Genomic DNA, 103,666 nt, shown 5'->3' with positions numbered 1-103,666 from the left:
GGGTTATACTAAGAGATCTGCTCTTAGTCCGACTAGTTTTTCTTTATACAGAACTTGATACTTTTGTTTTACTGTCTTTAGGATTCTCTCCGTGTCCTTAGCTTTTGACAATTTGACTACAATATGCTCTGAAGATCTTTTTCTGTCAGAGTCTTCTTGGGGGTATCTTAAGCTTACTAAGTCTGAATGTCCATGTCTCTTTCAAAACCCGGGAAATTTTCAACTGTTATTTCATTTAGTAGTTTCTCAACACCTTTTTCCTTCTCTTCTTCTTCAGGAATCCTTATAATATGAATACTTGGTCCTTTAATTGTATCCCATATTTCATGTAGACTTTCTTCATTCTTTTTACTTTTTTCTCTTTATTTGTGTCTTATTGGGTTATTTCAAAAGTCTTGTCCTCCAGATCAGAAATCCTTTCTTCACTTGGCCTAACTCTGCTGTTGAAGCTCTCAATCATATTTTTTATTTCATTGATTGAAGTTTTCATCTCCAAAATTTCTGTTTGGTTCTTCTTAATGATTCCTGTCTCCTTGGTGTATTTTTCATTCATGTCACCTGTTGACTTCCTCAATTGTCTATTTGTATTCTCTTACATTACACTGAGTTTCCTTATAATTATTATCTTGGATTTCATTTCTAGCATTTCATAAATTTCCCTCAGGTTAGAATCTAATCTGGAGAATCACCATGCTATTTCAGAGGTGTCATACTACCTTGATGTTTATTTTCTCTGTCCCTACATATAATGTCTGCTTATCTGGTGAAAAACTCCCTTCTTATTTATGGAGTAAGTTTTATTTGAAAAAGGTTGGTGATTTAGATGGAACACAGGATATCATTTGGCTTGTTTTTTGGCTTTGGCTTTGGTTCTCTGTGGGCCCAGAAGCATAACCTCTGAGTGATTTACTTTGGTATAATCAGTGTCACCTGTGTCTTTAAGGATCTCAGTGTTCTTGTCTGCAGCAGTTCATAGAGGTAGAAGTGTGACCTTGAGGTTAAATGTGGGCATCCGATGGTGTGTATCTTCAGTTTCCACAGAGTTTGGTGTTGATTATACTAAGAATTGTGATAGGGCACTATTCTTGATGCTGAGGGACATAAAGTGGGCTATTCCCTTGCCCCTTTAGAAAGCTTGAGAGATACTGTGCTGTGGCACCAGTATCTGTGGCCCTAGGACTGTGTGCTATAGATGATCCCTTCCTCAGGTCCTGCTGGGAAAGTACAACTGGTTCTGGGGCTTATAACACCAACAACCCCAGTCCCAGGACTGAGGGATGTGACATGAACACTGCTCCTGTCCTATAGGGTGACTACAATGTGTATAGGAGATTATGCACAGGCTGGGTTGGGTCTGGTGAGGTGGAATGCAGGAAGGTTCTTCCCTAGTTCCCATGGGGTAAATTCCCTTGGGTTTAGCAAGATTATTACAGTATTCATGATGCAGGGGACAGTGGGGTCATTACCCAGATCTCCCGCAGTGGGAGCCAGTTGTTAGGGATGGTGTTCAGCACCTGCCTGCAGCACAGCAATGCAGGTAGAGCACTCCAGATACCATGGATGAGTGCTGATTACTCCAAAGATTATAATAGCAACTTTAATAGTCCAGTTCTACAAGGCACAGATGAAACTACCTGAGTTCAGAAGGCATGCAAGGCTCTTGATGGGGTTTGTGCCCAGGGTTCCCAGAACCATGAGCTAGGAGGCATGGAAGGAACTTCCTCAGGTCAGGTCTGGATTTTTTATGAGCTGCTGCTGGTGCTAACCCCAAGAAGCTTAAGGGAACTCCTCTAGATCCCTTAGAATGAGTGCAGCTCTGGGGCTTATGCCTCAAACTCCCAGATTTGTAGCATGCAGGGGTTCTGCTCTCCTTCCCACAAATTTCCCTAACTTTGACTGGTTAATTCTGGTAGCAGTGGAACAAGGATCATGATCCTACATGCTGCATGATCCTACACAGCCAATGAGTCTGGCACTTTGCACAGGTAGGGGAAGGGAGGGAGGTTATGTGTCTTTCCTTTCTAGAGACAGGTAGTTGCTTGGACCCAAGACAGCTGCCAGAATGTAGTTAAATTCAATGGTTGGACTGTGAAGTTCTCCCTCAGGTAAAGCTTTTGGTGGCAGGGTGTGCAGCGACTGCTTCCTATCTTGACTTGGGAAAATGGCATTTCCCAGCTGGCAGCTGACAGCACAGTACAGCCAGCTGAACCAGTGTGTCTATGTTGTTTCCTCGCTATCCCATGGAGTCTGTGTTATGTTCTATCACTTCACTGAAAATTTCTGTCAGTCTGTCACCTGTAAATGTGGTCCTTCCTTTGTTTTTCTCATATCTTTCTGTGGCTGAGGTCAGAAATTAATCTTAGCTCAATGGGTGAATCTGACTGATCTAAAGTTAATCACATTCTCTTAGCCAACTATTAGTGCTGCATTCTCTTCTCTAGCATATGAATGACAGAGCAAGTAGCTATACTACAATGCCCTTAGAATTCATGCTAATAATTATTCTGGAACCAGCTGTATGATAAAACTAATATTTTTGAGTGACAGAGCAATGATGCAGAAAAAACTTGAATCTTTGTAACATTTTTGGGTCACTGAATCAATGAACCCAGAAGCCTGCTCTACCTCAGCACTAGATTATTCAATGAATAAATTTAATAATTATATAAAAATAATATCTCTTTAATTCATTGAGTCAGATGCTTTTTTGCTTGCTGACCAATCTAACCTGATACCATAATATGTAATGATATTTAATGCACATATTCCTGTGTCAACAAATTCAATTATTTGTCCTCATTTAAATGATTATGTGCTACTCCATTGCTGAACTATACCTTTCTAAGAGCTCCAATATTCATTGTCGTGTAATCTCTTTTTATTGCCAAATAGGTGAGTTTTTTTGTGTGATGAATCTAATAAGGACACAATCTTGATATCGGTTTGGTCACATGTTGCATAATCATGGGGATGGATTATGAGTGATGCATTGGTAAATGATTCTGTCATTGTGTGAATGTTATGGAGTACACAAACCTAGATACTATAGGTCAATTGGTTCATGTGGCCTCTTGATAACAGGGACATGCCCAGACATGATATGCTTGTTTTTGTTTTTTGAGAGGCAGAGAAACAAGAGAAGGAGACAGATGACAGACAGAAAGAGAGCTTCCAACTGCTGATTCACTCCCCCAAATACCCACAATGGTTGGGACTGGGCAAGGGCAATTGCTAGGAACTAGAAACTCAGTTCAGATTTCCTACATGTGTGGCAGGGACCCAAGAGCCATCACCTGCTGCTTCTCAGGGTAGTTTTGGTGTGAAGATAAAACAGGGAACAGGAGCTTGATATTGAATCCAGGTACTTCAAAAATGGATGTAGGCGTCTTAACCACTAAGCCAAATGCCCACCTCTAATATCTTGCTGTACATTTACAATAAATTACACTAAATTTCTTAAAATGAATAGAATGAGTATACTGTAAAATAATAAAATACACTATGTAGTAAATACATAAATCAGTAGCATAGTTGTTTATTATTATTATCCAGTATGATGCACTATACATAATTGTATGTGTTTTACTTTTATAAAACTAGCAGTACAGTAGGTTTGTTTATGCCAGCATCACCACAAACACATGAGCAATGCCTTACACTATGTTGTTACCATGTCTGCAATGTTAGGTAACTTGGCATTAAGAATTTTTTAGCTCTACTACCACCTTATGGGACCACCTGCCTTTATGCAATCTGTCACTGGCTAAAATGTTGGTATGAAACACAGGGCTGTGTACTTTCTGAAGGTACAACCACCCCTTCACTACATGATCATTACAAACAAGAATGAAACTACATATGGCCAGCGCCACAGCTCAATAGGCTAATCCTCCACCCAGCAGCGCCGGCACACCAGGTTCTAGTCCCGGTCGGGGCACCGGATTCTGTCCCGGTTGCCCCTCTTCCAGGCCAGCTCTCTGCTGTGGCCCAGGAAGGCAGTGGAGGATGGCCCAAGTGCTTGGGCCCTGCACCCCATGGGCGACCAGGAGAAGCACCTGGCTCCTGGCTTCGGATCAGCGCGGTGTGCCGGTCACAGCGTGCCGGCCGCGGTGGCCATTGGAGGGTGAACCAATGGCAAAAGGAAGACCTTTCTCTCTGTCTCTCTCTCACTATCCACTCTGCCTGTCGAAAGAAAGAAAGAAAGAAAGAAAGAAAGAAAGAAAGAAAGAAAGAAAGAAAGAAAGAAAGAAAGAAAGAGAAAGAAAGAAACTACATACTCAAAATCACTATCTAAGCTTGGGCTCTGAGACCTTCTTTCTTATGAACCAATGGAAAGTTGTACATGTCATTGTCTTCTTTTCCACCCCTAATTAGGGAAAAGGTTACTATAACCCACACCATTATAATTTTGCCACCTCATGTCAGATGCTATGCAAAGATCCTTCCCAATAGCTCCAGGCAAAGGTAGGGCTCAGTTGCATGAGATTTTTCATGAATGCTTTCATGGCATACTCACACACCACTCAGAAAGCTCACGTGGTGATGAGCTCCAGAGAAACTGATTATTGTAGGGAGACTTATTTAGGGATATTTAAGATTGATAAGTTATTTTAACCAAGTATCCTTTGATTGGCTGCAACCTTATCAAAAATTATATTGTATTAACAGGTTAGAATTAGTATTGTTTAAGAATAGACAATAATTTCTTTTAACTATGACATTCCTATTGCTTAAGATACCCAATATGGGTGGAGAAAATGTGAAAAGGTTGATATTTTATATATGTAAATAGCCATATGAAATAACCTATCATGATGGAAAAGTTATGGTTGTATTGCACCACCAAATTTGATTGCATCTTCATGATTTCCCTGGGTATTTGCTTTTTTAAGGTGTTTGTTTTGTTAAAAAAGTAAAATATTAACATTATTTTGGATTTTATGAATGGGCACATTAATTTCTGTTTTATTATAATTATACCCTGTGTCATAATGACATAATACTGCTGAATATGGCCCCGAAATGCCCCCACCAAACATAATTCATGTGTCACCAGGACCTCATCTCCCCAGTGGGAAATGCATAAAATTATATCTGCCACATCTTCGCAGACAGTATCTGAGGTTAGTGCTCTTCAAGTCCAAGCTTTCTGTAAGATATGCAATCCCCTTTAGTGCAGTTGAGTCAGACTGTAATGTGAAGTCCTAAAATACCCACCCTAGTCTTGAATTAAATGATGTGTTCTGCTGCTGTATCAATCAGCATCCCAGGAAGAAAAAAACAGCACAAACAAATGCGCAACTTTTGAGAAACAGGTTGTTTACAAAGTAAATGTTTACTAAGATATGGATGTAGGGGAATTTAAAACATATAGTTCAATGATCTGGGTTTTTATAGAAGCTGAGCTATTGCCCTGAGCAATGGATTATCAAAGGAAGTAGTGTCACATAAAGTCATTTAGCCTGAGATGAGCTGTGACCTTTGGTTGAGGGACACAGGAAGCAACTTTACAAAGAGAGAATCTTGAAATAAATACCCTGATCTTATCTGCTTGGTTCCTCTGATATACTGTTCTGACTTCCATTGACTGAATCAAACTAGAAGCTGGAAAACATGAGAATCTGTTGATCCTGTCCAGAATAGCAGAGGGTACAGAGTACAAAATGGATTCGCACAAGTAAATAAAGTCACACCAATGGCAGAGTATTTATAATAAAGTATCTCATTTAGATAGAAGAGTGGGAAATGGATGCTGCCTTCTAGGAGCAGACACTACAAAATGTTGTTAATTTGCTTTCTTGAAAGTAGAGAAGGGGCCGGCGCCGTAGCTCACTTGCTTAATCCTCCGCCTGCGGCACCAGCGTTCCATATGGGTGCTGGGTTCTAGTCCCGGTTGCTCCTCTTCCAGTCCAGCTCTCTGCTGTGGCCCAGGAAGGCAGTGGAGGATGGCCCAAGTGCTTGGGCCCCTGCACCCGCATGGGAGACCAGGAGGAAGCACCTGGTTCCTGGCTTCGGATAGGCCTAGTTCCGGCTGTAGTGGCCATTTAGGGGGTGAACCAACGGAAGGAAGACCTTCCTCTCTGTCTCTCTCTCTCACTGTCTAACTCTACCTGTCAATTAAAAAAAAAAAGTAGATAAATACTTTTGATGAGATTCAGTCTGCACGTTCAGTTCTGCTTCCGAAAGGTTTCCCTTGTCTTGAAAATTTCAGGGTTACACATAAAACTAATATTAGATTTTCCAAGGTAGCTGTATAAGCTTTTCAAATCCAGATTTTTCCTTGTAGGTATAAATATTTACCCGTGGCTTCCTCCACACTCCTAAATTGGCGTTCTCATCTTTGTACACATCATGCTTTTTTCCACCACAAAGAGAACTTCTTTGTGTCCTCTGTTATCTCACAAGGTTTGTCAGGATTTTTTCAGATTTATTTATTTATTTATTTATTTGAAAGGCAAAGTTACAGAGAGATAGGGAGACACGGAGAAAAATAGAGATCTTCCACCTGCAGGTTCAGTCTCCAAATGGCCATAAATGCTAGGGCTGGGGCTGAAGCTGGGCCAGCCTGAAAGCAAAAGCCTGAGACTCCATCAAGTCTGCTACCTGAGTGGCACAGGTCCAAGTGCTTGAGCCATATTATGTTGCTTTTCCAGACACATTATCAGGGAGATGCATTGGAAGTGGAGCAGCTGGGACACCAACCCATGTCAATATGAGACGCCTGTGTTACAGGTGGCAGTTTAACCACAGTACCACAATGCTGGTCCCTGTTTGTCAATTTTTAATATAATACTTTAAAACCTTTTCACCTTTATCGTAGTAGTGTTTTATCCAAGGGATGATATACTTAGGGACACAGTTAATCAAATTGTAGAAGTTTTCACTCTTCATTATTTTGAAAGATGAAAGGAAAGTAGCTATAAAAAGGTGCTTACATAGATGTAGAGCAATAATTTCAAGGTTAGGTACAACAACAACAAATTCTTCTAAAAAAACATTTCTGATCAAACATGGACTCAGTAAATAAAAAATCAGAATCATGCACACATGGTCCATTTTCAATTTGCTGCCAATACTTAAAGTCTGAGGAGAACTTAAAAAACATGATTGCAAAATGTAGGAATAAATCAACAGAGTTGAAAACAGCTGGACTCTCCACATTAAGAACCTAAAATGTTATGGATTCATTCTATTAATAGCTTTAAAAATAATATTTTTGAAAATGCCTTTAAGGACCATTATTTTGGTTGAAAAAATTGTCCTTTCTACTAAACAATATTTAGACACATGAGAAAAATAAAACAAACAACATTATCAACTTATAAATAAATAGGTTAAAGTATAAATGAATGTGCCACCCATCTCTCTTCCATATCCATGACCAATAGGTTCAAAGTTACTTTAATGCCATCTCTCAACTCTACCCTTCCAGTTTGTCATTATTCCTTCTCCATAATCATTTAATGAAGGGCTATATACTCAAAGTATAGGTAAATCTACTTCTAATCTATGTATTAGCTTATCCTCAGTGTGTGATTTGTATGTGTGTATTTTCAAGACAAATGGACAGAGCAGGAAGACTTCGCTAAGTTTGTAGTGAATGCTGTGAACAGTAGGGGAAATTCTAATCTTTTGTTTTGTTTTTCAGATAACTTCTTGTGTATACCACATATAAAACTCACACAATAGTGAAAAAATGTTGGACGGTAGAATTTAAGTTTCAAAATATAGAACATTGGATGCAATCCATCCCTCCTACACAAAATTGATAGAAATTACAAAAAAAATTTTTTTAAATAATTATAAGAGCCAGGCATTTAGCCTACCAGCTAATATGCCAGTAAAGATACTTTTTCCATTTTTGAATATCTGAGAAGCTACTCATCTCCATCTCCTGACTCTAGTTTTCTGCTAATGTAGACCCTGGGTGGCAGCGGTGATGCTTCAAGGATCCACCTGTGAGACCTAGATTGAGTTCCCAGCTCCTGGTTTGGGCCTGACTAAGCCCAACCATTACATGCATCTGAGGAGTAAACCCCAAATGGGAACTTCTTCTATTTCTCTCTCTGCCTCTCCAATTTTTTTTAAATAGTGATTTAAAATCTTCACAGTAGAAAAAAGAAAAACAAAACTTACAGAATTTCAGAAGCAATAATTAGTCTTTGAACAGTATGAGCAGACAAGAAAGAGGTCATAGTCCATGAATCTCTTGGGAAAGTTGTAACCCAGGCAGTGAGACCAGTAACCCAAGTGCTCTGTGTCTGAGGGGACGGAACCCAGGAGCAGGAGTACACACAGCAGCCACTGTCAGGATGATCGGTTAGAGCCCCACAAAGGAAGCAACCAAGCAAGTCAACCTTTGGGTGTCTTTCTCCTGTTCCCCCTGTAAGACAAACAATGGTGTGTCTATCTCCACACGGGAAAAAGTGACTATGGCACTTATTGTAGAGGCAAGGTGCAGTGAACCAAAAAGCTGGTGACAGGAAGAGGAATAAGGAACACTAATATACAGATCTATCATCAGTTACCCCACCAAGCGTAACCTCCTTCAACAGATTTAGAGAGGTTTTAGTGGAAGAAATATTTCACGATATTGTAGCCTAGAATTTTTCAGAACTGTGAAAAGACATGAGGCCGTTGAAAGGACCAGTGAATGCAACTCAAAATTAAAAATATAGGTATGGGATCCTAAAATCTTGAGAATATTGAGTACAAAATGAAAAAGTTTTGACACTAATAGAGAGAAAAGATAGATTCATTGCAAGAAAATAAGTACAAGATCAATAGCAGACTTTTCATCATTAAACTGATGGCAAACTGAGCAAAATATTGAGTGAAAAAAAATTTAGGGGGGCCAGTGTTGTGGCACAGTGGATTAAGCTGCTTCCTGCAACACCGACATCCCATATGGGCACCAATTCATGTCCTGGATGCTCCACTTCCAATCCAGCTTGCTGCTAATGTGCCTGGGAAGGCAGCAGAGGATGGCCGAAATGCTTGGGCCCCTGCACCCATGTAGGAGACCTGGAAGAAGCTTCTGGCTCCTGATTTCCACCTGGCCCAGCCCTGGCCATTGCAATCATTTGGAAAGTGAATCAGTAGTTAGAATCTCTTTCTCTCTCTCTCTCTCTATCTCTCTCTCTCTAGGTGTGTGTGTGTGTGTGTGTCTCTCTCTCTCTCCTTACTTTCAAATATTAAAAAAAATCTTTATATAAAAGAAAAATATCAGAACCAGGAGTTATATATCTTGTCAAATTATGAAGTACACAGACCCATTGTCAGAGAAAATAATAATGGAGAATTTGGTGGTCTTCTTTTCTAGTTTATATGAGTCCTAGTTTAAACATTAAATATTTTAATTATGCATAAGGCATAATTTGAATATACTATATGCCTGATTCTACCCCTGGACCTCCTATGTATTAATACATCCTTTCATTTATTTATTTGCTACTGAAAAGATTCCTTGCAGGCTATTATCTTTTTGTCCTTTTGGCTAAAACACTTATTTCTTATCCATTTCCCTGTCCTCTCCTTTACCTTACAAAGAATGATCTAGATTTTAGATTTACTTGAAGACTCCTGTCTCTGGCCCAATTATCACCTCAAAAACCCATCCTTCTCCCAGTCATGCATGTCTCTCAGGCTTGACTCATGGCCTCTCTCAACCTGGCTCATTCAAAGCAGCATAAACCTTGGTTAGGACAAATTAATATTTTTAGTAGCACACAAGATTATATGTTGTTTTAGGTTTTTAGCCTGCAACATACCGATAAGAAATCAGTCATTGGATCTTGGATTTAAATCTTGTCTCTGAAATTTACTAGCTATGTGACCCAGGGCAAGTTTCATTAAGCATGCCTAAACCTTCTTTATAAAACAGAGAAAATATCTTTTTCTTCCCTCCGAGATGATTGATCAAAACAGGTGACATAACAAAGAACTAGACTATAACAGGTCATCAATATATTTGACTTTTCTCCCCTTCTTCCTTCTTAATAGTTAAGCATGTTCTACAGGTGGGGAAAGAAGAATCCATTTAACTTTACAAATGATTTCAGAAATAAAGATGAAAAGTTATGTTTCCAGCCCATGAATAAAGACAAGTTAAAATTGGGCTATACACGGTTATATTTTATTTGCTCATGTTGCCATCGGAAAATGCCTATTTAAATCAAATTAGAAAATATTGTTGAATGCACACACTATGTAGAGCCCCACCCACTCAATTAATTTATACCCTGTAGTTACACAAAATATGTGTGTGCCTGAAGTATATAACCTGAAGTATATAATTTCTCCCTGCTAATTTGCAAGGAGAAATATTGTCAGCCTGGTCGAGTGGAGCATACTTTTCAGGGTACCCAGCACAATCTCTCCTGATAGACATATCTACCATGAACAACAACTCATGAGCATGTCCTTTAGTGACACCAGAGATTAATTATGTAATTTCAAGGTACCTGATAACAACTTCCTCCACAATGAGTATCTACCAGCCAATTTACCCAGAAATCAGAGGTGACCTGACCTCTGTCCCTTTGCTAAACATGGTGTTTGTCTTGCCCTCAAGCCCAGCTACTATCTCATCTTACTGGCCTGAGAGTCACCTTTAAGATGGCTTTGGATATGGGCTTATTCCACAGCTTAACCTTTTAGAGTTTGGCTATTTTCCTTTGAAATGAAATGTACTACCTAGGGAAGAGGGATTTTAAATTTTGGAATAGAAAAGGTGATTTAATGTGTTTTCTGTGTTCTAGGGTGAGTTAGCCCTTTTACTCTCGTGCATGAGTAGTTTTCCATTAATCTTGAATGAAGTCCTAATTAGCAGAACAGCCGCTGACAAGAAGCCTGACATTGGGCTTAAATATTATGTTCATTAATGTAATTTGCTTTATTAAGAAGACTGAATCTCCATGTTGAGGACAGTTTCTCTTAAATCTGGATTCAGCTGACTTAGTACCTACTTAGTACAAAATTACTTAGCCTACTTAGTACCCACTTTTGAACCTATTAGTACAAAATTACTATTTTGTTTTTCGAGGTTGTGCTTTTAAGATCTGTTTAGGCTTTTTCTTCCAGGAGGAGAGGAAATGAGTTCCTGCCATCCATGCATTAGCAACTTTTCTTTGCCTCATTTTGAAGGTAATATTGAAAGCAAACTCTACTGGATTTAATGCAAAACATTGCAAACCATCATATAACTCTTCTCGTTCCCATAAAATACTGTTTGAGACTAAATTAGTCAAGCACTGTGACTGTTCTGAGTAGTTTGTGGAGTTAAACTCCAATAGTGAAGAGGACACATGTTTTTCCTTATAGGATATGAATGGAAATTTTACTCATGTACTCTATGTGTGGACTCTGCTTTTCAAGTAAGTGCGTATGTTTTGGCACATGCCACATGGAGATATGCTGGTTTCTATGTAGAGACTCCGAAGTGTATTTGGACAGTGGGTTCTAGCACTAGGGAGGAGCTACTTCTAGCAGCAATTGTTAGTGGTGATGCCCTGGTGTCAGTTCCATTAAGGCCCACTGGAATAATTGATTTGGCCGCAATAGTGTCTTTTTACAAAAAAAAAAGGGGGGGGGAGTATTTTATTTATTTGAAAAACAGAGTAACAGAGAGGCAGATTCAAAGAGAGAAAGAGATCTTCCCTCCCTTGGATCACTCCCCAAATGGCTGTAATGTCTGGGGCTGGGCCAGGCCAAAGCCAGGAGCCTGGAACTTCATCTTGAGTCTCCCATGTGGGTGTAGGGGCCAAGCACTTGCCTCATCTGTTGTTGCTTTCCCAGGAACATAAACAGGAAGCTGGATCAGAAGCAGACTCACTGGGACTTGAACCAGCATTCCAAATGGGATGCCAGAGTTACAAACAGTAGCTTAACCCACTGTACCACAATGCCAACCCCCATAGTTGTGTCTTCAAAAATAGAATCTGTTGCAGGTATTGAGAAATGGGTAGACTTTGCTTAAAAATATGAATTTTAGAATTCTTTTTCGAATTTATATCTGTAAAAGCTAAGCTTTTATTCCCACACACCAGCCATCAATTGGCTATGAACAATGGCTTCTCTTTAAATAAAAAATTTAAATTCATTTATTTGAACAATATAGTGTAAATGTGTGTGTGTGTGTATGTGTGAGAGAGAGAGATCAATCCCCTATCTGCTGGTTCACTCCCTAAATGCCTACAATGGGCAGGGCTGGGCCTGGCTGAAGCTAGGGACTCCATCTAGGTCTCCTGGGTAGCAGGAACCTAAGTATTTAGACCATTATCTGTTCTCTCTTAGGTGAATTAGCAGGAAGCAGGATCAAAGGTGGAACAGTCAACAGACAAAACTGAACTCCAATTTAGGAGATGAGCATACTAAGCATTGTCTTAACACACTGTGCCCCACTTCTCTTTTTAAATGAGGTGTGTGCTAGTCAATTCTTTCATATTATTTCCCGACATTAAAGCTAAATAATGTGGGCCACATTTGCTAAACCATACAGCCTTCACACACTTCCCTTGCCACCAAAACTCCATTGACATTCACATTTGCAACCTCTATGACCCTCAAGCTTGGCCAAAGTCCTAAGCAGGCCTCAACTATGTTATAATGACAACAGCAATGTCACCTCCCAGAAGCTAGAGGCAGAGTTGCACCCTGGTAAGCATTTGTAACAACAAAGGTAACACACGTGGGGCCTGGGTAGGATCCTACACATGCCAGGAAGCACCCTCTGAAACCTCCAGATAAGTGTGTGGCCAACAAATATGTGCTAGTATCTGGTAAGCAAATAGAATCTTTCTCCATAATTACATAGACATAATGATGCAGTATAATTTCATTGTGCATCATTAAAAGTGTGTATCCTTTTATATTAATAAAGATAATAAAATTAAAATTTTTTAAAAAACTCTCTTAAGTCTTATAGGGCTGGTCTGGTAAAACTGAATTACCTCAGTTTTTTCTTAACTTAGAAATATTTATTTTCTCCATTTTTTTTAAGATTTATTTATTTGAAAGGCAGAGCCTCAGAGAAGCAGAAGCAGAGAGAGAAAGAGAGAGAGAGAGAGGTCTACCACCCGCTGGTTCACTCCCCAGGTGGCCACAACAGCCGGACTGCACTGATCTGAAGCTAGGAACCAGGAGCTTCCTCCAGGTTTCCCGGGTGGATGCAGGGGCCCAAGGACTTGGGCCATCTTCTACAGCTATCCCAGGCCATAGCAGAGAGCGGGGTTGGAAGTAGAGCAGCCAGGACTTGAACCGGTGTCCATAGGGGATGTCAGTACAGCAGGCGGCGGCTTTACCTGTTATGCCACAGTGTCAGCCTCTCTCCTTCATTTCTAAAAGAATTTTTTTCCTAGGAATAATGCTCTCGGGTGACAGTTGTTTGTTTTCATTCAGGACTTTAAATACATCATCTCATTCTTTCCTAGACTATAAGGTTTCTGCTAAGAATCTGTTTAGTCTAATGGGTATTCCCTCAATGTGACTTGATGATTTTCTTTTTCCTTGCTATTTTAGAAATTTTTTTTATTTTGAACATTTTAAGTTTAATATGCTGAGCTGAAGACATTTTTTTGTGAAATCTAACTAGAGTCACATGGCCCCAAACTAATTACAAAAGAGACTGTGAAATGTTCAGTTTCCTGTGTGCCTGGTAACATGACAAGAATTATTCAGCACATTGTATGCTCTGCCACACTATGATAGGGGAGGAAGAACCCTAGCTTAGATTGAGAGTGATTATTTTTGATTCCTGGCTTTTTGTTCTTTCTAAATGTTTAATCTTAGCCAAGTCGATTAATGTCTCTTAGTCTTTGTTTCTTTGTATATAAGTAGTATTCATAAAATCTGTCTTTACAGCATTATACAGTCTTGTCATTCAATTCTATGCTCACATTTTAAGAGTCAGGGTTATTAATGCAACTAACAGAAACCAATCTAATTAAAGCAGAAAAGCAATTTATTGAAAGGATTTAATATAACTAAAAGAATCGCCAAGAAAATTAGGGAAACAAATTTTGAAAAAATGAAGATGTAAGTGACACTAAGCAACCAGGGCCACAACTGCAACCACAGATCCAGAGCCGTGAAGGCACCTCCCTGCCATTGCTGACCACTAGGTGCCACCACTTACATGAGCAGCAGCTCTTCTGCCACTTTGCATCTGCACTACTTCTATTCCCACTACTACTCTGAAACAGCTTGCCTTTCCACGTTGGTGTGATTGTTGGAGAAAATTCTCCACCATTGCTGCTCCCTTGCATGACTACCTCCCAGTGGAAGGCCGAGTGTGTGCAGCTGATCAGTTGAATGTAGGTCATCTTCCTGGGCCACAGCTGAAAAGGAAGATGGAACATACAGTTTGTGAATTCTGACACTCCTATCAGAAAAGCACATGGTGGAGAATTCTTCAAATACAGAAACAAAATTTATACTCTAGATAACAACAAAAACAAGACAAATGTTTTCTCCAAACAACTATGCCTGGCAATTTCGGAGTTCAAAGGATAGAAGCCAATGAAAAAGTTTGTGCCCCTAAAAAGCTATATAGGAAAGTATTTTATGAATTAGAAGGATCTCATAAGTGAAAATGCTGTGTTACTGTAGTAATTTTACTATTAGTAAGACAGTATGAATAGATATTAAGATGTTTTTATTAGCTTTAGGTTAAGTTTTTCACATAATTTCAATATTATTTTGGTGTATTCAGAACATAAGAGCCTAGATATTTAATGTTCTTATACAGAATAATAGGAAAAATATTCCTTTCCCTTGACCAAATTAGTAATCACACTCACTGGGTTCAAAGACTTATCTCCTAAAAGTGAGGAAGCTAGATTTTTTTTTAGTTTGTCTTACTTTTATAATTGTGGGAATGACCTGTGAAGTTTGCAACTTAGCCTGACCCAGATGGATAGATGAAAATCAGAAGCAGAACCAAGTCTCACAAATACTAATTTGGGGACTAAATTATGAGGAAAAGGCACCAGTAATCAATAACTGGCAGGCAAATGTGAAGAAAGAGAAGCAGCACGTTCTAAGTCAGACACAATCAGAGCTCAAATGGCTAGATTTATCCAACTGTCTTTGCATATCATAATAATCTATCTTGCACCTGCAATTCATTTTGAAACCCAATATATAAAGAATTCACATGAAGTCCTATCATTATGTGCTCCCTTTGGTTCACAATTGATCATAATGATAGGACTAAGAGCCAAAGGGAGCATGTAAACAAGACTAGTGTCTGCAAATACTAGCTGATAGAATAAAAAAGGGAGAGAATGATCCAACATGGAAAGTGAGATACACAGCAGACCCATAGAATGGCAGATGTCCTAAACAGCACTCTGGCCTCAGAATCAGTCCTTAAGGCACGCGGATCTGGCTAAAAAGCCCATGAGACTATTACAGGCATGGAAAACCAAAACACTCTGGAAAAAAAAAAAACTAAATGAAAGATCTCTGCGAGTGAGATCCCAGTGAAAAGAACAGGTCATCAGAGAAGGAGGTACCTTTCTCTGAAGGGAGGAGACAACTTCCACTTTGACTACGACCTTGTCTAAATATGATCAGAGTTGGTGAACTCAAAAGGTTTCCATAGCCTTGGCAACTCATGACAAGAGCCTAGGGTGATTACTGATGCCATAAACAAGAGTGTCAATTTGTTAAGTCAATAACAGGAGTCACTGTGCACTTACTCCTCCTGCAGGATCTTTGTCCTTAATGTGCTGTACATTGTGATTTAATGCTATAACTAGTACTCAAACAGTATTTTTCCCTTTGTGTTTCTATGTGGGTGCAAACTGTTGAAATCTTTACTTAATATATGCTAAACTGATCTTCTGTATATAAAGAGAATTGAAAATGAATCTTGATGTGAATGGAAGGGGGGAGGGAGAGGGAAAGGGGAGGGTTGCAGGTGGGAGGGAAGTTATGGGCGGGGGAAGCCATTGTAATCCATAAGCTGTACTTTGGAAATTTGTATTCATTAAATAAAAGTTAAAAAAAAGAATTCACATGAAATAACCAGATAAAAGAAACAAAAATTGTTGTTAAAATAAAGCTCCAGGGGCGGGCACTGTGGCATAGCGGGTAAAGCCACTGTCTGTAGTGCCAGCATCCCATATGGGTGCCAGTTTGAGTCCCAGCTGCTCCACTTCCAATATAGTTCTCTGTTATGGCCTGGGAAAGCAGAAGACGGCCCAAGTCCTTAGGCCGTCTCTGTGGTAAGACCCGGAGGAAGCTCCTGGCTCCTGGCTTCAAATCGGTGCAGCTCTGGCCGTTGCAGCCAATTGGGAAGTGAAACAGCAGATGGAAGACCTTTCTCTCTCTCTCTGCCTCTCCTTCTCTCTTTGTGTAACTCTGACTTTCAAATAAATAAATAAATCTTAAAGAAATACAGTATTATAACTAGAAATATTAAAGGTGATAAAACACTTTTGTAAAAAATCTGCAGTTACAAATACTTTGTTATTTACCCAGCAATGGTGCTTTTTTCTGTTCCAAATTAGATAACTTGACACCATATAAAATTGCAATTATGGATTATCTTTATTTATTACATCAAAATTTAATAAAACAGTGATGAGATATGTCTGGTAATATAATCTTTACTGTTCTCTTTTTAAATATTTAAGACCATGGCTGAAGTATAATATTTCATTTCAAAGACTTACTTTCAATTAACCAATCTTGCCACTAGATGGAGAATGTTGACAAGTCTGTAGTATGATCAACATAGCCTGTAAAGATACGGCAGTTGTTTAATTATTATGCGCATGTACAGGTCTTTCCTAATGAAATTTTAATATTCTAGTTTCAAAGGGGAATTTACAACGACTTCTTTTTTCTATAAATTACTAAATGTGAGTAAAACAACTCTTCTCTTTTGTGCCTCCTCTAAACTTCCCTATAGTTACCTGAGAACAGAAGAGAAGGTCTTTATCCTCTAGGAATAGTTTAAAAATGAATAATAATAAAGCTGTCACCATTTCAGTCTGGATGCTGTACGTGCTATCCACTAGAAGCAAAGGAGTTGTTGTCCTGACTGCCTGAGAGTTCCCTGGGAATTCATCTCATTAACTCAAGGGAAAATACTTCCTTCACCAGCAGACTCCAGCAGGTGGAGTGCAAGCTCTGGAGGCTTATACTTAGCAGCCTCCCTGAGTCACTCTCCCTTACAGAACGCTCCTCCTTCCGTGGCTCTTACCTTAAGGAGTTAGCCGTTCAGAACCAGTGCCTGTGCCACCAGACCTCATACAATTACACTGTTCAGAGGCTCACATTTGAAGTTTAGTATTTGCAGCTAAATTCAGTTGGCTGCATCTCAATCAAGCTTTGGAAGATAAGGACTGCAGGCTTCAATCAAGTTTAATTTTGGAGATAGTAAAAAAGAAGAAGCTTTCCTTGGTATTTAACTTGAAAGATCTTACAAGGATTATCTACCAACACAGGTCTATAGTAAAGGGTCACATGATGTCAAAGTTCTTTATTTCTCTATTAATAAGTTACCCATCGCTGACAAATACTAGGGGAAAAGGCCAATGACAAATATAGGGACCAGTGTTGTGGCACAGTAGGCTAAGCCTCCTCCTGTGGTGCCAACATCCCATATGGGTGCCGGTACGTGTCCCTGCTGCTCCTTTTCTGATCCAGCTCTCTGCTAATGGCCTGAGAAAGCAGCAAAAGACTGCCCAAGTGCTTGGGCCCATGCACCCACATGGGAGACCTGGAAGAAGCTCCTGACTCCTGGCTTCGGATTGGCCCAGCTCTGGCCATTGCAGCCATTTGGGGAGTGAACCAGTGGATGGAAGATCTTTCTCTCTGTTTCTCCCTCTCTCTGTCTGTTACTCTGGCTCTCAAACAAACAAACAAACAAAAAAGAATGAGGTTAAAACTTCTTAAGAAAAAAAGAATGAAGCTCACTCTGGCTTCTGTTTAAAAAAGTTTTTTAAAAAGACAATTAGATAAGAATTAAAATGTTCAAATTCACTAGCAAAAGAAATTCAAAGATTTTACATTATGTATTATTCCACTTTTTAAAATACTAATAAATATTTTCATCAAGATTGACAGTGTGCAACTAGAATTACTGGAAAGAATATAAAACGGATGTTTCCAAGAGGATTATTTTGCAATCATTATAAAAAGCTTGAAAAGTGTTCATGCTATTTGACTCAGCAACTTGTTTTGTTAATTTTTCCTACTGAAAAACATGTAACATATAATTTCATAAAAATATGAAATTCAAAGAATGGTTAAGGAAAAAAACCACAACACATTGCTCTGTTTTTATTCTGGGGGGCATGTAATCACACTTTGTACACCATGTTGGTTGGACAGTAAAAAGCCTTCATACTAAGCATTGCAGATGCTTTGGGTTCCGCCAATCAGATCCATGAGATCCATGCGTGGTGGTGGACAGTCCTGGCCCTGTTTGGTACAAGGTGTCCAGACCCAGAGTGCTTTCTGCTGCCATAACATTTGGACTAGGGGGTGTTCTGGAAGCAAAGAGGGCTTGCTGCACATGGCCGGCATGGTCTTGTGAGTATGGAGAGTGGAGGTTGTTCTTAGGAGTTCACCTAGTGCTTGCTCCTACAATTCCAAAGCTTGTAAATTACATCTTGCAGCTGAAAGACTGAAGCCTCCATTAGGCAGGATATGGCACATCAATTTAAAAATCACATTGACAATATATGATAATACAGAAGTCAGTTCTGTAACACTTTTTTTTTTTTTTTTTTTTGACAGGCAGAGTGGACAGTGAGAGAGAGACGGAGAAAAAGGTCTTCCTTTGCCGTTGGTTCACCCTTCAATGGCCGCCGCGCTGATCCGATGGCAGGAGCCAGGTACTTATCCTGGTCTCCCATGGGGTGCAGGGCCCAAGCACTTGGGCCATCCTCCACTGCACTCCCTGGCCACAGCAGAGAGCTGGCCTGGAAGAGAGGCAACCGGGACAGAATCCGGCGCCCCGACCGGGACTAGAACCTGGTGTGCTGGCGCCACAAGGCGGAGGATTAGCCTAGTGAGCCGCGGCACACTTTTTTTTACTGATTCAATTTCTTTTTCACTTATTTGGTACTTATGCCAAAAAATATTTTCTTAGAGGAATTATCTATTTTGAGAGCAAACAATTGCTCACGTTAGTGGTTCAGTATTCTAGGAGGGATTTAAAATTTTTTAAATATTTATTTATTTATTTGAGATGCAGTTACAAAGAAAGACAGAGAGATAGTCCATACACTGGTTCACTTCCCCAAATGGCCGCAAAGCCAGGAGCCAAGGGTTTCATCCAGGTCTCCAAGGAGTGCCAGAGGCCCAAGCACTTGGGCTATCTTTCTCTACTTTCCCAGGCCCATTATCAGGGAGCTGGATTGGAGTGGAACAACAGTGCTGGTCCCCAAAATAATTTTTTAAAAAGCAGATGTCTGCCAAGCTTTCTCCAAGATCCTGAGGTTGCATTACCAGATAGTCTTCAAAAGCATTTGGCTTTAAGTGTTACCCCTTTATAAAGAAAGAAGCATGTCCTTTGAAATTCAAGCAATTATGGTCTAAATCTTTTCACATGAATAATAAAAGTTTTACTTTCCTCCTGATTGCAATTGCTCTACCTGTTCTTAGAAAAGAGAAGGTGTGAGAATGTTTTAGATTTTTTGAGTGCTCTTATGCTTGCTGTTCTCATTCTTTACAAAAGGGGAAAGGGAACAATATATAAATTTCTTCTCCCTCTGAAATGAATTCAACTACTCTCTTAGCAGGTAGAAGCAGCACAGACATTTTAATTTTAAATGATTTTGTTTAACTTGCGTTACACAGGGTTACTGAGTCATCACATTTCATTATGAAAACCCTAATAAACCTAAGAACACACGAATGTCTTCTTCATGTTGTGGATACACTGGGATAAAGAATATGAGTGTGAGCCGGCGCTGCGGCTCACTAGGCTAATCCTCCGCCTTGCGGCGCTGGCACACCGGGTTCTAGTCCCGGTCGGGGCGCTGGATTCTGTCCTGGTTGCCCCTCTTCCAGGCCAGCTCTCTGCTGTGGCCAGGGAGTGCAGTGGAGGATGGCCCCTGCACCCCATGGGAGACCAGGATAAGTACCTGGCTCCTGCCATCGGATCAACGCGGTGCGCAGGCCACAGTGCGCTGGCTGCGGTGGCCATTGGAGGGTGAACCAACAGCAAAGGAAGACCTTTCTCTCTGTTTCTCTCTCTGTCTGTCCACTCTGCCTGTAAAAAAAAAAAAAAAAAAAAAAAAGAGTATGAGTGTGGATCAAAGATAAGGTCAATCATGCAGAGGAAGGGCTACAAGACAATTTTCTGGAAATGTCTTTTTATATTTTCTTCAAGATTTTAGAGAAGAATTTTAGAAATAAGTAGGCTTTGGACTCAGTAAAATTGAGAGCTAATTGTGTAACTCCCCTTTTTTCCCTATTGAGTCTTCTTAGGATGCTCCAATCACTTTCGACCCTTGAAATGGAAATTTTTGGGAGGCAGTTTAGTATGGCAGGCCAAGGTGGGAATTAAGGTCAAATAGTTCTGGGTTCATGTTGGAGTCTTCCACATTCTTTTGTTTGGCTAACTTAAGTTTCATTTTTAAAGAGGAAATCTCTTTTAAAAATGGGGATAATATTAGTACCTTCCTCACTGGAGTTCTTAAGAAGATGCAATGAGATAATGCTGCATGCACTTAAATTTGAGCATTTTAGAGTACAAAGTACGAGGTGTAAGTGTTGAAGAAACTGGCCCAAACTGAACTAATTTCTCCTAATACTGACAATCCTGATTCTTCTCCACATTCCTTGTCTTTGTTAATGACATGTCTTATATCATAGTCAGGGCCAGATGTAATTTCCTTCCCTGGACTGGATAAAATTTCTGCTCTTGTAAAATAAGCAATGAGGACGGCGCCTTGGCTCAATGGGCTAATCCTCCGCCTTGCGGCGCCGGCACACCGGGTTCTAGTCCCGGTCAGGGCGCCGGATTCTGTCCCGATTGCCCCTCTTCCAGGCCAGCTCTGTGCTGTGGCCTGGGAGTGCAGTGGAGGATGGCCCAAGTGCTTGGGCCCTGCACCCCATGGGAGATCAGGAGAAGCACCTGGTTCCTGCCATCGGATCAGCGTGGAGTGCCGGCCGCGGCAGCCATTGGAGGTTGAACCAATGGCAAAAGGAAGACCTTTCTCTCTGTCTCTCTCTCTCACTGTCCACTCTGCCTGTCAAAAAAAAAAAAAAAAAAAAAAAGAAAGAAAGAAAAAGAAAAAGTAAAATAAGCAATGAAAACAAAACTTCAGAAGAACAATAATGTTTCCTCCTATTTAGAGGTTTAATAAATAAATACAGGGAAAGTGTACAGCAAAAGGATTGTTACTAACACAATCAGATCTGTTTCAATGAAAATAATACAGAAGCAGTCAGAACATGTTTCTTGTTTAATACAATCATCTAGTCATTTTCCAAGAGCATAACCATTTAATTTGCACAAAACTTAGGTGCTGCACCTCTTCCCTGTAAACAAGGGGGCCATGATGAAACTGCTACCAACAATGTTACAGTAACAGTAACAATCATTATTATAGTCACCATCTTCTGAGCATTTATTGCTAAGTGACAGGAAACACACATGCTTTACATGATAGATCTACAGAGTGTCTCTAAGAGATACGGTGATACCTTCACAGAGGACGGCCAAGTACTAAGAGTTAACTTGACTTAAACAACCAGCCAAACAGCTCCTACATGGCAGTGTCAGAGTCCAGATTTGATTGGAGAACTTCATTCCAGGGTTTTTTTTTTTTTTTCTTTTCCTGAAGACTAATTTATTTCTTTGAAATGCAGAGTTACAGAGCAACAAGGAGAGACAGAGAAAGAGAGATCTTCTACCTGCTGGTTCACTCCCCACATGGCAGCAACGGCCAAGCTAAGCCTGGCCAAAGCCAGGAACTTCATTTGGGGCTCCCACGTGGGTGCAGTGCCCCAGCACCGGGTTATCTTCTGCTGCTTTCCCAGACACTTTAGCAGGGAGCTGCATTGAAAGTAGGGCAGCTGGGACTCAAACCGGTGCCTGTACAGTATTCTGGTACTGCGGCAGTTTAACTCACTATGCCACAATGCTGACACCCACAATGCTGACACCCATTCCAGTTTTCAAAGAGAGCTAGATAAAACTTTTGGGTATTAGCCTGCCCACAAACCCAATCTTTAGGTGTTCTGTTAATTTCACTGAAACTGATAGACTTCAGCACAGCAGGTTAAACTTCTACTTGCAACACCATCATCCCACATCACAATACTGGTACAAGTCCTAGCTACTCTGCTTCTGATTCAGCTCCTTGCTAATATGACTGGAAAGCAGTGGGTGATAGCCCAAATATGTGGGTCCCTACCACCATGTGGTAGACCAGGGTGGAGTCCAGTCTCCTGGATTCAGCCTCGCTCAGATCTGGCTGTTGTGGCTGTTTGGGGAGTGAACCAGCAGAGAGCTATTCTTTCTTTCTCTCACTCTCGCTCTTGCTCTGTCTCCCTTCTATCTCTGTCTCTTCCTCTCTGTTTTTCTGCCTTTCCAATAAATATTTCTAAATACAGAAGTTTATAGAATTATCCGTTAAAAATAAAAATCTAGCCGGCGTTGTGGAGCAGAAGGTTAAAGCCCTGGCCTGAAGCGCTGGTTCTAGGCCTGGCTGCTCCTCTTCCGATCCGGCTCTCTGCTATGGCCTGGGATAGCAGTAGAAGGTGGCCCAAGACCCTGGGCCCCAGCACCCATGTGGGAGACCTGGAAGAAGCTCCTGGCTTCAGATCAGTGCAGTTGCGGCCATCTGGGGAGTGAACCAGTGGATGGAAGACCTCTCTCTCTCTGTCTCTACCTCTCTCTGTAACTCTTACAAATAAATTTAAAAAAACTTTAAAAAATAACATAAATAAAAATACAAATCTAGTTTTTTTATTCCCTTGAGATACTGGTTAAAATGACAGATTCTTAGGCCTACCAGGAGACTTCACATGTGATCTCCCTGATAAAGGCAAGGAGTCTACATTTTCAATAATATTTCCCTGTAAATCTACGTACAGACCAGTTTGAGAACTTCTGATAAAGAAGCTCAAGTTCAAGTCCTATGTTCTGGCATAAAAAAACAATGCTTTGGTCTGTGCCTGGCATGTAATAGATGATCAATAAATACTCCTGGGTGGAAAAAAACCAAAGAGGCAGGAAGGGAGGAAGCCAGGATGAGCAGTTAATCTATTTAATTTTTTATCAAATTAAGGCTGGAGATGGAGAAGAAGGAGTATAAATAGATTCTCCCAACAGAAAGCCAGTACATATTAATTCCAAACCTGGGTTGACTTTCTGACTTGTTTTTCTTTCTCCAAAAGGAAGAAAAACAAATGCAATGATTAACTTAGTATAGATTTAACTACTCAGCTTTTAAATGCCTTTCAACCTTGCCTTGTTTTATTACACCTTTCTCCACTTACACTGGCATGTGAACTGGTTGTGCTGGTCCAGTGAGTCAGTTTAGAAGACAGCATTCATTTACAGGAGCACACTTGTGTTGACGTCTTTCCGAAGCATGCATAGTTACCCAAGCACAAAAGTAGCAGCTACACATTATGTTCTGGTTAGCCAAAACCATTTTTAAAACATTCCTGAAAACTTGTCCTGAAAGTTGCTATAGAAAATTTGGTACAGTTAATGCCAAAACTTAACCATATGAAAAGTCTATTGATTTTTTTCACCTGCTTCCTGCCCCTCAGGCCCACAAGTGACCAAAAAATAAGAAAATTATACCAAAAAGTAAGAAACAGTGATTTATAATTTTACAATTTAACATGATTAGAATAATAGAAATTTAGAGCTAGAAAGAAATTAAAATTACTGAGTCATATTTAAATTTTTTAGCATCTTACACTTGTAAATGCACTTTCACCCATTTGATTTTCATGGTAATTCTATGTAGTTGATAATATCTTCAGTTTATTCATGAAAAAATTGGAGCTATGTATCTTATTACTAAAGATCAAGGAAACTTTGGACCCAATTTCTTATTCAACAAATGAGAAAAAGAAGACAGGGGGAGAATTTATGGAGTTCATTGAATGGTGGCCAGCAATCAGACTTTCCGATAGTCTGATACAGAAGTTTTATCAGTCTTTGTTCAGTCCTGTTTTCTTCTCTTCAGTAAATATGTGCTGGATACCTTTTACGCGCCCAGTACTCTCCTGAGTTTCCATAGTACCTTATAACTTTTCTATGATTCTAATTGTTATAATAGAGGCAGTGGGAGCACAAAAGAGACACCTAATTCTATTAGAGAAAGGTTATCAAAGAAGTCCTGGGCAAGATGCAGAATGAGCTCAAATCTGTAAGGTAAAATGTGTTTTTCAGGTAGTAAGTACCAGAAGAGAGAAGATTCTAGAAAAGAGTATATGAATTTTTCATGAGGTTTTTCATCTATTACGTGTCTCCAAAGTACTGTATATTATGCCTGTTGTAACACTTGCCACACAGAGATGTAAATAAGGCATTCATTGTCTGTGTATAAGCCCCTCACTCTGAGATCTCTCTTGCTCCACCCCCATCCCCATGGCACCTTAAGTGCTAGGGGTGTGAAGTGAGGGAGAAGGATGAGTTCCAAATGCCTAGAATAAGTAAGTGGATGGACACTGTAGGGCTTTTACAAATTGAGCTATCCATGACACATCCAAGTAAAGATGTCAAGGAGATAATTAACATCAAGTAAGAAGCCTGGCTGAAGTAATCATTGCGATATAGATGGTGTTTGTGACGATTAAACCATGGGAGTAGCTGAGCTCACCAACGCAGAGCTATTTATCATTCAGCTGCCTTAAAACAATGCTTTATGCAACAATGAGAAGCACTTAACCAAAACATACACTGTAGTGGAATCTAAGGAGAAAATAGGTCTATTTAGTTTGTGATTTGTCAGAGAGGAGAGTTCAAATATTTAATCTACTGTTTGTTATCTATAAACATTGTTAGGGCAGATTTCCCTGTTTTCATCTACAGCTTGTAAAGCAATTGAACATTTCTCTCTTTGTATTGTATTATGTCAATTTTGATATTTAATCTTTCCATTGTATTCCCATTTTATTTTGTTAAAATGTTGTTTATTTATTTATTTATTTAAGAGGCAGAGTCACAGAGATAGAGAGAGAGAGAGAGAGAGAGAGAGAGACGTAAAGCAGAGAGAAAGGTCAGTGGCCACGAGGCCAGAGCCGGACTGATCCAAAGTCAGGAGCCAGGAACTTCCTCCTATCTCTCTTCATGCATACAGGGACCCAAGCTCCTGGGACATCCTCCACTGCTTACCTAGGCCATAAGCAGAGAGCTGGATAGGAAGAGGAGCAGCTGAGACACGAACCGGTGCCCACATGGGATGCCGGTGCCACAGGTGGAGGCTTAGCTCTGTCCCCTCCCCTGTTGTTTTCAAGTCATATGAAACAACTGAAGTTATTTTAAAACAATGGAAAAACTATTATAAGGAGAGAAGGCTGTCTCCCCAAACCTGAGTGTAGAATGCAGCCAGGTCTCAGAAAAACAAACAAAAAACCCAGGTTTTCAGACACCCAAGATGCGTGTTTCCCACTTTTTTCTTTCCTTTTCATCTCTTCATTTTTCCTCCCTAGGAGATCAATCTTACCTACTACTCAGTCCACATTAGAGTCAAAAAGTGACTGCCTGTAGCTTCAAATGTTCATGAGTTATAGTTTCAACCACATGGGGAGAATGATTCCCAGTCTGATTCATTTCCAAGTTCTGTGGGAAATGACTTTGGACCTCTTCCTATCCCTATTTATTTCCATCAGCAGTGGCCAGGATCTAGTAAAACATTGTAAAAATATGGCTACTGGAAGCTGTGTACCTGAAGGGCAGTTAATGATTGGTGGTGTACTAGAACCTAACTATAATAAGTTAAAAGAGTTGCTTGTTACATTTTCATAAATTTTGCAAAGTGTTTGTTAATCACAGCGATTATTAAAAATTAAGTTATATAAAGTCATAGATGAGTAATTATATTAAAAAGACAGTAATAAATATTCAAAACTCGCCAATTTCTGATTCTTTCAACTAATATTTAATATTATTTGTTTGTGAGGTTATTTACACTGACATTTATTACAGAAGCCACTGGCCTCTATATGGTGGAAATACAATAAAACTGGTTATTGCATGCTTCTTCCCAGCCATGTTTAGTAACATAATGTCCCATTGATAGTTTGACATTGGTTCTGGTAGGAGTATTTACACCACAGAAACTGGCAAATACTACAAATAAGGTTTCTCATTCTGGACAGCTAGTTATTAAACACCACCTCACCATGGTCAATGGGGTACCTATCAGAAGATGTTTTCACCCTATTATCTACTACTTCTGTAAACTATGTCTTCTTTCAAACTACCAACAGGTGGCTGGTGCGCTGGCATAGGTTAAGCTTCCTCCTGCAATGCCAGCATCCCATAGGGGAACTAGATCAGAAGTGGAGCAGCTGGGACTCAAACCCTCACCCGTATAGGATGCCACCCGTATCTCTCTGCCCCTTACTGGTTTATTTTGAAACAAGTTCTAGATGGCATCTGAAAATATTTTAGGGGCATATTTCAAAATATATGAACTCTTTTCAAAAACATATTACAACTATAAAACAAATAGCAATTTCTCAAACAGGCATGCATTCAGTATTTACTCTAAGTGCAAGGATACTTTCAAAAACTGGTTAAAAAATGGAATTAGGAGCCAGCATTGTGGTGTAGCAGGGTACCGGCTTGAGTCCTGGCTGCTTCACCTCCGATCTATCTCCCTGCTAGGGTGCCTGGGAAAGCAAGAGAGGATGGCTGAAATGCCTGGGTCTCTGCACTCATGTGGGAGACCCAAAAGAGGCTCCTAGCTCCTCGCTTTGGCCTGTCACAGCCATCTGGGGAATCAGCCAACGGATGGAAGACCTCTTTCTCTGTCTTCCCTCTCCCTCTTTGTAACCCTTTCAAGTAATAAAACAAATCTTAAGGGGCCGGCGCTGTGGTGTAGTGGGTAAAAGCCCCCGCCTGCAGTGCTGGAATCCCATATGGCTGCCGGTTCGAGTCCCGGCTGCTGCATTTCCGATCTTGCTCTCTGCTATGGCCTGGGAAAGCAGTAAAAGATGGCCCAAGTCCTTCAGCCCTTGCACCTGCATGGGAGACCTGGAAGAAGCTCCTGGCTCCTGGCTTCGGATCGGCGCAGCTCTGGCCATTGTGGCCATCTGGAGAGTGAACCAGCGGATGGAAGACCTCTCTCTCTCTCTCTGCCTCTCCTTCTCTCTCTGTGTAACTCCGACTTTCAAGTAAATAAATCTTAAAAAAAAAAAAAAAAAACCAAATCTTAAAATAAAATGAAATGGGGGGCTGGCACTATGGCATAGTAGGATAAGCCTCTGCCTGCGGTGCTGGCATTTCATACCATGCTAGTTTGTTTTCTGGCTCCTCCTCTTCCAATCCAGCTCTCTGCTTATGGCCTGGGGATGCAGTGGAAGATGGCCAAAGTGCTTGGGCCCTTGCACCCACGTGGGAGACCCAAATGAAGTTCCTGGCTCCTGGCTTCGGATCTGCCCAGCTTAGGCCATTGTGGCTATTTGGGGAGTGAACCAGGAGATGGAAGACCTCTCTGTCTTTCCCTCTGTCTGTCTGTAACTCTGCCTCTAAAAAATAAAATAAAATAAAATAAAATGGAATTAAAACATAAATTTATTTTGGTGCAAAAAATTTTTGAAATTCATGCATAATTTTTTCATAGTAAGCCTTTTTCATGAACTTTTTGAAGTGCCCTGATGTATGTATGGGGACAGAGAGTGGAGAGTGTGTCTGTAATTTCATGTATTCCAAGGGCTACTCCAACAAAGTATCAGAAACTGAACAACTTAAAATAAAATAAATTTATTGTCACACAGTTATGGAAGTGAGAAGTCTGAAATCAAGGTGTGCCTAGGGCCATTCCCTCTCTGAAGCCCATAGGAGAGAATCTGAAGATCCTCGTTATTCCTTGGCTGTAATTACTCCATTCTCTGCCTCTATCATTTCAGGACAGTCTGCTTTCTCCCTGTGTACCTCTATCTCTGTGTCTCCTGGCCTGTCTTATAAGGACACTAGTCTTATAGAAATAAGAGCCCACTTTATTCTGGCCTGACTTTATCTTAAATACACTTGAAACAACCCTATTTCCAAATTTGAATGCATGAATGCACTGCAGGTTAACGCTTCAACATATTTTTTTGTTTTTGGTTCTTGTTTTTTTTATTTGACAGGTAGAGTTATAGACAGAGAGAGAGAGAGAGAGAGAGAGAGAGAAAGGTCTTCCTTCTGTTGGTTCACTCCCCAAATGGCTGCTATGGCCGACGCTGCGCCAATTCTTCCTGGTCTCCCATGAGGGTGCAAGAGCCCAAACACTTGGGCCATCCTCCACTGCCCTCCCAGGCCACAGCACAGAGCTGGACTGAAAGAGGAGCAACCGGGACTAGAACCAGGCACCCATATGGGATGCCAGTGCCTCAGGCGGAGGATTAACCAAGTGAGCCACGGCTCCGGCCCCAACATATTATTTTGAAGGACACAATTCAACCCATAATATATAGCTTATATTGTCTTTTTGTTTTAAAGATTTATTTAATTATTTATTTGGAAGTCAGAGTCACACAGAAAGAGGGATTCACACACACACACACACACACACACAGAGAGAGAGAGAGAGAGAGAGAGGATAAAGAGATAGCTTTCATTTGCTGGCCCACTCCCCAAATGGCTACAGTAGCCAGTGCTCATCCAGGTTGGAGCCAGGAGCTTCCTGCAGGTCTCCCAAATGGACTGCAGGGGTCCAAATACTTCAACCATCTTCCACAGCCTTTCGCAGGCCACCAGCAGGGAGCTAGATCAGAAGTGGAGCATCTGGGACATGAATGCACACCTACATGGGATGCTAGCATGGTAGGCAGTTGGTTTACCTGTTATGCCACAACACTGGCCCCAATATTTTATATTTCTAGTAAGTTTATTTTAATGTATGAGTGACTCTTCAATATTTTGGAAGATACCTGTTTGTTTGTCCTGTAGATTTTCTTATTGTGTGGATGTTGCTAATAGTATTTATGTGGGATTGCTTTATATATTGCCTTTGGTCCATCCATGCCCTGGGATTCTCAGCGTGGGCATTACTGGCATTTGGGTGGTACCATTCTCTGTTCTTCTTTGGTGGTGGTTATGGTGGGGTGCCTTCCTCTGTATTATAGGATGTTGAGAAATGTTCCTGGCCTCTACTACTATATTCCAGTATCACTTTCGCTGTTGTTGCAACCACAAACTTTTTCAGACATTGCGAAATGTCTCATGGGGACAGAATCATACTCTCTCTTCCTCCGTTCCAGCCCTTGGTCAAGAACCAGTGGCATAAAAGATACAGATTTAATTTTTGGCAAGATTAATTTTAATGTTCTGTACTTCCCTTAGGAGGCAGATAACATTTGATTGTTCTTTCTTTTGTTATATCAATTAGCAACTATTGATAATCATTGCATTGATCTGTTTATTTCATTATTGGTTGCAAACTGGTGATATCCTCATTTGTCAGTGCTTTGTCGTGGCCATGCATTAGCTGGAATGCTTCCATCAAGAGAAAGTTTCTTCCATCAACTACCTTTGATAACCTTGAAATGCAAATCTCATGGGAAAGACAGGATAAATGATAACTTCTTTTGTTTACCTGTTTTCAAAATAATTAAGTTTTAGTTGCTATACTTCAAAGGGAGACTGATTCATTAATTTGAACTACAATGAACTTATGGATTTGAACATATTTCTTATATTTCATTCCCCTGAAATTTTATCTTTACTGATGCTCGAGATATTTTATATCTGCCTATTGGGAGACAAGCTAGGTAGCTTCTATCCTGCATAATTTTGGCAGAATACTTGCATTATTTGATTACTTGCTTCTTGGTATAAGATGTTCTAAGACCATACTGTTTATCTATATTTCCTTTAGATATTTTTAGTCTCTGAGACTCTGGACTCATCTCCTTTACTTTGTACTCTTCATAATATTCCTTGGCAATAGAATAGAACTATCATTTTTTCCTCTGAATTCACACATTTCAAAGATACACACTTTAATCAGTAACACTGGCCAGAGATAAGGCAATTCAGAGAGGATAATGCAGGTCAGGTCTCACTGGAAAGTGCATGCCCTGGTTAAAGACATTTCTAAAAGATCTGAAGAGAAAAACACAAACATTGTGCTAGCCCAAGAAAAATCTCAAGTTAGCAGGCTCTAATTTGCGACTTGTGATATATGACCTAGTCCTTGTGTGATTTAATAACGAATATTGTGAAGAATCCCAGAAGAGTGCTGATCATCTTAAGGTTGTTGAATTTGTGTGGGCCTTGTTTTACCTTTTACTGGTGTGGATCTCCAGAAATCCCAAGGTGGGCTCAATCTCTAAATTCTGTCTCCTTGCAGATCTTGTGTTGCTTTTATTAAAGGGTGGGCTCAGACTTGGTTCTTACTCCTAAGATACGGCTCTGCCTGAAACATCACAGCCACGTGCCTTGTCACTCACCATGTGGTTTCCAGCTCTTTAGTGTTCTCCTTAGCTCCTTAACTACATTAAGATTCTTTTCTCCTTCAGAGCTTTTGTATATCCTGTTCTCTGAAAGACTCTTACTTTTTACCAGTTAGGTCCTTTCAACAAGCTAACAGTCTCAACCTCACCTCCTCATAATGACTTTTACTATTTTTCTACATAGAAAAGTCTTTCCTCTCACTAGTCTCTATTTGTTTCTTTTATAGACTCGATCATGATTTTTAATTTGTTTATTATACCTTCTCTCCCTAACTAGAATTTAACCTGAACTGAACCATGATCAACTCTGCCCCCTTGTACCCCTTCTGTTGAAAGTCACCCTTTCATCAACTGCTCTGGGCCTTTCTCCCCTTTACCTAGGGTATGTTTTTTAGTTCACCCTGGGCTTTGGTTCCCCATCTCCAGAAATCCTTTCTTGACTCCATGGTTCTCCCTCACCAGTCTGAGGGCCATGCCTCCCTGGGTTCCATCAACAACCTGAGTTTACTTCCCAGGAAGCAACATTATCAAATGGGTGGGGGCTGGACCAAGTTGTCTGGATTTGAATCATGCTGTGTTACCTACTACTAGCCTACAACCTTGAGGACCTTAGTTACATATTAACTGACTTTCCCTTTATGTAAAATAGTTAGTAATATAATAGGGTTTTTGGAGGATGAAGTAAGATTATATAGGTAAAGTGCTGAGAACACCATCAATAAACACACATTTTAGTTACCACTCTTACCCAGAAATTTCTTGCTAACTTCTCTTCCCTACAGTATTTTAAAAATTTCTTAAAAGTGAAGATACTGTCCTGTTCGTTCTTGAATCCTGAGAATCTAGCAGAAAACTGGGTTTTATGTCTAATAAGTTGTTTTTTCTTCTTTTACTCTACCCCCAAGCCACACTCCGAACAAGGCTCCGTGTTTCGCCAATTTTTAAAATGTTCCCACTCTTTTCAGTTTGGTCTTAATTCTTTACAATGGCCATTAAGAATCAACACACTTATCTTATTCTGAATATGTCTTTTTTTTTCTTGGCTGTATATTATGCTACCTTGCTACCTTTTAAAATGAATTTTTCTCCCTTGTAACCTAGTTTTGGTGCAGTGAGGCAAAATTTCACTTTCATTCTTTTCGACAATGAATTTCATGCAAATTTCTCTTACAGATTTTAGGTGAGAACAGTTGCATAGTTACTTGTTGGTCACTTCTGAGTTTCACTTCCTTAATGGTCTATTTTAAGTCAACTTTGTACCCTAAGGTCTGATAAGTGTTCAAATCAAATTTATGGCCTCACAGTTGAGATGTCCACATCCAATATCAAAGTGTGTGGGTTCAACTCCTGGCTCCAGCTTCTGACTCATTTCCTGCTAGTGCAGACGCTGAAAGGCAGTGCTGACGGCTCAAGTAATAGGGAACAGTGTTTTTTCTTTTCTTCTTCATACTATTCGTTGAACTTTCACTTAGTGTAGGGTTAACAAAGGATCACTAAGTAAACTGAAAATAGATCTTTCTAAAAATTAAGAGTGGGAATCTGAGAGGGAGGAGAAGGAAGGGTTGGGGGAAAGTGTAACTATGGTCCTAAATCTGTATATATGAAATACATGAAACTTGTATTAAATAAGATAAAAAAGTAAAAAAAAAAAAATTCCTGGCACACACGTGGGAGTGCCAGGCTGTTGGCCCAGTCCTGGACAATGCTGGCATTTGGGGTATGAACCCGCAGATGGTAAAATATTTTTAAATATATAAATTATAAAACCATGTTAAAACAGTATCATTCGCTTTCCTAATTAAAGAAGCTTTTTTTTGTCACTACACCTGAGTTGTAGGCTGCACTGCTTTTGGTAAGCCTGGGACCCCAAATGAGAGAGTACCAGTACGTTCCGCACAGGAAAAGCACAGAGCTTTGTCCTAAAACTTCAAGAACTTAATCAGGGGCCCTGCAGAGCCATCTGCAGCACCTTTTCCACCCGGTGAGGAGGCCGGCAGCGGACTCCACCAAGCGTTTCAGGTCATGGCGCCACCCGGGAATTCACACATCCGCAAGACGCGCGCAGACCCCCTATCACTGAAAACAAAACTCGCCTCCGGCACATCCGGGGCGCGGGGCTACGTGATTACGTCACGTCACGTTGCCTCGCACCCCCCGCCCCGCTCCGCACTGTGACGTTCCGAGAGAGGAACGGAGCGTAAACAGCGCAGAGCACTTCGGGAACGGGATTGTTTCACGCAGGAAGCAGGCTCCATTTTAGCGCCGCCCGCCGTCGCCATCTGTTTCCCTTCCCTCCCCCTACCCCCGCCCGCTTCTGAGCCCCTGCGGGAAGGTTGGGTCGAGGCCGCCGGAGGCCGAAAGGAGGGAAGGGGAGAAGGGAGGAAGGAGAGAAGCGGGCAGGAGGAGGGTGCGTCGCAGGAGTGCGGGGCGCAGCTCGGGGGACGGGCTGACGGACGGGCCCGTGGGGCTGCTGCCGGGGCCGCGGCGCCTGTGTGAGTCGCATCCTAGCCGCGGCAACCCGCGGGGAGCTATGGCGGCCGACAGCCGGGAGGAGAAAGGTTAGTGCGGAGAAAGGTGACGGGCGGAGGCGGGGCCTGGCCGTGGGGTCGGAGCGGGGGTCGTCGTTGCCGGGCGCGGTGGGGGTTGGGTCCGTCAGCTCGCCTCGCGCGGAGCTGGCCGTCTGCGAGACCCTGAGGCCCACACTGGCGGACACCAGGCCTGCCCTTTCGTCCTCAGTCGCCCTACGGCCCGACACTGAGTCTCGCCTGGGCTTGTGCTTTGACGCGGATTCCACGCCTGGCTCTCCGTGTAGCTGTCCCGGGCGCGGCTGAGAGGGCCCCTTCTGAGTTGCAGGCCTCTAGGTTGACTTCCTGGTGGGGTGGGGCTATGCGCGTGTAATGCGTGTTCCCAGAACAGCCTTTTCTGGTGGGCCAGATTTTGAATGCTCAATGTCACGGTAAACGCTGGTCGTTGAGTAAATGCGGAAGTGGGGGACAATTAATCGGGAGAAACGTCTACAATTGGGCCTGCTCTCGGTTAAGCAGGTGAAGTGTCGAGAATTGCCCGTTTTGTTCCTTGAGCTCTTATTTTTTGAGAAGTATGACGTTTGGAAAGATGATTATGTGACTTAGACCTGACCCCCCCCCAAAAAAAAAAAAAAAAAATCCTGGCTGCTGTTTTACTGGCAACACCTTGTGCGCGAGCTATCACAGGGTGCAACCAGGAACAGATTTTTTCATGTATAAGAAAATTGAAGGAATAAAATAGAAGAACTGATGTTGCTAGAATGAAACGCCAGGTTTTGTGAAATACTGAACTCCCTTGGTTCCAGAGAGGTTGGTGTAGATCCTGCGTCTGTACTTCTCTGGAGAGTAACCTAGAGTGGGTGTTACATTAAGATCTTTTAAGCCTGAAGAACACCGTGGTAGTCTTGCACAGGTAATGTTAGGTGATGAAAATATAGTATTGTTGCTACCCTGTGTCTCACAGGTCTCTTCCTTATGGCTAATTGATTTGGGATGGGGGTTTGTCAGATGGGGTCTACAGTCCCATTGCATTAGACCTGTAATCCTCTCTTCAACTTTTCCGGCTTCTACATCAGGAGACGCTTCATACTTCAGTGAACTACTTCTGGATAGGGACAGAATTGGGATGTGGAGTGGGGGTTAGCTTAAAGCAGTTCGTTGATTCGATTATAACTTTTATTTTCTGTCCTTCAAGTAAGTCCTAAAAAGTTTCCCCAGTCTCCTTTCCCTTAGTTTTTGGAGAAATCTGAAAGGAATGTAGATATATGATAATGTGTCAATGAGTAAAGGAAACTGCTTTTAATGATCTTAATAAGAATTCAGTCAACATTGGATTGTCAGGATGTAATTGATGAGCAATTATGTGCATGGGAGTCTGTGATGGTTGTGGTAGATACGATGGACCAAATATAAAGATAAGTAAAATACAGTGCTGCTGAAGAATCCATCAAGATAAACATGCAAGTCAGTAGTAAGATAGATTATAATGTAAAGAAAGTAGATGATTTAAAAGTTTGTTTTTTAGAAATGGATTTTGTGATAGTGATGCAGTCCAAATACATAAACTTTTTAACTATTAGAGAATTGGTAGTGTCATCCATTAATACTTAGGGTAAGTTTTCCAACTTCAGTGAGTGTTCTTTGCCTCACATTTGTTTACTGTCTTAAATAGCAATTTCCAAAACTGAACTTCTTAGTTTAAAAAGTTCTAAGGTTGGCTTTATGGTTTAGAACAAACGTTTTCTGTGGGCTACATGGAAAGCTAGCTGATACCTATTGGAATTGCTATTTTATTTTGGAAGCATTCTTGAATAATCTAAAGGGTATATCATATACTTGATCGTTGGCACACCCTCGAGAATTATAGCCAGAATTGGAACCAGTGTTTATTCTTTTAAATTTAAGCAAGGAAACATGGATATCTAAGTACTTACTGTCAGGTTATCTTATAGGAGTATTAGGAAGTTGATAAATCCTGTGAGAATCTTAGGCATGTCATAGACCTTAAGATCCTTCTTAAATGATTCTGTACTTGAGTCTAAATTGCAGCAATTTTTTTTTTTTTTTTTTTGACAGGCAGAGTGGACAGAGAGAGAGAGACACAGAGAAAGGTCTTCCTTTGCCGTTGGTTCACCCTCCAATGGCAGCCGCACTGATCTGATGGCAGGAGCCAGGTACTTATCCTGGTATCCCATGGGGTGCAGGGCCCAAGCACCTGGGCCATCCTCCACTGCACTCCGTGGCCACAGCAGAGAGCTGGCCTGGAAGAGGGGCAACCGGGACAGAATCCGGCGCCCCGACTGGGACTAGAACCTGGTGTGCTGGCGCCACAAGGCGGAGGATTAGCCTAGTGAGCTGTGGCGTCGGCAGCAATTTTCAATTACTATATTAATCACCTGACAGATCTATTGATGATGGAGTTGTTGAAGTATTGAAAATTGCACATCAGCTGTGTAATACAGTTTTTACTATGTTTTTATGATACTCATACCTAGAAGCTGAGCCCTATTTAACCGGACAGTTTGCAAGTTGACTGTGATTCTTATGGTTGTTCAGAGTGGATTTGAAAGGTGTTAGAATGTTGTTGAGTAAATGCCATTTTTCTAAGTAAAGAAGAAAATACATCTCTTTATTATAAATATCTTGTATAAATTTTATTTCTTCAGCTCTCACAAAGTTCTCTACAAAGAATAGTTATAAAAGTTAAATCTAGGCTGGCGTCGTGGCTCACCAGGTTCTAGTCCCGGTCGGGGCGCTGGATTCTGTCCGGTTGCTCCTCTTCCAGTCCAGCTCTCTGCTGTGGCCCATGAGTGCAGTGGAGGATGGCCCAAGTCTTTGGGCCCTGCACCCGCATGGGAGGCTAGGAGAAGCACCTGGCTCCTGGCTTCGGATCAATGCAGTGTGCCGGCTGCAGCGGCCGTTGGGGGGTGAACCAACGGAAAAAAAGGAAGACCTTTCTCTCTGTCTCTCTCTCTCTCACTGTCCACTCTGCCTGTCCAAAAAAAAAAAAAAAAAAAGTTAAATCTATCCAAAAATATATGTATGAGTTGCTGCTTTCATAGGTAATGTGCTTTCTACAATTTCTTTTTTTTTTTTTTTTTTTTTTTTTAAGATTTATTTATTTATTTGAAAGAGTTACACAGAAAGAGGAGAGGCAGACAGGGAGAGAGGTCTTCCATCTGATGGTTCACTCCCCAATTGGCCACAATGGCCGGAGCTGCTCCGATCTGAAGCCAGGAGCCAGGAGGCTCCTCCGGGTCTCCCATGTGGGTTCAGGGGCCTGAGGACCTGGGCTGTCTTCCACTGCTTTCCCAGGTCACAGCAGAGAGCCGGATCAGAAGTGGAGCAGCTGGGTCTTGAACCAGCGCCCATATGGGATGTCAGCGCTTCAGTGCAGGGGGTTAACCCGCTGTACCACAGCACCTGCCCCATCTACAATTTCTACATCATCAGATTGGAAGCTTCATGAAAGCAAAGGAAAATTTGTCTTGTTGACCAAGTTCATAGGGTATAGTAACTGTCTCAATGCTTTAAATATTTACAAGGTTGAACTTTCTAAGTAACTGACTAATTACATGGCATGTACAGTGTGAAATCCAAAACTGAGAGTTTCTCAGTTTGTTATAGAAAAATAAGCTTACACAAGCTTGTTAAGATTACACAGTTATATATACACATATCCATGTAATTGTATTATGGCCGTCAACTGTAGTAGGTACTTAGGATAAAATTGTTTTCCTGGTTCAGTATAATACCATAAGGCTATATAAAATAGAATAGTAAGTAAATGATTTTGTAGGTAAAATACATATAATAGAAGAAAAGTAGAAATGTTAACTATCTCTGGGATTTTAATTGATGTTCATGAATGGCATGGGAAATATAAGACTACCAGCTTCATGGAGGAATTACAGTTTTGAATGGCAATGTAGTTGGCAGACTAGTCTCATAAACTATATACCCTGCAGGTAACATAAGGGTAGGTCCCAGGAAATCGTTTTCCATTGCAGATGTCCACTAAAACTGTGTTAAGTGAACTAAAAAAACAGCTATAATGTACTTTGGTGGCTTATGTTGGAAAACAGAATGTGAAGTATATTTAACCTCTTATGTTTTCTTTCTTCAAATACTAAGTCTAGTGCTGCACCCAAAATAAATAGTACTTTGTTATTTTCTGGCTTTGTAGCTTTAAAGGATTGAAAGAAATGACTGTCCCAGATAGAGTTAATTTTTTGCACTGATACCCCTGCAGTTAAGGCTTGTAAACTACCTGGACTAGGAATTGCAAGATTAGCTTCAGAGTTGTGAGATTTTAGCTAAGTCACTTAAATTTTGTGGGCTTCATCTTGAGATTCTTGTTTTTATATATACACATGTGTGTATATATATGTATATATACATGTATATATATTCATTCTAAGGTTAAACTACTTTGAAAGCTAATTAGATTTTTAAGTTCCCATATTTACCTAGAACAAACAAATCCCCAAATAACAAAAGCCAGCCTTGTTACTTTTTACATCTTGTCAGTTTTGAACAGGCTTTGAAAACAATGATTCTTACTGTTTCCATGTTTTACCTCTTACACACTGGAAATATGTACCTTTACCTCAAAATTCATTATGCTAGTAGTACGCAGTGGTAATAAAACAACGTGCTAGCTTGATTAGTGATGGTAATATAGTCTATAAACAGCATGAATGAGGGACATTCACAGATGATCGTATTTTAGTGGAGGAATTGCACTAGTGATTTTTGAATTTAAAAGGTGATTGCAAATAAAAATCTGGGTTTGGTAATCCACTTGAAAATTTGGAAGATCTGACAACAAGTACTTGCATGTTGTTGAGGAAGTTAACTCATTGGAGTTCCATAGGATTATTCCCTGTAGTGTTCCTAACTCTGAGCCATGACATATACTAGGGGTTTTCAAGAGATTCTTAGAAATGCGTATTATGGAAAAACTAAGCATGGATTTCAGAATTTTACACCAAAATAAACTTAACGTTTTAATTGCATTTTTTTCCACAAACTTTTTGAAGTATCATAATATTATTACTGTTACTAAAGCACTGAACTTGTTTATGTTCATGCAGAGCTAGGTAAATGTATTGATTGACTAGGCATAAATCCAGTTTTATGCAAAATCTTTTCATGCAAAACCTTAATACAGGTGTGGGCGCTGTGGCATCATAGATTAAGCCAGCATCTGCAGTGCTGGCATCCCACATGGGTGCTGATTTGAGACCCGGCTGCTCCACTTCCAATCCAGATTCCTGCTGATGTGCCTGGGAAAGCAGAAGATAGCCTGAGAGCTTCAGCCCCTGCACCCACATGGGAGACCTGGAAGAAGCTCCTGGCTTCGGCTTGGCCCAGCCCCAGCCCTTTAGACCACTGGGGGAGTGAACCAGCAGGGAACGATCTCTGTCTCTCCTTCTCTCTTTTCTCTCTGTATAACTCTGGTCTTTGAAATAAATAAATTTCTGTTTTTTTTTTTTTTTTTAAATCCCATTAGTATATGTTACTATTTTCAGGTGAAAGTCTGGTATTCTAAAGATTAAATAAGCCTTTTAAAAAAGTTAGTTTTTAACAACAAAGCATCCAAAGCCTGGATTCATTCTATAGACTGATAATGTATAATTTTTCTATATATTTGAACTTTAGGTCTGAATAGAGATACTGTTTAATGAAGCATTGTTTTATTGAACTAATTAATTTACTGGCACATTGTGCAAAAATATCTGTGTCTTTGTGATATCTTAAGTTTGAAACGTTTTGAGAAGTTTTAAAATTTTTAATGTCTGTATAGTCTTCATAAGGACTTCAGTAAAATGTTGAATGTGAAGCACTTTATTCCCTTGGAAATGTTATTTTTATAGTACAGGAATTGTACATTTGTAGAGCTTTTGACATTTGCCAATCTTTGTTCATTTTACTGTTAGTACTTTTAGATTGGGAAGATGCTGTCAAACTACAGCGAAGTAACAGGAGGTATACTTTTTAAATTTAGGTCATGAATGTTAAATTTCAGGGTAAAGAAAATGACTTACAACATTTACTGAGGCATTTTAAGGATAGTCAACCTGGAGGATGTTACTTTATTTTTTAAAAGAGATAATTATTTCTTTCCAGGAATGATAGGCCAGTAGAGATGATAGTTTTTAATAGCTGTTGCTTTGGAGAGAATATTCTCTTTCCTTTTAGTGCATTCTTTCTAAATTGAAAAAAGTGAATTAAAGTGTATGTAGTGTATACTTTTTCTAGCCAGTCAGGGAAATGGCCAGAAGAAGCAGATTAAATTAACTTTATAATCCAATACCATGCAGGTTAACAAAGATCTTTTAGAGCCAGTTTATTATAATTAAAGTTATTACAATGAAACTATATGTGGTAGTTTTTAAATCATCTACCACTTTTTAACACTATTCCCAACAACAAATAGAAAATATGTTCTTCTTTAATATTATTTTTATTTTTTGTGAAGCTTCCATCTCTGGTTCATTTCCTTAGTGTCAGCAATGACCAGGACTGGGTTAGGGCTGGAGCCAGGTACTGGGAACTCAGTCCATGTCTTCCCACATGGATGATGAGAATCCAACTACTTGAGCCATTATCATTGTTGCCTCTCAGGGCAGGAAACTGGTGGCAGTATCTAGAGTGGGGAATTGGATCCAGGCACTCCAGTGTAGATGCACTGCTGTGTCTTAACCACTAGGTTAAACTGTTCATTCTCTTTGAGCCTGGGTGAGGCTTTTGTGGTTGGGTCTATTAAAAAAAAATACTGTGGTAATGTGACTGGCCATCTGCCTGCCTCTTCCTCTTTTTGGGACATACACATTTACAGTCAGCCCTAAATCACAGTGTACTCTGAAGTCCCTTAGTGGAGAGTGACCTTGGAGAGAAGTACCTGAGAAGCCTTACTGCTTTCGGCCTTCTCAGCCTGGGTACCAGACATGTAAATGAACAGAGCCTAGAGATGATTCCAGCCCTAACTATCATCTGAATGCAGACAAAGGAAAGATCTTAGTTGATCCTCTTAACCATGAGCAATAATGAAAAATGATTTTTATTGTTCAAGTTGCCAAGTTTTGGATAATGTTTTATGTAGTAGTAGATAGTTGGTACAGGTATATGTTTATTTAATTGAAAAAGAATGTTTTCTTTCTGGACCAGATTTTGTGTATCATGTAGCCTTGTCATTAGCTAAAGGATTGAAGTGGGCACAGTTTGTTGGAATACAATGCTGGTGAAAGGCTTAGCGGTCAACTCTACAGGAGATTAATATGGATACCCTCCTTTTCTTCTCCAAAATACTGGTCCTTTTTTAAAATCTTTAGTTACTTGTATCTACCTGAAAAGTCCAATCTTTTTTTTTAAAAAAAATTTTATTTATTTGAGAGGCAGAGTTAGAGATAGAAGGAGAGGTCTTCCTCTGCTGGTACACTCCCCAAATGCCCGCAATGGCCCGAGTTGGGCCGATCTGAAGCTAGGAGCCAGGAGCTTTTTCTTGGAGACCGCGTGGGTCCAGGGCCCCAAGTACTTGTGCCATCTTCCACTGCTTTCAGGGAGCTGGATTGGAAGTGGAGTAGCTGGGACGTACCCAGTGCCCATATGGAATGCTGGTGCCTTAGGCAGCTGCTTTACCTGCTACATGCAGCACTAGTCCCTGATCTTTTTATTCTAAATGCTTCTTAGCAGAGGTAAATAACTGAGCTCAGAAAAACTGGGACTTTCTCAGTTAACTCATAAGGGATAACCTGGATTTATCTCTTTTCCCATGTATATCATATTTCATTTAAGATATTTGTTATTAGTGTTGAAGAAAGGTAACATAAAATGTGGTCACTTATATTGGGGATCAGCACCACTTTTTGTAAAAGGGCAGATAGACTTTGTGGATGCCAAAGATTCTCTGGTATATCTTTTTCTTTGTCTTTTTAAAAATGTCTTTATAAAATGCCTTTAAAAATGTAAAAACTATTTTGTCTTGCAGACCATACAAAAATAGGCTATTAGCCATACTTGTTTTTGAGGTTTTAGTTTGCCAATTTGTTATAAAACCATGGAGTTAGCTCATTGATGCTATGTACAATATAGATAAAAATGTAGGTACCATAAAGTGAGGATTTATGGTTGATCTCAGATATTCCACTAACTTTAAGACGTTAAAGTGTTGGAGATAGAGTGCTTTCTCGTGCATATGTGAAATTAATCTTGTACGTATGTGTGTTTAATATTTTGCATTTGTATTATGACTTCAAAATTTTTATTTAGGTTTTGTTTTGTTTGAAAGTCAGAGATTTTCCATCTTTTGGTTCATTCCCCAAATGCCCATAACAGCCAGGGCTGGGCCAGGCTGAAACCAGAAGCCCAGACTCAATCAGGGTCTCTCACGTGGATAAATAGGGACCCAAGTACTTAGATGCACGTTAGTGAGAAGTTGGATCTGAAGTAGAGGAAGCAAGACTTGAAACAAGCACTCTGATGTGGCATGTGGACATCCTAAGTAGTGACTTGACTTCTTTGCCAAATGCCTGCCCCTAAAGTTGCTGTTGATGCTCCCCATCTAAGATAACCATGGATTTAGAAAGCGTGAATTCCAGACTCATATCCATCCATTACTGGGCAAAATATGTGTGGTTACCTTGAACTTCTGAGCTTCTATTTCTTTATCTGCAAAGATGGTAAAACATGCCTTATTTGTTTCATGTTGTTTGTTTATATGATGCATGTATAAGTCATAAAATGTCAAAAGTGACAAGATATTTAAGTAAGTGAGTGTGTTAATGTTTATCTTGAAAGAGTATGTAGGTACTTTGGGCCTGCGTCGCCGGCACACCGGGTTCTAGTCCCAGTCTGGGCGCCGGATTCTGTCCTGGTTGCTCCTCTTCCTGTTCAGCTCTCTGCTATGGCCTGGGAGTGCAGTGGAGGATGGCCCAGTGCTTGGGCCCTGCACCCGCATGGGAGACCAGGAGAAGCACCTGGCTCCTGGCTTTGGATCAGCGTGGTGCGCCGGCCGCGGCGGCCATTGGAGGGCGAACCAACGGCAAAAAGGAAGACCTTTCTCTCTGTCTATCTCATTCTCCACTCTGCCTGTAAAAAAAAAAAAAAAAAGTATGTAGGTACTTTATAAAACTGAATTAGAAATTTTTAATAACTTTTTTATTGTGAAACCACAATTTACATATATCCTTGAAATAGATTGTTTTAAATTAACCTACTGCATATTCATTCTATATTAAATTTAGCACATAGAAAATATCTAATTTCAGGTAAATGTTAAGGCTATGAGGTGATATTTCTAGTTGAGATCTGGTGATTTCATGCAAGAGTTTTACCTATTACTGTAGTAAGTTAATTGTCTTTTTCTCGGGATAGTATAAATTTTTTCTTCCTGTCTTCCAACAAATGTTTCTGGTTCTGTCAAGACCTCTTGGATCCACTTTTTTACTGATAAGAGACCTTTGGCCAATAATAATTAAAACTTGCAAAACTTGGGTTACTTCTATGAAACTATTCGTTTTGTTTTTATCTTTTAGCATGTGGAAATGGTATTTGCTAAAACTCAAATCTTGTGGGAATTTTATCCTTCTCGAAAACATAAATGTAGAGATGAGAGAAGCCTTTTTGGTTGACATGAGTATCTGGCTTTTCAATAACATTTAAAAAATAAGTAAACAAAAGTAAAAGCAGCCTGTTTTGTACTTACTCATTTTTAGACCAGCATCAGTACCACCCAAAGGAGTCCATTGTTTGGCGACTGCAAACATAATTTTCAGACTGTATTCAGTTACGTTTCTTTAGTTTCTGTTAATGTGCAATAGTTCCTTTGTGTTTAGGATAGAGACATATTTGGATGTTGTTCTTTTGGGTTTGATATTTCCTCATGTATAGGTTCATATTTTGCATTTTTCATAGGAATATCATTGATGTGTTGTTTTACTCTCAGTTCTTACCAGAAAGTCCTGAAATTGACTTGTTCCATTTAATTAGGGATGCTGATTTTGGTTACTTGGTTACGATGGCATTTGCCAGATTTGTTCACTGTGAGGTTAGTAGTTTCCTTTTGAAATCTTATGGGAAGTATACAATCTTGATAAATATATGTGTATATATATTATATACAGATATTTCAGTATTCATTATACACATTTTAAAGTCACCATAAAAATTAGAGCTTAAAAGTAGAAAAATACAGCAGTTTTGAATTTTTTTGTGTATTTTGTATATAACATGAAGTGTATGCTCCTGACTTTGTAGACCAGAGTTATGTGTCCTTTACATTGTGTTATTTTATAGGAATTAATTGTGCGTTGTGATCCAGAAATAAAAACTCATGGAGGATTTTGTTCTCATACTTAGTACTCAAAAACAAATGCTTATTGGTTACTAATTTTTCCCTATTAATTTTTAAATTTACAGATGGGGAACTTAATGTTTTAGATGATATTTTGACTGAAGTACCTGAACAAGATGATGAACTGTATAATCCAGAGAGTGAACAAGATAAAAATGAGAAAAAGGGTAAGATTTCCAATTTTTTTTTGTTAAAATAGCAAGGAATATGAATAGAGGATATTTCATTTCTTAAGAAAATGACTTTGTTTTTGTTTTTGTACTTGAGGCAGTTAGCACCAAAGGCATAATAAACTGATAATACCATATTCCATATAAACAAAAGCAATCTACTTTTAAAAAAGATTAACTTATTTGAAAGGCAGAGTTACACAGAGGGAGAAACAGGGAGGGAGAGAGAGAGAGATTCTATCTGCTGGTTCACTCCCCAAATGGCCTCAACATCCAGGGCTTGACCAGACCAAAGCCAAGAGCTAGGAGCTTCCTCCAGGTCTCCCAAACAGGTGCAAGGGCCAAAGCAGTTTGGCCATTGTCTGCTGCCCTCCCAGGCGCATTAACAGGGAGCTGGATTGGAGTGGAGCAGCCATGTCTTGAATCAGCAGTCACATAGGATGCTGGTGCTGCGGTTGGCAGTTTTACCTGCTAAACCAGGGCACCGGTCCCTAATAAAATACTTTTTAAAAAATATATGGAACTTCTGAAATATATAGATTTCTCTTATATTTGATAATTGTTTTAGATTAACTTTGAAACAAAAATATTTTAGTAGATGTTTTTAGAAAATAAGACTTCCTTTATTCCTGATGTAAATATTTGTTAATCTTTGGTGAAATAAATGTGAATACTACAAATACATTTATATTTCTCTTTAAATTTTATTTTAAAGGATCAAAAAGAAAAAGTGACCGAATGGAATCTGCTGATCCCAAGCGACAAAAGTCTTCTGTACATTCAAGACAATTGATTTCTAAACCACTGAGCTCATCTGTTAGTAATAACAAAAGAATAGTTAGTACAAAAGGAAAATCAGTCACTGAGTATAAAAATGAGGAATATCAAAGATCTGAACGAAACAAGCGTCTAGATGCTGATCGGAAAATTCGCGTGTCAAGCAGTGCCTCCCGAGAACCTTATAAGAGTCAACCTGAAAAAACTTGTCTCCGCAAAAGAGATCCTGAAAGGAGGACCAAATCCCCAACACCAGATGGTTCTGAGGTAGTAAATATTATTGCAAATATAAAACAAAAAGAGATTCTTTTTGAGGCTTTAGAACTATTTAGTCACCTTGACCTTATGTGTTATATGACTGCTGATTACCTTTTTCTTTAAACATCAGAGAATTGGGCTTGAAGTGGATAGACGTGCAAGTAGATCCAGCCAGTCTTCTAAGGAAGAAGTGAACTCTGAAGAATATGGCTCTGATCATGAGACTGGCAGCAGTGGTTCTTCTGATGAGCAAGGCAACAATACTGAGAATGAGGAGGAAGGAGTAGAAGAAGATGTGGAGGAAGATGAAGAGGTAGAAGAGGATGCAGAGGAAGATGAAGAGGTGGATGAAGATGGAGAAGAGGAGGAGGAGGAAGAAGAGGAGGAGGAAGAAGAGGAAGAGGAAGAAGAAGAAGAGGAGGAAGAATATGAACAGGATGAGAGAGACCAGAAGGAGGAGGGAAATGATTATGACACTCGAAGTGAGGCCAGTGATTCTGGTTCTGAATCTGTTTCCTTCACAGATGGGTCTGTGAGATCTGGTTCAGGGACAGATGCATCAGGTACTAATTTATGTATATAATTTGTCTTTTTTTTTTTTTAAGGATATGATTGGTTTTATTCTTGAGTATGTTTAGATTATGTAAAATGTTTGAGGAGATAGGGTATATTAATAAGGTTGTCTTGATCTGTTTCAAAGTTAACTATGCTATTGAGTGTTTTGAATACATTTGAATAATCTTGAGTAAGATGTACATATTTAGTAAAGGTGTTTCCCAGCTACAGATTGATTTGTTATAGGCAAATACAAGTCCAGTTGTTTCACTATAAGGACATGCATTTCAGGTTTTAGTGCTGTAAGTTTTTAGGTTTTTATATTAATTGAAAACTATTTATTAAATACTGATGAATAAAACCTGCCTACTAGGTATAATAATATTTCCAGAATAGAATACCTCTAGAGTTCCATCATGTTGTAACAGAATCACATCTTCTTTTCTCTTGGGCGAGCATAAACCTGTCTTCCAATTCTATACTTACGTGTTGACTTAATACTACAGAGAGTGGAAGTTTAAAAGAAGAGTATAATTCTTGTAGAAAGGTTATTTAAAAGCCATCTTGGATCATATCTTCAGTACATGTCTTACCTCTTTGTGCCTGTTGAGCAGTGAGACAAAAATGTGAGTCTGGTAGATGGAGTCAGTAGATTGAGGGAGTGAGCCTTCTCTTTGAAAATTCAGAGGGTACAAGACAAGGTTGGGCTACTTCTAGATCCCTGCTTTTTATAGTCTCATGGCTATCTATGTGTTCAATATTAGAATGAAAGAAAAATTCTGTATTTTTGGAAATATATAATTTCACCACTATGAAATTATATCATTTATAATTGTTATTAATAGATCATATTCTTGATGTAGTGTAGGCAACAGAGCAAATGGCCAGCTATTTTCTTGTGATAGGCAATGGAAGTGCTTTTCATCTTTTCTTCTCAGAGTTCTGGATTTGAGAATGTAGATTTTTGAAGAGAATAGAAAAAGTTAAACGGAATAAATGAGCAGTTAGGTTTTATGTAAAAACTTTTGGAATTTTCAGTTCTATGTTCCCATCATGCTTTTTATGTTGTCTTCTAAAATTTAGGATAGCAAATAGGGAACACAAGTTGCATTGGCAGAATGTTTGAATGTTCATTTATTATGGAAAATGTTTGAAGTTACCCATAGGAAAAGGAAATATTTTTTGTTAGAGGACTCTTCTTTTTGATAGTTCTATGAGAAACAGTGCAGCGTAGACTTGAGCATTTGAGATAAGTGAAAAAAAGTAAGCTGGATAGGAACCTGAAATAATCTGCATGTTTAACAAGTTCCTAGATGATGCTGGAGCTGTAGCAAGGTACTTGATGACACTTTTTATGGAGAAGACATTTCAAATTGGTAGCCTGTAGTTTTATAATGACTCTTGATATTAAAACTGTTAATAGAAAAGATTTATTGTCTTAAAAGAGATACCTGCAACCTTTATTTTCCTTATAAAGGAAAATACGCAGATTTTCCTTGGAAGAATCATTGGAACATGAGATCCTACATTTTATTCAAGAAATTATTTTTCTTGTAGTTTTCTTTTTGTATTATGTGAGAGAAATATGAAATGGCTTTGGAATTTCTTGATTGTGAGAAACCTGTTTTTGAATACAATAGATTCTAGTTTAGTTTCTGCGTCGTGATTTTCCTAGATTCTAATTGACTTTACCTAATTTTTTTCTCAGAATTTTTTTTTTTTTTTTTTTTTTTTTTGATAGGCAGAGTGGACAGTGAGAGAGACAGAGAGAGAAAGGTCTTCCTTTTGCCGTTGGTTCACCCTCCAATGGCCGCCGCGGCCGGCGCGCTGCGGCCGGCGCACCGCGCTGATCCGATGGCAGGAGCCAGGAGCCAGGTGCTTTTCCTGGTCTCCCATGGGGTGCAGGGCCCAAGCACCTGGGCCATCCTCCACTGCACTCCCTGGCCATAGCAGAGAGCTGTCCTGGAAGAGGGGCAACCGGGACAGAATCCGGCGCCCCGACCGGGACTAGAACCCGGTGTGCCGGCGCCGCAAGGTGGAGGATTAGCCTATTGAGCCACGGCGCCGGCTCAGAATTTTTTGTAATTTAAGAAAATTAAAAGCAACACAGTGGTTGATACAAACCTTTACTTGGTATGACTTTAATTGTTCTTTTAACCTGAAAGTAGTATTTGGGGGAGGTGCCATTAACCTGAGAGCAGCAGGAATTACTCATACAAACAAGATGAAAGTTTCTTGGAGATCTCATTCTAATGCTGTGTTCAACATTATGTAAAGAGAGTTGGACAGGATCTTCTGCTTCTGTTATTTTTTCTGCATTATGTTAGTAAGAGATCATTTATAGTACTTTGAAGCACATAGCCTCTTGTTAACCAGTAACAAGAGCTGTTTTACCCTCAATCTATTGATCAAATATCCAAGGAGGAAAAATTACAAGAAAACATGTCAACACTTTTGAAAAAAGCAATGGAACAAAAAGCTTACTAAAACTAGTTAGACCTAGAATCCCCATTCAGTAACAGTAGTGAAATATCTTTTCCATTCACTCAAGAAAAGAGCTTAGGGCTTGTACTCCTAAGCCAGAATATCTGCCGTTTGAGTCTAGATTCCTGTACTCAGGAACAGGTAAGCATATGTAAATGAGACTATCTCATGAACTTGTTTTGAGGATTAAGACAAATAATTTGTTTAAAGATTTTTAAATAGTTAGCTATTGGTATAAAGGAAGATATTCTCTGTATGCTTGCTGATGATTATTTTTCAGCTTTGCATTGTTTCTATAAAAATAAGTATGTACATTTTCTCTTTCCATATTCCTTCTTATCTCCTACCTAGAAAGGAAATGGTTTTTGTGGGATAATTGAAAGCAGGAGAGACAGAAGAGCTTAGTTTCATATATGTCTTTCTATCCGTGCTTGTAAAGGTCCAAATTAAGCTTAAAATGATTCTTTCATGACAAGTAATTCAGACCTTTTTGGGCTACAGAAAATGCTTAATTTTCTGATACAAATACATTAGCTGTACTTAATATTTTGGGGATAAATTTTAAATTGAATTTGAAAATAACAGCAGTTATTTTAGGAAGAAAATGCTTAAGAATTATATTTTCCAGTTATAAGGCATTGTGTGCTAGGGCTTCTCAAACATCTTAAAATAAAATCAGAGTTGGAATTGTGATGAAAAATAGTAGCACAGTGTAAGGCAAACAAAATAGGACTTAATTTTGTTAAAAGGAAAATTGTATTTGCTATTTTTTTTTTTCTTATTCCTCTTAGAAAATCTTAGTTAAGGTCACCTTTATGTAGGCCAAAAAAAGTAATTAATTTCTCAGTTACATCATTGTAGTTTGATTTGACTGGAGTTGGTGGGAGAAAAAATTTCTTTTTTTTTTTCACATCATTAAAATGGACACCTTTTGAGGAAACTTGAGTGATCAAGAGAGAGATGAACAATGACTGAAACTTAAGAGCTGTGCATAAACCAAACACAGAATGATACTTGAGTATTTGTGCTAGTTTTTATTTTGAGCTGTTTTAACAACTTTTGGTTGGATTCTTTTTAGATGAGAAAAAGAAGGAAAGGAAGAGAGCTAGAGGCATTTCTCCAATTGTCTTTGATAGAAGTGGAAGTTCTGCATCAGAGTCTTATGCAGGTATTCTCATTTTCATTTGTGATCATATCTGAGTGATTCTAATGTATTCTGCTTTAGAAAGTGTGGAGGCTGTAGTTTAGTGTGAACTTGTTGATGTCCATTAGTACTGATTTTGGCATGTTCAGTGTAATAATTCTAGAAGAAACTAAGCTTTTTCTTATTTTAATCCTGTTCTGTTACTGCTTAAGTGGAATTTTCACTTTTTTTTTCTTGGAAGATGATGATTCAGTGACTAGTTTTCTGAGTGGGAAACTGTTCAAATATATATTTTTTAAAAAATCCAAACAACCCAAAAAGCAAAACACTCGTACACATTGAGAAGTATTTTTTTTTGTGTGTGTGGGTGCGCCAGGAAGAATAATTTGTCTTGAATGAGAATTATATGTGACAAGACTGTAGAAATTTTGTCTTATCTCTATTAAAGCTCAATCTGAACAAATGTACTTTGGCTAAATACAGGTTCAGAAAAGAAGCATGAGAAATTATCATCTTCCGTTCGTGCTGTCCGAAAAGGTATCATTTAAATTTGAAATCGTTTTCATTGCATGCTGCATAAAGTCATTATTTTGCCTAATTGGTTTTCCATTAATAGTTGGTTTTAATATAGTAATGTTCCGATATATTACATTAAGAAAAAGTGTATAGTCTTACATAGAAACTTCATGTTCCATGTCTGCTTTTTATTGCATCTCTTAGTACAGTACCAAACATTTTAGGTTCTTTTAGTTCTAGCACACAATGGAATGATGTATGTGTGTGTTGTATAATTTACTGTTATCAACATGTAAATGAGATTGTTAAATTTCTTTCAGATTATAGGCACTTTTATAATTAAACATGGATCTGATATATCGGAACATCACTAGATTAGGTTTATTTTGTAAAATGCTAATTGTCTTAGTTTTGCTTTATTACATGTTGTGGCTTAGCTTTCTAGGTTGAGTGGGTGAAAAAGTTTAGCTGGGTTGTGGAGGGCCAATTTCAGTTAGTACAGTTCACTCTTCCTTTGTGTAATAGTGCTTTGTGGTTAATCAATTTGGATTTCTTTTTTTCAGATCAAACCAGTAAACTCAAATATGTCCTTCAGGATGCAAGATTTTTCCTCATTAAGAGTAACAACCATGAGAATGTGTCTCTTGCCAAAGCTAAGGTATTAGCATCAGTTCTGTTGAAACTAATCTTAAAATTTTTAAATGACAACATGGACCTGCATTAATTCAAATAGCTGAGATACTGTGATTTTCATTCAAGCTTTAAAGATCCAGCCCAACCTCCAAGGATCTGGTTTGTGGCTAGCTAGGCAACCTATTAATTAGTAATTTGAGTTCTCTAAAATATTTAAAGGATGATTTTAGTGTCAAAATATTCAGTATTAAAGCTATATAGTTTAACTTTATGAGATCTTTTTCTGTTAATATTAGCTTTTATATTCAGTTACTAATTTTACAAACACTTAAAATTTCCTGTGGTTAACCAATTTTTTTTGTCAATGGTTACTTTATACCTTTTGAGATTGTTTTGAGAAGAAACCATTTCTTGAGTTTCCTTTGTTTTTTAGAAGTAAGATCATTTGGGTTCAGAAGAAAAGCATGTATCCAGTTGCTATAGATACAAAATCCTAATTTTATTTTAGTATTTTTGCTACAAAGTATATGACATGTTATGACAGCTGTTAGAATAGTTTGTTATTCTTGATTTAAATTGAATAACTTTTCAGAAAGTTTTAAGCATTTCTGATCCATAATTCCATCAATATTACTTAAAATAATCTATACTTCTACCTTTAGTCAGTGATTACCCATAAACGTTTATAAACAGAGGGAAGTAATACACCAAATAGCTTATCTAGCATTAGCTTATTCTTTCGATAAGTGGGTTTAGACGGGAATAATTAATCATTATTGTGAATGAGAAAGTATAGTTTGTATGAGATTGGTGTGAGCTGAATTAAAGCTTCTTTGTTTTTTATTTCTGTTTTTCATGCATAAACAATTGGTTAAAATGTTTCAAAAATTAGTAAATATATATTCCAGATATATATAGTGGAAACACTAGCCTCTTCTGACTATTGATACGTAAACATTTGAACTTAAATAGAAAAATTTAGAAATGCTAGAATCTTCCCAGAATTTCATAATTTACAGATTTACTAATAAAATGACTTTTAATATTTGATTTGGCACAGATTTTCAGACACAGTTGTGATCCACCTTCTAACAACATGTATTTACCACTGTAAATGGTTGTAATTTCAAGATAATTGTGAGTGATTAGTTTTACTGTATTGAATTCTATCCCTTAAGAGTTGACTACCCCCTTGTGGTGTTTGCTAGTTGTTTTTTCCATGTTTTTTTCCCGAGGTTTTTTAAGTCGTTACTATATTATTTTGATGGCTGAGGAATAAGATGTTTCTTCATTATAGCTTACTTGAATTAAAGCATACTGAAATCAGCTGTGCTGCTTTGCCACATGTGCAGAAAATGTGAGATTTACAGTTAAGTGCAATTTGTGTTCTTTGTGTTATTTGTATAGGGTGTATGGTCAACACTGCCTGTAAATGAGAAGAAATTAAATGCTGCATTCAGATCTGCAAGGAGTGTTATCTTAATATTTTCAGTCAGAGAGAGTGGAAAATTTCAAGGTAAGAAAATAAAATAGTTTGGGCATATAAAAGCATTAACTATATTAACATCTTCATAGTTCTTGTGTTATGATTTCCTTAGGGTTTGCAAGACTTTCTTCAGAATCCCATCATGGAGGATCTCCTATACACTGGGTGCTTCCTGCAGGAATGAATGCTAAGATGCTGGGAGGTGTCTTTAAAATTGACTGGATTTGCAGGTATATTGTGCAGTCCACCCTTGTTTTGAATGGGCAGCAGTTGGGAATAATGTAAAAACTCCATAGTAGTTTACTATTATACTTGTTTCCTTTTTTGGTTGTGTTGTTCCTGGACTGATTTGTATCCGTAACATTTAATAGTAAAAGCATTATATTCTGATATTACTTTGTTCAGTACCCTCTTAAATCTGTTATAATTATGCTAAGGGCAATAGTTTACTCTGTGAAGGGTTCATGTATTTCATTTGTTCTGTGTATTAGCAATATAGTGATAAAAATAATGGGACACCTGCTGGGAATGTTGCTCAGTATATGCTTGCACTGTAGTGATTCAGCATGTCATTTAGTTACTGTGGAGTGGGAAAATAATTAATCTTTAACTTGCTAACTGTTTAGGGGCTAACTGATTTGGTTGTGAGAAGTTAAAGTTTTTTTGTTTTTTAAGGAAACTAATAAACATGTTTAGTCGGCATTTTGATCTTCTGAAAATAGATTGAGACTATATATAAGAAAAACAGAACATTGAGTTACTGTCCTAATTTTAGTTCCTTACTGAATCATTGTGTGTAACAGTGCTTGCTATTTAAGTGAACTTTTCATGGAATACACAAATCTATTACCTATAAGATTAATTTTACTTAAAGTATGTCTGAAAGGGGACCATGTGGATTCTTTGTGAGTTATAAATTGGCTTAGGATATTGTGTTTTGTTGGGCATGAGGAAATTAGTTAAGAATAAATAAGAAAAATCTGCTAGTTGTATTTAGGAAAGCTGACTAGCACAGGGATAATGTGGGAACAGAAACCATTGGAGAATGGTTCAACAGATATGATAGAATAATAGCCAGATTTTTTTTTTTTTTTGAAGCAAGGTAGTTAGTAAAAGAAAAGGCAAGGATAAATTGTAATGCTAACTAGCATAAACTTTTTAGGGATAGTGAAGAACTATTAAGATATATTTATGGATCAATACAAAGTAGAAATACTATATGAAGTTGATTGTTAGGGTGACAAAAAACAATTTTTTAAATTTATTTTTTAAGTAATACAAATTTCATAAATACAACTTTAAGAATATAGTTATTCTTCCCGCTATACCTGCCTTCCCACCCACATTCCCAGACCTCCCCTTCCTTCCTCTCCCCTTGCCAGTCCCATTATCCATTGAGATTCATTTTCATTTAACTTTGTGAATGGAAGACCAATGCTATACTAAGTAGACAAACTTGATACTAAGTAAAGATTTCAATAATTTGCACACACACACACAACTGAGAACTAGTTTTACAGTTAACTCTCATAATACAGCTCATTGAGGACAGTGGTCCTGCATTGGGAGTTAGTGCGCAGTGACTGCTGTCGTTGATTTAACAATTAACACTATTTGGTATGACATCAGTGACCACCCAGGGCTCTTGACATGAGCTGCCTAGGCCTTTTGATTCCACAGATTCTATCAGTATTTGGAGAAGGCCATATGCAAAGTAGAAGTTCTCTCCTTCCTTTAGAGAAAAGTACATCCTTTCATGGCCGCTTCTCTTTTTTTTTTTTTTTTTTAAGATATATTTATTTATTTGAAAGTCAGAGTTACACAGAGAAGGAGAAGCAGAGAGAGAGAGACAGAGAGAGGTCTTCCATCTGCTGGTTCACTTCCCAGTTGGCTGCAGTGGCCGGAGTTGCACCAGTCCGAAGCCAGGAGCCTCTTTTGGGTCTTGCATGTGAGTGCAGGGGCCCAGGGACTTGGGCCATCTTCTACTGCTTTCCCAGGTGATAGCCACTTCTTTCTGTTGGGTCTTACTCACAGAGATCCTTCATGTAGAACATAGCAAAAACCATTTCTGAAAAGGTATTTAGCCCATCATTATTTTCTGCATGAAAACGTGGAAGCCATCTGAATTTTCCTAAGTAGAAAGTTATTTAAGTAAATTATGGGTTGTCACTTAAACATAATTATGCAAAAATAACTTTCCATGTAACAACATGAAAATAAATAACAAATGAAAAAATATGTACTTGTAATGTTGGAATGAGACTTTCACTCTTTCCTCCCACTCTGCTGCCTCTAGTTTTTCAATAAAATTTATTGCTTATTAGAAATAAAACTATAGTCAAAGTATAATTAAAAGTTTAGAACCTACTGACAATTTATAATGAAAACAACATGGCAATTATTTTTAAATATAGACATTTTGTTATCATTGATTTTTACTTGTGTTTGTTTTTATTTGTGTATGTATGTGACTGACTGTGAAGACCAAAGGAGACATTGGTATCATTGGAAAATAATTCTGGATGATGCCTTTTTGAGAGCAAGGGAGAAAGTGCCATTTTTAGATAATGTTGCAAGAGATTTTATTTTATGTAACTTACTCTATTAACCTTCATTTTCACATCATTGAGAAGAAAATTTGTTACTTAATTTTATAATACTAGTTTATTCATTCATTATTTAATCTCCATATTGCTCTTTACTGAATATTTTACTAACTTGTTTGAAATGTGTATAACAGAAGAGGTAAAGGCAGACCTATACAGTCCATTGTAGTAACATTAGGTGTAAAATTTTGGACAATAAAGTGCTTTAATTTTTTTTTTTTTTAATGCCATCTCACCAGTCCAAGTGATCAATTTCAGTTCACAATTGACCATAATGAAAGGACTAAGAGTCAAAGGGAGCACATAAACAAGTCTAGTACCTGCTAATACTAACCGATAGAATAAATAAAGGGGAGAGTGATCCAACATGGGAAGCGAGGTACTCAGCAGACTCATAGAATGGCAGATGTCCTAAACAGCACTCTGGCCTCAGAATCAGCCCTAAAGGCATTCCGATCTGGCTGAAAAGCCCATGAGAGTATTTCAGGCATGGAAAGCCAAAACACCCTGGCAAAAAAAAAAAAAAAAAAAAAAAAAAAAACCTAAATGAAAGATCTCTGTGAGTGAGATCCCAGTGGAAAGAACAGGTCTTCAAAGAAGGAGGTACCTTTCTCTGAAGGGAGGAGAGAACCTCCACTTTGAATATGACCTTGTCTAAACAAGATAAGAGTCGGTGAACTCAGAAGGCTTCCATAGCCTTGGAAACTCATGACTGGTGCATAGGGAGATTACTGATGCCATAAACAGTAGTGTCAATTTGTAAAGTCAACAACAGGAGTCACTGTGCACTTACTCCTCCTGTAGGATCTCTGTCCTTAATGTGCTGTATATTGAGACTTAATGCTATAATGAGTACTCAAACAGTATATTTCACTTTGTGTTTCTATGGGGGTGCAAACTGTTTACTTAATGTATACCAAACTGATCTTCTGTAAAAAAAAAAAAAAAAAAAGAAAGAAAGAAATTATCAACTCCCAACTTGACTCTCGCTGGAATTAAACATGACAATAGGTCTGATCTGATTTCATCATCATTTAAAAACTCATCTATTATTTTTCACTTTATGTTTGTGTGGGCGCTAACTGTTGAAATCTTTACATAATGTATGCTGAACTGATCTTCTGTATATAAAGAGAATCGAAAATGAATCCTCATGTGAATGGAAGGGGAGAGGGAGTGGGAAAGGGGAGGGATGCGGGTGGGAGAGATGTTATGGAGGGGAAGCCATTGTAATCCATAAGCTGTACTTTGGAAATTTATATTCATTAAATAAAAGTTAAAAAAAAAGGAAATAAAGTCAATATAAACATAAAAAAAAAAAGATTTCTTTATTCACTAGAGAGGCAGTTACAGACAAAGATTGATGTTCCATTTCATCCACTGATTTGCTTCCCAGATGGCCACAAGGTCTGGGCTGGGCCAGGCTGAAGTCAGGAGCCAGGAACTCTGTCTGGGTTTCCCACGTGAGTGGCAGGGCCCAAGCACTTAGGCCATCTTCTGCTAATTTCTAGGTGCATTTGCAGTGGATTGGATCAGAAGTGGAGTAGTCAGAACTCCAAATGGAACTCTATGGGGTGCTGACTTTACAGGTTGTGGCTTAACCCACTGTACCTCAGCGCTGACCCTAAGTGCTTTTATTGTTTTAAAGTAAGTTTTAACGTTTCTTAGAAATAATATCTTTAAATTTTAAAAAAGAACCAACTAAACATTTTTAAAATACTTGGAAATACTATTCGTAATTTTATACTACTTGATAGTTCTGTAAGCCTTGTGATATTTATTAAACTATTATTATCTTTGATAAATCCCTTGCACTCCCTGAGTTTGTTCCAAGTTTTTATTTATCTCATTTATTTGAAAGGCAGACAGAGATAGAGATCTTCCATCTTCTGGTTCACTCTCCAAATGCTTGTAATAGCTGGAGCTGGGCCTGCATCAGGATCCCAACCAAGGATCCTAGACTCAGTCTCCAGTTGTTCCATGTATGTAGCTAGGGTCCCAAGTGTGGAGCCTGCACTTGTTGCCTCCTATGGTCTGCATTAGCAGGAAACCTGAATCCTAAGTGGAACTTGGACATGAATCCAGTGTGTTCCAATTAAGTACTATTAATATTTGTCACATTTGGTAGTTACTAGACTGATTTACTCATCCTTTGTATTTAATAACTAGACATAAGTTTCTTTCAGTGTGGTCACTGGATCACTTGCATCAGTGACGTCTGATTAAGTGCAGAGTGCGAAGACCCACCCCGAACTTGGTGAATCTTTGATGGGTCAGGTACTTTGTTGGCACCTGATTTTATGTTCTTTTGTTCAGTTTGTCCACCTTGCAGAGCAGCTTTAGGTCAGTGTCCCTCCAGCATTCCCCAGAGCATTCACATAAAAGTTAATTCTATCTGTAGATTTATTCATAATCCATTTGCTCAAAAGGTGACAGGATACTTGTTCTGTAATTGTGGTCCTGAGAAGAAAGGATAAAGTAAGAATGATGCATGGACCTTATACCCTGCAATGCTGAGTATTGTTTTGCCCATGGTTTCACAGCTCTCTCTGATGTGTCCTGGCTAAGACTGTTTTCAGTGAGCAGGTGTCTCTTGCATCTAGTTAGAGCAAATGCCAACAAAGAATCTCAGCCCAAAATGATGTATTTCACTTGGCACATATACCTTTAGTTTGGATCTTAGGCATTGTGTTGCTAATATTTAGATTATAGTGTTTACTCCATTCAGTAATAATCTGTAACCCTCTTGTATTTTTGGTGGCTGAAGAAAGCTTTTATTTATTCCTTTCTTGTTAAACTGGCAGTTTAGAAGGAAAAATCTTAAAAATACTGGACAAAGTGTAAGGAAATAACTAGAGCACTGCATATTCTAAGCTTTTGATAGTCTCTACCTCTGACAGAATGAAAGGGGGGGGGAATTGTTTTTGTATTACTCTGAATGTATGAAGTGAGATGTATATTAGACTGAGAAACTAAGCTTTTTACCGTATCTAGAGGGGATTTACATTCCATTACTCACTATCCCATTTTGGATCTTGGCATGCATACGTATCCCCAGCATGGATGCCACAGAGCTTGCCACGTTGTCAGTGTAACTCTACTGTACTTCTGTAGATATCAGAAGTTGTCTGAAGTTAATACAAAGTTATATAAAATTTGAACATTCAGAATTCATTTGTAAGGTTATATAACTTGCTATAAAACCTAGTTAATTATATTTTTCCTTCATTATGCCTTTGTGCACTCCCTTCTCTTGCTATCATGCTTTGCCTCTACATAAAATTTTACTCGTGATTTTTTCAGGCTTAACTCATTTGGCATTTATTTCCTGAAACATATTTTCACAAATTTCTTTTTTCTCAAAATATATGTGACCACCCTTATTAAAAATAAAGCAAAATTTCTATATTATGCACATAGTACCCATTGTCTTACTAAATAATTATATGTGCTGCTTCATTCACTTTCGACTAAAAGCTGTAAAAGTGGGAATACAAGCTATATGCCTCTCATTTTTGTGTATCCTTTAGCTGAACAGTTTTAGTTGTAGGTACAGTGAAAAGTTCTTTAAAGCATTTCTTTAATTTGTCATTATTTGCTTTGCATAAGATAAAATCTTACCCAATGCTATTAATTTTTTAGTATTCCTACCTACCTAAGAGCTGTTTATTACCTGCCATCTTTGTGTTTCAGTATTGTGTTAGGTTGATAAAGAACTATTAAAACACAGAATATCTTTTTTAAGCTTGGTAAGACTGTTTTGCCCTATAGCTCAAGAGTTCCTAGAGCCAGGTTTTTAGTGCCTTATTGAATTTTAGTAGCGGACATAATTTATATTTATGAGTCTTTGTACAACTTGGAGCCATTCCATGAGTGGTAGAGAATGTGCCTCACTGAGTAGGGGAGAAGATATGAATCTAGGAAAGCAGCCTTGAACTAAGGATGGGGAATTCTTCTATTTTCATTTCGTGTTAATAGTCTGATTAGGGTGGAGCTTCTTGGTGGTCAGTTAATAAGTACATTTTTTTGAGTACACAGAAGCAGAACCAAGTACATTATTTCGCTTGTGAAGTACTGTTGTAAAGTAACTGAAATGTAGATGGTAATAACCTTGTTTGTAATCAGGTTCAGAGAGGTTGCTAGAGAGAGCTGAAATACAAACTCAAGATTGTCTTGGTTCTCTAGCCCATGCTCTTAAATGCTGTCCAGATAGGTGGTCCCTGGCTTGACTTGAAGAATGTGAAAGTGATTCACATTCAATAGAAACCATAAACTTTGAGTTTTGATCTTTTCCTGAGCTAATGATATGCAGAAAAGTGCCCTGTCTCTTAGTAGTGGCAGCTTCAGTGAGCCATGTGCTTACCAGGGTAAATAAGGAAGACTTCATAGTGTATTGCTGTGCCCTGGTTAGATATATTAAATGCATTTCAACTTAAGATAATTTTTATGAGTTTATTGGGATGTAACCCTGTAGTAAGTTGAAGAAAACCAGTGTTAGCTTTTGTTGAGAATTTTGGAGAAAGCGGAAAGAGCTAGTCCCTGAAAGATCTCTCTCTGTAGGGACTGTGCTCTACCAGTGGTAAGGGAGTGTTTAATGTTAGTCACATTAAATGTCAAGTTAGGAATTTGCTATCTTTTAGAAAGGTTTTTGCAAAAGAATGTAATCTATGCTACTTTCTTTTAGACGTGAATTACCTTTCACTAAGTCGGCTCATCTCACGAATCCTTGGAATGAACATAAGCCAGTAAAAATTGGACGTGATGGACAGGTTTGTTTTTATTGATTCTTTAAAAAAATACATTATTTCACCACCCTTTTTGAGATCTTTATTAAGGACATTTTATAATAAATTTTTGATAGAATTCATAGGAAAGATGGAGGGGAAAATTCTTATTTAGTGTTCATGATTACTGTGAGTTTTGACGGACAAGACTTTGATTAATGTTGAATATAAGTAGACTATATATTCCTTTCGTTAATACAATTGAAGGAGAAAAAGAGGTGACGTGATTTTAAATGGTTTTCATTATGGTGTCGCTAACAAATTTTGCGCTTTGTATAATACATTTTAGAATTGCCATTTAAACTTTTTGCTGAACTTATCAGAATGGAAAGAAACCTGACATCAAATCTGCAAATGAAGTTGAAATTGTGTAGTGTGGTTTAAAATGAGCCCCAACTGGTAACCCTCATAATTCCTACTTGTAGTTTGGAACCAGAAGTTATGGTATGGTGTTTTCATTGCTCATGAGAGAAAATACTGGGGATTGAGAATAAGATTTCATTTTTCAAAGCCCATAGGTTAGTGAGCCTTTATAATTACTCTAATATATTTCATTGCATTTAGGAATTCTTATTATCAAAGTTGTTAATACACATGTTAACATGTATTTTTTCTACATTGTTTTAGGATGGATGACTTTGTCCTGGTTATTTTTGTACTTTGTACAAAGAAATATTCACTTGTTTTCAGAGACTTATTGTCTTATTTAGCTTTGGAGATTTTATGCTTTTGGTTTTTGCCTGTTATACAAATGCACAAAGCACTTTTGTTTATGTGAAAGGAAGTTTATTGGAATCCCATGTGATCAGCTATGGGAAGGAAGCCTCCGAGTCAGTTTTTGTTCTATACATCAGGAAAATACAAATCTTTTAAAAGGTTCTCCTGGTTTTGTCTTGTAAACTGCTGCTTTCCTATTCTAGGAAATTGAACTTGAATGTGGAACCCAGCTTTGTCTTCTATTTCCCCCTGATGAAAGTATTGACTTGTATCAGGTCATTCATAAAATGCGTCACAAGAGAAGAATGCATTCTCAGCCCAGATCAAGAGGACGTCCATCCCGTCGAGAACCAGTCCGGGATGTGGGAAGGTTAGAAACGTTCTTTGGACTGATAATAGGCACATGTATCAGAATAACATGATGGAGGAATGTGATTCGTCAAAAGTTTGTTCTGCGGTAAAGAAGAAAGAGAAAATCCTCAAATCAAGCTGCATGGACTAGTTTGTGGCTTCATTGAGGATTTCACATGGTCACCTTGGTCTCAGTCATTTTTCAAGATGAAAATGGGGATCTTTCCTTATGCAGAAAAAATTATTTGCCAAAGGATGATAGCCAGTTTAGATTAGATAATACTCTGATAATTACAGTATGCTATTGAAATGAGGTAGGCATTTGTTCCTAAGAACAGGATAGAAAGAAGGAAAAGAAGGTCAAGTCTTTATTTGCAAAAATTGTTAATATTTTGTAAAAAGCCTTTTCTTTCAGGTGTGTCTCTGGATAAGCCTTATCAGATATGGGACTTATATAAAGGATCACTAATATTTTTTCAGAAGATGACGCCTCATTTAGAGGATAAATATTTTAAGTTATTCTGATACTCAAGAGGAGCATTATTGGGACTGTTTGAAATTTTATCACCGTGATGTGTTAACCCCATTGCCAGATATGCTCTAACATGTACCCAGTGAATTCATACATCTTCCTGAGCTTCTGAAAACAATAGGTTCTTTCCAAAGGGGATCAAGTGGCCCTGGGAGACCCGGCAACAAACCGAAAAGAAGGGCTGTTGCTGTGTCTGTTTACAACTTTTCCAGATGCTGGCAGTACCTGTGGACTTAAAAGTGTTTTTTAGAGGATCGCCATGGTTATTGATCACTACTTTATGAACTAAACAGCATTTTCCAGGAAAAGGGGGTTTAACTTGTTGCAGAATTGGAGAAGTCTTTGCAAAGGACTGATAAAAGCCCTTCTACCCAACACCTTCCCCTGTATAGATTTGCGTACAGCTATATCTAAAATATTCTACTAAAGACTATTGGATATGTGGTTGATGGGATGAAACCTTTGGTTAAGTTTCCTTTTGGTGGAAACATCCTGTGGTAGGTACAGATATTCCAACAAGAGTCCCCATTTCTTTGAGCTTAAAAAAGGACACTATCGAGTAGGTAGGAGGAAACCTGGCAGAGCCCCCTTATTTCTGGCCTAAAAGGACTGAGCACCAAGATGTCTTTTGAAGTTTTAAGCTAAGAGGTTTCCAGTGCAAAATACAGTATATGCAAGTGAAGTTTTTACCTCAGTTTTGCAATGGACTGCAAACTATACTTATAACACCACTACACCTTCTCTCAAGCCTGCCAGGGCCTCCATTTATGTATGTGGCTTACAGCTTAAAGTCAGTAGTTGGACTACTATATGAACTGTTACTATCATGTTTTATACCGGTCGTAAATGCACTCCCCAAACTACAGGAAAGCGGTATGTTTTATTTTTTAAACCAGCTTTTAATTTTCTTAGTATTATTTATTGTAGATGCAATTGTTTTTAATTCTGTTGGGGGGGTTGGGTTTATTGCACTTAACTTTGCAGATTAAGTGAATTTGTGTTGGAAAAGTTAATGAAAACAGTATTCAGAAAAACACCTGGAAAGTTAGTGATGCTAGGGTATAACAGTTATTTGACTTAAAGGATAAAAAGAGATACTTTTTTTTAATTTTGTTTAGCTCTTTATTAAATGCTAAGCAATTGAAGTGTATTTATGATGTGTTACAAAACCATCAATATTTATGGAAGGTAGTAAAAAGCAGCCTGCTGTACATAGTAAAATTTCACCTTATAAAGAGTGCACTTGAAATTAGTTTTATGAACTTTGTTAGAACTCTGACCCATTACTTGCCAGTTTATAAAAGCCAAATTTATTATAAGACATTGTCTCTGGAAAAAAAATTTCCTCACTTTCTACATGTTATTTAATATAGAAAGAATAAGTGTAATTAAGAGATTAAAAAATTAGTTTTTCAAAGTTAAGGTTTTAAAAATTTGCCTGTAAAGTCACTTTTAATAAGTGTTAAATTTTCTGTATGATTTTGTAAAAAGTAAAAATTTTGTGCAGAGAATAATATTTTTAAGAAATTTTGTTCAGACTTAAGATGACATTAATAATAAGTTTAAACATACAGATTTTAGCTACTTTTTGTATAATTATGGTAGGACTCCCTTCCTTCCCATTTTCACCTGAATGGAGACTTTGTTTGGGAAAATGTTTCAATTGTTATACTGAACATTTACATTAGGGTTTTGGTCACTTAATTACTTTTGTTCAGACCACTAAAGTGTTTATTTACATGTTTTGATCAGATTACTCTTTACAGTTGTCTTATCATAGCATGAGATTACAGAGAATATCTACTTATTGTGATACTTTTAAGGTTTGGTTTATAGGAATTAATTTGAGGAATCAATTTAGGAATGTTGAGATAATTTCTCAAGAATTGAGATGTTAATGTAAAGGAAATAATGGTTTATTCTTTGTTCTTACTTCTGTCAAAAACTCTTGTTTACTGTTTGTTCTCCTAGCAGTTTTTGGTTTAATTTTTAATGTGTCTAATTTGTGTAGGCGTCGACCAGAAGATTATGATATTCATAACAGCAGAAAGAAACCAAGGATTGACTATCCCCCTGAGTTTCACCAGAGACCAGGTTAATATTTTATCATCCTGCAGATATTTGACTTAAACTTGTTAAAAAAAAAAAAGCAAAAAGCAAAAAAAACAAAACAAAAAACCCTTCAGTGAAAAACTTATAGTATTAAAAGAGAAAAGTTTAGGACAGGATTACTTAAACCTTAGAAAATAATTAATAGTTCTCTTTAGAAATTCTTCATCTAACACGTTAAGGTTCAGTCTTATTCAGTGTGATTCATCATAACCTATTAATTACATGAAATTGCTAATTTTGCAAAAATGGAAACTTGCACATGTATTAAAATTAGGGAAAATGAAGATCTTTTACGTTATTACGTTTGTGATACTATTGTTTTCTGTGGTAAATATTTAACCTTAACTAGAAATGAAATTATGTTTTTTTTTAATAAAAAGCTTTGATTTCTTGTTTTTGGAGAGGAATGGGAGGTACTTGGTTTGTAATCTAAATGTACTTTTTAAATTATGGAACTTAAAAGGTAAACCATATTCGAGAAATGATGCCATATTTAGAATACAGGGTTACATTTATGAAACGACACAATTTATAATTGGTGTTACTGAGCGTCCTAAAACTGTTGTATAATAAGTGACATAAGAATTCTCATTCTTTTCCAAAATGGAAGATTTTCTTGCAGATGATGGAAATCATTTCTCCTCAGTAACATGACCACGCAGATGTTTTTGCATTTTGATTTGTTGGGTGCTTCTAATAGAAGCAGGGGGAAGAATATTTCTCTTAATGCCAACGTTCTTTGATACTCAATGTATTTGTCTTCATTTTTGCAACTTTTGCAATTTTTTTTTCCCTGCTTATTTATGGCTTACTTAGCAAGGCCTTCTATATACCATAGGTTGAAAGCAAACATTTGTTTTAAGGAAGTTCTTTTACAGTGTCTTCAAAGTAGTACCTCTGCCCTTACCTTCCCCATCATGCTGAATGAAGAAATTTTCTAGATTTGGGCCGTGAACTTACAAGATACATAAGAAAACTTCCTTAGAAGTAATATCATTAAGTTATTTAGTTACTTCTAGATTATCATGTAATCTGAGAAGAAAATTTGAAAATGGAATAATAACATCACTTAGAGTCATATTTCATGGAAAGAATTGAAATGTGTGGTAAGGAAGGTTTAATTGTAATGCCGTAATAAAGAAATATAAATTTGATTTACTAAAATGCTTGATGTTTGAACAGGGTATTTAAAGGATCCACGATACCAGGAAGTAGACAGGTAAGTTGGGTTCACTCTTGCTTAGCTTTGAATTACATTCTTGGAACTAGTATATGAATTACCTGAATTTAGTTTCACAAATCTTATTCCCAACAGACGATTTTCAGGAGTTCGTCGAGATGTGTTTTTAAATGGGGTAAGCATTACATTTTACGTATTTCATACAGATTAAATTAAATCAGGGTCTGCTTTGCTTTTATTTCTGGGATGATTTTTATTTGTTGTTGACATTGTCATCTTTCATTTTAGTCCTACAATGATTATGTGAGGGAATTTCATAACATGGGACCACCACCACCTTGGCAAGGAATGGTTTGTATTCTACTTTTTTTACACGTTATTAACTTCATATGCAGTTCTTAATAATTTCAGTGCTCACTTAGAATATTGTGGCAGTTAGTCATTAGACTGAAAATACAAATTTTGGATGATAAGTGATTACATACTGTTTTGAAATCCAAAGACTAATGAGTAAGTTGATTTATGTTAATAGTATCTGCTGCCTGATGGGGAAATACAGTGGTGTATTATGGTAATAGTTGGTACAAGCTCTGTCTTGGGGCTTAAAAGCATTCCCTTCTCTTTCCCCAACTCTCCGACCTTGGACAAGTGATTTTATAATGCATCTCTTTAGTTTTTTTCATCTGTAAAATTCAGTGAGTCTTTGTTCATTGTTTGGCTTATCAGACATTGAATACTTAACTGTGTGCAAGGCACTGTGCTTGTTCTGTATATTATAAGTGGTTAATGAAGTGGATATTACATCGTCCTCACGTAGCTTACAATTTAATGGAGTCTGTCAGTCTCATAAGGTTGTTAAGATAAATCCACAGGCGGGCGCCGTGGCTTAATAGGCTAATCCTCCGCCTGTGGTGCCGGCACACCGGGTTCTAGTCCTGGTTGGGGCACCGGATTCTGTCCCCGTTGCCCCTCTTCCAGGCCAGCTCTCTGCTATGGCCCGGGAGTGCAGTGGAGGATGGCCCAAGTACTTGGGCCCTGCACCCGCATGGGAGACCAGGAGAAGCACCTGGCTCCTGGCTTCGGATCAGCGGGATGCACCGGCCACAGCGCGCCGGGCGGCGGCCATTGGAGGGTGAACCAACGGCAAAAGGAAGAACTTTCTCTTTCTCTCACTGCACACTCTGCCTGTCAAAAAAAAAAAAAAGAAAGAAAGAAAAGATAAATCCACAGACCACGTGGCAGTTATAGCATAGGGCTTGTTAACAATAGTAATCTATATAAAATAAAATTAAATAAGCCCCAATATGAGTAAGCATTGTGGCGCAGGACACCTGCATCCCTTGTTGGGGTTGCTGGTTCAAGTCCTTGTTATTCCATGCTTCTCATCCTGCTTCTTGCTAATGTGCCTTGGAGGCAATGGATAATTGACCAAGTACTTGGGTACCTACCCACCTACATGGGAGACCCAAGTACTTTGGTCCCTACCACCTACATTTCTGATTTTGGCCTGGCCTGTTCTATGTCTGGCTATTGTAAGAAATTGGGGATTGAACCAGGGGATAGATGATCGATCAGTCAATCTCTCTATCTCTCTCTGTCCCTGTCCCCCACCCCCAGCCTCCCTCCTTCTCCTTTTGCTTTTTCAAATCTTTCCCAAAAAAAGTCCCAGTTCCTGATTTTTAATTAGTTCCCTTAAGAAAATTGGATATTCTTAGAATATATTAAGATATTTAGAGTAGTTAAAACATTAATTGACAATAAATAAGAATTTAGTAACTTTAGTAGTCTTACTGTTTCTTACCTTATTATCTTTTTATTTTAAATGCTATCCATTGTGGCTGGTGTTGTGGCACAGTGGGCTACACTGAGTTTGCAATGCCGGCATCCCATATTGGAGTGCTCGTTTGCGTCCCTGTGTCTGCTTCCAGTCCAACTCTCTGCTAATGCACCTGGGAAAGCAGCAGAGGATGCCTTAAGTACTTGGGCCTCTGCCACCCACATGGGAGACCCAGTGAATTTTGGGCTCTATCCCTGATGTGTGTGTTGGCCACCTGGGGATTAAACCAGTGGGTGGAAGATCTTCTTTCCTGTTTCCCTGTCTTTCCCACTTTCTGTGTCACTCTGCCTTTCAAATAAATAAAAGAAAGCTTTGAAAACAGTGCTGTTATCTGACCTCTTCCTATGACATTTGTTTCATTTACCATATATATGGTCTTATAGCACTCTACACAGGCAGTTGAATTATAAGATTTCTTCCTTTAGATTCTTTGCAAGTTTTTACAAATTGAAATATTTAGTGTATGATTATAATAGTATGAAAGTAACCTTAATTTGCCCTTAAATTGGCATTGAAAAAGTCATTTAGCTCCTGGACTTTTGGGGTAGATTTTGGCATAGTGGTTAAGCACATCCCTAATTTTAGAACCAAATGACCAATATTGTATCCCCTTTGCTAGCATTGTGACTGTGAACAGGTTACCTTTTTTTTTTTTTTTAAGATTTATTTATTTATTTGGAAGGCAGAGTTACACAGAGAAGGAAGGAGAGCCAGAGAGACAGAGAGAGAGGTCTTCCATCTGCTGGTTCACTCCCCTTTGGCCACAACGGCTGAGTCAGGAGCCAGGAGCGTCTTCCAGGTCTCCCACATGGGTGCAGGGCCATCTTCTACTGCTTTCCCAGGCCATAGCAGAGAGCAGGATAGGAAGTGGAGCAGCTGGGACTCGATCCGGCGCCCATATGGGATGCTGGCACTGCAGGTGACGACCTTTATCCACTGTGCCACAGCACTGGCCCCAGGTTACCTGCTTGATGTCTTAGTTTTCCTTCTGTAAACTAGAAATGCTATTTAACTCATGGGGTTCCTCTGAGAATTTTATGAGATATTGTGTATAATTAGTTCAGTGCCTGGCTCATAGTAAGTACTATTTATTTGCCATTTCTGTTAATTAAATGGTAGGAGAAGAAAAGTAAAAGTATTTAGAATGTATGTAGTTTATTACTTGCATTCCGTTTTCAACAAATATGGATAAGTTTTTGAAAAACTTTACTGTCATCAAAATAAGTAGCTAGTACATATTACATTATTTGTTTGGGATTGGTGGTTTTGATGGGAGAGATTCTAAGAATAGCTTTTTTTTTTTTTTAATAGCCCCCTTATCCAGGAATGGAACAACCTCCACATCATCCTTACTATCAACACCATGCTCCACCTCCTCAAGCTCATCCACCTTATTCAGGACATCATCCAGTACCACATGAAGCAAGATACAGAGATAAACGAGTAGTAAGTGCACATGAAGGCAAAGGTGTGAGGGAACCACTTAGAATTCTTGTAGGTAATTTAAATATGGGGATACCGGCTTATGTTGAATGATGGACCATTTTGTATTCTTACTGAAGTCTTTTGGAGTTTCAAAACTTGTTTTTATTAAAAATCTTGGTCCTACATGTTTGGATTATTTAGACAGACTATGATCCTTCTACCACTCAAGTCACAAATTATTTAAGTTGAGGCAACTCCTACGCAGACAAGTATAACTGTCATGTCCTAGATAGGTTATACCTAAGGTATTTTTCTTTCTGTACTAGGATCTAAATGATACTTACGTAATTAGTATTGCAATAGGTGTTTTTAAGCTTTTTGTATATTTTAACTGCCTCAAATTTTCTAGGATAGATGGTATATATTGTTAGTTATTAAGTCCTATTAATAGATAAAGAGTATATCAACAGATTTTTCTAAACTCATTTTGTAATAGATTTCTACCCAATTTTTTTGAAACTAGGAACTAAAAAAATTATCACTTGTCTCTTAGCTCTTTTAGCTATGGTAATGCTAGTAAGCAACAAGCAGATGTTAGAAAATGAAAAAGAATAACTATCTTAGTAATTGGTTCACACAAATTACTTAATTGATCTGAAAGCCTTTTGGGTCACTTCAAAATGGGATGTGTGAAAGATAATAGTCTGAGATATTTGATTTTTTGTTCATTAAAAAGTGTTCAGTTTTTTCTGAGAGTATTTCTGATCTTAGAAAAAGTAATTATGACTAATTAATAGATTTTAGTGCTTTTTTTCCCAAGTTAGTCACACAAGAAAGAAATACACAGCCTGTATATGATGAAATCTTGACTGACTAGTTGAGTTGGGTTGACTTAAAGCATGCTTAAAATAAATGATCATGATTTTTAAAATAGGAAGTCTTTCTAAGATTCCTTTATTGAAGTATGTTTGTACTTTCAACAAGTTCTGTTTCATGGACTTGTACATGACAATGTTTCGTATGGTTTATATCTTTCACTTATTCATTATTATGAAAGGTAGTGTAGAATGGTGTTTTTGAACTGTGTGTTCGCTACATTTAAGCTGACTTTTGAAAGGGGACCAAAATCAGTAAGTAAAAGTAAGCTGAGAGATATGATAGAATCCTTAAACTGGGATGGAGCCAGGCTTACAGGTAGCCACAGTTTGCCCTTGTGCCTCATTTTGATACTCATCTTGTGTGAAACAGTACATATTTTCTTAAAATTCCCTAAATTTTTAGTAACAGCTATTTAGTTTGAAAGAAAATTTAGAGTATAAGACTTAGCAATTTCACCTTAAGAGGGCAGAATTTGTTTTGATGAATTTGTAGGATTCAAGAGGGAAAATTTAGGCAGCATGTAAACATAACGCTTGATGCTTACGACTAGGTGACTGCATTAGCCCAAGTCTTACTAAAGCAGATACATAAAGTCATTAAAGTGGAATAGATTTGAGTGACTTGCTGGAGATGTCTATTCTTCTCTTTCTGTCAAAATTACATTGTGTGAATTAGTTCATTATTGCATTTCTCTAAATTCTTCCTCTATACCAGTCATAATATAGGAACTCATAAATTCCATTCAGATTTCTGATATGCCTAACCTGTTTCTTCCCTTTTCTAGCATGATTATGATATGAGGGTGGATGATTTCCTTCGTCGCACACAAGCTGTTGTCAGTGGCCGGAGAAGTAGACCCCATGAAAGAGATCGGGAGCGAGAGCGAGATCGCCCTAGAGATAACAGAAGAGACAGAGAGAGAGATAGAGGCCGTGATAGAGAAAGAGAAAGAGAGCGATTGTGTGACCGGGACAGAGACCGAGGGGAGAGAGGTCGATATCGAAGATAATGTGCTTTTGAAAGCACTGATTGTTTGAAGATAAAAAAAACTTGTATTTTTTTTTGTGTGTGTTTACAAGTAGTAAATTTTATTTTCAGCTGTCTACTTAAAAGTTCATTGTGTAGAAGGATTTATTATGACCCCTTTGTTCCAAGCATGCAGTATAATAAGAACTGGAAACTCTCAACAATCGCCAAAAATGCACAGTTGACAGTTGAATTGACACTTTTATTGGGGCAGAAGAACAGTCCAAGGATGTAGATATTGATTCATTCTCCATAAATGTTCATCTTACGGTGTGTTCATCCTAGAGTTATTATTTTTGTTTTCTTTCTTTTGGATCTTGATTCATAACTGCCATGATATTTTGCTTTGATCTGTTTCTACATGTAGTTGCACATGGTTCAGAAAAAATAATGCTGCTATCAAGTATGCAAATATAGAAGTATGATGGTTTGACTATATGGCAGTGTTGTAGCAGCCTCTTGGTTTCTCCCTTTCCCTCCTTTTTTTTTTTAAACTTATAAAGTCACTTTTTTTTTTTTTTTCAGTCTTCAATGATGAGAGCAATATTAAGAAGACATTGCTATCTAATTTTTAATCTTTTTAAATAAAAAAAATCCTATGTTCAGTAGCATGGTTGATGCCATTATAGCCTTCCCCTCTAAACTGTATACATTGGCTTGGAATGTTCACAACTTGCGTGTGTGGCAGCGGAAGATAATTCCCATATTCTACATTGCTACTGTTTTGTATAAAATAAATTGGTAAAGATTGACACCTATCTGTTGTATTTCTTGTCTGATTGCAAAATTTCTTAAAGATTATCTTATGGATTGATTAGTGAACATAAAAGGTTGCTTTTTGTATAAGAATTTTAGAAACTCAACAGAACTGAGTAGTCTAAGCCAATTATATATGAAAACATTTCTGTGTTTTTAAAAAATTTTTAAATGTTTTTAATTTAAAAGTAGAGCAAAAGAGCAACAGACATAGATCATCTATCCTCTGGTTTATTCCCCAGATGCCTGCATTTTAAGTTTTCATCCATTGTCTTCTGTGAAGTACTCTGTAGATGTTTTCTATTTTAATTCTTAAATGGGCTTTCTGCAATCTAAACCTTTTATACTTACACATATTTTTAAAAAGATTTAGTTCTTTATTTGAAAGAGAGAGAGCTCTCGCATACTGTGGTTCATCAGCTAGATGGCTACAATGGCCAGGGCTGCTTTCCCATGTGTGTGGCAGGGGCCAGAGCACTTGAGCTGAACTTGGCTGCTTTTCCCAGGCCATCAGCAGGGAGCTAGGTCAGAAGTGGAGCAGCTGGGACACAATCTGGTGTCCATATGGGATGCCAGCATTGCTGGCCATGGCTTTACCTGCTATGCCATGACACTAGCCACTGTGGTTCCATATTTTAAGTTAATTCAGTCCCTCCTAATAGTAACTAAGTTATAACAAATACAGCAACACAAGAAAAGTTCATCAGAATTTTTGTGTGTTTCACTTTTTTTGAATTATACCTTGAATTTTAGCCTTCATGAAGTTCAATAAACATTAAAAGACATTTGCTTTTTTGGCTGCTATTGTTTTTCATACAGTGTCGTATTTAAGACACTTACATATTTGTCAAATCCCAGGGAACAGGCTTATATTTGACCTGTACCACAGGAGGTTCACTCTTGAGGGATACTTAAAACTAATATTACTATGTGTGTATTTGTATAGAATTTAGAATATTTTCCCAGCCATTCTCAATAACGTTTGTTTACCTGTCACAAAAATAAAGCTTAAGAAAAATTATTCTAATTCTGTGCATTGTGGTACAGAGGAAAGAGGGTTGACTTTGTTTTAGGAAATCTAGGTTCTGTCTTTGGCATTAACTTTTAATTAAACCAGTAGGTGATATAGGTGAGTCATTTCCATGACATTTTATATTTTTCAGTAAGTTAGAAAATTTAATGTCAGTGTGGTTTTTTTTTTTTTTCCAAATTCTTGATTGCTAAAGAGTTTAGAAGAATCATCAGAAAAGATATTTTTAAGATAACCAACTATGCAAAACTGGTCGGTAATGCTAATTTTGCTGAAATAATTGTAATGAGTTACAAATCATAATTAGCACTTAATATGCAACAGGCACTTCGATGCTTATACTGTGATGATGTTGATCTAATTTAGTCTTTCCAAGAAACTACCTCATTGCTTTTGAAAAATGCAGAATAGAAATTGATAAATGCTTATGTGTGTTTTTAAATTTTACTGATTTTCAAATGTTAACATTAGCTTCAGATTTTTCTAAGTGACTATCCGGGTAGGTGTTTTGCTCTGTATTTTGAATATTAAGGAACTTTGTGTTGGGTTAATCTGAGATGCTAAAATGTATTGAGCTCTTATTAAGTATCAGGCATTATTCTAAATACAAGTGGTCATTAATTTTCACCATGATATACAATAGATCTCTTGAACATATTCCTGTTACCTAATGGTAATTTTATATCCTTTGATGAACATTTTCTAACTGGCCCTCTCATGTAATTTAACCACTCTAGCTTCTGGTCACTATCATGCTATTCTTACCTTTATGAAATCAACGTTTTAAGTTCTAGCCATAGAAAAGTTCACATGATACTTGTCTTTCTGTGCCTATTTCATATGTCTTTTAGGGTCATCCATTTTATTGCAAATGACAGGATTTTCTTATTTTTTATGGCTGAATGTCCTTTGCATATATTTCATTTTCTTTATCCATTCATTTGTTGATGTCACACAGGTTTATGCATGATCTTGGCTGTTGTGAACAGTGCTGAGGTAAACATGGGAATGTAAATATCTGACTTTGATGCCATTTCCTTGGATACTCAGTCGGCTTGCATCATTTTGTAGGTCTATTTTTTTTTTTTAATTTTTTTAAAAGATTTATTTGAAAGGTTGAGAGAAAGAGACTATTTTCATCTTCTGGTGTACTCTGCAAATGATCTCAAAACCTGGGGCTGGGCCAGTTGGAAGCAAAGAGCCAGGAATTACATCGTGGTCTCACAAATGGGTAGAAGGGGCCCAGGTACTTTAGGCCATCATCTGATTGTTTCCCAGGGTTACTGGGTCAGAAACAGAGCAGCAGGGACTCTAAAAACAAGCACTCCAGTATGAGATGCTGACACTACAAGCAATGGATTATCCTGCTGCACTAAAATGCATCCATTTTTATTTATTTTTTAAAATTTATTTGAAAGAGTCACACAGAAGGAGAGGCAGAGAGAGAGAGGTCTTCCATCTACTTGTTCATTCCCCAATTGGCTGCAATGGCTGGAGCTGTGCCGATCCGAAGCCAGGATCTTCTTCCGGTTTCCCATGTGTGTGCCTGGGCCCAAGGACTTGGGCCATCTTCTACTGCTTTTCCAGGCCATAGCAGAGAGCTGGATTGGAAGTGGAGCAGCTGGGACTTGAACTGGAACCCATATGGGATGCCAGCCCTGCAGGCAGTGGCTTTACCCACTATGCCATAGCGCTTGCCCCTGCATCCATTTTTAACTTTGAGGAAGCTCAACACTCTTTCCATATGGCTGGTTTCTTTTTTTTTCTTTTACAATTACAGGGGCTGGTTCTGTGGTGCAGCGGGTTAAAGCCCTGGCCTGAAGCATCCCATATGGGCGCTGGTTTGAGTCCCGGCTGCTCCACTTCCAATCCAGCTCTCGGCTATGGCCTGGGAAAGCAGCGGAAGATGGCCCAAGTTCTTGGGCCCCTGCACCCATGTGGGAGACCTGGAGGAAGCTCCTGGCTCCTGGCTTCGGATCAGCACAGCTCCGGCCATTGCAGCTAACTGGGGAGTGAACCAGCGGATGGAAGACCTTTCTGTCTCTGCCTCTTTGTCTTTCAAATAAATCTTAAAAAAAAAAAAAAAAAAAAGGTAAAGTAAATACTTGTTTTTAAAGTATAATACTTGAAATTTTTTAACTTCATTTATTATCTTTCCCCCAGAAACCTTTTATTTAAGGTTTACAAACTTCATGCATTTCATAAATACAGCTATAAGAACATAGTGATAGTGATTCTTCCCCGTACCCCCACTCCCACCGTTCTTCCTCCTCTCCTATTATCATTTTTGTATTAACATCTGTTTGTTTAAGATTTATTTATTTATTTGAAAGAGTTACACAGAGATAATGAGAGGCAGAGAAAAAGAGAGGTCTTCGATCTGCTGGTTCACTCCCCAGTTGGCTGCAGTGGCTGGAGCTGCACCAAAGCCAGGAGCCAGGAGCCAGGAGCTTCCTCTGGGTCTCCCATGAGGGTGCAGGGGCCCAAGGACTTGGTGGGCCATCTTCTACTGTTTTCCCCAGCCATTTTTTGCTGATTAAAGTCTATTTTTTCTGATATTAGGATAGCCACACCAGCTTTTTTTTTTTTTTTAATTTGGTTTCTGTTAGCATGGAGTATCTTTTTCCATCCTTTCACTTTCAGTTTGTGTATATCTGTTGTTAAGAAGTGTGTCTTACAAGCAGCAAATAGATGGTCCCTCCCACCCCAGTTCAGCCAGTCTACCTTTTAACTGGAAAGCTGAGGCCACTTAGGTTCAAGGTGACTATTAAAAGTAACAACTTGTCCCCCGTGTTTTCCCATAAATATTCCTATTGTTTACTTTGGATTTCTCTATACCTTTACTGGCAGATTTTCTGCCTTCACCTTCTTTCATAATGACCATATTTCTGTGTGTAGCACATCATTAAGCATCTTTTGTAAGGTTGGATGAGTGGTGACAAATTCAGTTTCTGTATGTTAGGAAGGTTTTTGTTTATCATTCATAAATGAGAGCTTTGCAGGGTGTAGTATTCTGAGTTGACAGGTTTTTTCAATTAACAATTGGACTCTATCTCACCATTCCCTTCTAGCCTGTAGGGTTTCTAATCAGAAGTCAGCTGTGTGTCTAATTAGAGATCCTTTGAAGGTAATCTGGCATTTCTCTACTGCACATTTTAGAATCTTAATGTTTTACTGTGGAGAGTTTGACTTCATGGTGAAAATCTTTTCTTGTCATGTCTGTTAGGAGTTCTGTGTACTTGGACATCCCTTTCTTTCTCCAAATTAGAGAAGTTTTCTATAACTGTTTCACTTAAAGGGCCTTCTAATCCCATTGTCTTCCACACCTTAGACTTGTATGTTGGGTAATTTTATAGTATCCCATAGATTGCCAACACTGTTTTTTAGTTTTCTTTTTTAGTTTTTTGAAAAGATTATTTACTTGAAGGCAGAGTTACAGAGAGGCAGAGGCAGAGAGAGCATCTTCCATACACTGGTTTGCTCCCCAGATGGCTGCAACGGCTGGAGCAGCACTGATCTGAAGCCAGAAGCTGCTTCTGAGTCTCCCACTTGTTTGCAGGGGCTCAAGGACTTGGGCCATCTTCCAGTGCTTTCCCAGGCCATAGCAGAGAACTGGATCGGAAGTGGAGCAGCTGGGACTCAAACTGGCACGCATATGAGATGCCAGCACTGCAGGCAGTGGCTTTACTCACTAAACCCCTGAAGGCCCCTTTCAGTTTTCAAATTTGACCTGACTGTAAAATTCCTGAAGTTTGTCTTCTCAAATATACTTTCTTCTACCTCACTGATTCTGTTGTTAAGGAAGGATTTCCACTGTATTTTTCATTTGTTCTATTGAAGTCTTCATGTCAAAGATTTCATTTTGATTTCTCTTTAAAAATCTCAATTTCATGAGAAAAATTTTCTTTCATGTCGTTGACGGATTTCTTTAGTTCATGGATTTGCTTCTGATTACTTCTAAGTGATCCTGTCAATTCCATTTCTGGTGTTACTTCAGTCTCACATTCTAGCATTGAAATGTTGGGTTCTTTTGGGAGTGTCATGTTGTCTTATTCTTGTTTCTTGAATTGCTGCATTTATTTTTAGGCATTTGTAGAGAGACTTACTGGTTTATTTATTTTTCCCCTGTTTTGGCTTTTTTTATTTTATTTTATTTATTTGAAAAGCGCAGTTACAGAGAGGCAGAGGCAGAGAGAATTCCATCTGCTGGTACACTTCCCCAGATGGTGGCAAGGCCGGGGCACACTGATCCGAAGTCAGGAGCTTCCAGGTCTCCCATGTGGGTGCAAGTCCCATCCTCTGCTGCTTTCCCAGGCACATAAGCAGAGAGCTGGATAGGAAGTAGAACAGCATGCACTTGAACTGACGCCCGTATGAGGTGCCGGCACTGCAGATCGGGGCCTTAACCCACTGTGCCACAATGCTTCTTTTTTTTAATCAGAGGGGAGATGTATTTAGCTCTGTTGGCGTAGTCTCCACGCACCCCTCCTTTTTTTCAATGCCTGGGTACTAGCCTCTGTGGGTACAACATTCATCCGCACTGCCACAACCACACAAAGGATCCGTGCAGTCCTCGGTGTGCGTGCAGATTCCACCGCATTGACACTTACCAGGGAATCAGGGAGCCCCAAGCATGCGTAGCCCCGCCCACAGTGACTGCCCAAAGACCCAGCCCATACTCTGCACCATCACATGAAGCCACAGTGTTTTCACAGTCCAGCACACAAGGCTCCCACAGTCATGAGCACCAAGCCCCTCGTCAGTTCCCCCAGCCAGACTCCGACATCTCTTGGCTGATTGCTATGTCCAAAATGGTGCCTGCCCGCTTTCGGCTAATTACAGGACATCAATGCTGGGTGGTCAGGGAGAGAAAAACGAACCCTGTTTTATCCTCTAGGTTGGCAGGTATGCTGTCCCCCACAGGGCTCCAAGCTAGACTAACGCCAGGCTCTTCCCGCAGCTTAATCGCCAGTGGCTTGGGCTGCTGGAGTCTGGTCTCACCTCACTCTGCAAAGCTGGTGCTGAGGTTCTCAACTGCTGGGGTCCTGAATTGTGTGCATTCACATCCTCCTCTTGGATCCACAGTGTTTCTCTGATTTGTGTGGAGCTTCCTCTGCCGTTTTCTCCCTAACTCATTCCAGAGACTGCGCTCTGATGGTTTTTAACTATTTTCCTCTGGACTAGAGCAGTAAGCTCCCTCCTACTCTGTCATCTTGGTTACTCTCACATGGCTGTATTGATTTACTTTCTTGGTAAGAATGTTCAGGAATTCTCCCTACCTTTATGATACTTACCTTTTGTCTTTGAATAATAGTCATTCTGACAGGAGACAGGTGGTATCTCATGGTTTGGATTTGCATTTCCATGGTTAGTGATTAAAGACCTGTTGGCTGTTTGTATGTCTTTTGAGAAGTATCTATGAAGATTTCATATCTATTGTTTAATTGAGTAATTTTTTATTTATTTATTTTGCTGTTTGAATCCTTATGTAGTTTGGATATTAACCCTTTATCACATGTTTAGTTTGTAAATCTTTTGTCCCATCTGCAGGTTATCTCTTCACTTGATTTGCTTCCTTTTCCGTGCAGAAGCTTTTTAAATTTGATGTAATTTTTTTTCTATTTTTGCTTTTATTGTCTGCTTTTGAGGTCATATCCCAAACTTCTTTGCCTTCACTAACATTTTAAAGCTTTTCCTGTATATTTTCTACTAAGTAGTTACATAGTTTCAAGTCTTAAACTTAGGACTCTGTTTTAAATTTTTTGTTTGGGATAGCTGGACCAGGATAAGTGTGTGTCTATGACACCCTGGGTCACTTTTTCCTGATTTTTATCATTTAACTGCTTTGATAGAAAGCATTCCTAATATCTTGATGCGTATTAAAAATTGAAGTATATTCTACAGAAGTGGTCCTTTTTTTTTTTTTTTTTTTTTTTTTTTTTTTTTTTTTTTTTTTTTTTTGACAGAGTGGACAGTGAGAGAGAGAGACAGAGAGAAAGGTCTTCCTTTCCGTTGGTTCACCCCCGCTGTGGCCGGTGCACCACGCTGATCTGAAGCCAGGAGCCAGGTGCTTCTCCTGGTCTCCCATGCGGGTGCAGGGCCCAAGCACTTGGGCCATCCTCCACTGCCTTCCTGGGCCACAGCAGAGAGCTGGCCTGGAAGAGGAGCAACCGGGACAGAATCCGGCACCCCGACTGGGACTAGAACCTGGGATGCTGGCGCCGCAGGCGGAGGATTAGCCTATTGAGTCATGGCGCCGGCCGTCCAAACAGTTTAGACCCCAAGTTCTTGATAGTAGAGATAAAAACCTTAAAGTGCATGTACAATTCATAGTATTTCATCTGCCATGTGGATCATTTTGTCTAATATTTTGTCTCTCCTTTGTTTCTAAATCTTACACTTCAGTTTCCCTTTCAGTTTCTTCTATATCCTAAACTTGTTTGTGGTATCCTGAAGACCGTAAAACAGGTCAGTAAACTACTTCAGATTTGGTACCAGTGAAGTCACTGAAAGAACTTGTCTTTACATCACATGTGCAATTAGCTGCCCAGAGGTTCCAGGTGTTCTTAGTGATTCTGGGCTGTGAACTTTGTTTGATTAACTGTGCCTGTGATTTGGCTGAAAATATTAAATTGGCACTGGTTTATAGAATGTTAAATCCCATTGGATTTACAATGATTTTCAGATGTGGAGAATTTAGGTACAAAGCTAAGGATCAAGTGGTTTTCATGAATGCATCCTTAGCAGGATAAAGAATAATGTGTCTCCTTTGTGATGGAGGTAATTAGGTTTTTTGCTCTGTATTTTATAAGAGTCTTCAACTTATATCTATGGAGATAGAATATTATTGAGATTAATTTTAAGTTCAACACTGTGTTTCTCTTTTTAAGCCATTTATGTACACATGAAATATTTCAGGTATATAGACTGTTTTAGAGGTTTTTGATGTGGCTAGGTCCCTCTTGATGTCATCTGATATAAAATCATAAGCCCATGTTTTCTGTTTCCTCTTTCATGCAAAAACAGCTTCTGTGCTTCAACCAGACATCTTTGCAAATACATTCATTGCCTTTCCAATAGCAGCTGCTTATCATTACTTCTGTGAGGTCATACTGAGTGGGAGAATTTGAAATAGTCTCCACTGACACAATATATGAATCCTTTAAAAATTATTTATTTATTTCTTTGAAAGCTAGAGGGTTAGAGAGAGGGCTTGCATCCTCTGGTTTACTACCTAATTGACAGCAACAGTGAGTTCTAAGCTGCACTGAAGCTGGGAGCCAGGAGCTCCATCCTGATCTAAGTGGGTAGCAAGGACCTAAGTACTTGCCATTCTCTGCTGCCTTCCCAGCCACATTAGCAGGAAGGTGGATTGGAGTGGAGTAGCTGAGACTTAAATTGGCACTCCAATGTGGGATGCTGGCTTTGCAGGTGATGATTTAACCCACTATTCCTCAATGCCGGCCCAACAATATATAAATCCTTACTAAATTGTGAGAAGTGTGATTTTTTTTTCCCCTGTAATATAGCCTCCTTTTATTCTTCCTAACTGTACTAAACTTATCACTCTAGTAGATTCCACCATTCTCAGGACATTTGATTGAGCAGTAGTTGGTCTTATTCAAAGAGTAGATGCAGTGGCTGGGAAATACTGTTCTCAGGAATTCCTAAATCAAAGCATGATATTAATTTTGCCAAGACTTTGTCTAGGGGCCGGTGCTATTGTGCGGTGGGTTAACACCCTGGCCTGTAGAGCCAACATCCCATATGGGCGCTGGTTCTAGTCCCGGCAGCTCCTCTTCCAATCCAGCTCTCTGCTATGGCCTGGGATAGCAGTGGAAGATGGCCCAAGTCCTTGGGCCCCTGTACCCACATGGGAGACCTGGAAGAAGCTCCTGGCTCTTGGCTTCAGATCAGCGAAGCTCTGGCCATTGCGGCCAATTGGGGAGTGAACCAGCAGATGGAAGACCCCTCTCTCTCTGCCTCTCCTCTCTCTCTGTGTAATTCTGACTTTCAAATAAATAAATATATAAAAAAAAAGACTTGGTCTAAGACTGTGCAGTTTATGGAAGGTAGGCCAATGACAGTTTTTCTAAGGATTTCCTGGGGTCTACTTGTTCTTAGAGGACAGTTAGAAGAACACTGAATCATGAGAGTGTATTGAGCCTAAGAATACTGGCTTAAGGGTGAGTCCAACAGAAAAAGGCAAAAGGCTGAAGTATCTTGGATGATGGAAATGGGTAAAAGTTTTGTAAGCTTTGAGGAAGTTTTCTACTTCACTGGATACAAAGACCCTGTGAGTGCAGCCAATGAAATAAACATGAAAAATAACTGGGAAGAGGACATAGATCTGAGTGAAAACCAAATAGAGGATCAGTAGGGACAAATAAAACTTGGTCATGCAAGGCTATGTTTTGTAACTGACCTAACTGGACTCTGCTTTCCCTCCCTTGGTGAGGGAAGAACAGTGCAGTTACATTCTTCCTCCCTAGAATTCCTGTTAAAAAGGGAAAGGAAATGTGAAAGTATGTTCAATACAGCATTGCAGTATGTGTAAGTTCTATTCAGCAAACATTAAGTACTTCTGGTGGGACACCTTGGCAGATGTATATAGATGGACATTTTCTGCCACCTAGGAGTTTAAATCTTATATGGAGGTTAAAGTATATCCAAGGAGAATATGAGCAGGAATTCAGGTGGTGAATTAGGATGCATTGGGAAATGGATGAGATTTAGAAATACTGTGGTTAAAAGGTGGGGGGAGGGGTACTGTTAAATTAGCATCCTTTGAGCTTGAGGAATTCCCTTTAGCATTTCTCATGGGTGGAGAGGCCTTTTGGTGAACCCCCTCAATTTATTCATCTGAGAGAGTATCTGCTTCATTTCTGAAAGACAGCCTTACTAGGCAAAGTATTCTTGATTGGCGGGTTTCCGCCTCCCCTCTCCATCACTTTGATTCTATCCCTGTTTCCTTGTCTCCAAAGTTTCTGTTGAGAAATCTGCTGAAAGCCTTATAGGACTTGCTTGTAAGGATCTTTTTATTGCTCTTTCCAGATTCTCTTTTTCTTTAGCTTTTGACACGCAGAGTGGACAGTGAGAGAGAGAGAAATGTCTTCCTTTTGCCGTTGGTTCACCCTCCAATGGCCACCGTGGCCGGCGCGCTGTGGCCGGCGCATCGCGCTGATCCGAAGCCAGGAGCCAGGTGCTTCTCCTGGTTTCCCATGGGGTGCAGGGCCCAAGCACTTGGGCCATCCTCCACTGCACTCCCTGGCCACAGCAGAGAGCTGGCCTGGAAGAGGGGCAACCGGGACAGAATCCAGCGCCCCGACCGGGACTAGAACCCGGTGTGTCGGCAAGGCAGAGGATTAGCCTATTGAGCCACAGCACCAGCTTCTTTAGCTTTTGACAGTTTATGTCTTTTTTTTTTTTTTTTAAGATTTATTTATTTGAAAGAATTAGAGGTAGAGACAGAGAGAAAGGTCTTCCATCTGCTGGCTCACTCCCCAAATGGCTGAGCCCATCTGAAGCTAGGAGCCAGGTTTTTCCGGGTCTCCCATGTGAGTGCAGGGGGCCATCCTCCACTGCTTTCTCGAGTGTGTTAGCAGGGAGCTGGATTGGAAGTGGAGCAGCTGGGACTGGTACCCATATGGGATGTTAGTGCTGCGCGCTGGGGCTTTAACCTGCTGTACCACAGTGCCTGCCCTGATGGCTTATGTCTTGCTTGGATCTGTTTGGACATTACTGAGCTTTCTGTAACCGGCTACCTGTAGCTTTCCTCAGGTTTGGGAAAATTTTAGCTATTATTTCTTCAAATAAGTTTTCTGTCCCTTTGTCTCTTCTTTAACTTCTATAATGTGAATTTTAACTCTTGAGAATATTCCATAAATCCTGTAGATTTTTCATCTTCATTTTTTCTCCTCTGACTATATATTTCAAATGATTCATGGATTTTTTTTCTTCTGCTTGATTAATTCTGTTGATGCCCTCAAATGCATTTTTAAATTTCATTCATTGTTTACCTCCAGTATTTGCATTTGGTTCTTTTTTTTTTCAGATTTCATTTTGTTGTGCATTGTTTTCCTGATTCTTTAAGTTGTCTCTGTATTCTTTTGAAGTTCAGTGAGTTTCCTTAAAACAGTGATTTAGAATTCTTTGTCAGACAATGTGTCTACGTGTATTTGGTGTTAGTTACTGGTAAATTACTGTGTTCTTTTGGTGCTTTGTTTCCTTCCCTCCCACCTCCTGTTTTTTGTTACCTTGCAATGATATCTACATATTTGATAGAGCAGTTGCCACTTCTAGACTTCTTGAACTGGTTTCAGTGGAGAAAGACTCATGGGTGGTTGCCAATGTGACTGCTAGATGGGATGTGGCAATTCTGGGAGAGGCGTAGCCATGTAGTCTCTTAGCCCTGTCAGCAGCCGTTGACATGGATGGAGATGGCAGGAATCCCCAGTGGCCAAGGCTGTGTCTGCAACAGCGGAAATGTCTATTGGGGTCTTTGGTGGTGAAGGTTGCTGGGGTCTTTCCTATTTCTTTTTCTTCTACCTAGGCAAGTGGTGGCAAATTGGATCCCTCTAGGCAGCAGGTCTGTCTTCTGGACCTGGTCGTGGTAGCAGTGGCACCAGTGTTTATGATACAGATCGAGTGACCCTGGAACCAGGGTCTGAGTCCTAAGTACATGCGGAGGGATCCGGTCTTCATAGTCTGAGGCACTGGTGCCATCATTGCCGGGGGCAAAGATACCCATATTGCCTCCATGGTGATGGTGCACAAATTTGGGCGGTTATAGACTGCAGGGATGTGCAGAGCTACAGCAGCTCTGGACCTGGGTTGCAGACAAGCTCAGAGTAGGAGTTCTGTTGTGATGGTGTGCACTCCAGTCTTAGAGCTGGAATCTTTATAGCATGGCAGAAGATGCAGCAGCTCTGAGATCTGGGTATTGGGTTAACTGTGTGTGTATGGCTCAAATGTCAGGGGCATGGGTGGTCATAGACCATCTACGAAGCTGGGTTCTGTACTGCAGTCAGACACTGGGCTTAAGTGTCTGGGGAGTGTCTACACTATACCTGTGGTAGCTTTGATGTCTGAGGCACAGGTGTGCATGATGCTGCCACAAAGCCAGGATATGAAATGCAAGGCAGGCACAGAGTGGCAGTGCACAGCTTTGAGAGGGGGTGACTCGCTCCCTGGAGCAGCACAACAGTGAATTGTTCTTGGGAGGGGCACAGCTATATTTCCCACTTGGGAGTCCACATGATGGATGGCTTTTGGTTACTTCAGTGGCAGATGATGCCAGTGTCACCCACGCAGCAGACCACTGGGGACCATGGTGGCACCTGCAGAGTGGCTAATACTGATAGCCCTGTCTTTTTTTGTTTTCCCATCTTCAGGTGTCTCAGCTTTGCTGATCTCCCCAGCAACCCTTCATAAGTGGTATTTTTTTTCCTTCAGCTATACTGCTGCAGTTCCTTAAATGGTCCCTCAAATCTCCTAAGGTTACTATCATTCATTGATAATTGTCTACATATTTGTTGATTTCTGTGGGCAAGGAAAGTTTGTATATCCTACTCCCCTGTCTTGCCAATATCACTTCTGTTGATTTTTTTAATATTGATCTCATATAATCAGCCACCTTTTAGAAGCTTTAATGCCTGTGATAATTTTGCAGTTGTTACTTTTGTTTTTTTCTTATTACCCACAAATAATGACATTATTGTCATATATTCTAAATTATTCTGTGTTCCAAAATCTGTTGCTTTTCTTTAAAGATTATTTATTTTGAAAGTTACGGCATGGAGGGGAGAGAGAGAGAGAGAGAGTGAGCGAGCTTCTGTGTGCTGGTCCATTCCCCAGATGGCCACAGTGGCCAGCGCTGGACCAGGCTGAAGCCAGGAGCCAGGAGCTAGTTCTAGTCCTCCCATGTGAGTGTTAGGGCCCAAGTATTCGGGCCATCATCTACCACTTTCCCAGACCATTGTCAGGGAGCTGGATTTAAAGTGTAGTAGCCAAGGCTCAAACCAGCACACACATGGGATGCCAGCTTCTCAGATGGTGGCTTTACCTGTTATACCACAATGCTGGTCTCCAAATACTATAGTTTATAAACTTTTTTTTTACATATTGAATTATCTGGGACTTCAAATACAATGATAAACAGTAATATTAACTGGCAAAAAATCTTATTCAATTGTTGACATTCATTACACTTTATTAGTGACAGAAAAAATGACTTAGGAAAAATCTAAGAATTCATCCACATTGTTAAACCAATCAAATAATGGATATGGGTTTATGTTGAAATAAATGTTTCTTCTTCTGACCATCAGCCTCACTAAACCAATTTAGTTTCTGTTTCTTCTGATGTTTAAAACATCTCTGAATAGTGTGTTTGCGTGCTGTTTCCTGACTTCCCAAGAGTCGGCAATGTACATTGTAACACATTTCCGTAGCTATAAAGTTTTTTGTCTTTTCTGAGCCAGCTACAGTTTTCGTCTCAGTTCCTCCATTGAGAACTGCAACCGCTAGTTCTTTTTCTTCAGAGAAAGCTTCACTTGTTTCTTCATATTCTAACAGGAGAGTCTCATCTTTTCCTCCACTTCCTGTTCCACCTTCATGTAACAACTCTAAAATATGCTTCTTTTACTTTGCCAAAGTAGATAGCATATGCTGTTTTGTAATTGTAGTTAACACTTCTAATCTGTAGGATGACTTTTTCTATAACATTTTTTTTTTTTGTGAGAGAAACGAAAGCGTGCTTCCATCTGCCAGTTCACTTTCCAAATGCCAGCAATGGCTGGGGCTGAGCCAGGCCTAAGCCAGGAGAGCTTAATCCAGGTCCCCAACATGGGTGGCAAAGAACACTTCTAATTGAGTCATCAGCTGCTGCCTCCCAGGGTCTGCATTAGCAGGAAGCTGGAATTAAGATCCAGAGCCAGCAATCAAACCCAGGCACTCTAATGTGAGATGTAGGAATCTTAACCACTAGGCTAAATGCTTGCTCCCTGTAAGTTGATTTTTAACACTGAAAATTAATAAATGTTTTGTTTTCTTTATGTTTGTTACTGTTACTCATTCCAATGCCAAATAATGCCATTTACTTCTTTATGTGTTTCATATCATTATATTCATGCTCCTGAGTGGATGATATTCTGGGTCAGTTTTTTTTTTTTTTTTTTTTTAAGATTTTTTATTTATTTGAAAGGCAGAGATACAAAGAGGCTGAGGCAGTGAGAGAGAGTGAGTCTTCCATCCTCTGGTTCATTCCGCAAGTGGCTACAATGGCTGGAGCTGATCTGAAGCTAGGAGCCAGGAGCCTCTCTGGGTCTCCCATGTGGGTACAGGGGCCTAAGGACTTGGGCCATCTTCTACTGCTTTCCCAGGCCATGGCAGAGAGCTGGATCAGAAGTGGAGCAGCTGGGACTAGAACTGGTACCCATGTGGGATGTCGGCACTGCAGGTGGTGGCTTTATCAGCTGCACCACAGCATCAGTCCCTCTGGGTCAGTTCTAATATGATTCTTTCTCCTTCTCTTTCCTGTCCTCCTCCTCTGTTTGTAATTTTGTTCATCATAATCTCATTTCTCCCTAGCTTCTCAATCATCCTAATCTTACTCCCTTTTTACTGTCTTTGCCTCTAGTTATCTATTTTCCTCCTTGAAGTCAACTCAGGTCAGTAAATCCATTGTTTACTAGATCTAATAACTTTTTTTTTAAGATTTATTTATTTTATTTGAAAGGCAGAGTTAGAGGCAGAGGCAGTGAGAGAGAGAGAGAGAGAGAGAGAGAGAGAGAGGTGTCTTCCATCTGAAGGTTCACTCCCCAGATGGTCACAATGGCCAGAGCTGTGCAGATCCAAAGCCAGGAGCCAGGAGCTTCTTCCGAGTTTCCCTTGTGGTTGCAGGGGCCCAATGATTTTGGCCATCTTCCAGTGTTTTCCCAGGCCATAACAGAGAGCTGGATCGGAAGTGGAGCAGCTAAGACTTGAACTGGAGCCCGTATGGGATGCCCAGCACTGCAGGTGGTCCTACCCACTAAGCCACAGTGCCAGCCCCCCAATAACTTGTTAGTTTACAATTTTGTTTTACTGGAATATATTCTTCATATTAATTCCTAAGAATGCCCTGTGCTATCCACCATTTACTTTTCTCTCCCCTGCACACACAACTTACGTTCCAGGAGTGTGGTAGAATTACAGTTTTGTGCTTTCATGAAATTAGCTTGATTTGCCCAGCAGAAATGCCTTTTTCCCTTTGTGACAGTCACCATCAATATTCCCAATAACGGCAGTTCTGTTAGCTTTCTGGAGTGAGAAAAGGTGTCAGAGTTCCCACTATATTGGAAAGGGGTATGTAACATGAGAGAGAAATAAGCCTTGAGTGTTTGTAAACCAGAGAGATTTTTGAGTGGTTATGGCAGCATGACCTAGTATATTGTAGGAAGAGTATGTGACTCTGTTTCACTCCTGGGATATGTGAAACATAATTTTCTGACACTTGATAATTTGGTGTGACATAAAATCTAGATTAAAACTATTTTCCTTTTCAGAAATATGAAGACTTTGCTCTAGTATCCTCCAGCATTCCTGGTTGCTGATAAAGAGTGATGGCACTATAATTCCTATTTCTTTGCAGATAATAATTTTTCAAATGTTTCAGGATCTTCATCAATCCTCATTTGATATTTTGCAGAATTTGAGTATTTTATTCATCAAACTTGGCTCTGGGTGTTTCTGTTTTTAGGTCACATTTGTGTGTGTATTCTGGAAAACTTCATTGCATTATTTTGCTACATGATTTTCTCTCTACCTTTTCCTTGCTTTTTTTGTGTCCAGTTTATTTTCTTTGGACCACAAGGTGAACCTGCTGTACATTTTGCTTCTCTGTCATCTTATTTTCGGTCATCTTTATCTCTTGTTTCTACATTATGAGATATTTCCTTGACTTTACCTTTTAATATGTCTTAATGTGTATTTTAATTTTATTAACTATAGTTCTGACTTTCAAAAATGTATCTTTTAGCCTATTTGCCCTAAGAAAACAAGAACAGAAGAGCTTACATGCTATTATTTGTATCTGGAACTGATCTAGAAAGGAGCGTGGGATGAGGAAAGTAACACAGAAAAGGGGAAAGGCAGTTCTACCATGCATTACCACGCTGGTCACTGTTGTGCATAATTGTGGATAGTGGTGCTGCTGGGGCCGTCTGGAGTGGGATGTAGAATGCTCGTCAGATTAGCTCACCTGAAAATGGTAGAGGAGAGTGTGTTGGCCTTTTTCTCCGTGGGTTCAGATTTGCATCATTTGGAGCTAACTCCACACCATCTGGATGGGCATATGCATGAGTCAGTACTTGCACAGCTTCTCACAGGTGTCTCACAGGAACAGAAAGCCAAGGGCACAATGCAGTACATGCAGTGCAGCTGAAGAGTATTGCTGTGCGGTGGGACAAAGCAAGTGGCCAAATTGGGCCTTTACAAAGGTGTCCCTGCTGCTACCAGTGATCCTCAAGGTGTAGTTAGCATTTCTCATCCTCCACCTCCTCCATTACAAATTCTGTATTGTCCTCACTTTAGGCTAGTAATTTGGCTGCTCTAGATTGCTGGTCTGCTGGGAGACATGGGCCTTCCTCCCCAAGCTGCCTTTTCCTGCTTTGGTCACGGTTGCTGCAAGTACACTCCTCGAGTTATCACCAGGAGCTGAGTTACCACAAGGCCTCTCCTCTCCTCTCCTCCCCTCTCGTGTAACTGTGATCGTAGCCTCTTTCTGGTAATCAGTAGTACTCACTAATATTGTGACTTTTTAGTCTGCTGGCTCACTGATACGAGGAATCCTAAATGGCTCTTAGAGAATGTGTCCTCTCACAATATAACATGAAATTCCAACTCCCAATGTGATAGATTTAGGAAGTAGGGTTTGGGGAGATAATTAGGTGCTGAGGGAAGACCCCTTGTAAATGAGATTAGTTGTCATAAAATGGCCCCCAAGGAGATCTGTGACCCTCCCTCTGGGAGCCTGCAAGCTGTAAGTGGGTTTTTACCAGAACCTTCCATGCTGGGACTCTGATCTCATGTCCAGCCTCTGGCTCCGTGAAAAACATTTTCTTGACATGCCATTCATCCATGGTGCTGTGATATTGCTGCCCAAACTAAGATCACTACTGTGGTTCCTATAGCTTTAAGTTCAGTTGAAACCTTTCTGTGACCCCTCGTAAAAATATCTCTGCTACTCCACACCCCGAAACAGAACCCAGGGGAATCTTGGGGTTCAATAATTTTAGGCTTGCCCCCCATCCAAGGTCTCAACACCCCATTATTTTCTTCTCCAGGCCCTAACTTTGGCACAGGAGGCTTACTGAGGCTAGGAATTAAGTCCCTTTGTACCTCTGGCACCTTTACAATTAAATTCTATATTTGGTTATGCTCTCTTTAAACACTACAAAGGAAAACACTGAGTTTTGCAGAATTTTTGATTCTTGTTTAAATGGAGCCTGTCATTGCATTTGTTTTAATATAAAGAGAACACATTTAATATAGTTCATAGTTGCAATTCTTTTTTATTTTTTTATTTTATTCTTTATTTGATAGATAGACAGTGAGAGGAGAGAAACAGAGACAGGTCTTCCTTCATTGGTTCACCCCCAAAATGGCCGCTACAGCCGGAACTATGCTGATCCGAAGCCAGGAGCCAGGTGTTTCTCCTGGTCTCCCATGCGAGTGCAGGGCCCAAGCACTTGGGCCATCCTCCACTGCACTCCGGGCCACAGCAGAGAGCTGTACTGGAAGAGAAGCAAATGGGACTAGAATCTGGTGCCCATATGGGATGCCGGCACCGCAGGCGGAGGATTAACCAAGTGAGCCATGGCGCCGGCCCCCATAGTTGCAATTCTTATACTTCCCTTCCTCCTTCCCTCTCTCTCTCTTCCTTTTTAAATTTTTAAAAAGATTTATTTGAAAATCAGAGTTACAGAGAGAGAGAGAGAGGGAGAGACAGAGATCTTCAATCCGCTGACTCACTCCCCAGATGACCACAACTGCCAGGGTTGGACCAGGCCGAAGCCAGGAGCTTTTTCCAGGTCTCCCACATGGGTAGCGGGGCCCCCAGCACTTGAAACACCCTTAGCTGCCTTCCCCAGGCCATTAGCAGGGAGCTGGATCAGAAGTGGAGCAGTCAGGGCTCAAACTGGTGCCAATGGGATGCCATTGCAGGCAGAGGCTTAACCTGCTATGCCGCAATACTGGCTCCCTTATTTATTTATTTCAAAGATAGAATGATGCAGAGCAAGACATAGAGGCAGAAACAGAGTTTTCTGTCTGCTAGTTCTCTCCTCAAATGGCCGCAATGACCAGGCTGGGCCAGGCCACAGCCAGGAGCCCAGAGCCTCCTCTACATATCCCATATGGGTACAGGGGCCCAAGCACTTGGGTTATCATCTGCTGCTTTCCCAGGCACAATAGCAGGGAGCTGCTTGGGAAGTGGAGCACTCAGGTTTCAAACCGGAGGCTTAACTTGCTATGCCACAATGCCAGCTCTCTTTTTAATTTTTTTTAAAATTTGTTTATTTGAAAGAGTTACAGAGAAGCAGAGGCAAAGAGAGAGGGAGATCGAGATCTTCCATCCATTGGTTCACTCCCCAATGGCTGCAATAGCCAGAGCTGAGCCAATCTGAAGCCAGGAGCCAGGAGCTTCTTCAGGGTCTCCCACGTCAGTGTAGAGGCCCAAGCACTTGCGCCATCCTCTGCTGCTTTCCCAGGCCATAATAGAGGGCTGGATCAGAAGTGGAGCAGCTGGCACTGCAGGCGGCAACTTTACCTGCTATGCCACAGCACTGGCCCCTGTTTTTAATTTTTGAGATAACATTTTCATTATAAGAGCTTTGTATTAACAGTTTACATTATAGTCAAAGGCTTAATGCTCTACTTAATAAAGAATTCAGCAAGTAAAATGTGAAAAACATAGTTAAGCAGGAATATACACAAGTACTATAAACAAAAAAAAAGCCATCAGTTTCACTCATAAGTAAATTTTAGAAATAATTAAGATCATTAAAATTATAGTAGTATATCATTCTTAACCATTTGTGTTTGACAAAGATATAAAACAATGTGACAAAACTATTTGCAGAAATATTGATCATTTTCTTTTTAAAAAAAAGAAACATATTTAGGGGCCGTCGCAGTAGCATAGTAGGTTAATCCTCTGCCTGCAGGTAGTGTCGACATCCCCTGTGAGCACCTGTTCATTTCCTGGCTGCTCCTCTTCCTACTCAGCTCTCTGGTATGACCTGGGAAAGCAGTGGAGGATGGCCCAAGTGCTTGGGCACCTACACCCACATGGAATACCTAGAAGAAGCTCCTGGCTCCTGGCTTTGAATCAGTCCAGCTCTGGCCTTTGCAGCCATTTAGGGAGTGAACCAGCATATGGAAGACCTTTCTCTCTCTAACTCTACCCCTCAAATAAACAAATGAAAATCTTAAAAAAATATTTATTTGAAAGTGGGAGAAAGAGACAGATATCTCCCATCTTCTTGTTCATACCCCAGATGTCCACGATAGCCAGAGATAGACCAGGAACTCAATCCAGGTTTCGCATGTGAGTTTTAGGAACCCAAGTGTTGAGCCATCACCTGCTGCCTCCCAGTTGTACATTGGCAGGAAGTTGGAATCTGGAACTGAGCAGGCACACAAACCCAGGCATCCCATTATGGGGTACCTTAACCATTGTGCCAAAATAACTCTGTCATTTTCTTTTAACCAGGCTTCTAGAACTACTTTTAAAAAGTTAATTCATGGGGCTGGCGCTGTGGCGCAGCAGGTTAACATCCTGGCCTGAAGCTCCAGCATCCCATATAGGTGCGGGTTCTAGTCCCGGCTGCTCCTCTTCCAATCCAACTCTCTGCTATGGCCTGGGATATTAAGCTCCTGGCTTGGCTGGCCCAGCCTGGCTGTTGAGGCCATCTGAGGAGAGAACTACTGTTTGGAAGATTCACCCTCCCAGCCTCCCTTTCACTCGCTCTCTGTAACTCTGACTTTTAAAATACAAAGTAAATCTTTAGAAATTATTAAAAAGTCACTTCACTTTCTAAGTGTGTAAGTAACATTTCCCCCATTCTGTCCATAAGCAGATGCTTGACCTTCTCCAAGAGTTTCCTATTCCTCTCACCCCTGTATGAATCATAAATTGTGACTTTCCCGGATGCTAGCACTCAGTACCTCTCACTGCCATAGCAATGAGCTGGTTATTTCCAGTTACCACTGAGTTGTGTGAGTTTCCAAGTCTCCTCTTTCCAGTCTGCTTTTTAGAACCATTTGTGGGCTCGATGAGCTGCGGTACAGCGGCGGATGCAGGGTCCCGCCCATTGTCTCCCCCTCCCAGCTTTTTCCTTGGCTTCCCACTCCTTCCCTTGCCTGCCCTGCACCACCAGCTCCAGAGAGCTTCCTGGAGCTCCCCTGGAGCCTCAGGTGGTGAATACTTGCTCTGGTGGGAAGTAGAAGAGTAAAAAAAAAAAAAAAAGCCTCCCAAGTTCAAGGTCACCTAAATGATGATGATGATGCCACTGGTTCTGTGAAAAGTGAAAGGAAAAATCTTTTGGAAGCTGATTCAGGTGAAGAAGAGGACTTTTTTCTAAGGGGACTGTCTGGACCAAGATTGGGACCTAGAAATGATAAAATTAAGCATGTTCAGAATCAGATGGATGAAGTTACTGATGTCATGCAAGAAAATATTACACAGGTAATTGAAAGAGGGGACAGGCTAGATGAACTACAGGACAAATCAGGAAGCTTGTCAGATAGTGCAACTGCTTTTAGCAACATAGCCAAACAACTTCAGGCAAATGTGGCAGTGAGGGTGCAAAATAAAAGCCACCATGGCTTTGGTTGCTGTTATCCTTTTGCTAGTGATTATCATTCTTATAGTTGTGAAATACCATATTTGATCTGATGACAGAAATCTTCATTAAACAAGATCTGGGACAATAACAATAATAAAAGCATAATTTAGATGAAACCTATGTTTATAATTTTCAAAACTAATTAAGGGGCAAGTATCATTTCAAGTTGGAGCATTGAGAATGTCCAATTACCTTCTTCCCTTCTAACAAAATGTGCTTTTAATAATTATGTTTAAGGCTAAGATAACCAGCCTCTATTTTGCTGTATTCCAAGGAGCTAATTTGAAACTAGATATTTGTCAGTTCATTATATCTGTGTAAACATTGATGATACTATTTCATACTAGTATTATAGTGGCATATAGACTTGTGTTAACTGAATCAGGGTGGGGTCAAGGTGCCTATATGGAATTCCAAATCATTATACTACAACAGATGTATAACCATTCCATCAATATTTGCAAGAATATCATTCTTGGCCGGCGCCGCGGCTCACTAGGCTAATCCTCCGCCTTGCGGCGCCGGCACACTGGGTTCTAGTCCCGGTCGGGGCGCCGGATTCTGTCCGAGTCGCCCCTCTTCCAGGCCAGCTCTCTGCTGTGGCCAGGGAGTGCAGTGGAGGATGGCTCAAGTGCTTGGGCCCTGCACCCCATGGGAGACCAGGATAAGCACCTGGCTCCTGCCATCGGATCAGCGCGGTGCGCCGGCCGCGGTGGCCATTGGAGGGTGAACCAACGGCAAAAGGAAGACCTTTCTCTCTGTCTCTCTCTCTCTCACTGTCCACTCTGCCTGTCAGAAAAAAAAAATCATTCTTTTTACTGTGCAGGTCCTTTGCAAGGAATTCCCACATGTTTATGGGTGTAACAAAAGCTGAAGGTTGTAAACGTTGCTGCCTTCAGCTATTACTAAAAACATTCCAGTAAAACTATTTTTGACTGTATAAGGGAATGTGTAGTAATTTGGGGATATTCTGATTATAGAAATGGGAAATTTAATGAAAAACATACTATGGTGCCATGAAACCAGAGATAATAAAAGTATTGGAGAACATCATTGGAGTGTTTTAAAATGCTCAGTATATGAGTATAGTTACCAGTTATTGTCCAATCTGTGAGTCAATGAAATCCACAGGTGACTTTAACTCCTCATCTTATTTTTAGCCCTTTTACCAGAAGTGCTAAAATTTGCAAAATCATCAGGCTGGCACCACGGCTCAATAGGCTAATCCTCCGCCTGTGACACTGGCACACCGGGTTCTAGTCCTGGTCGGGGCGCTGGATTATGTCCCTGTTGCTCCTCTTCCAGTCCAGCTCTCTGCTGTGGCCCGGGAAGGCAGTGGAGGATGGCCCAAGTCCTTGGGCCCTGCACCCACATGGGAGACCAGGAGGAAGCACCTGGCTCCTGGCTTCAGATCAGTGCGGTGCGCCAGCCTCAGCGTGCCAGCTGCAGTGGCCATTGGGGGGTGAACCAACAGAAAAAGGAAGACCTTTCTCTCTCTCTCTCTCTTTCTGTCCACTCTGCCTGTCAAAAATAAAACAAAATAAAAAAATTTGCAAAATCATCAGCTTTGAATTTTGTATCTTTGCATTCTCTTGTCATCCTTGGGGAGATATGTGTTGCATAGTGAAGTGTCAAATCAGGCAATGGTGATGAGTAACACAATGACAAGCATAGGTAATCTCTATGTAGGCTGGTCAGTCAGTGACCAAATGCTAGGGGTCTCCATTAATTTCGGCCTATTTTTAATAATATATTTTATAAAACATGTTAATATTAAAGTGTACGAGCTTCCTTGTATTGTTTAAACAATCAAAGTGAAAATATATAGTCCCCCAATGTGTATGAGAAAGAAGCTTTATAATAAAATTTGAGGTTCTTCAGAAACTTATGCATGTGGACATCTTGAGATGCCCCTAAATTAGAAATGAAGCTAATAGAAATGGTGTGTGTGGGGGGAATGCTGTGTACATTTTACTTCTTTGGTATTTTAACTCAAAATATATGAAACATGGAAACTTATGGGGATTTTTTGCTTAATTCTATAGGATTAGAATTAATAAGAGACAAAAGTGTTCTGTTGAGAAATTCCAAATGAAAAAAATGACATTCACTCAAGACACTGGCAAGTTATGGAGGTCTAAATATATTTGTTGAACTTTATAGCCAGCTTAGATCACTAAAAAGGAGGTAAAAGTTTTACATACTAAATAAAGAACCACTTGTGATACAAAGTGTCCCAGTGTGTGTGCACTTCAGGAGGCAGAGTGTGAGATGGGGATTAGAGCACAGTGGTTTGTGCTGGGAAGTGATCGTAGGGTACAGGATCTCTGTAGGAGACACAGAGGGGTCAAACTGGGAGGGAGGAAGCTCAGTACAGTGTATTACCGAGTCCTCATCTCCGTGAGCCACTGCACTCGGTCCCACTGGGATTCAGTAGGAAGCTGTGAGGAGGGAAGGTGGGAACACTTAGCAGCAGCTGCTATTGCTCACGCTGCCAGGTCATCCCCGAGTGGGTGGGTGCTGGGAGAGGACCCTCAGAGCTGTCACAGGAGCCCTGTGCAGAGGTGGGAGATGGGCCATCACATGATGTCTGTGCAAAGCCTTTGCCACAGCCAAGGACAGAGACCAAATCCGGCCTGAGACACTGAGATGAGGCATAGGAGAGGTCAAGTACACAATAACTCCACCATTCTATCGTTTGATCTTTATGGTATGCTATCTTTATATGGGTGAAATATTTTTGACTATCTCAGAGGCTACTAAGACTTGTATTTTTCCCCCAAATTCTTTTTTCTTAACTGACAATATCCGTTTATTCTGGTTTATGTGTGTATTTTTGGCCTTGTCATTTTATTAGCTTTCTCCGAATGTCTGCTGATCATTCGTGGGTTTATATTTCAGAATGAAGAAATAGGATGATTCACTGGGATTTCATTGTATTTGTGAAGGACTTGCTAATCGGTTGGCTTTGATTTGTATGCTGAGCATACACTACTAGACATTACCTAAAGGGACCCGAACATGTCACAATGAAGACATTTTTACTTTGTGTTACATTGATTTCAGCTACTCTGTTTCATCCTGGACAGCTGATTTCAGTTTCTTTAGAGAAAGCACTCTGTGGTTTTGGAGAGGAAATGCAGAGAAGGGGTGCAGGGGCTGCACTAAGGGTCTAGCCTCAGGCATTCTCATTCTGGCTCACTATTTTGCTTTTCTTCTTTTTGGTTCCAGGATCCAATCTAGGATCACTTGTGGTATTAGTTTCATTTCTCCTTGGTCTTTAAATCTGGGATGTTTCTTCTGTCTTTCCGCTCTCTTCCCTCTTTTTTGCCTGTCTGAATTTTGGTCCTTTGATGAAGTGTTAGCCAGTTATTTTGTAGAATGACCTTCAGTATAGTTTGCTGGATGTCTCCTTTTTTTTTTTTTTTAATTTTCTTTTTTCTTTTTTTGTTTCCTTTGTAGTTGTTTTGTTTTCCTTTTCTTTTGTTTGATGTCTCCTTGTGATTAAATTCAGGTGTTGCAAGAGTAGTGCTGTAGAGAATGTGCACGCAGTGTGTCATTTTCCGGAGGTAAATGATGTTGATGTATCTTAACGGTGATGTCAGCTTTGATCATTTTGATAAGTTGACATCTGTAGCTTTCTTCATTGTAAAGTATTAGTTATTCCTTTTTAGAATTGATATGTAGCTGGGGGCCAGTGCTGTGGCGCAGTAGGTTAATCCTCTGCCTGCAGTGCCGGCATCCCATATGGGGGCCAGTTCTAGTCCTGGTTGCTCCTCTTCCAGTCCAGCTCTCTACTATGGGCTGAGAAAGCAGTAGAAGGTTCCCCAGGTGCTTGGGCCCCTGCACCCACGTGGGAGACCTGGAGAGAGCTCCTGGCTCCTGGCTTCGAATAAGCACAGCTCTGGCCTTTGAGGCCATTTGGGGAGTGAACCAGTGGATGGAAGACCTCTCTCTCGCTCTCTCTCTCCCTGTCAGTCCATAACTCTACCTGTCAAGTAAATAAAATAAGAATTGATATGTAGCTTGTGAGGAGATACTTGCTTCTCATGCTTTTTCTTCCCATTTTAGCATCTTCTCTAAAATTACTGTGGGATTTGGCTAAAGACAATTTCTCTTTTCCATCACTTCTTCAATTACTAGAATTTTATGAGGAAGAACAATATTTTTACGTTATCTTCTTGTTTTTATTTCTACCAGTATAGATATTTAATTTATTCTATGGATTGTAATGCACACCTATCAATCATATTTTTTTTTTTTGCTTAAAATCAGACTTCATTTATTGGGGCTTTTTTCAGTTGTGCCAAAAATCCTTTGGACATGTTCCAGTTTTGTGTATTTCTGACACTATTAAATATTTTAGGCTCATCTTGTACTTTTCCTGCTCTGTGACTAATACTGATAATTTTCCCTAAAAAGTTGTTCCTTTTATGAAACAGTAGTATCTAGAGACAAAGATTCAGGTAGTAGGTGTGCCAAACTATCACAGGGATGTTATTGCTTCTGGGCCTTCATATCAGAGATAGTTGGGAAAAACATGGATCTGTAACTTATAATTGGCAGCTTAAGAGAATAAAAACATATTGAGCATTTTAACAAAATCAGAAGAATACATTAAACAAAAACATAGTGAATACAAATTTTAATTCATTACACATAAATACAAGCTAACTGATTTAGTACATTCATTTTTATTCAATAAATATAACATTTTATTCATTCAAAACTAACTTATTGAAATATATATATAGGCCGGCACCTTGGCTCAATAGGCTAACCCTCTGCCTGCAGCGCCGGCACACCGGGTTCTAGTCCCGGTCGGGGCGCCAGATTCTGTCCCAGTTGCTCCTCTTCCAGGCCAGCTCTCTGCTGTGGCCCGGGAGTGCAGTGGAGGATGGCCCAGGTCCTTGGGCCCTGCACCCTATGGGAGAGCAGGATAAGCACCTGGCTCCTGCCATCGGATCAGCGCGGTGCGCCGGCTGCAATGCACAGCGCCGGCCGCAGCAGCCATGGAGGGTGAACCAATGGCAAAGGAAGACCTTTCTCTCTCTCTCTCTCTCACTGTCCACTCTGCCTGTCAAAAAAAAAAAAAAAGTGATTTGAGATTTGGTCATTCAATGGTTGGTTGGTTCATTTGTCAGTCATTTCATCTTTATGTGTGGGTTGGTTTGTTTATATTAGTTTTCTTTGTCCTTTTGTGAGTGTGCCATCATGGGAAATGGCTAATGTCCACCCCTGGGTGCAGCCCTTTACACTGTATTCTGAAAATAATAGTATTTTTTTTTGTACTTTTAGTAATAAGCCCATGAAGAAAAAAGAGTATGATATGGTTCTGTGGCAGTGCTTGGTTCTGGTACATTCTTGAAGCTCAGGAAATCTGGCCAGAAAATGGCTTCCTGAATTATAGCAACATTTTGCAATTGGATTTATTCTATAAAAGACAAGGGGCAGGGGACAGAGGGAAATGCCTTAGGTGCAGGTTTTTATAACATATCAGAATTAAGACTGTGCAAAGGAAATGTAATGTGATTCAAACAAAAAGATAAAATGCTTTGCCAGAGTCCAGTGTGGGGGACAGGGACTCACTGTTGACCCTGCTGAGTGCCCCGGCAGCTCTGATGCCTCCCTACAGGGGTTCTGAAGGTGATCCCATACCCTCAGACCACCAAGGGCTTCTTCACCCCTGCCTGCTCCTCCTCCCTGGGAATGGTCTCCATTGAATCCTAGCAGTGTGCTCATTTTGGTCAAGAAGCTACTCAGACTGATGCAGAACAATTCTTTCCCCAACCCACCCTTTAAAAAAAAACTTTACCATTAAGTTTTGCCATTTGGTAGCAATTTACACACAGGCATCAATCTTTGGAATACACTGGATTCAACAGAAAAGCCTTTAAATGAAGTTTGGAACTATAGAAATTTCTCAGCAGTCAACATTTAGACTAAAAAAATACTTGCAAAATATACTTCTCTGAAACCACTTAACTTTGACAAGGGACCAAACTACACAAATGCAGAATGACAACAGCATTTGCGTTTCAACTCCACCAAAAGTAGTCATCATAAAAACTGTAAAAGTCACCCAACTTCATTAGACACTGTTCTCTTTTTAAACAGGAGATGATAAAAATATTGTCTACAGGGGCATGTAATACAGCATAGTGGGTTAAGCTGCCACCTGCAATGCTGGCATGCCACATGGGCCCCAGTTCCAGTCCTGGTTGTCCACTTCCATTCCAGCTCTCTGCTAATGTGCAGGGAAAGCAGAGGACTATGGCCAAAGTGCTCAGGCCTCTGCAACCACATGGGAGACCTGGATGAAACTCCTGGTTCCTGGCTTCCATCTGGCCCACCCCCAGCTGTTGTGGCCATCTGGGGAGTGGAGCAGTGGATGGAAGATCTCTCTCTCACTACCTCTCTCTGTAAATCTGAATTTCAAATAAATAAATTTTTTAAAAAATATATTGTCCGCAAAAAACATCCCAGCCTATCTGGGGCAGGGTTTGGAGCTTCCAGCTTCATGGTTTAGTAGTGATCAGGTGAGTAGGATCGAGATCTGGAATGTGATCTGCACCCTCCATCACTACATTAAGGAGAAGGTGACCACCTTCTGTAACTGATTCTATCTGGAGCAGCCCTCCACCTGCTCCTCCTCTGCTACCTCCTCTCTAGGACCTGCTGTGGTAGTCTCCATTGTCAACCTCGATCATACCCTGTGTCACAGTAATCCGGGCAACGTGAATTGCCATATGTAGGTCTCTCCATGTAAATTCCTGGTGTTGGAGTATGTGGTCTTCTTGTTATAGAGAAATCCACTTTGGTTCTACGCCCATCAAGCTCCATTCTATTGGCAAGCTCTTTAGTTTTCTTGGCATCATATACGTTTTCAAAATAAAGGCAAATCCTCTTGAATGGTTAAATTTGCTGGTCATATACAATAGCCATGAGAAAATTTGTCTTGGATCTCTGCGGTGTACAAGTTCAAGCCAAATTCTCCAAGACAACAGTTGGGGTCAGGATTTGCCTGATTTCCAACAAGACGCCTGTGAGTAGACATGGGAGAATGGCCATGCCATCTGCTTAACCTCACTGTGAGGCCTGCTGCAGTATCGTGCATGGGAACTGGTCCCAGATCATGACTTGTATAAGGCTGTCCAGAGCTTCTCTCAGATCTAGACCCAGATTCAGATCTGGCCTGGCCTATGTCTGGAACGCCTGGAATCTCCCCTGGAGTGAGACCTTGCAGGGGAAAGCCTTGCAGACTTCCTGGATCCCTTAACACTTGCACTGCTAGAAGTGGAACGGGATCCCACTCGCCGTAGTTCTGCTAGCTGTTGCCACTCGTGACTCCTGGCTCCTCTTGCTCCTGGCTCCTCTCGCTGCTGCTTCTGTGCTTCCGTCAAAGCTGTCAACCTCTTTTTTTTTTTTTTAAAGATTTATTTATGTGTTTGAAAGAGTTACACAGAGAGAGGAGATGCACAGAGAAAGGAAGAAGTCTTTCATCTGCTAGTTCGCTCCCCAGCGGGCCGCAATGGCCAGAGCTGCATGGATCGGAAGCCAGGTGCCAGGGCCCCTATGCAGACACAGGAGCCCAAGGACTCAGGCCATCCTCCACTGCTCTCCCAGGCCATAGCAGAGAGCTTGATTGGAAGTGGAGCAGCCAGGACTTGAACTGGTGCCCACATGGGATGCTGGCACTGCAGGCGGTGGCTTTACCTGCTATGCCACAGTCTGGCCCCTCTTCCCTTTCTTTAAAGAGGTTCCACTGCGGATTGGCAGGATGCCAGTTTTGGAGTGTCCCAGAGCCGAGGTGCTCTGTACTGCCTCCGTAGAGGAGAGCCATTTCCCTAAAGGCAGGTGATGGCAAGTGACATAAACGTCAGGAATGCTCTAATGTTTATGCTCACTTTTCTACCTCAAGCTTAACAATAGCACACTCATAGGGAAGACCTTCCAAAGATGGGGAAATTGGCCTCTGTTTTTTTCACAACTTGTATACTTAGGCAGGTAGAAGTCCTTCTGCTCATGAGTACCTTCCTCACAGCAGGCTAGGAAAGAGCTGGGTAGACTGTAGGGGAATGATGTCCCAAGTCACCAGCACGCTGCTCTGATTTTCCGAGTAACTGACCCAGCCTTGGGCTTTACTGATGCTGGCCTAGTGTGGAGAATACACCCTCCTTTAAAGAAAGGAGTCCCAGGGCCAGTGTTGTGGAGTGGCCAGCTAAGCCACCACTTGCTTTTCCAGCATCCCATATCTGAACCTAGTTGGAATTCTGGCTGCTCAGCTGCTGATCCAGCTCCCTGCTAGTGCACCTGGGAAAGCAGTGGATGATGGCTCAAGTGTCAGCCCCTGGCATGCACATGGCATACCTGAATGGAGCTTCTGGCTTTGGTCTGGCCTAGCTCTGGCTGTGTGGCCAACTGGGGAGTGAACCAGTGGATGGAAGATATCTGTCTCTGCCTCCCTTTCTTTGTCACTCTGTCAAATAAAGAAATAAATATCTGTCTCTGCCTCCCTTTCTTTGTCACTCTGTCAAATAAAGAAATACATCTTAAGAATAATAATATAAAAAAGGAGTGCTCAGACAGCAAAACGAAAGGAACACGAAGTGAAGCAAAGGCCACATGAGGACCCTTCCGCCTACTCAGGAAGGAGTGCTGAGGCGCTTAGATGTATACTGACGTGCATCCCCAGGGTGCTGCTAACTTCAACGTGGTCAGCACGGGCTTTAGTGGGCAAAGCAAACTTGATGTTCAAAAGAAATTTCCAAGAGTGGAAAGTACCAGGGCTGGCGCTGTGGCACAGTGGGTTAAAGCCCGCGTCCTGCAGCTCCGGCATCTCATATGGGTGCCGGTTCGAGTCCTGGCTGCTCCTGTTCCAATCCAGCTCTCTGCTATGGCCTGGGAAAGCAGTGGAAGATAGCCCAAGTCCTCGAATCCCTGCACCTGCTTGGAAGACCCAGAAGAAGCGACTGACTCCTGACTTCAGATCAGCATAGCTCTGACCGTTGCTGTCATTTGGGGAGTGAACCAGCAGATGGAAGACCTCTCTTTCTCTCTGGCTCTACCTCTCTCTGTAACTCTGTGTTTTAAATAAATAAAATAAATCTTAAAAGAAAAAAAGAAAGTAGCATGGGAAAATCTCTGAATTGGTGGAGATTGACTTTCAAGTTTTAGTAGATATAATTAAGTTCAGGGGAAAAAAGGAACAACATAAGATAAAGGAGCAGACCACCCTCATGGCATAGCTATTGGCCAGGAGAGAAGGGTTCTACTGCAGTCATCACCATCAGATCCCAGGAAGAGCCCTGGGCCCCAAATCCCCAGTAAGAAAGGTCACCAATCAGTGGGACCCCATTCATGTGTTTACTGTAATGAAGTGGGGCACTAGAAAAAGGAGGGTCCAGTTCCCAGAAAGTCTGGAGACTATAATGGAATGCTCCAGATAACCAAGAGTGACCAAGAATGAGGGATCCCAAGGCTCTAAGACACCTCAAAAGCTCCATGAAGATCACCCCCGTGGAGCTCCTGATGACATTAAAGGTGGGAAAGGATGTGGTGGTTTTCTGCCGAACCCAGGAGTTAGCTACTCTGTTTGAGTGGAGCCATTGAGAAAACATCCCCTCTGACCATTAGAGTGCCCAGAGAGAATAATTTAAAACAAGCTTGTCTCCAAATGTTGACTGTCCAGTACCTCTACTGGGGCAGGCTTTATTACAAACCTGGGATGACAAATGCCTTATCCCCTGAAAGACTGGGAATTCAGCTGCCTCAAGAGAATGCCTGTGTTTTCCTGGCAGCTCTGCTCCTACAGGGAAGGGAAACACCAGCTGACAGTCCTGAAGATTTCTTGAGAGAGAGAGAAGGGCAGGTGAATCAGGGAAGAGTGAGAGCACCCTCTCCATGTAATGTAAAGCTCTGACCTGACTTCCAAACACCCAGCTTCAAGCAACAGCCTTTGAGAGGATTGCCCAAAAGAGGAATCCAGACCCTCTTAAGAAAACTCCTTGAATACAAGTTGATTTGGTCCTTAATAGCCAAGAATCTCTTTGTCATGTTCAGTTTCCCTGTTATATGTTGCTATGAGTCCTCACTCCTTCCAGATGAGTCTAGGAGCACAGCCCACTGAGAAGACATACTTTGAGTATAAATGGTTCCCAGCTGCAGGGCTCAAGCAAGCACAATTCATTTAGCTTTCTGAGCTCAGTTTGAGTCTCCTTGTGGGAATATTGGTTTGTGAAGGATTGAAGGGCTATCAACCAGACTGTGGAAGATATCCACCCAGCAGTTTGCATACTTGACGGAGATTATAGCTGGTTTACAGTTATAGGTTAAAAGGATGATTTCTACTGTACCCCCGCTGGGCTCTGGGTTTTGGGACCTATTTGCCTTTGATTGGGAGGATCCTGAGCCTCAAGTAAAACAACAATGCTGTTGCACTGTCCTACCCTAGGTATTCAAATATGCCCTAACCATATTTGAAGAAATCCCCCAGCAAGGGATTTGAGAGATGTACCAATCACAAAGGGCACACTGCTTCAATATGTAAATTACATTTGGATTACCACTAAGAACAGAGACCTCACACAAATATACTATATTGTCTTCAAATTTTCCAACTGAGTCTTCATATAAAGGGCCTAGATTTCTCAACCAACTATAAAGGATCTGGGATTTAAACTTTCATAGGGCAAAGAAGCCTACTTCCTGACCAGAGAGGGGCTCTTTCCAGGCTGTCCGTCTCTGCCACGCTCTACAATTTCCAGCTTCTACTGTATTTGGTTTCCAAACTTCAACCTGAGAGTGAAACCTCTATTTGAAACCCCCAAAATTCAGAAAATGAGCCATTAGAATGAAATGGAGAATGACACCAATCCTTCTTCTTAATCATAAGCTATGAACTGCACAAGCCTCCAGTCTGCCAGATATTGTCAAACTTTTTTTGATGTGTTTGTCCACGACAGGGAATCAGCTAAGGAGTCTTGATCCAGAATTTGGGATTAAGCAGAGCAGTGGCATATTTGTCTAAATGGTTAGACATGGTTTCCCATGGATGGCCAGCCTACCTGAGTGCAGTAACAGTCACTTGCTGATTTGTTATAGGAAGTAGAAAAGCTCACCCTGGGCTAGCCAACCACTATGCACACCCCACATTATATATTACCATTGCCAGAACAAAAAGGGGGTGTTGGCTGAAGCTATCAGACCACTCTGCTAGACAACCCAAATGTGAAATTAAGAGCAGTATCAGTCCTTATCCCTGCCATTTTATTGCCAAGCAGTACTGAATAAACTGCCCATGACTGACTGGTTCCTCCTTGGAAAATTCAGATTTGAAAATGTTCACCAGTGTGAGAAGTTGCATGGAAGAAGAAGTACATAGGCTGAGTATAAGGCAGTCACCCACAACGAGACTCTTGAACCGAGCTCAGAAAGCTAAATTAATTATGCTTGCTTGACCAATCAGAAGGTGACTATTTGTACTCAAAGTATGTATTCTCAGTGGAAAATGCTCCTAGAGTCATCTGGAAGGAATGAGGACTCATAGCAGCAAATACCAGGGAAAGTGAACATAGTAAGAAATTCTTGGCTATTCAAGGTCATCATGATGCCAAATAAGTCACTATTTTGCATTGTCTGGGACTTCTGAAAGCTGACACCAAAGATCACAAGAGTTAAAAGAAACAGCCCAGGCAGATAAACTGTGAATTAAGCTACCAAAATTCCGAGAAGACAATATTATGGTTTCAGTGCCTCACACAGGCTTAACAAATATCCATCCTAATTATTTTGACGAAGACTTGGAAATCCTGATGAATGAGGCCTTCCATACTTATGTGATTTAATTCAGAATTGTAGCATGAAAATATGGACTTATAATGAATACAGGCCTATACACGTTTTAAAAATTTATTTGGGGGTGAGAGAGAGAGTGCTCCCATTCACTGGCTTACTCCCCAAGTGCCCACGATGGGGGCTGAGCTTTCCAGCTGTAAACTTGATCCAGGTCTCCCTGCATGGGTGGCAGGAATCCAGTGGTTGGAGCTATTGCCACTGCATCCATGGTCTACATTAGAAGGGAGCTGGAGTCAGGAACCAGAGGTAGATATCAAATCCCAAATACTCTCATGGAATGAAGGCACCTTATATGGTATCTTTACTGTCAGTCTGAATTTCGGCCACTGGGAATCATTAATATCAGGGCAATTATTGAAAAGGTGACTAACCACATTCTCCAGAGTGCCCATTATGGCCATATGCCACTCTCCAAAGGACACATGGGCATGGAAGTGACCTCAATATGAGAAAAACTATTGACATGGTGTTCCAGAAATGGGCACACTGTACGAAAAAGAATCCAGACTTGGAATCCCCTGGTCATTAATGTAGTTTGGGCCAGGGGAACTGGACAAGGAGAATAGATTTTACTCTGATGACAAAGGCAAGAGGAAACCTCAGTAGTTTTAGTAGACACCACTAAAGGATAGGGAGAAGTTTTTTCATACAGAATGGAAAAAAGCTTCTGAAATGATAAAGAGCCTCTCTAGGAAATAATTCTCAAATTGTGACTCCACTATTTAATTCTGAGTGACATTGGAAGAACCATCATCACCGACAGAGCTCTGGAAGTATCAGGAGTTCTAGAAATCCAGTGGAAAACAGAGAAAATGAACATTGGAAGAACAAACAAAATTTGCCAAGAAACAAACTTGAGATAAGGTACCGCTTAGAGTTCTTGTATCCCTCAGAAGTGGGCTCCAACTGAGGTTTTATGAAATGCTATGTGGGAGACCCTTCCTATATAATGAATACAATCAAAGTTCAACCAACAATGATCAGGTAAGAATAGATGCCATAACGTGGGTAATCTATCAGCGTGAAAGTAACTGCTATTCTCAAGTTTGCCTCTGCCAGGTTGACCTGTCCAACAGATGTGCCTCTTTAGAGATTGGCCTCAGAAGACTTGGTGTTGCTGAAATCCCGGAAATACAAGTACCCTAAAGAAGAAATCCAATCTCCTTGGGAAGGACCCAAACCCA

The 103,666-nt window shown here is 39.9% G+C and overlaps 1 protein-coding gene, 1 long non-coding RNA gene and 2 pseudogenes across 8 annotated transcripts; 2 read left to right on the top strand and 2 right to left on the bottom strand.

Annotated features, from left to right (window-relative positions):
* Positions 1–13,961: 13,961 nt before the first annotated feature.
* LOC149125159 (uncharacterized) lies at positions 13,962–25,737 on the bottom strand. Its single transcript, XR_016212142.1, has 3 exons — positions 25,328–25,737; positions 16,680–16,745; positions 13,962–14,336 (listed from the first exon to the last, which is right to left on the bottom strand). It is a non-coding gene; the product is annotated as an uncharacterized LOC149125159 (long non-coding RNA).
* Positions 25,738–32,758: 7,021 nt separating this feature from the next.
* On the top strand, positions 32,759–69,709 carry YTHDC1 (YTH N6-methyladenosine RNA binding protein C1). 7 transcript variants are annotated; one of them, XM_051820233.2, is made up of 17 exons: positions 32,759–33,155; positions 43,545–43,646; positions 44,365–44,693; positions 44,815–45,247; positions 48,802–48,891; positions 49,351–49,404; positions 49,947–50,041; positions 51,424–51,532; positions 51,615–51,732; positions 58,793–58,877; positions 59,813–59,979; positions 62,504–62,586; positions 63,787–63,823; positions 63,920–63,959; positions 64,073–64,135; positions 66,933–67,067; positions 68,710–69,709. In XM_051820233.2, exons 1-17 carry the CDS (start codon positions 33,128–33,130, stop codon positions 68,932–68,934), a joined length of 2,193 nt encoding a protein of 730 aa, XP_051676193.1. In that variant the 5' UTR covers positions 32,759–33,127; the 3' UTR covers positions 68,935–69,709. The 7 variants fall into 7 exon arrangements, with proteins under 7 accessions (XP_051676193.1, XP_089158827.1, XP_051676192.1 ...); XM_089302701.1 differs by having other exon boundaries at positions 66,933–67,119; XM_051820232.2 differs by having other exon boundaries at positions 63,896–63,959.
* A 5,839-nt stretch (positions 69,710–75,548) lies between these two features.
* Positions 75,549–90,671, top strand: LOC100354371 (vesicle-associated membrane protein 4 pseudogene; annotated as a pseudogene).
* Positions 90,672–97,151: 6,480 nt separating this feature from the next.
* On the bottom strand, positions 97,152–97,683 carry LOC100353863 (transformer-2 protein homolog beta pseudogene; annotated as a pseudogene).
* Between the last annotated feature and the right edge of the window lie 5,983 nt (positions 97,684–103,666).

The sequence above is a fragment of the Oryctolagus cuniculus genome, chromosome 8, assembly GCF_051225735.1.
Source record: "Oryctolagus cuniculus isolate XC-2025 breed Fujian yellow rabbit chromosome 8, ASM5122573v1, whole genome shotgun sequence".
Lineage (NCBI taxonomy): Eukaryota > Metazoa > Chordata > Mammalia > Lagomorpha > Leporidae > Oryctolagus > Oryctolagus cuniculus.
Note: the sequence above shows the minus strand (reverse complement) of the source record. Positions and strands in the feature narration are given on the sequence as shown.

Excerpts from the sequence above, each read along its gene's own strand:
- YTHDC1 (XM_051820232.2), top strand. The coding sequence starts at position 33,128 with ATGGCGGCCGACAGCCGGGAGGAGAAAG. Across the intron at positions 51,733-58,792 it reads AAAATTGACTGGATTTGCAG|ACGTGAATTACCTTTCACTA; the intron begins GTATATTGTGCA and ends ACTTTCTTTTAG. Across the intron at positions 59,980-62,503 it reads CCAGTCCGGGATGTGGGAAG|GCGTCGACCAGAAGATTATG; the intron begins GTTAGAAACGTT and ends TAATTTGTGTAG.